Source organism: Dama dama, chromosome 19 (assembly GCF_033118175.1).
Source record: "Dama dama isolate Ldn47 chromosome 19, ASM3311817v1, whole genome shotgun sequence".
In the NCBI taxonomy this organism is placed as follows: Eukaryota; Metazoa; Chordata; class Mammalia; order Artiodactyla; family Cervidae; genus Dama; species Dama dama.
Genome location: NC_083699.1, coordinates 69,898,743 through 70,042,921, shown reverse-complemented (window position 1 = coordinate 70,042,921; position 144,179 = coordinate 69,898,743). Strand labels below are relative to the sequence as shown.

The window sequence follows — 144,179 nt, the reverse complement described above, 5'->3', positions numbered from 1 at the left end:
GTTATACATACATCCACTCTTTTCACATATAGGCCATTACAGAGCATTATGGTGTCCATTATGATGGCTTTGTTGCCACCGAAAGAAATTCAAAGTAAAACACTTGAAAATAAACCAGGTAGGATTACCTACAGGTTGTTCTTGGAATTCATCTCCGCTTATGGGAGAACTGTCAACTATTTTCATACTCCATTTCCCAGGAAAACACAGTCTGTGATCAACAGAGGCTCATTAAATCCCAAAGCAGCCAGTCAAGGAAGCCTACCCCATCATCAGGCAAGACAGGACTACATCTGGGTCAACATCATGAAGAAATGCATGATCCGTGTGTCAGCGTGAGCAGTTTCAGGAAGACGGCCTTCGCATTCCTGCCTTGTGTTTCATCGAAACCTGGACATGGAACTCACACTTCAGAACAAACGTCGATTCCACTTTGACCCCTGTTCACTGACACTCCAGGAAAGCAGAGAGTTGCCTGGATGAAACCAAAGAATCCTCTAGTCACCCCCGAATCCTGCCCCTGGCAGCAGCCTATACAAAGTAAGTCTGAGAAATATGATACATCTCAGGAATGCACCTGAAAAACAGCAATATTATATCTACCAGGGGTAAGTCTTCCTGGGGATTAGCGTGGGCTCTGAAAGTTGATGCTCCCCCAGCTTTCATAATTGTTATCCCAATTAATGGAACTGCAGACACCACTCTTCTATTCCCAGGTACAAGCACATCACCTTCCTCAGAAGCTCACAAAGCCATTTGCTTCAACACTGCCCTCAGAGAGGGAGTCTTGGGGTTAATGCACTATCTTCCACCTACTGTACAAGTGTATTTTCTTTGCATTTCAGTCATGCCCTGATCTTGGAGAGGATGGTGGAAAGGAGAATACCTGATGAACTTTCCATTTATAAACCAATTATTTTCTTATTGGCACCTTCATTCTGCAATCACTGACATAAAATCTTTTACCAAACAAAATGTAAGGAATGAGAAATTGATTGGATTTCTAAAGTTTGCTTTGAACTCAGCTATTAAGAAGAGGTGTCCTTTAAGGAGAAAAGTCTACAGAAGTGACTCCACATGGAACTCAGCTGTGATACTGTCTGAGGAGATGCAGACGCATCCAATCAAAGCATGAAGTGAAAGTCACTCAGTCGTGTCCAACTCTTTGTGATCCCATGGACTGTAGTCCATGGAATTCTCCAGGCCACAATACTGGAGTGGGTTGCCTTTCCCTTCTCCAGGGGATCTTCCCAACCCAGGGATCGAACCCAGGTCTCCCGCACTGCAGGCGGATTCTTTACCAACTGAGCTATCAGAGAAGCCCTAATCAAAGCATAGAAATTCTTATTCATTTTTAACCGAATCAACAAAAAAGTACTACTTTCTACCAAAAAAAAAAAAAAATGGGGGGGGGGGGGCTGGGGGAGAATGCTTTCACAGAGATCTATGCAAGCTAAACTTACACTAAAAGCTCATGCAAGGTGGATGAATAACAAACTTTTCTGCTTCCACCGCAGACTCTGCCCTGACATGATCCTCCCAGATGATCTACCCAGAGGTCATCTTGGCTGTCTCCTTTCCTGTCTCGAGGTCTTCATTTAAATGCCATTTTGTAAATGAGGCTTCCCTAACAACCTGTTGACAATTGTAAGGCCCCTGCCCACCGACTTTCTCCACTCAACTGTCCTTTATGGTGCCTTTACATCTGACATTCTTTACATCTCGTCTAGTCATTTATTCTGCTCATTGCTTCCCTCCCCTCATGAGAAGGGATGCTTCATGAGTACCAGGAGATAACACCAATTCCTAAACAGAAATCATCGTAGAGTAGGCATTTTGTAAGTACAATGATATAAAATGTTTAAAATGGAAAGTCAAAATAAAATCTCCTTGGGACTTCCCTGGTGGTCCAGTGGCTAAAACTCCATGCTCCCAAAGCAGGGGGCCCAGGTTTGATCCCTGGTCAGGGAACTAGATTCCCACATGCTGCAATTAAGAGTTTGTACGCAGCAACTACGACCTAGTGCAGCCAAATAAGTAGATATTTTTTTTAAAAAGATAACAGAGGAGATGAGAGAGTAAGAACTGCCTGTGTCTCTTATTTCATTGTTGTTCAATTGCTAAGTCATGTCCAACTCTTTGACACTTGAGGGACTACAGCATGCCAGGCTTCCCTGTCCTTCACCATCTCCTGGAGTTTGCTCAAACTCATGTCCATTGAGTCAGTGATGTCCTCCAACCATCTCATCCTCTGTCGTCCCCTTCTCCTCCTACCTTCAATCTTCCCCAGCATCAGGGTCTTTTCCAGGAGTCGGCTCTTTGCATGAGGTGTCCCTAAAACAGAGATGTTTTGTTTTGTTTGTTTTGTTTGGTTATGAAGAGGGACTGTGTTAGTCAGGGTCTTCTGAAAAGCAAGAGAGAATTAAATGTCAGAGTAATTTATTAACAGAAATACCTATGGAAGGACATGGGAAAGGAGTTAGGCTCCAAGAAGTGATGAACCATGACTCAGGTCTCATCTGAAGGAAGAGAGTTATGTGGATGCCTCCTGGGCTCCCTGCAGCTCTACAGAAAGTTCAGCAAAGCCACAAATGGAGGCCTTAACCTGCAGCCAGAGGAGTCCCATCTCCCCCAGAAATGGACATGCCTCAGGGTCCTGCCTCACTAAGCCTTGGAAGATATGGCCTCCTTTCCAGCCAGTGATGGTGTTGAAAGCTCGGAAGCAGAGGCTGGAGGTTAGGTGTGTTCCCCACCATTGGAGATCTGAGGTCATTCTCATGGCCCCCAGGGTGCCCACAAAATACATCTGCAGCCCAGTAGTTTGAGACACTGCAATGGGCCCAGGTTACAGTTGCTTTCTTCATTCTCTCAACATCTCTCCCTTGATGAATCACTGCTGTCTCTCCACGTCTGTACATCTCTTCAGACACAAGGAGAATTTAGTTATCCACCACCCGGTTCAGAGACATTGGGAAGATTCATCAGTTGAAAAACAAGCCTTGCACTGCTAGAAGCAAACATTTTCAAAGCCAGTTGTCCTTATAGATCTGTTAGAAATCAGTTCCTGGAATTGCCTCCAGGCCAAAAAATCTGGATCCAGTGTCAGGTTGTTTGTTCCATGTCCCCATGGAGGTCACAGTGCCCTTGGCTAAATGTACTTCCAGAGCCAAATAAGTTACGCAGGAACGAACAGCATTTTTTTAACCAACTAATCTCCCACCAGGCTCCTCTGTCCATGGAATTCTCCAGGCAAGAATACTGAAGTGGGTAGCCATTCCCTTCTCCAGGGAATCTTCCTGGCCCGATATCAGACTTGAGTCTCTCGCATTGTGGGAGGATTCTTCACTGTCTGAGCCACCAGGGGAGACCTAATTAATATTACTCCAGTTTTTGAAACATAAAGGAATCTCTCATCCTCTCCTTTTCATACAGAAAAGTGTCCCCCTTAGTAAAGCTTCAATGATCCCACTGTAACTCTGATGGATACACAAATACATCAGTGTGGCACTTTGAATGTTAAGAAGACAAAGCCCTCAGGACTGCCAGCCCCAGGGTCTGGGAAAATATTAGCAGCAATATTGCCACATGGCAGGGCTACAAGTCCCATGACTATATTCCCCAAGGTGGTCTCAAGTTAGCAAAATTATGCCATTGAAGCCCAAAAGAAAATAAAGAATAAAGCTCCCTGTACATAGGGAGCCAGTGAGGAAAACCAAAGGGTATTTTTGTAAAAACACAAATGAGATATGAAACACGAAGGAGGATTAACAGCTAAGCCTTCACAGGGAACCAGAAGAAGAGAGATAAATTTGTTGTTGACATGCCCAATGTGCCACCTGATAAAGCTGATTGCAAGGGGCTCCTCAGGGGAAAACGATGGTCTTCCTCTTCAAGATCCTTTCTCTAAAGGATCCAGAGCCTGTCAAACACATGGCATGTGTTCTGGGGAAGAGATGAGTGGAGAAATACTTTGTCAAGAACTAACATGGCTTCCCCAAGGGCTCAGTGGATAAAGAATCTGCCTGCAATGCAGGAAACACAGGGGACACAGGTTCAATCCCTAGGTCTGGGAAAATCCCCTCGAGGAAGAAGTGGCAACCCACTCCAGTATTCTTGCCTGGACAATCCCATGGACAGAGGAGCCTGGTGGGCTATGGTCCACGGGGTCTCAAAGAGTCGGACAAGACTAAGCAACCAAGCAACAACAGAAACATGGATATAGAAGAATCAAAATGTGAGACTTGGGCATGAGCAATGTTCGACTGAGATTGCTAACCAAGTACAGAGTCACACTATGGGTTCTAAACCTGGACTCGTGACATGATCTGTGTGCTGCCTTTCCAAGTCATTGGTCACCTTCTGAGACATCCAAGCATCTTCAAATCCAACCTGTCCCGCCCCCCTCCCCCAACAAACGTGCCCTCAGATTCTCTTTCAGAACATGGTGGCCCCATCTGTTCAGTTGCACTCACTGGAACCCTACCCATGTTGGAAATTTCTCCCCTCCACCCTTATACAACCCATCACGCAGACTTCTTAGGTTTTCTTCCTCTTGATTCCATGGGCTCCTCTTAACCCTAACCTCCACCTGGTCTGAACAAATGTCACCTTCCTCCTACTCCAGAGGCAGCCCTCCAACTGGTCCCCTTGGTGAGACTCTCTTTCCAACCCTCATCATTTTCCAAAGAGCAGCCAGTGATCTTCCTGAGACAGAAATGGTGCATATAGTTTCACGGTAGCCTCAACCTCTCCAATCATTTCCAGTTCTGTGTTTATTACAAAGACCCTCATCCTCATCCTGCCCAACAAGACCCTCCTGTGTATATTCCCCCTTGCTAATGCATGCCCCCCATTTTCTCAACCCCTACACGACATTGACATTGCCTCCTTCAGTTCTTCAAATACTGTGCCTCACTCAGAGCCTTTGCAAATACTGTTCCGCCTGCCTCCCTCTCTTCACCACTTCCCTCCTGCATTTCATGGAATTCAGATGGATTTTCCTCAGGAAAGCCTTCCCTGAGACATCCTTAACTGCCTCGTCCAAGAATAACTGAGTTCCTTTTCATGCGATTTGTAGTGTGGTTGCCATCTCAGTGTATTTATGAGGTGATCTGATTAATCTCTGTCTTTATATCTAGAGGAAGGCCAGGAACCATGTCTGTTTTCTCAATTATTTTCCTTGTGGCTATAGATGAATGATAGATGAATAATTGTGACACACAGATGAATAATTGTGTTGGATGGATGGAAGGATGGAAGGATGAGTGGAAGACTAAGTGCAAAAATATTATAAATCCATAAACCAAATACATCTTTCCAGAAGAAGAAATGAATTCCAAGTGTAGATAAATGTGTATGGGTTTATACCACATTTTCAATGTTTTAATTGCCTTCAATAGGTAATACATTCATATGCTTCAAATCTAAAAGACATTCATTGAGAAGCTTTGTTCCTACACTATATCATTCTATTCCATTCTTTGCCACCCTTAGAAGGCACCCTACGGCCTTATAAGGTGATTACAGCCTCAAAATTAAAAGACACCTACTCCTTGGAAGGAAAGTTATGACCAACCTAGACAGCATATTAAAAAGCAGAGACATTACTTTGCAAACAAAGGTCCATCTAGTCAAGGCTATGGTTTTCCCAATAGTCATGTATGGATGTGAGAGTTGGACTATAAAGAAAGTTGAGCGCCGAAGAATTAATGCTTTTGAACTATGGTGTTGGAGAAGACTCTGGAGAGTCCCTTGGATGGCAACCAGTCCCTTGGACTGGTTGGCAAGGAGATCCAACCAGTCCATCCTAAAGAAGATCAGTCCTGGGTGTTCATTGGAAGGACTGATGCTGAAGCTGAAACTGCAATACTTTGGCCACCTGATGCGAAGAGCTGACTCATTGGAAAAGAGCCTGATGCTGGGAAAGATTGAGGGCAGGAGGAGAAGAGGACAACAGAGGATGAGATTATTGGATGGCATCACCGACTCGATGGACATGGGTTTGGGTAAACCCTGGGAGTTGGTGATGGACAGGGAGGCCTGGCGTGCTGCGATTCATGGGGTTGCAAAGAGTCGGACACGCCTGAGTGACTGAACCCTACTTGTACTAGTATCTTATGTCTTTTGTTCTCTTCACCCAGATATAAGCAAATACAAATATTAATACATGTCCTTAGTTTTGCTTTTTCTTACACCAAAGAGAGCATGATATCCACACTCACATACGCACTGTCAGTTCACTGAGAGCTCCTTGCTCTTCTAAACAGGTGCAGGGTGGCCCATTTATTTAACTCTTCCCCTCCTGCTATTTTTGGTGGTGGTGGTGTTCTTTCAACAACACTGCAATGAATTACACTGTGAATGGGTCATTTTGTATGTGTCCAGGTCTGACTGCAACGTCAGCTTCTACAAAAGTGGGATACCCAGGTCTCAGTGTGAATACGCTGGTAATTCTGCTAGATTGCCATCCATTTGTATTTTAAAATTTCATTTTAGAAATCCATAATCTTGAGGAAAAGAAGTAAGTTAGGGGATAGTGGGGTTAGCCTTAGAGCCAGAAACATCTGGGTTTGAAGGTTCACTCTATTATTTATCAACTATGTCAACATGGGTTAGGTGACCTCTCTGAGCCTCAGTTTTGTGGCTTCAGACAATTCTCGAGCCTCCGTCTTCAGCCAAGACTCTCTTCATTTGTCCAGTTGCCAAGTGGACACCTCCCCTTGTGTGCCCCACGTCCTCAAATTCAACTAGTCAAAGCAAAACTCACAATCTATCCCTTAAGCTGAATTCTTTTCTGCATTCTTTGGTCCTCCAAAGATGCAGAGACTTGAGAATTTTCTTCTGCTCCTTCTTTTCCCCACCTTCCCAACCCAGTTACCAAATCCTGATCACTCTTGCCCCGCGGCTTTCTGGAATCTGTTTCTTCCTTCATTCTAGTTCTGTCCTGTCCTGAATCAGCTGTTCAGAGCTTCCCAACTGGACTGTTACAAAAGAGACCAGGCTAGTTGACCTGACTCTGATCTCAGGGCCTTTCAGGACAAACTCTCTGATCAGCCATAAAGTGATCATTCTAGAACAAAAACCTGGCCTTGTTCCTCTCTTGATGAAAGCCGCTTGTTTGTCCTCCATCTTCTGTGAGCAGGTGTCTAAATAAATAGCACATAAGCCATGAAAACCACAGCCTTCCCTCCGCCTCACTTCCAGCTCCTCACAGCGCCTCTGGCGACAGCAAACTTCCGCCTTCCTCTGGGAATCTGTCTCACCCAAGCAGATTTCTCTTTGCATAAGGAACTCTTCCTGTATGTTTTTCACTCATTTATTCATTCAGCAAATATATTTCTGAGTGCCTATGATATGACATGCATCTTTTTATTTTATTTTATTTTTTAAAAAACATCAGAAACATTTTGTATTGGGGTATAGCCGATTAACAATGTTGTGACAGTTTCCGGTGAACAGTGAAGCGACTCAGCCATACACATACATGTATCCATATTCTCCCACCCAGGCTGGCACATAACATTGAGCAGAGTTCCATGTGCTGTACGGTAGGTTTTTGTTGGTTACCCATTTTAAATAGAGCAGTGTGTACTTGACCTTCCCAAAGACCTAAACTATCCTTTCCCCCTGGGAACCATGAGCTTGTTTTCTAAGTCTGTGAGTTTCTTTCTGTTTGGTAAGTAAGTTCATTTGTATTATTTCTTTTTAGATTCCACATATAAGGGATTATGATATTTATCTTTTAATTTTTAAGAAAAAGGGTGTCTGGCATGTTCCAGACCATTGGACCCCTAGGAGCTTCCCTGATACAACAGATCCCTGAATTTTCATAGGATTAATTAATCTCCCATCTCTGCTAAATGATGTCTTGCCAAGGCAGTATTTCTCAACATTGGTACTATTAAAATTTGGGGACAAACAAGTCTTCGTTGGAGGGTGAGGGTTGTCAAGAAACAGAGTTGGGAGGTGGGAGGGATTTTCAAGACATGAGTATACCTATGGTTGATTCATGTTGAAATGCAGCAGAAACCCACACAATATTGTAAAGCAATTATTGTCCAATTAAAGATAAATAAATTTATATCAAGAAACAGAGTTAAGTGGATGGTTTTGAAGTTTTACATAGTAAATCCATTCCAATAATCCCAACTCTTTGAGCCTTACCCTTTCTTTATACTCCACCACCTCCATCTTGTCAACTGTAGGCCATCATCCTGCCTAAATGTCAAGGAGTCACTCCTACAGACCAGCTCCGAGTGACCATGACAATCTAACACCCTCAAGACCCACTCCTGCCTGTCTTTGCTAGTACACATTTGACAGTTGCTATTTGTGCACTGACACATAGATTGTTTTCCTTGGAGAAGAGTGTAATTTCCCACTGAAGCTGTGCGCAGACCCAACTCTGGCTATTACCTGGAAGACAGCAAGGAATGATGGGGACCGATCTTGAGAAAAACAATGGCTGAGCTACAAAGCATCTCCTCCAAGAGGTCATGGTATGATCCCCTGAAGGGGAAACTGATCTCTGCTAGTTGTTGGGACAGCTTCTGCCAGCCAGGAAGCTTCAGGTAGTTTGGGATCCAATATTCTCAGGAGCTTCCCAGGTAGCTAGTGGTAATGAAACTAGTGGCCAATGCAGGAGATGCAAGAGACGCGGGTTCGATCCTTGGGTTGGGAAGATCCCCTGGAGAAGGAAATCGTAACCCACTCCAGTACTCTTGCCTGGAAAATTCCATGGACAGAGGAGCCTGGCAGGTTATAGTCCATGGGGTCACAAAGAGTCGGACATGACTGAGCAGCTGAGTGTGCACACGTGCACGTGCACACACACACACACACACACACACACACACACACATTCTCAGTCTCAACCAGGCATATGTTACCATCTTAGGTCTCAGGTTCTCACTTTTTCCACATCAGGAAATGTTCTTTGACATTGAAGAGCTGTTAAGGCTAAGCATCTATTCTTTACATTTCTAACATAATCAGATCCTCATTCTAAAGTGGGCTTCCTCGTGGCTCAGCTGGTAAAGAATCCGCCTGCATTGCAGGGGACCCAGGTTTGATCCCTGGGTTGGGAAGATCCCCCTGGGGAAGGGAAAGGCTACCCACTCCAGTATTCTGGCCTGGAGAATTCCAAGGACTGTATAGTCCATAGAGTCGCAAAGACTCAGACACAACTGAGCAACTTTCACTTTCACTCACATTTTAAAGTTGTCTGCTTTGCAGATTTAGAAGATGAGAACCCCCTCTAAAATTACCCCAGGAATACTCTGACTTTCAAAGAGAACCTCAAGATAGCACCTGTCAATTTCTTTTTGAAAGGTTTCCAGAGCCTTCAACGGGGATCACCCCACATCACAGTCCTAACAGTTATCATTGCCCTACAGTGGACAGAGTGCCAAAGTGAGCTGACATCTCTAATCTTTACCTCCATCATATCCTCATCCTCATTAACTTCAGATAAAAGTTTTAGTAATCATGATGTTACGATACGTGGGATGTTGTCACCACGTAGCCACCCCTGCCAGAGTCCACCAGAGGGTCCTGTTTTCTAGAGCCAACCTAGGTTCCAGCTTTCTTGGCCCAGATCCTCTAGACAACAGACCCTGGAGCATCAGTTTATTTGTTAACATTTCACTGGAAAGTGTGATCCTAGAGAAGGGTGGGGGTGGGCAAAAGCGCTGCAAGGCAGGTGACAGGGAACTCTAACGCATGAGGGTGGCATACTGAGTTGGCCAAAGCCTTGTGACAGCCTGGCCGACTGTGTGGCCTCGGGTGATGCTTCCAGGAAGGTTGCAGGACTGTTGTATCTCAGAACAGTCTCTGAGGGTGGAGGAGAAAGGAAAGAGAACTCATCAATCAGCGCCTTCCTATCCACCGCCTCCCATTGGGCGAAGTTGTCCCCATGCGGTTTTAAACTTTCTGCTTCCAAGATTCTCCCAGCCTCCTCTGGGGCAATGGCCTCTTCTTGCTGGTCAGGCTGCGTGAACAGTGGTGGCTTCAGTAATCTATCGTCACAGCAGCAGCAACAGAGCAAGTCATTGCTGGGGCAGCTCCACCCAAGAGGCGAGAGGGTTGTGTTGATCTGGGCAGGTTCAGAAGCTAAATCTGGCACCAGCCTGGAGGACGAGCCTTACCTTTGGAAAGGTCAACGAGTTGGATAAAAAGGACATCAGCTCTGCACAAATACAAGATACAATGACTTGCAAAATCGTGCAAAATCTTCTCATATTCTTTTCAAATTCACATCCTTAGTTTTCCCTTTTATAAGAAAGAAAGTTTTAAGATATTGACATTTCCTTAATACATTCATTGAACTTGAGAAACTAACCACAGATTTTCAGGGAATTCTACCTGTTTAACCAGGGAAGTTAATGTAGAAAGCCAGAAATGTTTTAAATCGTAAACTGTGCCACTAGGCACAGTCTTGCAGCTCATGACGGCTATTCCGTCAGATGGATTTTTGCTTTAACTAGTCAAACTGCATAAATTCTCCATTTCCATTTGTATTCTGTAGCCAAAGCTCCTTTAACACCTATTCTCCAACTGAAAGACGTCTCTGACTTCAGGGGAACTCTAACTGTGTGCTGGAGCAAAAAGTCAACTTGTCCGAAACTACAATTTGGCAAAATACAAGACAAGGGCCAGAGAGAAAGGAAAGGATATGGAAAGTCTTCCAGGGGCTTCCCTGGTGGTCCAGTGGCTAAGATTCTGAGTTTCCAATGCAGGGGGCCCAGATTCAACTCCTGCTCAGGGAACTAGATCCCATATGCCACAGCTAAAAGATTCCATATGCCACAACTAAGGCCCAGTGCAGCCAAATAAATAAATAAATGTTTTTTAAAAGAAAAGTCTTTCATGTGTGCTAATTGTGAGCCAGACTGAATTCGAGGGGCTTGCGTGTTTTAATTGCAAAATGTACTATGTCTGACTTCATTACAGATTCTGCTCTTAATGAAGTGAAGTGAAGTCGCTCAGTCATGTCCAACTCTTTGTGACCCCATGGACTGTATGTAGCCTGCCAGGCTCCTCTGTCCATGGGATTTTCCAGGCAAGAATACTGGAGTGGGTTGCCATTTTCTTCTCCAGGGGATCTTCCTGACCCGGAGATCAAACCCGGGTCTCCCGCATTGCAGGCAGACTCCTTACCATCTGAGCCACCAGGGAAGTCTCAAGTCCCACCAGGAAGTCTGCTCTTAAAGTGGCACCAAAATGAACCACATCATATTTTATCTGGATTTGGGAAACTGCTCTTTACAGATACTACTGTGATGAGGAATATGGGATTAGCAAACTACTATACATAAAATAGGACTTCCCGGGTGGCTCAGTGGTAAAGAACCTGCCTGCAGCGCAGGAGACCTGGATTAAGCACCTGGGTCGAGAAGATCCCCTGGAGAAGGTAACGGCTATCCACTCCAGTAGTTTTGCATGGAGAATTCCATGGACAGAGGAGCCTGGCGGGCTACGGTCCATGTGCTTGTGAAGAGTCAGACACAACTGAGCAACGAAACAGCAGCGTACATGAAATAGATAAGCGATAAGGATTTACTGGATAGCACAGGGAACATTATACCCAATATCTTGTAATAACCTATAATGGAACAAAATCTGCAAGAAAAGAAATCATCGTGTTGTACACCTGAAACTAACACAATATTGTAAATCAATTATGATTCAATTTTAAGAGAAGATTCTGAAGTAATATTTTATTGCTAAGTGTAATTTTTTGAAATGAATTTATCACAACTTTTATATGTTTTATATTTTCAAATATATCCAAAAATCTTTCAGGAGACTATCCCTGTATTTCACATATTTGAATTTAGGGCATAGCCTCCAAAATATGCCTCTCTTCTGCATTAAATGAACAACACAGTGAAATACAGACCAAAAGCAGAAGCAAAAGAAAAAAAATTGCATTCAATGGCCTGAGGGCAAGTCTTCCGTTTCATGCTACCCAAGACAACTTGCTGTCATCATATTATTCTGGCTTTCCACTCAGTAAAACTGCAATCACGTGGCATTTGTATGCCAAGACAGAGCAAAGTTTAGAGCATAAATTTTCATTTTAATCTTCCACCCTCATGAGATGTGACATATATGCGGCTACCTTTGGATCTCTTGACTCAAACATCCACTTGCTCCCTGCAGACACAGGCCACAGAGGAACAAGACGGATAGCTCTGAAGTAGAAACAGCCACACAAAGTGAGCCTGCAATTGGAATATGGAGTGCTTTAGAGGTTTGAAGGGTTTTGCTTTTTTTTCTTCCCCAATAAAAACCTTCTGAATCTTTTACACAGGACCAGAAAGGGACTCAAGACATCCAAACAGGAGTCACCCTTCGTTCCCAGCCACAGCGCCCTCTGCTGGCTATCCAAGAGGTATCCCACAAGGCAACTTTGCTTTAGACCCGTGTGTGTGTTAGTAGCTCAGCCGTGCCCGACTCTGCAACCCCATGGACTGCAGCCCACCAGGCCCATAACTATTTTTTAATATTCACTTTCTGGAGTAAAGTGAGGAAGAAAATTACATACGTAAGAGCCATGTAGGAAAAAAGACCTCACACAGCAAAAATACCCACTAAATCTTTGATGAGTGAACAAATGAACATATCTGAGTATGACATGGCACACAGTGTTTTTTTGAACCTAATATTCTACATAACCAGTCAAAGTTTTGGTAAGATAAAATAAGCAGTGTCTTTTTAGTCTCTTCTTAAAATATAGCAGCTATCATACATTTTAAAAGTAATTAAAGTATGGAAAATAAGAAATGGAAGTTCTCAAAGACTTATTTCTTAGATGCTATCTCCCTTAACAGTTTGCTGCATATTCTTGGCAAGAGTACTGGAGTGGGTTCCATAGTCTTTATGTACACACAAAATACATGTACGTAGTTTTTATAAATGAGTCCTATACTGCATTAATATTCTGTAAGTCACTTTTTTGTTCTTCTTGGCTGTACCACACAGCTTGCAGGATCTTAGTTCCCCAACCAGGTATCGAACCTGGGCGGTGGCAGTGAAAGCACCAAGTCCTAACCACTGTATGGCCAGAGAACTTCCTGTAAGTCATTTTTTAAATCTAAGTATCTATCACAGACATTTTCCATGTCAGAATATGCAGTAACTATATCTCACTTCTTCAAAGCCTGAGTAATATTCCATAAGTCACCTAGCTGACCCTCTATAGATGAAGTATAAATGTAAGGTTGAAAATGTAGACACTCTTTAAAAATATGTATGGTCAAATTTGTCTCTAAATAATTATACCACTATCATCAATACTGAGTAGTCTTACGCTTCCTAATATGTGGTGATATCATGGAGGAAATGCTATTTCATTGTTTTACTTTGTATTAATTTGATTATCAGTGAGGATAAGCATCTCTTCTGCCTCAGAGATATTTATACGTTTTCTTCTATGAATTGTTTTTTCGTATCCTTTTTCCATTTTAAATTGGATTAGCGCTAAATCGAATTTAAAGCATTAAAATGTTAATTGCCTTCTTACTGGTATGTAGACACTTAGACACTTCTTATTATGACCCAGATAACGATGACGGTGTGATCACTTACCTAGAGCCAGATCCTGGAATGTGAGGTCAAGTGGGCCTTAGGAAGCATCACTACAAACAAAGCTAGTGGAGGTGATGGAATTCCAGTGGAGCTATTTCAAATCCTGAAAGATGATGCTGTGAAAGTGCTGCACTCAATATGCCAGCAAATTTGGAAAACTCAGCAGTGGCCACAGGACTGGAAAAGGTCAGTTTTCATTCCAATCCCAAAGAAAGGCAATGCCAAAGAATGCGCCAACTACCGCACAATTGCACTCATCTCACACGCTAGGAAAGTAATGCTCAAAATTCTCCAAGCCAGGCTTCAGCAATACATGAACTGTGAACTTCCAGGTGTCCAAGCTGGTTTTAGAAAAGGCAGAGGAACCAGACATCAAATTGCCAACATCCAATGGATCATCAAAAAAGCACGAGAATTCCAGAAAAACATCTACTTCTGCTTTATTGACTATGCCAAAGCCTTTGACTGTGTGGATCACAATAAACTGTGGAAAATTCTGGAAGAGATGGGAATACCAGACCACCTGACCTGCCTCTTGAGAAACCTGTATGCAGGTCAGGAAGCAATAGTTAGAACTAGGCATGGAACAACAGACTGGTTCCAAATAGGAAAAGGAGTACGTCAAGGCTGTATATTGTCGCCCTGCTGATTTAACTTATATGCAGAGTACATCATGAGAAACGCTGGGCTGGAAGAAGCACAAGCTGGAATCAAGATTGCCGGGAGAAATATCAATAACCTCAGATATGCAGATGACACCACCCTTAGGGCAGAAAGTGAAGAAGAACTAAAGAGCCTCCTGATGAAAGTGAAAGAGGAGAGAAAAAGTGGGCTTAAAGCTCAACATTCAGAAAACTAAGATCATGGCCTCCAGTCCCATCACTTCATGGCAAATAGATGGGGAAACAGTGGAAACAGCAGCTGACTTTATTTTTGGGTGCAACTGTGCAGGAGTTCGAGCATTCTTTGGCATTGCCTTTTTTTGGGATTGGAATGAAAACTGACCTTTTCCATTCCTGTGGCCACTGCTGAGTTTTCCAAATTTGCTGGCATATTGAGTGCAGCACTTTCACAGCATCATCTTTCAGGATTTGAAATAGCTCAACTGGAATTCCATCACCTCCACTAGCTTTGTTTGTAGTGTTGCTTCCTAAGGCCCACTTGACTTCACATTCCAGGATGTCTGGCTCTAGGTGAGTGATCACACCATCGTGATTATCTGGGTTGTGAAGATCTTTTTTGTACCGTTCTTCTGTGTGTTCTTGCCACCTCTTCTTAATATCTTCTGTTTCTGTTAGGTCCATACCATTTCTGTCCTTTATCAAGCCCATCTTTGCATAACACCACCCTTATGGCAGAAAGTGAAGAGGAACTAAAAAGCCTCTTGATGAAAGTGAAGTAGGAGAGTGAAAAAGTTGGCTTCAAGCTCAACATTCAGAAAACTAAGATCATGGCATCTGGTCCCATCACTTCATGGGAAATAGATGGGGAAACAGTGGAAACAGTGTCAGACTTTATTTTTGGGGCTCCAAAATCACTGCAGATTGTGATTGCAGCCATGAAGTTTAAAGATGCTTACTCCTTGGAAGGAAAGTTATTACCAACCTGGATAGCATATTCAAAAGCAGAGACATTACTTTGCCAACAAAGGTCCATCTAGTCAAGGCTATGGTTTTTCCAGTAGTCATGTATGGATGTGAGAGTTGGACGGTAAAGAAAGCTAAGTGCTGAAGAATTGATGCTTTTGAACTGTGGTGTTGGAGAAGACTCGAGAGTCCCTTGGACTGCAAGGAGATCAATCCAGTCCATCCTAAAGGAGATCAGTCCTGGGTGTTCATTGGACACACTGATGTTGAAGTTGAAATTCCAATACTTTGGCCACCTCATGCAAAGAGTTGACTCATTGGAAAAGACCCTAATGCTGGGAAGGATTGGGGGCAGGAGGAGAAGGGGATGACAGAGGATGAGATGGTTGGATGGCATCACTGACTCAATGGACATGGGTTTGGGTGGACTCCGGGAGTTGGTGATGAACAGGGAGGCCTGGCATGCTGCGATTCATGGGGTTGCAAAGAGTCAGACATGAGTGAGCGACTGAACTGAACTGAACTTATTTTGGGGGGCTCCAAAATCACTGCAGGTGGTGATTGCAGCCATGAAATTAAAAGACACCTACTCCTTGGAATGAAAGTTATGACCAACCTAGACAACATATTAAAAAGCAGAGACATTACTTTGTCAACAAAGGTCTGTCTAGTCAAGGCTATGGTTTTTCCAGTAGTCATGTATGGATGTGAGAGTTGGATGGTGAAGAAAGCTGAGCACCGAAGAACTGATGCGTTTGAACTGTGGTGTTGGAGAAGACGCTCGAGAACCCCTTGAACTGCAAGGAGATCCAACCAGTCCATCCTGAAGGAGATCAGTCCTGGGTGTTCATTGGAGAGACTGATGCTGAAGCTGAAACTCCAATACTTTTGCCGCCTGATGTGAAGAACTGACTCATTTGAAAGGACCCTGATGCTAGGAGGGATTGGGGGCAGGAGGAGAAGGGGACGACAGAGGATGAGATGGCAGGATGGCATCACCAACTCGATGGACATGAATTTGAGTAAACTCTGGGAATTGGTGATGGACAGGGAGGTCTGGCATGCTGCGATTCATGGGGTCGCAAAGAGTCAGACACGACTGAGTGACTGAACTGAACTGACTGATATTAACGTTTTCAAATTACATGTGGTGAATATCTTTCCCAGCTTGATATGCTTTTTAAAGTTGGGGTTGTATAGCTTTTAGTTATATAGAAGAGTTTTGTTTCAATGTTATCAAATATATCATTCTAAATCACTCAGCTTCTGGGCCATATGTCATTCTTTTTCAGTGCTTTGCTCATTCCAACATAATAAAAATATTTCCTATGTAGTTACTAGTATTTCAAAAGATTTCATGTTTAGAGCTATAATCATTTCAAATTTACTTTTGTATATATGTGTTACAAGTTAAAGACATAACTTTCTTTTTAAAGGTTTTTAACTTCTTAAATCTTAGCTTGATTACTTTTTAATTTTACCAAATTGCAGCCAGATGTATAAAGATCATTTGTTCAATAATTTATCCTTTCTGCAGTGATGTAAAATACCTACTTTATCATTGACCAATTCTTCATGTACGTTGAAGGCTTTATGAGCAAAGATTGATGTTTTTAGTAGAAGGAGCAATTCTGCCCAAGACTGCAACACAAAAACCCTGGCTGAATCTCCAGGCTCCCTGGCCTGCAGCATCTGGACGCAAGACAGTAACATCAGCTCTCAGCATCGCCTCATCTCTCGGTCTAATCCCGAGCCAACATCTCACTCTTTTCATTACTGTAACTTTATAATTCAGTTTCCCATCCAGAAAAATAAAACTCCCCTTCATTCTTCCTTTTCAAAAGTTTCTTGGCTCTTCTAAGCACATTTTCTTTTCCAGATTAACTTTAAAATCAAATCTGCAATACAGTAAGTCCGCTACATACAAACCTTCAAGTTGTGAACTTTCTAAGAAGCCAACATGTGTGCCAGCCCCTGTATGCCAGCTGCTGCACTGTACCACTGTTCTTTTCAAGGTACTGCATGTAAGACTAAAAAAAAAATGTTTTATTTAATTTTTGTCTTTGTTTTCTAGGTATTGTTTGTGTGAAAAGTATTGTAAGTCTATTACCGTACAGTACTGCTGTGTTAGCTGTGTAGCTAGATCAATTGTGTTAGTTCGGTACCTAAGCTAATTTTGTTGGACTTAAACAAACAAATTGGGCTTACAAACCCACTCTTTGACCAGAACTTGTTTGTACATAAGAGACTTACTGTAATATGATCATATACATTCTGCCTTAGAAGGTTTCCTCTCTTCCCCTCTCCAGAGTACACTAACTAAGCCTCTTTTTTGTACTGGCCATCGCATGTAGGGACCACTTTTACATTGGTTCCAAACACCAGAGAGCCCACAATCTAAGATGGTATGGGCTAATAAATAGTACCTTTCTACAGTGGTGGGAGAAATGAAGGATGACCTGGATGTTCAAAGAAGAGTTGTCTAACCCAGATGTAGAGCTTCAGAAAGATTTCCATAGGAAGGGACATCTAAACGTTGACAGAAATAATTATGGGAGTTAGCCTGAGAAAACAGAAGGAGGAGAGTATTTCAGGGAGGAAGAATAACAGGACAATAGGGAAGAGAAGGCACTTTGAACCGCAAGACCTGAAATATCCAGGGTGACTGGAAAATGGCGGCCAGGGCCAGGAGACTAACAAGCTGTATGAGGTGTCTGTGTTCTTTCCCAAGAGCAATGAAATGCCTTTAAAGGGGTTTTGAGCAGATGAGAGTAAAGGAAATGAGACATTGCATAGTCGTCGAGCACCCAAGCATGCCCCCTCTTCCCAGGGAAGGGGAGCACTAAGGAGGCAGTGCTGTGAACCAGTTCTGGCCAATGCACTGGGAGTGGAAGTGATCCCTGGCATCTTTATGACGAAGCATTTTAAAAGTGACCCTCCCATCCTGGTTGCCACAGCAACCTGGAAACCACATACAGAGACGTTGGCTTCCCAAAATGGAAGTGGCCTGGATCACTAGGTCCCTGCGTGGAGGACAGTGTTCTGAAGACTGGCCGAACCCACACCAGAATTTTCACAAGCAAGAGAGAACTCTTTATTGTGTAAGCCATGGAGTTTTAAGGTTTATTTATTGCTACAGTACAGCCTGGTGCTAACCTGGCTAATAAAGTCTCCAAATATACAATCTGGTGACTGAGGATCCAGCTTTTCAGAGCTCCCCAACTTCATTGAAAGTCCTCATCTTCAGTAACTGAAAATACTCCTTCCTCTTTGGGGAAGAAAATGCCTAATGTAGACAAGGCTATGCCTATGCCTTCTTGGGGGTTTACAGGCTAATTCATTAATGAACACATTGCACCACTGAGCCGGTGTGAGGTGCGACCTGCAGAGAATCTGAGTAATCCATAATTTTCCACTCTCTCTCCTGTTTCACGGTTGTACCTTCCTTTCTCATATCCATTTGTCCTTTCATCCCTGACCTGTTTCCTATCTTCCTCGAGCAGTGAGATGGTCCTGGCTGGTCCCTCAAGGGTGGTCACGTGGCAGCTACAACCACAAGCATGCCTTTCCCTCCAGCCCCGCTGCACCTCCACAGGTGGGCAGACTCCTGAGCACTGCTGCACCTGCGGGCAGAGAGATCCAAGTTCAAATCCAGCCTGCTCACTTCCTCTTTGTACCAAGTTTGAAAGTTGCTTAATTTCTCTGAGATTTCATTTCCTAGTCTGCAAAATGAGGTCAGCAACTTGCTTGAGGGTGTTACAGAAGATCAGAGGAAATAATAAGTATAAAGTTCCCAACACCATGCCTGGCCCAGAACAGGAACTTCCTAAAAGTGTGTTTCCTCTGTTCCTTCTCCTGAGGGAGAAACTGACTCCTCTCAGATCTCCATGATTTAATCCAACATCTACTTATATTGGCCTTTTATGGACGAAACCGCATCCTTAGGGGACACAAGTGATCGGACAATGTAGCTGGGGAGGCAAGTTAGCAGGTTTATGAATTAGATGTGTAAATACCCAAGTGTTTAATTAATATAAGCCATGAAAAGTGTGTTAGTTGCTCAGTATCTGACTCCTTGCGACACTATGGACTGTAGCCCACCAGGCTCCTCTGTCCTTGGGATTTCCCAGGCAAGAATCCTGGAGTGGGCTGCCATTTCCTACTGAGTGTCATAAGAGGTACTCATGGCTCTACTAACATCATCTGCTAATGCCCTCAAACTTCTAAATGGGTGGTGTCAGCTTCTTATTGGGAATCTCACCTTACTCAGCTTACTCAGCTTCCATATGCTGTGGCCTAGATGAACAATGCCTTTCAAAAATCTCACAATTAGAGGGTATCATTTAGCAAATGTATAGAAATATTGAATCACTATCATGGACACTTGGAACTAGTACAGTGTTATAGGTCAATTATACTTCAATTTTTTTAAAAAAAGGGAGAAAATAAAGGATGTAATTATAGTTTTCTAATAGGTTCTGTCTGCAGTGAATAACAGTCACATCATTATTATCTTGCAAACACTAAATATTGGCATCATTAAAAATAGGATAATTAGGGGGAGAGAATGAAGAAGGAGAGGTAGAGGTATTAAATCTTCATCTCTTTATAACATTGATAAATTTAAAAATTGCTTTTTTCTTTTCTCTTTATTGTATCTATATAAGACGACAGATGTTAACTAAACCTACGGTGGTAATCATTTCACAATTCACATAAATCAAACCATCATACTGTACACCTTAAACGTTTACAGCAATGTTTGCCAATGATTTCTCAATAAAACTGGGCGGGGAGGAAATCTAACAAAGCTCCAGCCACCGTTCCCAAAGGAGAACATGAATTATAGCGTGATCCTATCACATTAAGCATGCAAAAGTATGCAAAGTTGCATATCAGCATAATACGTCCACTGGCTGAAGATTCTCATATCAAATGACATATTCAAAGGCCAAGATAAAAGCAAAACAAATTAACAGTGACTAGGTCAAAATGTTCACTTCATCCTCTTTTTCAGACTCTCTGGATACATCGGCTTCCCTGGTGGCTCAGCTGGTAAAGAATCTGCTTGCGATACGGGAGACATGGGTTTGATCCCTGGGTTAGGAAGATCCCCTGGAGAAGGGAACAGCTACCCACTCCAGTATTCTGGTCTGTAGAATTCCATGGACTATACAGTCCATGGGTTCGCAAAGAGTCAGACACGACTGAGGGACTTTCACTTTCTGGGTACATGGAAATGGAATGGCAGGTTGATTATTCTTCAAACTTTAAGGTAAACACAAGCCAATAGTGTGACACAGTTGCCAAAAAGACAATGAGGTCTCAGGATGGATGCATTAATAGAAGTATAATGTCATAAACAAAGGAGGTGACAGATCTCCAGACGTGAACACTGTGTGGGGTCCACACTGTGGCTGAGTGACTCCTGCAGGAGGTGACTGTGTCCCTCCTTCACATTGTAAAGCAGTGAGGACAGTCAGACAGGAGATGATAAGACAACATAAACACCAGTGTCATCTTCAAACACAGAAAGGACCTCAGTATGAGGAGACCTGGATTTTTTCATATAGTTCCAAAGGACAACACCCAGACCAAGAGGCGTAATTGATAGGGAGCCAATTTTTAGCCAAATACATGGGAGGCCTTTCCAACAAAGAAGACTATTCAAAAACTGGAACCACCTCATGAGGTGGTGGGCCCTCCTGGCACTGAAATTTTCCTACAAAGGTGTCTTTCCACTTCATTTTTTGGCTGTGTGGAACTTTAGAGGAATGTGAGATTCTTCAAGCTTCAAGTCAGGTCCTCCCTGAGGACACAGAGGTTAGGCTGGGTGGCCTCAAATGACTGCATACAAGCTAACCCTAAATTCTAGCTTCCCTGAATATGTTCCCCTATTACAAAGGTTAAGAGTTTCCCCAGTTCAGATTTTAAAAGAGGCACCTAACAACGTGATGGACATGAGTTTGAGCAGGCTCCGGGAGTTGGTGATGGATAGGGAAGCCTGGCTGTGCTGCAGTCCATGGGGTCCCAAAGAGTCGGACACGACTGAGCAACTGAACTGAACTGAACCAAACCAGATCACTAAGGTTCCCAGTCATTCTTTCCCCAACTGGGAAAAGATCTTGTGTTCACCCGCCTTTGTGGGGTTCTGCCCCCATGCCCCCACCCCCACCCCCAAAGTCACACCCACACTCTTGCTAAAAGCTGTGAGCTATCAACCTCATCATTTATAATGCAGAAAGAGAACCATTGATTTTGTTCTGATCAGTCATCACAAGGCTTCTCTCTCACATGTACTTAAAACACTGCGGTTTCTTCAAAAACAGGAAGCTTTCCTTTCTATGGGAGAGTCTCAGAAGCTCTCTGAACAGACACCAGCTGGGCCAAGAGTGCAGAGAATTTCAGGGGGCTGCCAGAGGACCACCACCACGCGCTCAGCCGCCGCCCAGCAGCTGTCCGCGCAGCAGCCAGATTACAAACAGCAGTGGAGTGATTCCTTTTGATCTAACGGGGATGGTTCTGTTTCTGAAGAGGATATTCCAGCTAGCTTTGTGATTAGTCACAAAGCTTGAAAGAGATAAACCCTCCATAGAATCAGCCCGTGTGTCTCTCTTCAGGACTAGGACTGCTCACAGCCTGAGCGGCAGTTCTGCAACAAGAAACAGCCACACAGCTGGCCCCCAGGTAAGGGGCCGGCATGAAGGGCTTCCCCACCATCCCCACCAAGTCCTCATTTCTCTGCAGCCTTCACTGCCCACCCCGTATGGCCCTGCCCAGGGGATAAGGCCTTCGGTCCTTTGCAACATTAAGCAGGTCAACACAGAAGGCAGCACGCATGAAAGGGTAGATCACCTCTTGCTCCTAAGAATTCCTGGAATCCTTAGAATTCCCTGCAGCTGTTTAACAGGTATATTTCCTGGTGGCTCAGACTGTAAAGAATCTTCCCACAAAGCAAGAGACCCGGGTTCTATCCCTGGGTGGGGAAGATCCCCTGGAGAAAGGAATGGCAACCCACTCCAGTATTCTTGACCTGGAGAATTCCATGGACAGAGGAGCCTGGCGGGCTGCAGTCCAAGGGGTCACAGAGAGTCAGACACGACTGAGTGACTAATACCGACACATGCCCACCCACCTTCTCTGATTGCTGAGGCTGAATGAGATGGGGCGAAGATAAGATGAACGAATGATTCCTGTGAGATGGCAGACTGTTGAATAATCAGTTGGCATTCCCCCCTTAAGGAATGTTCTAGTGTTGGGACAATACAGGTTTGAGAAGGGCTGCAGCCTCCTCGTGTGCTGGGGGAAGCAGGCTGCTGCTGCTGCTACGTAGCTTCAGCTGTGTCCCCAACTCTTTCTGACTCTGTAGGCCGCCAGGCTCCTCTGTCCATAGGATTCTCCAGGCAAGAATACTGGAGTAGGTTGCCATGTCCTCCTCCAGGGGATCTTCCCGACCCAGGAATTAAACTCACATCTCTTATATCTCCTGCATTGGCAAGTAGGTTCTGGGAAAAGCCACCAGGGAAACCCAGGCAAAGCAAGCTGGTCAGAGGCTTTTGCTAAGCAGAGAGTTTCCTTGTAGCTGGCTCTGGGAATATCGCCAGCTCAAAGCACCAGCAGGCGCTGCAGCAAAAGGAAGTGACTAGAACAGGATCTTCATGCAGGTCTGACCTCAGGCACAGTCAGCCCTCCAGGCCACAGTGAACTTGGAGCCTGTCTCCTCTGGGGGGCGGGACCACTGGGCTATTTGTTCTGCAGGAGGAAGTAGGAAGCCACGTCTTTTAATTGGCATTTTCTCATTAAGTGGAGTCAAAGCCCTTTTCTATCCCTGGATATTGTGGTTGCCTTGACTGGGTAGTGTCTTTACATTCCAAATTGCCAACTACAAACACTTTTATTTATTTGCAATCTGTCTTTATACATGCTGGAACACACTCAAAGGAAGCTGAGCCTCATGCCGTAAAATTGTTATTTTTCTGGGCGGTGCCAAGTTCATGCTGCAGAACCCTGCCCACATTATTAAAGTTGGGTCCACCCGGGCCGGGTCTTAATGTGGAACGCTGACCAGAGGCTTTTAAATACAGGACTCAGTGAAAGCAGAACTATTAAGCCCTCCTTGTAAACAGAAAACTAAATTCTATGTATATTGGTTCTTCCGTGTTGTGTTGCGCTAGTGTCTCAGCCGTGTCTGACTCTTTGTGACCCCATGGACTGTAGCCCGCCAGGCTCCCCTGTTCATGGGGTTTCTCAGGCAAGAATACTCGAGTGGGTTGCCATTCCCATCTCCAGGGTATCTTCCCGACACAGGGATTGAACCCCAGTGTGCTGCATGACAGGGAGATTCCTTAGCATCTGAGTCACCGGGGAAGCCCATTAGGAGGTGACTTAGGCGTTGGTGACGTCCATGCCTGTAACTCACGTTTAGCAAGATACTGATATCAACAAGGGGTGAGACCTGGGGCAACAAGGAGCTGCCTCCTCTTCTTTGAAGAGAGGAAAGGAGCCGAGCTCAACAAGGACAGAATCTGGAAAGACGTGGTGGGGTGGGACAGCGGGAGGCAGATGAGGGCTTTGTTCATTCACAGAAAAGTTCACGCGAGCAGAGAGGGCATGTGGCTTGGCACAGGTGGTGAAGGCAGCCTCGGAGAAGCCACATTCGACTGTCACTGAGACCCAGGGACCACGTCTCACCTTCTCTCCACGCTCCGCCCTCCCGGACCTTCAGGGGGAAGCCCCTGAGTTGTGGGGTGGTATCCAAGCTCCAGGCACCTGAGTCCTGTCCCTGGACCCAGCAGAGGGAGCTGCTGGCCCCCTTGGGTCAGGGCAGAGCACTGGCCGCGTTGGTTCAACCCCACCCTTGCACCAGTTTCCACCTGCTCCCCCCGGAGGGCCGCCCTACTCATCTGGTCCAGATCTGATCCCGGGGACCCTGCACTTCCTCTTTCCGCGCCCTGCATCCTAGGGACCTAAGTTTTGGTCTCTCCTTACACATTGCCCCTAGTTTTCTTTCTGTATCAATTGTAGATCTTCCTCACGCATGTCTGCTTCCCATAGACTGACAAGTGCCCACAGCCACCTTGGGCTTCACTGGTGGCTCAGCTGGTAAGGAATCCGCCTGCCATGTGGGAGACCTGGGTTCGATCCCTGGTTTGGGAAGATGCCCTGGAGAAGGGAAAGGCTACCCACTCCAGTATTCTGGCCTGGAGAATTCCATGGACAGAGGAGCCTGTTGGGCTGCAGTCCGTGGGGTCACACAGAGTCAGATACGACTAACTAATACCCACACATGCCCACCCACTTTCCCTGATTGCTGAGGCTGGATGAGATGGGATGAAGATAAGATGAATGAATGACTCCTGTGAGATGGACTGTTGAATAACCCGTTAGCATTCTGCCCTTAAGGAATGTTCTAGTGTTGGGGCGATGCAGGTTTGAGAAGGGCTGCAGCCTCCTTCCACTCCCTTTCACGGCCACTTTGCTGAAAACCTGAGCCAAGCCCAGAGCTCTGGCTCCCTGTCCATCCCCTGTCCTCTCTCTGACAGCCATATGCTCCATGGCAGGCAGTGCCCTGCGTGTTCTAGGAGAGGGGTCACTGGGGAGAGGCGTTTCTCTGCTGGGTTCCAAGCTGGAAACATTTCCTTTCACATGGAGCCATAAATACTATGACATGTTGGGAAGGGAACGTCAACAACAGTTGGCATTAAGTGTGAAGGTGGGGAGAGGATCCCTCTGTGAGTCCCCAGCTTTGAACTTGAATGACTGGGTAGATGGCAGGTGAGGGGAGAAAGACAAAAGAGAAGGAGATGTGGGTGGACATCCATGTGGAATCTTCCCTCAAAGGTAACAGCTACCTGGAATGTTGTTAATCATCCCCCTGCTTCATCACGGGGCTTCCCTGGTGTCTCAGCTGGTAAAGAATCCACCTGCAGTGTGGGAGACCTGGGTTCGATCCCTGGGTTGGGAAGATCCCCTGGAGAAGAGAACAGCTACCCACCCCAGTATCCTGGCCTGGATAACTCCATGGACTGTATGTAGTTCACGGGGTCGCAAAGAGGCAGACACAATTGAGTGACTTTCACTTTCACTTTGCTTCATCGTACATATACAGTGGTGTAATGGTAAATATTTAACAATCAATTCTCCAAAAATTAAATGTGTGCCTGAATCCCTCCTAGTTCGTTATAAATTTTTTGATACAAAGAATGTATAGCACATAACTTACAAATTATAATAAAATATATAATATCCTTTATTGCAAATCTATATAGTCAAATGATTCTCAAAGAATATTTTTGTTGATTTTTGCCAAACGTTCACAACTGCCACCAACGTATGACTGCAACTGATGAACCAATACAGTTTCAGGATGAAGGCGGGTTGATTTTTTTTTTCACGTTGATAAGTAAAAAGAAAGCAAAATGACAAAGACACACAGTAGAAAATCACTTTTTCATGAATCATGAGAGCAACTTCTTTGTTGAATCAGATAGTTTTCAAATACTGGAAGACTGTTTCCTCAATTTCTGTGTGATTCACAATGTCACAGACATGACAAAATTTAAGCTTAACCTGTTTATCATTATTAACATTTTGCCCACCATTCTGTTATGTTGGTCTGATCAACCAACAAAACCATCAAGCCCTGATGTGCAGCATTTGCCAATTTCTTTCATATAAATAGTGGCCCATTTCAAGCTACCGAGGTGATGTCACTGAACATTGAATTATAAAGAGATCCAAGTAGCACACAAGTTTATAGGATCTTCACCACACAGATGCAACAGATATAATAACCTCCAAAGCACAGATAATAGTAGAAGGAGTACAATAATTAAGAGGTGACGAGTCAGAGTATTTATTACTGTCCTCTTTGCTATAATTTATTTTATGGTAAGTTTATATGATTTAATTTTTTAATAACAGCTGTGTTTTAACAACTGGCTTGCTAAATTCCTGAGAATTTAACTGTTGGATCTCACAAGCCAGTTTCTCAAGCTAGCTCTGGCACACCGTTGCCTGAATGGTCAAACAATACTTTGTTTAGTTTTGTTCCTAATAAAAATGGCACCATGTTGGAAATTCCCTCGTCGTCCAGTAATTAGGACTCTGTGCTCTCACGGCCAAGGGCCCAGGTTCAATCCCTGGTCTGAGAACTAAGATGTCACAAGCGTGTGGTGCAGCCAAAATAAAAAATGGACCATGTTGTGGGTAATTTCTCAGGAGTTGCTTTGTCACTCACCTCCGCGTTACTCTTGTCTCAGGACACTCAGCACCATCTCATCCCCTTTGCGCTCATCTCTGTCACAGGAAGTAGAAGCCTGAGGACAACTCCAGAATCCCTTGCCAATAGGATCCTGTTCTTTGACCACTGACAGGTGGGCAGAGGGGACAAAGGCGGACGTCACTCCCTTAGGCAGCAACGGTGTCTGCGGTAGCCATAGCGGCTTCCTGCTGTATCCTGGTTTCCGAGGAGCACCCCCACCTCTGGATTTCGCCCCTCTCCCATCCCTTCCAACAATTTCATAGGACTTGATTTCTTGTACTAAATCCTTCCTGCCGGGACTATATAGAGCAGTTTCTGGGCTTCGGGTTAACAAAATAGAATGTATTCATGTTGATGCATATAGCCTAAGACCAGTTTTCACTGTAGCATAATAGTCCATGCACTGATGGTATCACATAGGATTCTCCATAGTTAGGCTTCATTTTACATACTACCTGCCTGCCTTTGACACTTGTCAGTACAGCCATTGCTGCCCAGATGAGACTACCGCAGGCAACACGTGACCATGCCATTGTGTTTGTCCACGTGGTCCTCACGCTCACTCACTGGACTCCTTATTCCTGCCCTTGCCACCTCCTCCATCTCCTTCTGTAGATGGATCCTGGATCCTGCTTTCCAGTCCACCAACCTTGGCCAAACATACTATCAGGTATTAAAGGAGGGTCTATTGGTGATAGTATTCAACCCTGAATATCCACTGGAAAGACTAATGCTGAAGCTGAAGCTCCAATACTTGACCATCTGATGCAAAGAGTCAACTCACTAGAAAAGACTCTGATGCTGGGAAAGATGGAACTCGGGAGGAGAAGGGGACAATGGAGGATGAGATGACTGGATGGCGTCACCAACCCGATGGACATGGGTTTGAGCAGACTCCAGGAAATAGTGAAGGACAGTGAAGCCTGGCGTGCTTGGGGATCCATGGGGTTGCAAAGAGTCGGAACAAATGAGCGACTGAACAACAACTATAATGGGTGATAAAGAAGTCTGGTTCCTGTGGGTCAGGACAGGGTTGCAGTCACAGCATGGAAAAAAATCATATAATAAAAATGTAGCTCATCTGCTCACAGTAAATTACCATGAAAGTTGACAACTGCGCCCAGAGGAGGCACCTCACCCCCTTTCTCCCCCAGCACTGAGAACCACCAGTGTAGCCCATCCAAAGGGTGAGAGTGAGAACAAGCAAACGGGCCATCACTAAACTACAGTCTAGCATCGTCCAGGACTTTGATGCACTGGACAGAGATCTAAACGTCTGCACTGCCTTTTCACAGCTAACAGTAACAGAACTGTGTGAGCACCATAGAAGCCACTGGGTGGGGGCATCAGTTAGATCGCCCCACTCACACCCTCTAGCATTTCACTTTGTAGGAATCTGAGGGATGGGTGGGATAAATGGCTTACCCAAATGGAATAGTCTGAACTTGAACACAGAACTGTGGGTTTCCAACCCTCTGTTCTGAATAATAGCCTGCTATTATAATCCCACAAAGAAATGGGAAGACAGACTGGGGGTTAGAATTAAGGGAATGGGAAATCAAGTTGACCCTAAGGAAAAAAAAAAAAAAAATTCATATCAATACTAGTACCTGGTGGCTCAGATGGTAAAATATCTGCCTGCAATCCAGGAGACCTGGGTTCGATCCCTGGGTGGGGAAGATACCCTGGAGGAGGATATGGCTACCCACTGCTATATTCTTGCCTGGAGAATCCCATGGACAGCGGAGCCTGGTGGGCTGCAGCCCATGAGGTCGCAAAGAGTCGGACATGGCTGAGTGACCAACACTTTCACTTTTTCACTTTTCACTAGTCTCTTAAGGGTTAAAAATACAAAAGCCTTTAGATATTTCACGTGGGCAAATGAGTGCCAGAATTTGTATCAACGTGGACTTTAATTCCTACAAAAAATGTTTCCGTAAAAGCCCTCATGGACTGCTCTCTTTTCTGCATCCAGAAAAGTGCTCACCATCCAGGACAGAAAGACCTGCCGAAACCTAGTTCAGCAAACGCCTTGGTGAACTTCAGTGGAGTACCTCTGCCACCTGGTGGCAAGTTGAAGAATTGTCCTTCAAAAGTGCAAAGCCAGGAGGTCCTAGGCAATGTGCGTTTGACTAAGTACCTCCTTCTCTGCTGAGTCAGACAGGAATCGATGCTCCAAAGTGACTAACCAGATTGACACCAGATTTCAGCAATTTGGAGAGCAGGAAAACTACTGATTACATATGGAATTACAAAGCTTGAGCAACTCCTAAAGAAAAACATTATTTTGACTTTAAACTTTCCCTGAGAAGCTAACATTCCCCTCATCCTAATTCTCAGAAATATTTTCAGTGCACTATAATGTTTTTCTTTGGAGGCAGAGAAAGACAGCAAGAAAGAAGGCAGGGGAAAAAGAAGAAATGGAAAATGGCGGGGTCACTCCTGCCATATTCAGCGCCAAAACCCATAATTCTTTTAAAAACATGTGCATATTAGCCAAAGATGTTTAAATGTGTGAATCAGGTTCTCTCAGGAACCCAGAAAAACATCATATAAAAAAATGAATAATGATTTCTTAGCTAACATCATAAATCTACTTAAAAATGGTATTAGTGACCAATACTAAGATACATATACATAACTCATGTTGGTAAAAAAAATAATAATAATTTCCTCCAATTGTTTTATATTTCAAATGTAATTGTCTCATGTCTACATTCCTCAAACCCTTAAACTGTTCTCTTCCTCGCAACACCTGTACCATCCAGTCACAAGTTCTCAACAGGTGCCCTGAGAACTGATATGGACAGAGCTTGATGCCAGACCCTGATGGGTACAGAGGAGGTACCCCTAGCCTTAGAACAGCATCTGCCTGCAAAGATTAGTATGTGAGGCTTCCAGCTCAAGAATACAGTCCTCCACCCACCAGCATTCATTAAAAATAATGAATTATCCCAAACTCCACTCCAGCATGCTGGGAGCAAGGGGGAGGGAAGAATCATCCTTAAAATTACAATTTAGAGTGTATAATAAAAGTGAAACTCTCAACAAAACGATTATCATCAAGAGGAGATCTTGCAATTTCTTCCACAGAGGGAAGGAAAGTCAGGTTTGGGGCCACAGATTCTAAATTCACAGATTCCTCCCTTCTGATGATGGAGGCCAATGGCTGGAATTTCCAGGTGGCCAAACATAGCAACTGAAGTAGAGATCTTGTTTCCATACCAAGAGTGCATTCTGAAAGGCTCAGGGAGGCGGAATGGACAAGGAGGAATGAGAAATTACAAAAGACGCTCCACTTGAACAGAAGGAACGTCAGCACTTCTGGATGTCACGTGCCTCTGGGGCGGGTATCCTAAGCCTAGACTGCATCTCAGGAAAACTGGAGTTGATCTCCGAAGAGAAGCCCCACAGCACACACCGCAGCTTAAAGCCCATTCCTCCTGGCCGTTTCTGGCAAACCTCTGATTTCCACTTCTTGTCTGAAATATACTGTTTGCTCGGCCAGAGCCAGGAGACCTGAGAACCTCCTAGGACAAATGTTGATCTAAAGGAAACGTCCTAAGTGATTGGTGGTATTTATCCAGGTATTATTTCCGCCACCTGCACTGAGTTTACCAAGCAGGTGGGAAGGGTTGCTCCCTCCTGCGTGTTCCACTCGAGTTGCCCGGAAACCACTTGTTATGTTCAACAGGGAACATAAGTGTAATTGTTCCTCTCTTCACTTGAACCCTAAGGATTCCAGATTAGATCTTCTCACTGAACCACAGGAAGGATCCCTGGGTACGTGACCTCTGTGCGGCTGACCAGAGCTGCCCTCTGAAACCAGAGGTGGCAAGCTGTGCAATCGAGAAGATGTTTCAGGGTCTCGCCAAACAAGCCAACATTCCAGAACCCGCCCTCTTGGCAGGCGTCAGTTTTGCTGTGATCCCTCCTAATTGTTGGTGATACTAAGGAGCGGATCTCCGAGGTCTCATTCCTTCTCTGCAGCCAAAATGCCTGACGTACATAAAAACCACCCTCATAAGCAACCATTTGTAGGCAAAACCATCACGCCCATTCCAAGACAGACTTGGCTTCCAAAGACTGGAAAAAAGAAGAAATTGGGGGAAAAAAAATAAGCCCAGAGAAGAACACAATTATAATAAACGTAATGCAAGGAGTAAAATTCAAAGTTGTGGCTACCATAAAATCTTTGGCAAATCTTAAAATAAGATTACAAAACATCGTGGAAACGTTTTAAGTTACCTTTTTACGAAATCAACCTTTTTTTGGTTCTGTTTTCATCATAGCACTTACACAACTGTGATTCATGAATTATGTGCATAATTTTTTATTTGAGGTCAGCCTCCCAGGTGGTGCTGTGCTGATCTGTTTACATGCCCAATGCCCCATATATTAAGGAGCACATAGTAGGTGCTCAAGAAAATATCAATGCTATCTTTGCAACAGAACCGTGATTTCATCACCTCGATGGGTCACCTAGCTGTTTCAAAAACACTCTGCTTCATTTCCTAGTTTTCTTATTACACTATAACTAAGCAAGATGTTACAGGGGTGAAGGGTATATTTTTTTTTGCAACTTCCTGTGAACCTATGATAAAAAGCAGAGACATTATTTTGTCAACAAAGGTCCGTCTAGTCAAGGCTATGGTTTTTCCGGTAGTCATGTATGGGTGTGAGTCAGACTATAAAGAAAGCTGAGCGCTGAAGAACTGATGCTTTTTTTTTTTTAGAACTGAGGCTTTTGAACTGTGGTGTTGGAGAAGACTCTTGAGAGTCCCTTGGACTGCAAGGAGATCCAGCCAGTCTATCCTAAAGGAGATCAGTCCTGAATATTCATTGGAAGGACTGATGTTGAAGCTGAAGCTCCAATACTTTGGCCACCTGATGCAAAGAGGACTGATTGGAAAAGACCCTGGTGCTGGGAAAGACTGAGGGCAAGAGGAGAAGGGGATGACAGAGGATGAGATGGTTGGATGGCATCACTGACTCAATGGACATGGGTTTGGGTGAACTCCAGGAGTTAGTGATGGACAGGGAGAGGCCTGGCATGTTGTGGTTCATGGGGTCACAAAGAGTCAGACACAACTGAGCGACTGAACTGATGATTATTCCAATCTTGGATTTTACCTAAATACTGGAATTTCCATTTTGCTTTCTCACCGCCATGATGTCACAATGTTCACGGCTTCCTGGACTTCACCAGTACTTTCTGGATTTCCCCACCTCTCCTTCCAACAATCGGACACCCTGGGCAGCTTAGTAACAGCTTTTTCTTTTGCCCTCCAACTCATGGCAGAGTACCTCTCTCTACACAACAGCTACCCTTCTGAGGCACCAGCCAAGAAGCCAAGTGTGAGGACAGTTTTCACACCATTTACCCTTCTCTGCCTTCTCCACACAGAGACCACCCACGGCAGTAACTTTCAAGAAGAACTAGCTGGAGTTCCAAGGGTCAGGGAGACGTGTTATGTTGCTAAGCCACCCATGCCCACAAGATTGTTAGTTGGCAATTGTGTCCAAGCTCCAAGTCGGTGAGCCACACGCTCCTGACTCGTCTTTAGCCACGTCCACACAGCCTCATGTTACACAAAGAATCAGGCCACCACTGAGCTGCCAAGAGTCTTGGAAAACTGTACAAATTACATTAAAATCAACAGAAAAGCTTCCCATGTCACAATATTTGGATAACTTCTCACCCCTGCATGCCACCCCCCCACCCACCCAAAAGCCACTGGCTAAAGTCTGACATTGGCTTGAATTGCACAGTCAGATTCAAACTTTTAAATAAACCACTGTGCAGATATTAACTTTCCCGGGGTCCTGGGAACACAATCCAGACCCGCTGCACATGAGGAGAGATCCCGTATCTGGAGGCAGAGACGAGTTAGGACTGCAGAATGAGCTCAGATACTGAGTTGACCAGCAGTCCCCCACCAGCCCTGAGCTGAGTCCACTCTCTGACTCTTTCACCTCCTAGTTGATGACCTTCCCCAGGAGAAAAAAACAATTCCTGCCTTTAATATTCACATCAGCTTCTGTGGGTCGTAAGACAAAGGCTGTCTGACTTTTCAGTATCTTCACAGGACCGGAGCATCGTCTTCTGTTGACTCTTGTAAAAGCAGATGACGGCAGCTCAAGAAGGAACAGCTTTGAAACCTGCTCCAGCAGTCAGACCAGGCTACCAGGAAAGAGAAAAAGAAGTGAAAACCAGTTTTCATTGCCTCCTGAACCAAAGTGGGAGAGAGGAAAAGAAGGCCACGGGAGGTGAGAGAGATGATCTTCATTTATTAAAATGCTTTGATAAGGTAGCATGATCAAGACATATTCTCACCGCCAGGCAGTAATCCAGAGAAAGACTTGTGCCCCATCCTCTTACAGACTGTTTTTAGCAGAAAAGTAATGTCCATTGGTATAGCATTTTTTAATTTATTTATTTTTAATTGAAGGATAATTACAACATTGTCTTGGTTTTTGCCATACATCAACATAGGTATACATATACCCCCTCCCTCTTAAGCCTCCCTTCCACCTCTCACCCCATCCACCCCTCTAGGTTGTCACAGAGGTAGAGCATTTTCAAATCAATAAAGTACTTACACATACAGAAACTCACAAACTCTCAGCAGCCCTAAGCTATTGTACCCACTTTACAGATGAGGAAACTGAGGCTCATAGAAACCCAGAGCAAGTGGAGAACCGGGATAATGGTGGGAGAGTCAGCAGCCAGTCTGAGATGGAAGAAACAGGTGAGAACCGCGTTTCTTCTCTTTGGAGAAAAATTAGAATAAAATATAGTCCCCAGATCAGGGTGAGGGGGTTCATCTCCACTTTTGTGATGGGCCTAGAGCTGCAGAAAGGACTTCAGAGAGTTTGTTTCTTCTTATTCTGACAATTCAGAGACCAGCCCCTAAAGCTGATAAATTCTCATTTCAAAGGCGAGTCATGGGACACCTCTCCAAAAAGAAATCCACCCAGAAATGTGAGAGGACAGGAGAGATTTATAACCACAGGGCCCCGGCGGTTATTTGAATCGGTAAGTGGCTCAAATGGGACAGCAGCTTCGGCCGAAACATCAAAGGCCTTTAAAGCTGGGCAGCTCACCTTGAAGTGACTCTGGAACAAGACGTGGCCACTGATGGAGCCAGGAAAGCTCCAACCAGGGCCCCAGTGGCCGCAGGAGGTCAAGTTCAAGACTAACCTCTGACCTCCAATAATGAAAGCAAGTGGGCCACACCCTCTGGGGGTGCTGGAGAAGCCCCTCTGGTCCAGGCTTCACAGAGCACCCATGATTCATCCTGGTGATTTCCACGTGGAAACAGATGTGTCCCTGGGGGATGGGCCACGGAGGGAGAGGAAAGGGTACCGTGGGTGCAACGGGAGGGGGGTGCTGACTGCACCTTGCCCCTCAGCTCAGTTCAGTTCAGTCGCTCAGTCGTGTCTGACTCTTTGTGACCCCATAGACTGCAGCACTCCAGGCCTCCCTGTCCATCACCAACTCCCGGAGTCCACTCAAACTCATGCCCATCAAGTCGGTGATACCATCCAACCAACTCGTCCTCTGTCGTCCCCTTCTCCTCCTGCCCTCAATCTTTCCCAGCATCAGGGTCTTTTCAAATGAGTCAGCTCTTCACATCAGGTGGCCAAAGTACTGGAGTTCCAGCTTCAGCATCAGTCCTTCCAATGAATATTTAGGAGTGATTTCCTTTAGGATGGACTGGTTGGATCTCCTTGCAGTCCAAGGGACTCTCAAGAGTCTTCTCCAATACCACAATTCAAAAGCATCAATTCTTCTGCGCTCAGCTTTCTTTATAGTCCAACTCTCACATCCATACATGACCACTAGAAAAACCATAGCCTTAAGTAGACGGACCTTTGTTGGCAAAGTAATGTCTCTGCTTTTTAACATGCCGTCTAGGTTGGTCATAATATGCTATCCAGGTTGCCCCTCAGAGCCCCGTCCTAACAACTCACCCTAGCCTCACAGTGCTGGGGTACAAGTCCAAGCCTGGCAGGCCCCCCTTGATTATATAAAAGTAAAGCTGGGTACACAAACCTTGTGGGAAGGAGTTTGCTGTCAAGTTCAACCTACAATTGCCTTTGTGCTCAGTCGCTCAGTCGTGTCCGACTCTTGAGACCCCGTGGACTGTAGCCCACCAGGCCCCTCTTGTCCATGGGATCCTCCAGGCAAGAATACTGGAGTGGGTTTCACTTCCTCCTCCAGGGGATCTTCCGCACCTAGGGATGGACCAGAAGTCTCTTGCATCTCCCGTCTTGGCATGTGGGTTCTTTACCTTTGTGGGGGCCATGGGGTTCTCAACCCTTTTTTTCTTTTACTTTTTGGCCACGCCACACAGCATGTGGGATCTTAGTTCCCCAACCAAGAGTAGAACCCAGGCCCCCTAGGGTGAAAGTGCAGAGTCTTAACCTCTGGACCGCCAGGGAAGCCCCACCTTTAGGAAACTTTTCAGACTGGTTTCCTCTGCCTTCTCCAGCTGTATTCTCTGCAGCCAGGTTGGTGTCCCCGCAGGCTGTGGGCGGGGGGGGGGGGGGGGGGGGGGGGGCACTTGCTTATTTCCATGTATTGAGTCCAGTTGACCTTCCCCGGGCTGGGTCACTCAGACTGTATCTCCCCCTCTGGTAGAGAATCTGGGGGTACCCCACCCTGGGCAAGGGCTGAGAGCAAGAGTGTACTTCCCTACTGAAAGCGCCCAAGCCAACCTGAAGGCTAGGGGAAGGGGCTGGGCAGGGGCCCTGAAGAAGGCCCAGCCCCCATCTGCCAGGTCCTAGGGTGACCCCCGGAGCAGCAACCACTGAGCGGTCCCCCAGCCCCCACATACCTGCTCGGGAACGAGAAATAAATGTCTCGTTGAAGGTGCTCCAAACACACACAAAAGCAGAATGGAGGGAGGCGGCAGCCTAGAATAGAACTTCCTTTTGATGAGAATTTGGATTCTATGTCAATTTTTTTTTTTCTTTGGCTGCACTGGGTTTTGGGGCTTCTCTCTAGTTGTGGCCAGTGGAGGCAACTGTTTCTTGAGGTGTGCGGGCTTCTCATTGTGGTGGCTTCTCTTGTGGAAACAGTAGCTGACTATTTTCCTGGGCTCCAAAATCACTGCAGATGGTGACTGCAGCCATGAAATTATAAGACACTTACTGCTTGGAAGAAAAGCTATGAGCAACCTAGACAGACTCTTAAAAAGCAGAGACCTTACTTTGCCGACAAAGGCCCGTCTAGTCAAGGCTATGGTTTTTCCAGTGGTCATGTATGGATGTGAGAGTTGGACTACAAAGAAAGCTGAGAGCCAAACAATTCATGCTTTTGAACTATGGTATTGGAGAAGATTCTTGAGAGTGCCTTGGACTGCAAGGAGATCCAACCAGTCCATCCTAAAGGAAATCAGTCCTGAATACTCATTGGAAGGGCTGATGCTAAAACCGGAACTCCAATCCTTTGACCACCTGATGGAAAAAGCTGACTCATTGGAAAAGACCCTGATGCTGGGAAAGATTGAGGGCAGGAGGAGAAGGGGATGACAGAGGATGAGATGGTTGGATGGCACCATCGACTCGATGGACATGGGTTTGAGTGGACTCCGGGAGTTGGTGATGGACAGGGAGGCCTGGAGTGCTGCAGTCCATGGGGTCACAAAGAGTCAGACACGACTGAGCAACTGAACTGAACTGATGCTGGGAAAGATTGAAGGTGGGAGGAGAAGGGGATGACAGAGGATGAGATGGTTGGATGGCATCACCGACTTGATGAACATGAGTTTGGGTAAACTCTGGGAGTTGGTGATGGACAGGGAGGCCTGGCGTGCTGCCGTCCATGGGGACGCAAAGAGTCGGACATGACTGAGAGACTAAACAACAGCTCTTGTTGCGGAGCACAGGCTTTAGGGTGTGTGGGCTTCTGTAGTTGTGGCTCCCAGACTCTCCAGCACAGGCTCAGTTTCCCCACAGCATGTGGAATCTTCCCGAGCCTGGAATGGAACCTGTGTCCCCTGCAATAACATGCAGATTCTTAACCACTGGACCACCAGGGAAATCCTATGCCTTATGTTTTAATCCACCAGTCAGTCTCACTTCATGCCCTGTGAAATAACCGAGCTTCCCTCCATTTTTCCCAGCTCAGTCTTCTGAAGTTTTCTTCCAGATTTCTCTTCTCACTCTAAAAGTTAAAAGAAGTTAGTCCCTTTTCTTGTCTTTTCATTTTTTTTATTGTGGTAAAATGCCACATAAAATTGACCATCTTCACCATTTTTTAGTATGCGGTTTAATGGCATTTAGTACATTCACATTGTTGTACAGTCTACACCACCATCATCTCCAGAACTCTTTCAATATCTCAAACAGAAACTCTGTTTCCAGTAAATAGTAACTCCACTCCAGCCTCTGCTAACGACCATTCTGCTCTCTGTCTCTATGGATCTGACTCATCCCGACATCCCATGCAAGTGGAACCATTCAATGTCTGCCCTTTTATGACCAACTTTTGTCTCTCAGCACGCATGCATGCACGAACAATTGCTCAGTCAGGTCCGAATCTTTGCGACCCCATGGACTGTGGCCCACCAGGCTCCTCTGTCCATGGGATTCTCCAGGCAAGAATACTGGAGTGGGTTGCCATTTCTTCCTCCAGGGGATCTTCCCTACCCAGGGGTTGAACCCCTATGTCTCTTGTGTCTCCTGCTTTGGCAGACGGTTCTTTTTCCCTAGCACCACCTGGGAAGCCCATCTCTCAGAATAATGAAAAGCAACCTCATGGTTCATCCATGTGTGCCAGGGTCAGGATTCCCTTCCTTTTCAAGACTGAATAATATTCCATTCTGTGGATGGACCACATTTTGCCTACCCAGTCATCCTTCAATAGACACTTGAGTTGTTTCCAGCTTTTGGCAGTTGTGAAGGATGCTGCTATAAACATTCACCGACAAGTGCTGTTAGATTTTGCTGCTCTTTCTTACAGCTGCCCAGACTGTTCAGTTCAGTTCAGTTCAGTTGCTCAGTCATGACTGACTCTTTGCAACCCCATGAACCGCAGCACGCCAGGCCTCCCTGTCCATCACCAACTCCCGGAGTTTACCCAAACTCATGTCCATCAAGTCGGTGATGCCATCCAACCATCTCATCCTCTGTCGTCCCCTTCTCCTCCTGCCCTCAATCTTTCCCAGCATCAGGGTCTTTTCAAATAAGTCAACTCTTCGCATCAGGTGGCCAAAGGATTGGAGTTTCATCTTCAGCAACAGTCCTTCCAATGAACACTTAGGACTGATCTCCTTTAGGATGGACTGGTTGGATCTCCTTGCAGTCCAGGGGACTCTCAAGAGTTTTCTCCAACACCAGAGTTCAAAAGCATCAATTGTTTGGTGCTCAGCTTTATTTATAGTCCAACTCTCACATCCTTACATGACTACTGGAAAAACCATACTGAGAGGGTTAAAAATGAACGGTACCTCACAGTAGATTGGCGGTTGCCTGTTACAATGTCCCAGCATCCCTGTCCGAAGCTCGGGCCCAGGGGTCTGTCTCAGCAACTTCCAAGGGCCCCTTGCTTTTCTGTGCCTCCCCACATGATCACCAACCCCCACCATAGGCCCAGTCCTCGAAAACTACAGACCCCCAACTCTCACACACAACCCAGCCTTCACACAACACAACTCTCACATAGAACCCAACTCACACACAACCCAGTTCTCACACACCCCACCTCTCTCGCATAACCTCGATCCCCCAGACTCCCCGTTGTCTCTGCAGACCTCACGGAGCAGCCTCCCACCCACATGCCTCTTCCCAGCCTCAGGGCATCACTCCAGGGCCCCAGCATTTCCATCCCCATCCTCAGCCCCTCTAAACCGCATACGTTTGAAAACAGAATGCCTCCTGCCTCTGTCCTGGGGGCAAGGGCAGCTCCAAGTCTCCTGGACACAAAAGCCCTGCCCCCCTTTCAGACATTAGAAGTCGAGAAAACACACCCCCGTGAATCATCCTGCCCCATGAAGGGTTTTGCGTCCTCTCTACTCTGCCTTCTTCAGTTCTATTTTTATTACATTACGTTCACTTTGCCTCCGAAGGAAGGAATCGATTAGAGAAACACATTTTAAATATTTCCATGAGGTTCTCCTGCTGTCCTTGGGACGTAGATCATACAGAAAGAATATGGAGAGAATTTGTAAGGAAGGACAATATGTCTAGAAAGCTCTTCTGTGGATTGGAGAGAAACAGATCATGCAAGTCTCATTCACAACTGCAGCCCCAGGGTGTATAGTTGGTGCTCAGTATATAACCGCTGGATGAGTAAATGAATGAATGTTGGAAGTCAACAAAAGGATGAAGGGAGAGAATGGGTGTCCCCTTGTGTACCTGCCTTCCCCTTGATCAGCCAGGGCTAAGTGCCGCTTGGGACAGGGAACTCTGGGGAAAACAGGGAGTCAGCCCGAGGGCTCTTTGCTCTGGGCTCATCACAAGAGCACAAGCCAAGGAGAAATTCACAGGCAGAGGGCTCTGTGTGCACCTGCCCAGCTCGTGGACCACACCAAGCCTTTCTCTAAACGGTGGCCATGTGAAATGTAAGGACAAATGTCATGAGAATCACACAGGTGATGCTTCCCAGGTGGCTCGGTGGTAAAGGATCCACCTGCCAAGGCAGAAGACATGGGTTCAATCCCTGGGTCAGGAAGATCCCCTGCAGTATGAAATGGCAGCCCACTCTAGTACTCCTGCCAGGGAAATCCCATGAACAGAGGAGACTGGCGGGTTACGGTCCATGGGGTCGCAAAGACTTAGACACAACTTAGCAACACAACAGCGACAGGAAAGGCAGTCAGTCTTCCTGGATAAAGTTGACAGTGGGATGGATACCCACGGTGACAAGAGCAGGAAGAACATGCCACCCTGGCTTGACCCCCTAGGGAGGTAGACTCACTGCTCAATAGACAACCACCCTTCACCCTTCAACCTCGGGCAGGTAAACATCAAGACGGCCAAAGAGGGGAGAAGGATGCTTTTCCTCACTCTTCAGGAAGACTGGAGAAGAAAAGGCTTCTGCCAACAACATCTGTACATGGACTGGCTTTGCCGAGCCTGTGGATGGTGCTGGCCACGGATTTGGACAAGATGCATAAGACAAAATGACCCAGGGAGCAGAAACCACATCTGCTTCTCAGCAGGGTCCTGAGGGAGGAGATGGAGAGACCAATGAAGTTTCTGTGAAGAAACGTGGACAGAAACAACAGAAAGGACATCTTCTGGGCCATCTCCATTATTAGATGGGCCTTTTCCTGCACCAGGCCTGGAGGTTTTGTCATTTGAGCCGGTGCATTTAGCCGTATCTCCAAAGACCCCTGGCTCTGGATCCATCAGGAGTCCAGAGGAAGACTGGAAACCATCCCACTGGGATCCAGGACAGGTAACCTACAAGGAGTACAAAGCCATCAGAACCTCTTGGAGAAAGTGTTGCTCTCGGTTTATTTAAAACATTAGGGCAACTACAGAAATAATTCCCTGCAGTAAAAAGACCACTCTTCACTTAAAGCGACCTCTTCACAGCTACTGAGAACCAGGAAAGTCTGTCATCAGGCCCACAGAGAAGAGAAAGGCGTGTCAACAGTGAGGTTTTGTGGTGAGCGGAGATGAAACCTCCCTGGAGTTTGCTGGTTCTGTCTCACCCAGCTACTTTATCCCAGCATGGCTGTGGTCTGGTCTTCAAACAAGCTGAAAGATAAGCAAATACCCTGCCTCCCAGGTTACATTTGATTTCCTTCAGCATCCAGTGTATAAACACCAGCCGTACAGTAGAAAGCCACAACTCACCCACACTCAACCACAGAACCCTCATCTAGAATAAACCATGACGAGGGCAGAAGATCCTCCCCAAACAACAAAATCAAATTTGATTAAAAGGTGACACCGCCAGCCTCTTTCAGCCACTGATCTTTTTGATGTGGGAAGTGTGAGAGTCAGGAAGATCAAATAGATAATTCAAGCCACTATAAAACACAAATGATGTCTTACCATCAGAAACGAACACCTTGGGATGGATTGATATACTAAACGTGTACTGTCCAGTTGAGTATCCCTAGACACATGTAGTTATTTCACTTTCAGCTAATTAAAATGAAATAAAATTTAAAATTCAGCTCCTCGGTCATGCTAACCACACATGTCCATGTGTGCTGAGTGCTGGACTTGAGCACAGACATAAAACATATTCAGGAACTTCTCTGTGATCGAGCTAGTGGTTAAGAATCCACCTTCCAATGCCGGGGACCTGAGTTGGATTTCTGGCCTGGGAATAAAGATCCCACCCACCACAGGGCAACTAAGCCCACAGGTCACAACTAAAGAGTCTGAGCCACAAACAGAGAAGCCTGTGTACTGCAATGAAGGCCCAGCACATCCAAAAAGATAAAACATTTCCATTCTCCCAGGAAGTGTTATCGGACAGCGCAAGACTAAATACTAAGCAAGGGAGAAGGAAAGGAGGCTTAAAAAGAAATAAAAGGGATGGTTTTGTTTTTAATTGGAGACTTATGGCTAACAAACACATGAAAAGATGCTCAACATCACTCATTATCAGAGAAATGCAAATCAAAACCACAATGAGGTATCATCTCATGCCAGTCAGAATAGCTGCTATCCAAAAGTCTACAAACAATAAATGGGGGAGAGGGTGCGGAGGAAAAGGAACCCTCTTACACTGTTGGTGGGAATGCAAACTAGTACAGCCGCTATGGAGAACAGTGTGGAGATTCCTTAAAAAACTGGAAATAGAACTGCCATACAACCCAGCAATCCCACTGCTGAGCATACACACCAAGGAAACCAGAATTGAAAGAGACACATGCATCCCAGTGTTCATCACAGCACTGTTTACAATAGCCAGGACATGGAAGCAACCTAGATGCTCATCAGCAGATGAATGGATAAGAAAGCTGTGGTACATATACATAATGGAATATTCAGTCCAGTTCAGTTCAGTTCAGTTGCTCAGTCGTGTCCGACTGTTTGCGACCCCATGAATCGCAGCACGCCAGGCCTCCCTGTCCATCACAAACTCCCAGAGTTTACTCAAACTCATGCCCATCAAGTCGGTGATGCCATCCAGCCATCTCATCCTCTGTCGTCCCCTTTTCCTCCTGCCCCCAATCCCTCCCAGCATCAGGGTCTTTTCCAATGAGTCAACTCTTCGATGAGGTGGCCAAAGTACTGGAGTTTTATTACTCAGCTATTAAAAAGAATGCATTTGAATCCATTCTAATGAGGTGGATGAAACTAGAGTCTATTATACAGAGTGAAGTAAGTCAGAAAGAAAAACACCAATACAGTATACTAATGCATATATATGGAATTTAGAAAGATGGTAAAGATGACCCTATATGCAAGACAGCGAAAGAGACACAGATGTAAAGAACAGAGTGTTGGAGTCTGTGGGAGAAGGTGAGGGTGGGATGCTTTGAGACAAAAGCATTGAAATATGTATATTATCATATGTGAAACAGATCGCCAGTCCAGGTTCAATGCATGAGACAGGGTGCTCAGGGCCGGTGTACTAGGATGACCCTGAGGGATGGGATGGGGAGGGAGGTAGGAGGGGGAGTCAGAATGGGGAACACATGTACACCCATGGCTGATTCATGTCGATGTATGGCAAAAACCACCACAATATTACAAAGTAATTATCCTCCAATTAAAACTTAAAATATATTGGAGACTTAACTAAGACTCTCAGTGTCTGCTGAAGGCACGCTCAAACACAGCAAACACATTAGTGACTGGACATGCGCCTCCAGGACCACACAAGTCAATATTCCTCCGTTAAGAGGTAGTGATAGTACATGTGCCGTGTGTAATTATTTTTACTGTTGTCATGGCTTTTTAAGCAGACTGAGGACAACACTTTGAGCAAAAGTGTGTTGGTGGTCTCACGCTCATTTTGGTGTTGTGTTCTCCATGCTATCATCTTTGTATTTTTGCTGCGGAAAGCTGAAACAATGAAAGCTTTTCGGTGACTCATTGTAGCCCATTTTTTATGGCAAACATTAATGTTGTATTTTTTTAATTCCATTTGCCCACATTTTTCATACTAAAGATTTATTTCTTAAGGAATACTCCTCCCTAGTATTGAAAAAAATAATTTGTTTCTGTTTGGATCTTTCTACCAGGTTATGTTTTCTCTCCCTAGAGTTTGCAGAATAACATAAAGATCAAGTCATTGAAAATGGAACTGGGTCTGCTTTACTGGTTTGGCCCAGAATGCCCAAGCAAATAGGTGAAAAGCTAAACTTTGTCCATCCCATTGGCCTTTCATGTCTTACGGCCCAAACTTTCAAGATTCCCAGCAATACACCCAGTTTCCCCTCTGTTCATGGTTAATGGGATATCAGGAAAAAGACAGATTTTGAAGTCAAATACCAGTGATAAGCTCAATGATTTTGAGCAAATTATTTATTGACACAGAGCCTGTTTACTCATCTGATAATAAGGTTAATAATAGAAATATCATAGGCTAATTGTAAACATTAAATGAGTCAATGTGCCTAAAGCATCCAGCCTAGTCCTCAGCACACAATAATTAAATCTATATTAGTGTAAGCATTTTTGTTGTCTGTCTTTCTATGGCATTGTTTTCATATGTACTGTATTTCTGAAAGTGATCTTCTTTAGTTTGGTCTTGAAAAAATTCCCTCTCTGCTCTGCCCAGTGAGCATACCAGATGGGCACACAGTCTAATAGTCCAAGGCCCTTCTCAGTTCCAGTCCTGGGGGGCACCTCAGTCCAGACATTGAAACAAAGGAACATCAACAGAAAAGCATATTCTTTGAGATAGGTAATACATATAGAGATACTTCTGTAAATCTGGTTACAGAAAAGAGAGAAAGCATGAATTAAAGAGATTAGGAATGAAAAATAGAAGTAGAAATATACATGTCCAAACTTAAAAGACAGAAAATTATAAACAATTTTTGTCAATAATTTGAGAGCCCTCATCTAGAATCTGTTGAATTGAAATAGATAAATAGCAAAACTCTAATTGTCAAAAGTGAATATAGAAGAAATAAAAAACCTGCAGGGTCCTATAAATATTTACAAAATTTAATCACTAGTTTAAATTCTTTCCTCAGCTGGCTCATATGTACATGGAGTTTATGACACTATTCTCTTCACTTTTTATGATGGCAAATTTCAAGTACATACAAAAGTAAAATGAATAACTTCCCACATAGAAATGGTTTTGCAGGTAAATTCTATCAAACATTCAAGAAGGAATTCTAATTTCTTTTTTTTTCTGTTTTAATTGGAGGAAAATTGCTTTATAATGTTGGTTTGGTTTCTGCCTTACAACAACGCGAATCAGCCATAAATATACGTATATCCCCATGGAATTTTAATTTCTCATAAAATTTTTCAGATACTAGGAAAAGAGGAAATAGCACAACTCATCTTTTATGCAAATAAAATCTTGAAGTCAAAAGCAGATGAGGATGAGATGAGAAAGGAAGCTTCAGGCCAGAGGAGTGAGTCACACTGAGAACTGATGTGTGTCCATGCAGAGGTTGAATTCCATGGTGACCTTGCCCTTCAACTAAAAGCAAGCCATATTTTCCATTAAAATCTTTCTCATCCTTCCCCTTTTACATTGTGATTTATCGTAAAACCCTTGCATTAACACCTGATAGATTCACACACTTGCAGAAGTGAGAATAGGGAGACAGAATAGGGGACAGAAGTGAGAAATAAAGCCTGTCATGCACCCACCGCCCTACCTCCCAGAGACCCACACAGCACAGAGAAAGGTCTCTGGCCCCTGTGTTCTAGATGAAAGTCATAAGCAGACAGAAAAAGAGACACAGATGTGTAGAACAGACTTTTGGACTCTATGGGAGAAGGCGGAGTGGGATGATCTGAGAGAACAGCATCAAAACATGTGTATTATCAAATGTGAAACAGGTCGCCAGTCCAGGTTGGATGCACTGGGATGACCCAGAGGGATGGGGTGGGGAGGGAGGTGGGAGGGGGGTTCAGGATGGGGAATACATGTAAATCCATGGCTGATTCACGTCAATGTATGGCAAAAACCACTACAATATTGTAAAGTAATTAGCCTCCAACTAATAAAAATAAATGAAAAAAAAAGTCATAAGCAGAGTGAGTGGTGAGGATGTAGGTGTCTCTTTTCCTTTTTAAGATTTCTTTTTTTATATGGGCCATTTTTAAAGTCTTAATTGAATTTGGCCATTGAATTTGGTCAATGAATATCACTTCTGTTTCATGTTTTGGTTTTTTGGCCATGAGGCATATGGGATTTTAGCTCCCCGACCAAGGATCCAACCAGTGCCCCTCATTAGAAAGCAAAGTCTTAACCACCGGACCACCTGGGAAGTCCCTGTAGGTGACTCCTAATGGCTTTGCTGTGGCTCAGACCTCATACCCAGGTGACTATTCAAAGAAATGATCTGATCTGGACAAATCTCACATGTCAGCCAGGTGCACCCCATAGCAGCCCCGCAACCACAGCTCAGGACTGGCGGATAGCTTTCCCCATCCCTTCTCATCAGAAGTGAGGTCCACTTCTCACTGCCTCTCCCCCAAAGGTGTGACATAAGAAACATTGGAGGCTCAAGCCGTCAATGACTTCACTCCTCTGTCTCTCCTGCTGGCATTGTGATCCCGTTCATATCATTAGCCCAACTATACATTGTCTTGCTAAGTGAAACCAATTTTAGTAACTTCAGGCACAAACATTTTCTGGTGGTAAATTTCACATTTTCCAAGGCTAGATCATTTCAAGCAGAACCATGTAAGTGGGGGTTGGCAGGAGACATTTAAGAGTCTGGGAGATTATCAGGCTGATTGAGGTAGAGAGCAATTTGGGAGTATTGAATTGTACGTTTAGTTATACCAAGCAAGCTAGATCAAGATGAGGGTGACTTTACTTGTTTGAATAGGCTGAAGGTTTTCTAGCATTTTTTTTTAGCAACAGTGGACCTTTGGTGAATGAAATTTTATGTAGGTCTTCAATATATAGAGTTGATCACATCAGAGCTGGTCTTATGGTAAGAGGATAGAGATTCACCCACTTGACCTTATCTTACCCCTCTGAGTTGACTCCTCCAGACCCTAGACCCCAGCCTTCAATGCTCTGGATCCTGAGCACACGGCTCAAAATCCACTGCCATAGGCGCTGAGTGCCCAGTGAAATCTTCCTCACAGGGCCATGCATAATCTAGAGGCAGAACGTTCGTTTAAACCAAACCCTTCATTTTACCAATGAGAAAACAGTGGGAAGGGTCTTTCCTGACTTGTCTGAAGTTCACAGCTATTCACTGGCAGAGGCAGGGTGCATATGTGTCTTGACCCCTACTTCCTCCTATTTCTACCATACCCAACTGATGCCATTAAATAGAACTGAAATTTTTGAACTTGCATCCCCTAATGACTCCTATATGGCTAACTCTTCCCATACATGAATAAAATGTGTACACACTTCTCCACAGTTCTAAGAATATATGTAGCAGAAGTCCCGGCCAGGCTGTGGATGAAGCTTGTAGAGACGGCTGGACCACTCACACACGTGTCATTCACTAAGTATCATGGGGACCAGAGGCCTCCCAGAAATCACTTTAATATCTGTTGAAACTGGGGGCAACCCTTTTACACACCTGAACCTTTGCGCAAAGCTAAGCACCCAAGTTATACTCCATAGAGACTTGTAGGCAAAGAATGGGCAGGCCTGTATGCTCAGTCATTTCAGTCATATCCGACTCTTTGCGACCCTATGGACGGTAGCCCACCAGACTCTTCATCCAGGCCAGAATCCAGGCAAGAGTGGGTTGCCATGCCCTTCTCCAGGGGATCTTCCCAACCCAGGGATCCTACCCACGTCTCCTGCATTGCAGGTGGATTCTTTACCAACTGAGCCACCAGGGACACCCATGAAGAATGAGATGTCATTGCAAACTCTGGAATAAGGGGGGGCCTTTGGACCAGAGCTTATCAAGCACTGATATTGGGTGCAATTGGATTGTTCAATAGATTCATCCGTTAACTATTTTCAAATGAAAAAGTGACAACAGATCCGGAAGATGTTACAAGAGCATAAAATGACTGTGATGGAAATGTTATGGGAACTCAGATACTAATGTTTATGTCCTTTCCTGTATTGAGCTCTGGAGCAGCATTTGTGACACTGGCATTTCCTGTGGGAAATAAGCCTCCTGCATGGAATCTCGTTTGTTATCACCAGGCATGGACTTCTTTATTTTTAACTATTAATAAAAACAACCTCTTTAGTGGGGAAAAAAAAAAAAAAAGGAAGAAACTGGGGACAGAAAGAACAGGGTCAAGTAAGGAGAATCAATAGAGGGCAGGACTAGAGGAGATGGTGAGGTCCCCTGGGAAAGAGCAACCATGCGGGATAAAGGGTTGGGTCTGAAGGGCCAATTTCACCAACAGGACCTAAAAGATAGAGGGGAATGGCAATTCCAGGTGTGACAAATGCCTCCCCTGGACACTGCCCAAAATCACCATATTGACAGTGCATATGTGACTTGGCAGAGAAAAGGTATGGAATGCAAATTCTTAAGAAAACTGCAAGTCCATTCACAATAGCCAGAATATGAAAGCCACCTAAACATCCATCAACAGAAGAATGAATAAAGACAATGTGGTACATATATATACAGTGGAATATTACTCAGCCATAAAAAGGAACAAAATTAGGTCATTTGTAGAGATGTGGATGGACCTAGAAACTGTTGTACAGAGGGAAATAATTCAAAAAGAGAGAAAAAAATCATATATTAACAGGTATGTGTGGAATCTAGAAAAATGGTATAGATGAACTTCTGTGCAAAGCAGAAATACAGACACAAGAGAACAAACATATGGACACTGTGTTGGGGGAAGGGGGAGTGGAATGGACTGGGAAATCAGAACTGATATAAATACACTACTGATGCTATGTATTAAAGTAGAGAACTAACGAGAACCAACTATAAAAATAATGTTTTTAAGAAATTAAAAAAGAAAATTAAGTCCTAGAAGTAATCTAGGACTTAAGCACCCAGCATCTGCACAGATGCCCCCCCACTCCATAAGACAGAGATGGGAAAGGTATCCCTTGGCAGCAAGAGCAGAGTCGAGGGAGCCGCGGGACATGACCAGGAGGCAACAGGCACTGCCTTTTCCCCCACACCAACTCTCCACCCCCTACCCTCAAGCAAGCATCAGCAGTCTGAAGGCATCTTGGAGTTCCAAACACAAGCTCTCTCTGCAAGTCCAATACTCAAAACCCCAGAAAAAAACATAGATAGGCCCTGCTTGTGTCCCATGACAATGCCTCGTACCAACCACCAGGGTGGGAAGGACGAGGTACCATGAGTGGCACACCCCTGGTGCCCACAGGCAAGCCAGCCCCCCAACTACCACACGCCATGGGGGAAGAATGGTGGAACCCCAAAGCTGAGGAGGAAAGCTACTGTTGGAGGGATGAGTGCAAAACAGATCTAACTAGCAGGTACCTATCAAGACTCCGCTTGAGAAATTTCTAGACTGTTAGCCCAAAAGTTCAAGAATAAAAGGTTTGAATAAGCTGAAATCACTCTAGAGAGGAAAAAGAAGATGTAACAATGAGAATTTAAGAAGGTAACCATCACATCCAAGGGGATATTATAGAAAAAGTTAAGGAGCTGAGGCAACCAAAGACAGAAATGCAGGAACAAAAGTAAAAGGAATAATTTGAAGAATAATCAAAGCCACCCACCCTGTGGTCTCAGATCCTAGCACTACATACATGGTTTCGTTTCATCCTCCCAACAACCCTGCCCTGTAGAGTGTCTTCCCTCCCCTCCTGTCCCTCCCCTTGAGAGCTGAGAAATCTAGGTTTCCCAAGGTCAAATAAACCAAGGTCATTCAGCTGGTTATGTGGCAGAACCAGACATCAAACTTAGGTCCGAGGGCCTGAAACCTCTCCTACCATTTTTCACGTCTCTCCGCTCCCTTATGCCGACCCCCCAGTGCCCTTCTCCACCACACTGTCCCCCTGTAGAGCCTGCATGGGAGTTTACTATGGGGTCGTGTGCATCATCTGGGCAGTGATGGCCTGGCCGTTAAATGGAGGCATGAAATCCAAAAAACAAAAACAGAAAAACTCTGTACAGCGTTAAAGCCAAGTCATGAGGGTTTGGGAACTGGTACAAACGTTTTTGAAAATACAATAACGGCCATCCTAGAGGTTAGTGAATAAGAATTCAGTCACTACATAAGAGTGTACCCAGACGCAAGAGAAGAGAGTTGGGAAAGCAGGAGGTGAGTATTGGACGTGAATGCTGAAAGCAGCCCTGGGTCCTTGCTACACCGCACCTTCTGCATTCTCCTCCAGAGATTAGGATTCCTTGGGTGTGAGGTGAAGCCCAGGAATGGCAGCTTCAACAAGCACCAGGGACGCTGGGCCAGAACAGAGTTCAGAAACACTAGTGAGAAACCAGGGAGAACTAAGGGTACCAAGTGTGATGAAATGGGAGAAAGACGTATGTGTTCTAATACTGGGGGAACTGAAAGACAGGAAAGAGAACGTGTCCAAGGCCACTGCTAAATCCACTTATCTGCACTTGAAGATGGATGTAGTCTTTGTCCCAGAAAAAGAATGTTCTGGAAGAGCCAGGCAACTGGTGAAGGGGGGAGAGGAAGGGGGAGGTGCCTCCTGTGTTGCTAAGTGGCAAAGGACCAAACCTAAGCTAAGGCTTAAAACAACTATTAATACTTGATCTAAGGTTATAAAAGAGTAAGGAAGGAAAATAAGAGGAAAGAATGCACTAAGTCAACGTTATTGATTTACACTCTGAAAGAAATGCCAGAACTATTATTTAGATGTCAAAATAACTCTAAGAAGAGTGCAAGACTGTTTTGATCATTTGAAACCGAATACCTGCCTTCTTTGAGATGGGGCTTTCAGACACAGAGCCTCCTTAAATACCACTGCGATGCTCTGAGCAGATCACATTTCCCCTTCAAAGGTTATACCACGTTAAATTATATGCAATTTCAAAAAGAACAAGTCGTTGTCCTACTTTGAGTCCCCTTCTCTTAAAAGCATGTTTTGACTAAGATGAATTTATAGCCCAAGGAGATTTGAGGAAAGGAAAAAGCCTTGAAATTGCAAGTAAAAAATAACTAAGAATTCCGGTCGCTTCTTAAATATCAAGTGACATTGTTTTGGGACTAGGACCAGAATTGCACAGAGCTACAGGTAGATGGGCCATCTGTGGGACCTGCCGTCTCCAGCAGACACTCAAGGGGGAGAATTCTAGCTGGAGGTGACAATCAGGGAATATCCACAAAGGGAACCCAACATGGGGCGGGGGGCAATCTGCCCATCAAATGGAAATGAGAGAGCAGGAATAGGAGGGTAGATGCTTGCTTCACACGGATGTTGCTAGACTCTTTAGTGAATGTTCCTGGAGCCCTGGCCCTGAAGATGGCTCATGGCTTCTTCTTTAGGTTTCTATAAAACATGCTCTAGTTCCATGGATAAGTGCAGCTTGAGCACTCCTACCAAAACAGCCACAGACGGGCTCATCTATTTCTACCCTAAAGAAGATCCTTTACCTACTTGTAAGATTTTTCCATAATAATTTGTCATTAATGTTTCCTTTAAAAGAGAGAGCACATCTTGTGCTTTTTTTTCTCTCCAGGCATATATCTAGAGAAAACTCTAATTCGAAAAGATACATGCACCCCTGTGTTCATAGCAGCACTATTCATAATAGCCAAGATATAGAAGCCACGTAAATGACAGAGGAATGAATAAAGAAGATGTGGTACCTATACACAATAGAATGCCACTCAGCCACAAAAAAAGAGGGAAATTTTGCCCTTTGTGGCAACATGGATGAAGTTGGAGAACAACACGCTAAGTGAAATAAGTCAAACCAGGAAAGATAAATACTATATGAAACCACTTACAGGTGGAATGGAAAACAAAAGATACAAATGAACTTATTTACAAAACGGACCTACAGACAGAGAAGACAAACTAGAGGTTACCACTGGGGAAAGTGGGTGAAGGATAAATTCGGAGGGGGGATTAACATATACACACTGCTGCATATAAAATAGAAAACCAACAAGGAGCTACATATAGCACAAAAAAACTATCTCAACATCTTATAATAACCTATAAGGGAAAAGAATCTGGAAATATATATATATATATATGTATGTATACATACAATGGAATGACATTGCTATACACCTGAAACAAACACAACATTGTAAATCAACTATACTTCCATCTAAAAAAACCAGCCACCTTCTTGTGCTTTTCTTGTGTGTTTTCTTTATGCATGTTACCAAGCTCTTCATCACTCTCTTCCATAACACTTGCTCTACAAAATCAATAGAAATCATTGTAGCAGTGAAAGAGCCCCAGAAGAGCCTACATGGCAGATAGACCTAGGGTTCGTTCACCCACCAAAGGAAGAAAAGCTTCTTAAACTTCTCATCTTTTGCATAGAGTCACTTTGGTAATTCTATTTGCCAGTGTTTGTTTTAATTATTCAAATCCAACTTACTGAAAGGAAAAGATGTTTCCAGTGGGATAGGGGATTCGGTACTTGAGTTGTGGGTTTGATCTGTTGGGGCATTTCCTGAGTCCTGGTCCAACACTTATTTCCTTAAAGAGAGGCTCTATTAGCCTGCTAGGTCTGCAATAACAAAATCTCATGGCTAAATGGCTTAAACAACAGACATTTATCATCTTGGAGTTCTGAAGGTTGGACCTCCAAGATTATGGCGTCAGTAGGTTTGGCTTTTCCTATGGCCTTCCTCCTTGGCTTGCAGACAGCTGCCTCCTTACTGCGTCTCACATGGCCTCTCCATGTGCACACATCCCCAGTGTCTTTACCTCTTTTTAGGAAACCAGTCCAATTGGAATAGGACCTACCCTCCTGACTCTACTGTATTAGTGGAGCTCTCCAGAGAAACAGAACTAATAGGATAGTAGGGGAGAGATTATAGGAATTGGCTCATGATTAACAGAGGCCAGAAATTCCCACAATCTTATCTACAAGCAGGAGAACCAGAAAAGCCAGTGGCATTATTCTGTTGAGTTCAAACGTCTGAGAATCAAGGGGCTGGTGATCTGAACCAGAGAACCAAGAGTGCCACTGTCCAAGGCCAGGAGAAGATGAACGGAAAGTGAATTCACCCTTCCTCCATCTTTTAATTCTATTTAGGCCCTCAATGAATTGGATAATGCCCACCCACATTGCGGAGGGTATTTGCTTTACAGAGTTCACCAATTCAGATGCTAGTCTGCTCTAGAACACTCTCACTCACATCCAGAAAGAATGTTTTACCACCTGTGCCTTCACCCAGTCAAGCTGACACATAAAATTAGCTATCACACTCATTTCACCTTAATTGTCCACTCAAGGTTCTATCTCCAAAGGCAGTTACAGCAAAGGTTGGAGCTTCAACATGTGAATTTGTGGGAACACAATGCAGACCATAGCAGAAGATATGCCAGAATCATTAGCAGAACCAACTGTTAAAACTCTGAAGACGGTACTTCCCTGGGTGGTCCAGTGGCTAAGATTCTGCACCCCTAATGCAGGGAGCTGGGATTCGATCCCTGGTTAAGGAACTAGATCCCACATGCTGCAACTAAGACCCAGCACAATCAAATAAATAAATCAAATTTTCTTTTAAAAACTCTGTAGAATGCTGGAGAAGTTTAAGGTATTACTGTCTTTTAACTTGACCCATAAAATCATTAATGTACAAATACCATGAGTTAAACCATATCACTAAAATAAATATCTATCTTTTTATTGTTTAGCCACCAAGTTGTGTCCAACACTTTGCGACCCCGTGGACTATAGCCCACCAGGCTCCTCTGTCCATAGGATTTCCCAGGCAAGGATACTGGAGTGGGTTGCCATTTCCTTCTCCAGGGGATCTTCCTGACCCAAGGATCAAACCTACATCTCCTGTATTGGCAGGCAGATTCTTTACCACTGAACCACCTGCGAAGCCCATCTATCTATAATAAAACAATAGGAAGTAAATTTATGGGAAGTAAGTTCTATTCCTAACCTATACCTTTCAATATAATTTAAAGGGGCTTCCCCTCAATCAGAAACCCTTGGACATTCATTTCGGATCAAAATGATAAAGTAAATCAAAATACATATCCTAGAAATCATCTGTAGTTAGCTTCTGATGGGGAAAAAAATGTGGCTATAGCATTTAATAAATAAAAAACAACAACTTTTCACTCAGTGCCCTTATGATGTGAAAAACTGTTGTTAAACTTAATGTCCATTACTGTTTCAATAAGCAATGAGACAAAATCCAGAAGGCACTTAATCCAAGATCATAAAATCTATGCAAATCATCAAATGTGACTAGCCAATGAGGGAGTTACAGCTTCCGGCACTGCAATACTATTGGCCCATGGTATTTCTTATTTTTCTTCGCAAAGATGCATGACTTTATAACTCCCTGAGGACTGACACGTATCTGTTCTGTAAATGAACAGCCAAGGGGTAACTTACAACACGTGAACATTGAGAGGAAGGGTAAGGTCTTGGGAACAGTCTTAGGTTATACCAAACAGCATCTTAAAACACATTTAACCAAAACCTACAGAGAGATTTTTCTGAACCTCCGAGTAACCAATCTTTTTTGGCAGCTCATGAAATTTCTATCAGCTGCCCCACACCTGACATCATCAAAGTAAAAATGTGCCAGTGTCTTCTTAGCCTAATCAATATAGTTAGTTTAAATTTACCACTTACTTTTCATTGTCATTTTCTGCCTGCTTCCAGCATTAGGTTCCTTTCGGTTAAGTCCCAAATCCATGCTATTTTGTATGACTAAATCCTCATGCAATGTGTCCGAACTTCCATGGAGGTTCTCTTTCAACTTCTTTGGTGCTGGAGTGCTAGAGTGATGAAGACCTACTAAAAATTATTAGCAAAATGGGATGGATTAGATGGTAGGAAGGCATCACCGACTCAATGGACATGAGTTTGAGCAAACTCCAGGAAATGGTGAAGGACAGGGAAGCCTGGCGTGCTGCAGTCTGTGGGGTCGCAAAGAGTTGGACACGACTGGGCGACTGAACAACAAGAGGGAATGGTGCAGTTGAGAAGGAAACGCAAGAAGAAATAGCCCAGAGAACAGATTTCTTTGTAGTAAATGTATTTGTAGATTTATAACATATTTTACCATTAAGGTATTAATATCTGATCAACACAAATATGGCTGACAACAGTGTCAGAACTGAGGAAACTCTCATTTTTGATGCTTCCTCTAAAGTGAGAAGAACCATGGCCAACTTCTTTCTGTCAATGACACCAAAGTTATGAAGAGCTTCCACAAATAGGACTTACTCTGGCCCATTTCTTTCCTGATTGCTGCTCCCAAGTTATTAGCCCAAAAAGCATACAATAGGTCAGGACCTATATTCTCCTATTGCTATAAAATAGCAAATTTTATTTTCCTTTAGTAAGGGATATTAAAGGTGAGTAGTACAAAGCATTATATTACATTAAATTCTCAAGATGGACAGGGAGGCCTGGCATGCTGCAGTCCATGGGGTAGCAAAGAGTCAGACACGACTGAGCAACTGAACTGAAATGAACTGAATCATCTTCTCATTTGGTTTAGAGTAAAGATGGCCATATTGGTTCCCCTAGCTTGATTTAAGTTTAAACAACCTAATTCTCCATTCTAGGGCTTGACCTCCTATTACTTAGAGCATTTTTTTGTAGAAGACTTGTCACCATAAAATTCTGTCTGCCACTTTGAGATGTATAGCCTATTGCTAGTTTTACAACCTAGGGGTGTCTTTCTCAAGGACATGGGAACCATCTTCTTAAAATGTAATCATCACGGAAGAGAGTCCCCTATCTTCCAGGCCCTATAGGAGGGTAGGAACCTAATTTGATGACCTTAATCACAGAGATTAAAATTAAATATTTGCAAATTCAGGAAATAACTCCATGTGCTCAACACATCCCACTGATCAACCTCCCTTACCATCCTCCAGTATTTTTCCACTAGCTCATCCCAGCCCTTAAAACACTCCCTGCCCTTTGCTGTAGTAGATTTGAGCTCAGACTTTGTTCTAGCATCTCGCTCTCCTATTGCAATAGCCTTCAGTAAACTTTCCCTTGCCTGTTTAACTTTGACCACTGCAATTTTTGCTTTGACAAGAGTTTATCATTTCTACAACTCTGCCCTTCAAGGAAAAAAAGGTAAAAGATCCTTTTCTTTCAGCTTCAAAGTGTTACTTGTTTCACAATCATTCATAACAAAGGATCAACAATTCCTTCAGGGTATAATGTCTATAAGATAACTGCTGCAAATTGCTGGCAAACATATATGTTTGTTCATAGGGATTTCTACTAGTATTCACCATCATCATCATTACTCAACAAATGCTTATTGGATTTTGACCAGAAACTTCCTGGTCCTGGGAAAGCACTGGGAAGCATGCAGACATAAGCCATGCTGGAAACTTTAGTCCAGCATCAGTATTACAAGGATAGACGTTTGCAAAGCATTAATATGCTTTTCTGTTTTGCTCCAGTCTTTGGAGACATGCCTTGGCTTGGGAGGGAAACATGAGAATTATATAAGGAAAGCAAAGAGATAGACCAAGGCAATATTCAACTTCATGCAACTTTATCTAGCATCAGTGTTATAAGGGTAACCATTTGCAAAACATCAGTATGTGTTTCTCTTTTGCTTTTCTCTTTGCTCTGATCTTTGGAGACATGCCACTGCTTGGAAGGGGACATGAGAATTATATGAGGAAAGCAAAGAGGCAGAGGAAGGTAATTCTCACCTTCATGCACTAACAAGAATGGTTTTTCAGCAAGTGATAGTCTTCCAGGCTGGGCTGGTGATCAGAGAAAGGATGCCCAGCTTTCCTTGTCTCTCCATTAGTGTAACAAGAGCCAGGCCTGGAGGACTAAACCATGTAAGTTTCATACACGAGGATAAGGAGACCCAGAGGCAGGAAGGAGGTCAAGACAAGTGCTTTGAGCCATTCTGGCTACTATGACAGAAATACCATAGATTGGGTAGACTTAGTGAAATGAAAGTCACTCAGTTATCTCTGACATTTTGCAACCCCACAGACTGTACAGTCCATGGAATTCTCCAGGCCAGAATCCTGGAGTGGGTAGCCTTCCCCTTCTCCAGGGGATCTTCCCAACCCAGGGATCGAACCCAGGTCTCCCGCACTGCAGACGGATTCTTTACCAGCTGAACCACCAAGGAAGCCCTGGGTGGCTTAGGCAACAAACATTTGACGCTCACAGTTTTAGAGGCTGGGAAGTCTGAGATCAGGGTGATAGCACAGTTTCTGGGGAGAACCCTCCTTCTGGTCTGCATCCACCCATCTTGTTGCATGTCCTCACATGGTGGAGAGAGAGAGAGGAAGCTGTCTTACAAGCACACTAATCCCATTATGGGGGCTCCATTCTCAGGACCTCATCTAGACTTAACCACTCTTCAAAGACCCAAAATCATCACTCTGGGGAGGTAAGGTTTCAACCTATGAAATTTGTGGAGAGGGACGCAAATATGCAGCCCAAACCTACAAGCCAACAGGTACACAAGAGTTCAAGTGAGGATACCCACCCAGGACGGAGTTCTGGCCCTACCACTTGGTCAGGCTATGACGGAGCCAGCTTACAGGCTACCCCATATTCCAATCCAGGGTCCAGACACATGCTACAAAATTTGGTGGCGCAAAAACATGGTCATTCTGAAGGACGCCTTGAAGGTCAGCTTCGTGGGGCCAGTTCGAGAATCAGGCTCAGGGATTGGCAGACAGCAAAACAGAGAGAGCAGATGTATCCCAGAGGTACTGCCTGAGCATGAAGAACAGACTGCCGCTTTCCCAGTTCCAGGCCGGAGAACCACCACGGAGGGTAGAACTGCAAACTCACAACCCAAGGCCATCTTAGGGAAAAAGCCAAGAGAGCCTACTGGAGCAAATTTCACTTTAAAGGAGCTATTTCAACACAACTGAGGCTTTTTCAATTAAATTGGATGGGACAAGATTTAAACTGGATAGAACCAGAAGCCAAATTTTGCCTAATAACCCACAGGTGGGCCCAGAGAAGGATCAGGTCACACAGCCAAAATGAAGGCATCACATTTTCTCTGCAGCAGGAGTTAAACCAATGCCCCTGTACAACAGCCAAGCCTGATTGCACACAGAGGTATGTTTCAACCTGACAACAGCCCTCAGGCATCAGTGCTTGTCCACATTTACAAATGAGGAGGAGGAGGTACAAATAGTTAGAAACTTTCTGTGGTCACAAAACTAGTGAGTGGTGGTGTACGAGGACCCAAACGCAGGTCAAGTTCAGTTCAGTCGCTCAGTCGTGTCTGACTCTTTGCGACCCCATGGACTGCAGCACGCCAGGCCTCCCTGTCCATCACCAATTCCTGGAGTTTACTCAAACTCATGTGCATTGAATCAGTGATGCCATCCAACCATCTCATCCTCTGTCATCCCCTTCTCCTCCTGCCCTCAATCTTTCCCAGCATCAGGGTCTTTTCAAATGAGTCAGCTCTTTCGCATCAGGTGGCCAAAGTATTGGAGTTTCAGCTTCAACATCAGTCCTTCCAGTGAATATTCAGGACTGATTTCCTGAGTTTCCATAAGCCTCTTATCCTTCTCCATCAGAGGGCAGACAGACTGAAAATAACCACCACAAAATCACAATCACAGGTCAAAGCTAAGGCCCAATCTAGAACCCATGCTTGTAATCCATACCCCATGTGGTCCCTGATCAGAGTATAGCTAAGCAAAAAGCCCACATAGTCGGGAGCCCATTAAAAATCAAAAGGAAGATATCATGTGAAGATTTTGTATCAGAGTGTTGCAGGAAGGAAGACCCCCTTCCAGGACCAGAGAGTGGGTCTTGTCTAACATGTGGAGACGAATTGTCTGAGAGACTCACAGGCTGACACAGCAAGTGTACCCCATAGCAAGTGTACACTAAAGGTACCCCCTTTAGTGGGAAGGGGTACCCAGGCAGGATAATGAAACCCAGGAGAACTGCTCTGCCACATGACTCACAATCTCAGGGGTTATGGTAATGGGATTGGTTTCCAGGTTGTTTCTGGCCGGTCACCTTGCTTGGCCCACATTTGGTCTGACTCATGGTCCTTGCTGGTGGCTAGGGCATCTCTCAGCAAGGATGGATTCCAGCATGAAGGATTCTGGGAGGTTGGTAGGACATGTGAACTGGTGTTGCTTCCCTCCTTGTGGCCCCTCCCAAATTCTCCCGGTGAGTTTCCAGTTGCAGCACCATGTTCAGGACCTCTTTTGGCAAGATAACTCGTGCAAGTGGTTATCACTGTGCTTGGCCAAGGTTGGCAGTTTCAGTTCAAAGTTTCCCTAACAAATTTTCATAAATACACTGCCGGCCAGCAAAGCTATGTGACTTTAAAGTGCCTTGTGCCTGGTGACACAATCCACCCTCAAAATTCAAAAACAAAAGCAAGCCTAAAAAAAAAAAAAAAAAATATATATATATATATATATACATATACACATATATATAAGCAGTGGCAATAATTAAAGATGAAATGAGAACAATGAAGAGAAAAGGAATGCTGGAAGAGGTTTCCTGTGAGAGTTGTATTTTTAGGGAAAGAAAGGGAGAAGAATGATTTTTCTACCCAAGACTGGATCAAACTCTGAGGTTTGAGTAAAGAAATGACCTTGAGCCATAGCAGAGAATAATAAAAGACAATTTCCAGTAAGTATGCTAGCTCGAATTAATGACTTACTTTTTATTTTTAAACTCAATTCAGTAGAGATTTACATGCATTAGGTTACAATGATTAACATTTGAAATCTGACCTTGAAATAATCTTTACATTGTAAATACTTAATGATCAAAACAATGTTCTCAGTGATTAAAACATATTAGAAATTAATTATTAAAGGAGAATAATTGCAAATACATATTCCTAAAATCTCAAGGCTTTTAAACCATTTATACAAATGACTGAACATTTTTTACATTTACAAAAAAAAAGCCTCCATCTGATTCTCATTTTCATTGTCAATCCAACAAGAAAAACGGTACCTCTCTGCCTCTTCTTTTCTGTCATCTTGCAAACTAGAAATGAACACAAGTACTTTTGATCCCATCAAAGCCAAAGAGAGAAAATTGTTCCATAAAAATCTGTAACATTAAGGAATAATCCCAAGAACTTTCTTAAGTAAGATTAATAAAAGGTCAGCAGTCTTGCTGCTCATTTGTCTTTTTAAAAAATCACTTTAAAAAACAGTTTAATAGCATACAGTCAGGACACAGTCTTCCTGCTATACCAAACAACCACGATTGAGACTCAAACTGGTAACAGGACAAGTGGAACTATTTAGCAAACTGCATTTGCCTGAACACTTTTTTCTGAGTAATAAGGTTTCAAGAAATAGTTATATCTCATTACATAGAGAAAAAAAATCAACCAGATATGGGTTCCATGTATTTTAAGCAATCTTTCCCAATGCTAAGGCTTTCCTTAACTTGGATGTGCTTATCCTGAATAGATTTCCTTTGGATAGAAGGAATCCCCGAATGTGTACAAGCTGGTGCTGACTGTGGCTTCCCCTGGCCAAGAACCAGGACAAGGGCCACTCAGATGCACTGGCCTCTCAAGAGCTGATCACGCCTGGCCAACTCTCTTGGACAAGATGCAAGAACATCCCCTACACTCTCCTTGTCCATGGGGTCCCATCAGAAGTGACGATGTTTAATGAAAAAAAAGAAAAGGTAATTTGCTGGGGAATTTCATATATGCCCTTTCCTAAGTTGTTAAACATTACTTTTAGTAATTTATTTTATATTGATCATTAGCATATATTTTCCAAAATAAAGGGGTGATATTTAAAATGCTACCTTTATTAATTTTTTATTGCTGAATAACAAATTATCCAAGCTTAGTGGCTTAAAGTAACACAGATGTATTATTTCACAAAGTTTCCGTAGTCCAAGATCCAGCACATTTTAACTGGGTTTTTTGCTCAGGATTTCTGCTATGGACTGTTTGTGCCACCTCAAAATTCATATGTTGAAACTCTAATCATTCATGTGATAGGACTTTTGGGAAGTAATTAGGATTAGAAGAGTTCGAGAGGGTGGGTCCCCATGATAGGATTAGTGCCTTAAAAGAAAAGGAAGGGAACAGAGCTCTCTCTTTCTTGTGATTACACAGCAAGAAGGCAGCCACGTGCAAACCAGGAAGAGGGTCCTCACCAGACACGGAATCCCCCAGCACACAGATCTTGGACTTCCAAGATCTTGAACAGTGAGAAATAAATGTTTGTTGTTTAAGCGACCCAGTCTATGGTATTTTTGTTATAGCAGCGTGAGCTGACCAAGACAGGCTTGCAAGGCTGAAATCAACTTGTTAATTGATTAACCAGGTGCATCCTCATTTGGAGGTTCAGTGACAGAAAATCCACTTCTAAGCTACCACAGTGTGGTGGCAGAATTCATTACCTTAGGGCTGTAGAGTTGAGGTCCTCATCTTTTTGCTAACTGCCAACTGGGGGTCACATTCAAGCCCTTGCCATGTGGCCTCCTCCACAGGACCCCTTACGCTTCAAATCTACCTCTTCAGGAAGGACTTGGTCCCTTTAGAGGGCTTGCCTGATTAAGTCAGGCCCACTCAATAAGTTAAATGGTTTGGAACCTTTAAAATCCCTTCACTTATGTCATATAGCATCACCTAACATGATATTCATAGTCTTGTTCACACTTAAGAAGAGAGGAGCATTGGGACTTTTCTGGTGGTCCAGTGGCTGAGACTCTGCACTCCCAATGCAGGGGGCTTGGGTTCAATCAACCCCTGGTCAGGGAACTGGATCCCAAGAGCTGCAATTGAAAGTTTATGTGCCATAGCTAAGACTCAGCACAGCCAAAGAAATAATTTTTTAAAAAAAGAGAGAGAGGGAGAGGGCTTACCTGGTGGCTTAGCAGTAAAAGAAAAAATCTGCCTGCCAATGCAGGAGACATGGGTTCAATCCCTGGGTCAGAAAGACTGCCAAATAGAAATTTAAAAAAACAAAGAGAGAGAGAAGGGTGTTATATAGATTATGTACATCAGGGAGCAGGAATGTGGGACTGCTTTACAATTCTATTGGTTTAGATTCTCTGGAGAACCTTGACTAATACACATGGTCATTGTATGAATTACAACTCAGGCCCCTCTGTCTGTCACTCCAAACCCAATCAGTAACTTTATATTATCCACTTTTTTGTGGTGAGCAAAAATGGCAATCCCTCAAGGGTTTTTTAATGTCCATGACAGCCCTGGAAGAGCTATATTCCACACAACCTTGAGGCTGTACTTGATTTGTTTCATGCAGAATGCCGTGAATGTGTAGTCTCTCTTATGATACCTTACTATAGGTGTTCTTTTAGCCTGATGACATATAAGCTGGGAAAAAAAAAGAGAAAACAGGGAATGTTCCTGTTACAGATGATACAATAATAACTACCAGGTAGAAATTTTCAGCTGCAGATAACTGAAAATCTAGCTAAAGGGGCTTAAGCAATAATAAAGACATGTGTTACTTCATATAATAAGAGACCTGGGGAGAGAAAGGGAGACTCCAGGATGGATCATTCAGTTGCTCATAATGAATGTGGGTTCTTTCCTTCTTTATACTCTGCCATCCTCAGAGTGTTGACTTGAAATGACTCCCCTCACAGTCCCAAGGAAGTTGCATAAATCCAGGCATCATGCAGAGATGATAACATCTAGAAGCACAAAAGGACTATTCCTTCTTACTTGCCTCTCTTAACATTTTAGAATGAAAACTGAGGAGATCTACTTTCTGCTGCAAAATACAGTGAAAAGCACCAATACTTTACAAGGTCTTAGTCTTCCTAAGAAAAGAAGAGCAAAAACTTCCAAACTCATTCCACGAGGTCAGTAGTACCCTGATACTGAAATCAGACAAAGATATTACAAGAAAACTATAAACCAATATCCCATATGAACAGAGATACAAAAATCCTCAACAAAATATTAGCAACATATTAAAAGGATTATACTCCATGATCAAGTGGAACTTATCCCAGGAAGGCAAGGTTAGTTGACATGAAAACCCATTTGCAATCCCATGGACTGTAGCCTGCCAGGCTCCTCTGTCCATGGAATTCTCCAAGCAAGAATACTGGAGTGGGTTGCCATTCCCTTCTCCAGAGGATCTTCCCTACCCATGGATCAAACCTGGGTCTCCTGCATTGCAAGTGGATTCTTTACTATCTGTGCCACTATGGAAGCCCGCAACATAATATATATTATTAAGAGAATAAATGGATTGAAAGCAGGAGAAGGGGGCAACAGAGGATAAGACAGTTGAATGGCATCACCTACTCAATGGACATGAGTTTAAGCAAGCTCTAGGAGATAGCGAAGGACAGGGAAGCCTGGCGAGCTGCACTCCATGGGGTCACAAGAGTCAGATGCGACTTAGCAACTAAACAACAAGAGAATAAAAGACAAAAACCACATGATTAGACATGAAAAAGGCATTTGGAAAACCTCAATACACTTTTAAAATAAAATCATTCAAAAATGTAGGAATAGAATGGAACGTTCTCAACCTAATAAATGCTCTACAAAAACCCATAGTTAACGTCAGGCTTAATGGAGAAAGACTGAAAACTTTGCCACTAATAAAGGAAACAAGACAAGAATGTCCCCTTTCCACTTCTATTCCACAATGTACTGAAGGTTCTAGCCAGGGAAATTAGATAAGAAATAAAAGGCATCCAGACTAGAAAGAAGTAAAACTTTCTCTCTTTGCAGATGATATATAGAGAAAATCTTAAGAAATCCACAAAGTAAACTGTGAGAGTTAATGAAGAGTTCAGAAAGGCTGTAGGATACAAGATCAGTTTACAAAAATTAACTGTGTTTCTGTATACACAGGGTAATGAACAATCAAAAAAAAAAAACTTCCATTTTCAATAACATCAAAAAGAATAAAATAGGTAGGAATTAAATATAACAAAAGAAATATAAGACATGTACAGTGAAAACTACAAAACATCATTGAAAGAAATTTTTAAAGATCTAAACAAATGTAAAGATATTTCATATTCATAGATTGGAAGACTTAACATAGTCAAGGTAGTCATAACAGTCAATTTTATATGTCAGTTTGGCCAGGCTATAGTTTCCACTTAATAAATCAAATATTAATCAAGGTGTTGCTATGAAGGTATTTTTTAATAAATGTGATTATTATCTATAAACAGTTAACTTTAAGTAAAGGAGATTACCTTAAATAATTTGGTGGGCCTGAATCAATCAGTTGAAAGTCCTAAAAATATAACTGAGGTTTCCAAGTAGAAAACTGATTTCCTGGTGGCTCAGTGGTAAAGAATCTGTCTCCCAAAGAAGGAGACAGAGGTTTGATCCCTGGGTTGGGAAGATCCCCTGGAGAAGGAAACAGCAACCCACTCCAGTATTCTTGCCTGGAGAATCCCATGGACAGAGGAGCCTGATGGCTCCCATGGACAGAGCGCTACTTTCCATGGGGTTGCAAAAGAGTCAGACATGACTTAGTGACTAAACAATAACAACATTCCAAGTAGAAAATATTCTACCGTGGTCTGCAGTTTCTGCTGATATCCCAGGGTTCTACCCTGCCCTTTAGACACCCTGGCTTACAGATTTCTGATTTGCCTAGCCAGCCCGCACAATTGCATGAGTCAATTTAGGGCTATGTGTGTGAGAATGTCTGTGTGTGTGTGAGAGTGTGTGTGTGTGAGTATGTGTGTGTGTCTTTGTCAATTCTGTTTCACTGATAGAACCCTAACTGATATAATGGTTATACCTCTTAAATTCTCTACAAATTCAACACAATCTCGTTCCAAATCCTTGCTGGCTTTTTTTTTGCAGGAATTGACAGATTGATCCTAAAAATGGTATAGAAATTCAGGAGACTCAGAATACCCCAAAAAATCTTGAAAAAAAAAAATTCGGAGGACTCACATTTTCCAATTTCAAAATGCACTACAAAGCTACAGTAATCAAAATAGTGTGATACTGGCATAAGGATAGACATTATAGATCAGTGGAAAAGAATTGAGAGTCCAGAAATAGACCCATACACTAATGAGCAATTGACTTCCAACAGGGTGTCATGGCAGTTCAATGGGGAAAGAATAGTCTTTTCAATAACTGGTTTTGAGACCGTTAGATATTCATACACAAAAGAATGAAGTTGGACCCTTGCTTCATACCATATACAAAAAAATTAGTTCAAAATGGATCAAAGATCTAAAAGTAAAAGCTAAAACTATAAAACTATTAGAAGAAAACAGGTGTAAATCTTTGTGAACTTCAATTAGACCCTGGTTTCTAGGCTATGGCATCAAAAACACAAGCAATTAAAGAAAAAAACTGATTGAACTTCAAGATAAAACTTTTGTGCTTCAAGTGAAAGCGCTCAGTCGTGTCTGACTCTTTGTGACCTCATGGACTATACAGTCCATGAAATTCTCTAGGCCAGAATACTGGAGTGGGTAGCCTTTCCCTTCTCCAGGGGATTTTCCCAACCCAGGGATCAAACCCAGGTCTCCTGCATTGCAAGCAGATTCTTCACCAGAAGAATCTTCACCAGAATCTTTCCCAGCTCAGCCACAAGGGAAGCCCTTGTGCTTCAAAGGGAAGTGAAAATAGAATGGGAGAAGATATTTATAAATCACATACCTGTTAAGGGTTGAGTTTATAAACTATACAAAGAAGTCTTATAGCTCAACAATAAAAAGACAAATAATCCAATTTTAAAATGGACAAATGACTTGAATAGACATTTCTCCATAGAAGATACACAATGGTCAATAAGAAACATGAAAATTTGCTCAACATCATGGTCATAAGGAAATGCAAACAGAAAGCACAATGAGATACTATTTCATATTTACTAGGATAGCTATAATCAAAAAGATAGACAAAACTAGTGTTGGTGAGGGTGCAGAGAAACTGCAACCCTCATACAGTGTTAGTGGAAATTAAAATGATGCAACCACTTTTGAAAACAGTTTGGCAGTTCTGTAAAATTCCACTCTACATATATACCTAAGAGAATTAAAAACATATATTCACATAAAATGTTGTACAGAAATATTCATTGCAGCCATATTCATAACAGCCCAAAATGAAAATAATACAAATGTCCAATTGATGAATGAATGAATAAACAAAAATATGGAATATCCCTATAACGGGATATTCTTCCACATAAAAATTAATGAAGTACTATGTGTGTGCATGCTCAGTCACTCAGTTGTATCCAATGCTTTGCAATCCTATGTACTATAGCTTGCCAGGCTTCTCTGTCCATAGAATTTTCCAGACAAGAATACTGGAGTGAGTTGCCATTTCCTCCTCCAGGGGATCTTACTGACCCACACGGATTGAATCCTCATCTCCTACATCTCCTGCATTGGCAGGTGGGTTCTTTCCCACTGAACCACCTGGGAAGCCTCAATGAAGTACTGATATATGCTAAACCATGGATGAACTTTGAAAACATTATGCTAAGTAAAAGAAGCCAGTTGCAGAAGGCCAGCTACTATACAATTCCATTGGTATGAAATGTCCAGAACAGGCAAGCCCATAGAAACAGAGTAGATTAATGGTTAGAAGGGGCTGAAGGGAGAGGAAGTGGGGAGTGACTGCTAATGGACCAGGTGTTCTTTTGAGGGTGAAGAAAACATTCTGGGATTAGACAGCAGTGATAGTTCTACAGCTTCTGTATATACCAAAAAACAACTGAACTGGATATTTTTAAAGGGTGAATTTTATATGTGAATTGTATCTCAGTTTTTAAAAGTACAGTGAGAATTTTAAGTTCCTAAGAGTGTTCCCCCAGAAGATACAAGGGGAAGGGGGTGGAAAGGACAACTGTTGCTAAGGCAATGAGAAGCAGGGGCTTCTGTGTGAGTGTGGAGTGGTGGGTGAGAAATGTTTGTTTTGCAGGAGAACTAATGGGATGGAATCAGACAGAGGTCAAAGAGAAACCGGGAAGGGGCCTCGGGGAAGGAAGGAGGAGTGGAAAGGTATGAAAAGAACTAAGACAGAAGAGAAAGGCTCTCCTCAGAAGGGAGAGGACCCTGGGGAGGGATCTGGTGGCCCAAGGACTCAGACCGGACAGAAAGCATGTTTGAGGAAGACAGTTCTCCTGGGCAAAAGAATGAGAGAAACAGATTTTCCTTAGGAGCCACCTTGAAGTATATTCTTGTATCCATTTAAGATTCTTCCAAAAGCTCTGATAAAGACACAAAACTCTTTTGGGGCCGTGCTTCCTTGAACAGCACAACTCAGGCCAGGATGTGAATATGAAACTCCTCGAGGATGCACTCTATCTAAACTATTAAGAGTCCTAATTGATGGAATTTTACTGCCTAAGTCATTTTGAAACAGTTTCTGGACTCACTGCTCTTCTGAAGGTGAGCAAATCAATCTCACTTACTAAATGTGTCAGATGTGCAAAATGACAAAATCAGAAATACAGATGAACTGACTGCCCGACAGGCCTGGCTGGAAATTCAATCCACAGCCTCTCCATCCTAAATTCATTGCGTTTCCACCCACTCTTTCTTTAAAATTGCTCAGTAAAATGTTGGACCACATTCCCCAAAGTCTCAAAGGTCTGCACATCCAACATCCATTTTAAAAATATGTAAGACATGGGCCTTTTTCTTTTCCTGTATTCAAAATATAGAGCTTATGCTCTTTATATATGGAATCTAGAAAAACTGTACAGATGAAACTATTGGCAGGGCAGGACAAGAGATGCAGACATGGAGACACCGTGGGAAGGGAAGGGTGAGGTGAACTGGGAGATTAGGGTTGACATATGTACACTCCCATGTGCAAAACCGACAGCTAGTGGGAAGCGGCTGTGTAACACAGGGGCTCAGCTCGGCGCTCCGTGATGACCTCGAGGGGTGGGAGGGAGGCTCAAGAGGGAGGGGATACATGGATACATACAGCTGATTCACTCTGCTGTGTGCAGAAATTGACACAACATTGTACAGCAATCATATTTCAAAACGAAACAAACCTAAAAAGTATGCTCTTGTAATTAAAGCATGTAAAAAATTGTGTTTCTCCTTTGTAGTCACAGCGTCAATCATGAGAATTCACACTTGTGTGTGCGAGGATTTCTCGTACGTGATAAATGACTTCATTTTTGTATTATTGGTTATTTGCTTTTCAGATACATTACAATTGTGGGAAATATCTATTAGTTGGTATTTATCAACATTTTGTTGGAAGGGCTGATGCTGAAGCTGAAGCTCCAATACGTTGGCCACCTGATGCAAAGAGCCATCTAGTTGGAAAAGACCCTGATGCTGGGAAAGATTGAAGGCAGGAGGAGAAGGGGACGACAGAGGATGAGATGGTTGGATGGCATCACTGACTCAATGGACATGAGTTTGAGCAAGCTCCTGGAGTTGGTGATGGACAGGGAAACCTGGTGTGCTGCAAGGAGTCAGACACAACTGAGTCACTGAACTGAACTAAACTGATCAACATTTTAGGGATTAAAATGATTGATTAAAGGGATCAGGGTTTTCGGAATATAAAGTTGTGCTCAGAAGACAATGAAGACATCTAATAGATCCTTGGCAAGAAAACAGTAAATAAGAATTCGGGGCTATTACTGTCATTTGTTTTCTGTGAGTTTACCAGTCAACTCTTCACTTTTACCTAAAAGCAGTTCCAAACGCTAAAAAAGTCAAGGGGGGGAGTATAAATGCAATCTAATGTTACAATAAAAAGATCACCACTTAGATTTTGTCTCTGGTTCATCTTTGCTTTTGAAGTCTTCTTATCCTAATCCTAACCTGTTCTCTTTCTCCATGATCCACTCCAAAAAGTTCACTCCTGATGTTTGCTGTCTACCTCTCACAGGAAAGGCCTCTCTGCTTTGTTCTGCTCTCCCATCTCCAGAAAATGTAGCTGTAATTCCTGTTTCCACCCCTGTGTATCACTACAGTGCTCTGGCTGGAGAAGACCCTTATTTTTCAACAGGGAAACGATCTTGCATATTAAGTACAACCTTCACATTATCCCAGGCAGCTCGAGTTGTGCACAAATAACTTGTTATTAATAAAAATTTAACAGCTCTGATATAAAATTATTCTTTCAATAATTTAGAGTGTATTTAATGTTAGCCCTGAAATAATGTCTTCTGGGTTTTTTTTTTTTTGGCCACACCTTGTGACATGTGGGATCTTAATTCCCCAACCAGGGATTGAACCCAAGCCCCCTGCATTTGAAGCATGACTCTTATCCACTGGACCACCATACCTGGTCCAGTGTCATTTTTTTTTAATCAAGAGATAATGATTCACCTTAGCACATGGAACTCTGCTCCGTGTTATGCAGTAGCCTGGATAGGAGGGAAGTTTGGGAGAGAATGGATACGTGTATATGTGTGCTTGAGTCCCCTTTACTGCTCACTTGAAACTATCACAACTGCAAGGAGGTTCATCAGTACCATCTTTATAGATTCCGTACGTATGTGTTAACATATGATATTTGTTTTTCCTCTTTCTCACTTACTTCACTCTGTTTAATAGGTCCTAGATTCATCCACCTCATTAGAACTGAGTCAAATGTGTTCCTTTTTACGACTGAGTAATATTCCATTGTATAGATGTACCACAGCTTCTTTATCCATTCATCTGTTGATGGACATCTACGTTGCTTTCATATCCTAGCTATTGTAACTAGTACTGCAATGAACATTGGTGTCTTTTTCCATTATGGTTTCCTTGGTATAGGCCCAGTAGTGGGGTTGTTGGTTCATAAGGTAGTTTTACTCCTAGTTTTTTAAGGAGTCTCCATACCATCTTTCATAGTGGCTGTATCAATTTACATTCCCACCAACAGTGCAAGAAGGTTCCCTTTTCTCCCCATTCTTACTGGCATTTATTGTTTGCAGGTTTTTTGATGATGACCATTTTGCCCAGTGTGAGGTGATATCTCAGTGTAGTTTTGACTTGCATTTCTTCAACAATGAGTGGTGTTGAGTATTTTTTCATGTTTATTAGCCATCTGTATGTCTTCTTTGAAGAAATGCCTGTTTAGGTCTTTTGCCCACTTTTTGATTGGTTGTTTGATTTTCTGCTAGAGTTGCATGAGCTGCTTGTATACTTTTGGAAATTAATCCTTTTCAGTTGTTTCATTTGCTATTGTTTTCTCCCATTCTGAGGGGTGTCTTTTCACCTTGTTTATAGTTTCCTTTGCTGTGTTGCTACATTGTTCACTGTCTCTGTTGTTGTTCAGTCACCCAGTCACTCTTTGTGATCCAATGGACTGCAACACGCCAGCCTCCTTGTCCCTCACCATCTCCCGAAGTTTGCCCAAGTTCATGTTCATTGCATCAGTGATGCCATCCAGCCATCTCATCATCTGATGCCCTCTTCTCCTTCTGCCTTCAATCTTTCCCAGAATCAGGGTCTTATTCCAATGAGTTGGCTGTTCACATCAGGTGGCCAGAGTATTGGAGCTTCAGCTTCAGCATTAGTCCTCAATGAGTATTGAGGGTTGATTTCCTTTAGGATTGACTGGTTTGATCTCCTTGCTGTCCAAGAGAATCTCAAGAGTCTTCTCCAGCACCACAGTTTGAAAGCATTGATTTTTTGATGCTCTGTACTTCTTTATGGTCCAGCTCTCACAACTGTATGTAATCGGCTATATCTCAATACAAAATAGAAATGTTTCCTTAAAAAAAAAGAAACACCTTCTCAATTTAAAAAAAAAAATGGCTTAAAATGAAGAAGAGAGTTAACTACTGTCTCACCACTCATCAAGAGCCCACGATACAACTGACCGTTGTGGGAACTACAAGTTATACTCATGAGGTGTGGTTTTATAGTTTCTGTTGTTCTCTTTTGAATTTCACTCTGGGATATAGTTTCAATAAGAAAGACATCAAGGATGTGTCAGCAGTCCCTGCATCACCAGGGTGTGTGTGTGTGTGCGTGTGCATGTGCATATGTGAACATGCATGCTCAATCGTGTCCAACTGTTTTGCGACCCCATGCACTGTAGCCGTCCAGGCTCCTCTGTCCATGGGATTCTCCAGGCAAGAATACTGGAGTTCTTTCAACATTCCCTTCTCCAGGGGATCTTCCCAGCCCAAGGATCAAATACATGTCTCCTGCCTTGCAGGCAAATTCTTTACCTGAGCCACCTGGGAAGTGCTTCTCTACAATGTATCACCTTTCAAAAAATGGTATATAAGCTCTGAAGCCTAACTATGTCTTTGAGGTTCTGTTTCTTTCCTGTGTAGCCCATATATGCATGAAAAATAAATCTGTTCTTCTGTCGATCTATTGTCAGTTAATCTGCAAGTCCTAGCTACTAAACCAAAGAGAGTAGAGGAAAAGTTTCTTCTCTGCTATAGTGTCCTCACCACTCGCTCTAAAGAAAGGTCCAAGTCCTAAGCTCTGGTACCTATAAATATGACCTTACTTGGGAATGGGCTTTTTATAGATGTAATTATGCAAATGAACTCAAGATTACAGCATCCTAGATTAACCAGGTGTACCCTAAATCCAATGACAGGTTCTTTTAAGGGAAAAGAAGCAGAAACAGATACACAGAGAGATACAAGCAGAAGGTGATATGACCCTAGATGCAGAGATTAAGGTGATTCTGCTACAAGCCAAGGAACCCCAGGGATTGTCTGCAACCACAGAGGCTGGGAGAGAGGTCTGGAACAAATTCTCCTTAAGAGCCTCCAGAAGAAACCAACTCTGCTGCTGATCTCAGACTTCCAGCCTCCAGGACAGTGAGAGAATAAAACTCTATTTTTTTTAAGCCACCAAGTTTGTGGTCATTTATTACAGCAGTCACATGTGTTGTGGAGAGAAAAAAGAAATTGGTGATGCAGCACAGGTCAAACTTGCTCTAGGTTTCAAGGGAGAGAAAGAACAGAACCTCACTGTTGCTAGTGCAGGCCCTGTTAGGACAGCAGGTGTATTAGGGCCTGAAGACTCTGTCTGCAGCTGGAGCATGATACCAAATACCAGGTACCAAATACCTAGTAAAGTGGGTACCAAATGCCAGGTAAGGAGCTGGGTTCTGTTCAAAACCAGTGACCAGAAGGAGGAACCTCCAACAGAACCAGCAAAGAAAGTACATGTTTGATTAGATCCAGGGCAGGCGTCAGCAAGCTTTCTCTGCAAAGGGCCAGAAAATAAATATTTTCACCTTTGTGAGCCATCCTGTCTCTGTCACAACTATTCAACTCCTACTACCGTAAACTCTGCCACAGACAATTGGTAAATAAATAGATCCAACAGTGTTACAATAAAACTTCTTTAACACACACCTGGGTATACACAAAGGAAGTAAAAGCAGAGATTCAAACAGATACTTTCACATCCAAGTTCATAGCAGCATTATTCACAATAGCTAAGAGGTAGAAACATCCCAAGTGCTCATCCACCGATTTATAGATAAGCAAAATATGATATATATACATACCATGGAATATATCCAGCCATAAAAAAAGAAGGAAAGCCTGAGACTTCCCTGGTGGTCCAGTGGTTAAGAATCCACCTTCCAATGCAGGGGACCCTTCCAATGCAGAGTTCGATCCCTGGTCGGGGAACTAACATCCCACAGGCCGTGGGGCAATGATGCCCCAGCTGGAGAGCCTGCATGTCCTGACTACCGAGCCTGCACGCTCTAGAGCCCATGCGCCATAACTAGAGAAGAAACCCACGTGCCACAACTATAGACGCCTGTGCACCACGATGAAGACCCAGCACAGCCAATAAATAACTAAAAAAATAAAAAAGAAGAAGAAGGAAGCAATCCTATCACATAAACAACACGGAGGAACCTTAAGGACAGGATGCTAAGTAAGCCAGACACAAAAGGACAAATACTGCAGGATGAGACTTATGTGAGGGATCTAGAGGACCCAAAATCTCAGAAACAAAAGCAGCATGGTGGTTCCAGAGGGGAAAGGGAGGCGTGATTCAATGGATACCGAGCTTCAGGTTTGCAAGATGAAAAGGTTCTAGGCATCTGTTGCAAGACACAGTGCATACAGTTAACGCTACCTCCCATACATTTTTTAAATGGTTAAGATGGTAAATTGTATGTTGTGTTTTTTCCACAATCAAAAAAAAAAAAAACAAGTTATGATGCAAGGTAAGCTCTGGAGATCTAAGGTCTAACACTGTGACAATACTGGCGTTCTTAAAATTTGCTAAGAGGGTGGATCTTAGGTCTCCACAGCACCAAAAACAACAATCATTTTAATTTTAAAAAAGATGGTAACTATGTGAGGTGATGGATATGTTAATTAGCTTGATTGCAGTGATTCTTTCATAATGCGCATCCAATCATCATTTACATCTTAAATGCATACAATGTTTAATTATCAATTATACCTCAATTTGGGACTTCCATTGGAAGGACTAAGTTGAAGCTGAAGCTCCAATATTTTGGCCACCTGATGCGAAGACTGACTCATTGGAAAAGACCCTGATGCTGGGAAATATTGAAGGCAGGAGGAGAAGGGGGCGACAGAGGATGAGATGGTTGGATGGCATCACTGACTCGATGGACATAAGTTTGGGCAAGCTCTGGGAGTTGGTGATGGACAGGGAGGCCTGGTGTGCTACAGTCCATGGGGTCGCAAAGAGTCGGACACGACTGAGTGACTGAACTGAACTGAAGGTGGTGCTAGTGGTAAAGAACACGTCTGCCAATGCAGGCCACTTCAGAGTTTGGGTTTGATCCCTGGATGGGGAAGATCCCCTGCAGGAGGGCATGGCAACCCCATTCCAGTATTCTTGCCTGGAGAATCCCATGGACAGAGGAGCCTGGCGGGCTATAGTCCATGGAGTAGCAAAGAATCAGACACGACTGAACCAACTTAGCATGCATGTGCGACCCTAAAAAGCCTCCAAACTATGTCGTTTACACTCCGCTGTGTACCTAAGGGGGCCTGTCTAATCCAGTGTGAAGGCTTATAGTTTGGGAGCCAGTGAACATTCATTTCCGGGCCCTCAGATGGTTGGCTTCTGCTCTCTGGGCCCCAATGTGATCAGGTGATTCTCATTTGCTGGTTACAAGATGCTCTGCACCAGAAAAACACATAGCCGCCAACGAGCCCTCAAGAGATTCCTGCATACTGACAGCCGCCACCATCCTCAGGCATAAACCCAGAGGAATAAACATCCTAGTAGGAAGAGACATGAAATGCAAACCTTGAAGTCATAATTCAACGTCTAAGGACTCACAAACCAGTTCAGGTTTATTAGACGGCTAATAAAAATAAATCATGGTCATGTTTTTAAAATGACTTCCCGTGTGTTGTGGTTACTTCTCAGGCACACTGTAAATTAGCTGGGAAGGGCTACTTCCTGCTGGGACTTTTTTTTTTTTCTCCCTCAAATATAAAGGGTTATAAGGCTAAAGAATGCAGACGCGCATCATGTCTGCAGAAATCATTAAAAAAGATCAAATGTAATATGTTCTTTCAACATGGACAACGGGCTTTGAGATTTTCCATTCAGGCAGCCTTGAACACCGCCTCCAGCGTTTGCCAATTACTCCTGACAAATACCATTTGGGCCTGAGTGATGCTCTAAGTGAAATAAAACAGTGGGAGGGAAAAAAAAAAAAAAACACAGAGCATGATAAAAGGCATTTTTTTTGGTCTGCTGAGAACTTACTGTAAGTTATCCATTCACGGGGTAAGGCCTTGCTTCCTGCCAGGGACGGCCCCATGCGATCCAGAGTTCTAAGGTGACTTTTGTTTGACAGTAATAGGAAGAGAAGACAAAACTCAGTTTTCAAGTCCCTTGAAAGGGAGTCCGCTCTTTTCTTCCCCTCAGAAAGGAAAATATGTCTATAAACAAAGGAAGGGATGGCAGGCACTGCTGCAACCCCCATTCTGCACAATGTGAGCTAATGGATGACAGCAATGCTGTGAAGTCAACCTGGCTCGGATCTGAGTGTGGAGCATGTCAGAACCTGCAGGGCACCCAGGCCGGCATTTAGGGGGCAGCTGACTGGTCCTTCCCACATCCTATCTCTCCTGAAATCTCCTCCACTTTTGAGGTCTTTCCATCCCAGAACCCATGGCTGGCCTCCAACAAGTGAGGACCACATCCATCCCCATTATCACCACCGCCTTGGTCTTCAAGGTTCCAAGGAAACTCGACCCTGCAGTTGACCTTAGTGATGAAGGGAATCAGAAAGTAGCTCGTGAAAATGGCCAGAAAGAAGCTGGATGGGTGTAAAGGCTACCTGGAAGGGACTTTGCCCCTGCCCTGCTGGGCTGGGCTTTACCCGTGTATCGGAAGAACAGTGCCCGGTGGGGATGAAACCCATTCACACGTGGCACCCATCTGGTGCAGTGCTGGCCCCTAGGAAGCACTCCCTGGAACTCCTAAGTTAATGGCATAGTCCGGTCTGAAAAATCCCCGGACTCTCCTAGTCCAAGCCCCACAGCCCCGAGGCATTACAGCGGCTCAGTGAATTCACAAGCACACTGCTGCACTGGGATCTATTTTTTCCCCCCTGTGAACGCAAACTTCAGAAATGTAAGAAAGGGAGACTGGGGTTCCAAGGCTGATTGCCCAGCTGCCCCCAGCAAGGAGTGTGGGTGAGGAGCAGGGTGGCTTCTGTCAGGCCACCTCCCCTGGCACTTCACAGGTATTTGAGAACCTCCATCCCCCAAACTCAAAGGGGCAATACTGTGATAATCACGAGAATCTGGCCTCCGGGGTCCTCCCAGCAGAGTCCCCAGGCCCCGCCTCACTGTCTGTAGATGAGTGACTCCAATGGCAGCCTCATGTCAAGGGTGGGCATCCCCTAGCTGTGCCAAATATCTGCTGATGGTCAGGCCACTGATCCAGGAGACTGGGAATTCGCTACCAAAATGGCCTGAAGTCTGCAGGCAGCCACACTTCTGTTTTTGTTTTTGTTTGTTTGTTTGTTTTAATGTATTTATTTATTTGGCTCTGCCAGGTACTGGATTGTGTCATGCAGGATCTAGTTCCCTGACCAGGGATCGAACCCAGGGCACCTGCATTGGGAACTCAGAGTCTTAACCACTGGACCCCCAGCCACACTTTGAGGAAATGCTTCTCTAACTCTCAGTAGGTCCAGGGCAGGGTCTGAGACTGAATTTCTCAGAAGCTCCTTGATGCTGTTGGTCTGCAGATCACCTTTTAAGGAGCAGGGTCCTAAGGCAAGCGACCCCAGTAAAAGATGCTGAAAGCGCTTCTTTAGCTTCCTGAGGGACATTTTTGGCAGCAGAGGCCTCCCCCATAGATTCCTGCCAACAAGTAAACTATAAAAGATGATGGATTCCAACAGCTGCTCACTGCCAATATTTTGCTCCTACTAGTATCCGAGATGCTGCCTTCTAACTATAGGGACAGAATATTTCTTCTTCCATACAATTTCTGCTGATGGCTGTGTGCATGTGAACCATGGCTCCCAAGCTGGGCTGCAGTGGGGCTCCCTGGCCTGAAGGATGAACCACAACAATCAAACCAAACAAAGCAGCGCTTGTTATCCCAACCTGAACACTGGGTGCAGGATTGGTTTCCCAAACAGCCAGCTACCTCTGGTAAGGAAACTCCAATCAGAGACACTGTCATCTGTAGCTTTCTGCACTCTTCCAATTAAGGGGGAAAGCTACAATACCACAGTAAGGGCCTCCCCAGGTCATGCTAGCATGCTCTAGGTGAAATGCCCCGCCCACTCAAGACAAGGCCGTGTGTGTTAATCACTCAGTCCTGTTCGACTCTTTGTGACCCCAAGGACTGCAACCTGCCAGGCTCCTCTGTCCATGGGGATTCTCCAGGCAAGAATACAAGAGTGGGTAGCCATTCCCTTCTGCAGGTGATCTTTCCGACCCAGGGGTCGAACCCAGGTCTCCTGCATTGCAGGCAGATTCTTTACCATCAGAACCACCTGGGAAGCACAAGGCTGGGTATGTATAAATAGCAAGAGGAGTGGAACGGAAAGATGGGAAGGCAGAAACCATGACGATTGGAGCTCTCCTGGTCTGCAAGCTGGATTCGTCTTGATGGAAGGACAGGTCACGGATGCCCTGGGAAAGTCCAGCAAACCGAAGAGCTTGTTTCCAATGAGACATCCCCTCCCCCGCCGCACCCCACCCCCGCTGCGCAGTCACTAGGCGACGCTGTGCTGGGTCACGTCCCATGCCCAGCCTTGCGGGGTCTGGAACCTGTCGGCCACCTGCAGACTCAGCAGTTCAAGGGCACCCTGGCGTTGTTTTCATTCCACTTTGAAGCTTCTGTCCTCAGATCAAACGTGGGCCTGTAACAGCAGACGGGCAGCCCTCCCCTGCTCTGGGAGAAATGGCTCCTTTCCAGCTCTCCACTGAAGGGACCGCTTTCTAATTCAAGAAGCATCTGGCAGAAGAGGAGACACAGGAGTCACCCCCCCCTTCCTTTGTGTGGGTGGTCAGTTTAAACTCCTTCAAAAGACCCTTGCTCTGTTTGCCGGCATGTCAGGACCTGTCTACCAGCCACCAGTGATGATGGAAATTAAAACCTGTGACCCTGTGCACGAAAGATTCTTTCCTTCTCAAAACAAGTCCCAAATATCGACCTTTGTTTATAGCCTGTCTGTTGGCAGAGACCTGGCAGTTCCTGCCTCTTATCATAGGCCCCTCCTCTCACCCCCACCTCGGAGGGTACCGCACCTGGCCAGGCCCCTGCTCTAGCGGCCCTCACCTTGAACTAAAGTTTATCTGCCTGTGTTTCTCACCCAAGGAGATCCAGGGGCCCACAAGAGAATATGAAGTCTGACTTTATCCCAGTAGTGGCGCAGAGAGCACTTTTTAGCCTTGTCTGGATCCTACTAACATCTGAGGGGGAAAAAAAACACAAAAACAAACACTTGCCTGATTTCGGTAGCCTCCGTGACCTGAGTCAGCATTGTAGTTGGGTGGGCCTAGTGTGCCATCTAGTGTTCAAAAATAGAAGTGTCTCAAGGTCATCGCAAAGTCTCCCAGAATCAGAGATCCGGTTCATATTTTTCAGGCACCAACCACAACACTTGGGACCCTCACTGGTACAGCTTGTTTTTAAAGGAGAGGCGTGAAAAGAACTAAAAGGTACTGAGCACCTGTTCTGATCTGACCACCCTAATTAACCCTACTGACTGAACCGAACGCTAAAACGTTTGTGCTCTGGATCCATCTGTGCTCCACGTGGATTGGTCCTATATTTAAAAAATACTTAGGCAGCATAAACTTGTACAGTGGTGCAGCAGTTGGCGTCCTCTGTCCTGCCTCCCCAGACTACTGCAATTATAGGTTTGAAAATTCAGAGTGTTCCAGCTGGGAGAAGTTAAAAGAGTTTGGTCCTGTAGCCAGGAGACTCCGAGAAGGAAGTTTGCTGAACGTCAAAGTCACCTGGGAGCCCGAGGATCTCGGCATACTCCAGGCCAGTTCAATCAGACCCTCTGGAGTGGGACCCCAGCCTCAGCAGTATTGAAAGCTCAACATGTGAGAAGGCGGCGACATCAGCATGAGGGAGGGCTAGAAGGCCCCAGTGTTTATCTCCTCATAAAAACAATAAACAACTGCAAACTGCCTAGCTCAGGAAAGCTCTGGAGTACAATGACGAAGCAGCCAAAAGCCTGCAGAGCTCCAAAACTGAGGATGGTCACAAGGACAAGAACAGGAAGTGTTTCATCTGCGTCACCCCACGCTCGAGTGCTCACCACACGCAGGGTGGGAGCACGGCGGCCCGGAGCCCTGCTCTCGGTCTCCGTACAGCCTTGTGCCACCACGTCCAGGTCAGCCTCTGGGTCCCAGGTCACACCTGACCATTCCCAGCCCCGCCCTGCTACCCCCCCAGGGCGCCACGCCCGGGCCCCAGATCGCCACTCTGAGCCATCACTGCCAAGACACACTGTCGGTGCTCCCAGCCCTGCCCCTGGGGCCCAGCTCAGAGCTCTGAACTGTCCTTGCCAGAGGCCAACCGTCATCACCCTGAGCTCTGCTCCCCGGAACTTGCCACAAGGTTTTAACAGGCCACCACCAGGTAGGTGGCCCTACACCGCATGGTTTAGCAGAGACATTACTTTGCCGACAAAGGGCCATCTAGTCAAAGCTATGGTTTTTCCAGTGGTCATGTATGGATGTGAGAGTTGGACTGTAAAGAAAGCTGAGCGCCGAAGAATTGATGCTTTTGAACTGTGGTGCTGGACAAGACTCTTGAGAGTCCCTTGGACTGCAAGGAGATCCAACCAGTCCATCCTAAGGGAGATCAGTCTTGAGTGTTCATTGGAAGGACTGATGTTGAAGCTGAAACTCCAATACTTTGGCCACCTGATACAAAGAGCTGACTCATTTGAAAAGACCCTGATGCTGGGAAAGATTGGAGGTGGGAGGAGAAGAGGACGACAGACGATGAGATGGTTGGATGGCATCACTGACTCAATGGCATGAGTTTGGGTGAACTCCAGGAGTTGGTAATGGACAGGGAAGCCTGGTGAGCTGCAGTCCACGGGGTCGCAAAGAGTCAGACACGACTGAGCGACTAAACTGAACTGAACTGAACCAGGTAGGTGCTGTCACCATCCTATGACTGCCCCCCAACTGGAGCCAAAGTTGGGACTCTGACCCCCCATCTGGAGGCTGGGTGGTGACTGTGCCCTGACCACCGTTGCACCTTGTCACTTCAGGACCTGAGCCTCTTCCGCACCACCACTACCACCCCCGCCAGAGTCACTGTGGTGAGACCCCAGAGACCCGGACTTGGGTCCACAGGTGGTCTGCACACACACCCACACCTTAGACACCAGCACCTCTGCCTCAGCAAATGGCCCCAGGGCTCCAGGCCCACTCCAGGTCTGCCAGCACACCAGATCACAGCCAAGAGGGACCCTATTGGCTAGAAGTTCCTCCCAAGGGGAAAACAGAACAGAAGACCCCAGCAACCATCACCTCCAAGGTACCCAAAAGCCTTCGTTGCCAGTGCTACCCGGAGGAGGACTTTTGCACAGAGGACTCCAGCCATCTGCACCTCTCTGACCTCAGCCGACAGAGCTGCAGGGGGACTGCTCCGCTGGGCCTTCCGAGAAGGACAGATGCTGCAGCCCACCAGGCTGGCACTCTTGCAGCCACCTCTTGGTAAAAGTTTCTCCCACTAAAGGCAGTCCAAGAGGTGACGCATGCGTGCTAAGTCACTTCCGTCATGTCCGACTCTGTGCGACCCCATGGACTATAGCCTGCCAGGCTCCTCCGAAGGGTGAATGCACCCTCAAATGCACAGGCAGCAATGCAAAGCCATCAGAAACATGAAAAGGCAAGGAAACAAGGACACCAACAAAGGAACGTGATTTCCCAGTAACTGGTCCCAAAGAAATGGAGATCTGAGAGTGACCTAAAAAAGAATTTAAAAGAATTATGTTAGGAAGCTCAGCAAGATTTAGGAGAACACAATTTAATGAATTCAGGAAAACAATACATGAACAAAATAAAAGTTCACCAAACAGACAGAGATCATTTTTAAAAAGAAGTGTGTGTTAGTAGCTCAGTCGTATCCGACTCTTTGCAACCCCATGGACTGTAGCCCACCAGGTTTCTCTGTCCGTGGAATTCTCCAGGCAAGAACACTGGAGTGGGTTGCCATTTCCTTTTCCAGGGGATCTTCCTGACCCAGGGATCGAACCCAGGTCTCCTGGACTGCAGGCAGATTCTTTACCATCTAAGTCACCAGGGAAGACTTTTTTAAAAAAGGAAACTCTGCAGCTGAAGACCACGAGTGAAACGAAAAAAATGCAACAGAGAGCTTCAACAGGAGGCTCAATTAGGCAGAAGAAAAATATCCGTGTAGACGGATGAGACAAAAATTCAATTGAAAAAAAATGAAGAAAACTTCTGTGAATCATGGGATGCTGTTGTTGTTTAGTTGCTCAGTCATGTCCGACTCTTTAGTGACCCCATGGACTGTAGCCCACCAGGGTCCTCTGTCCATGGGATTCTCCAGTCCAGAATACTGGAGTGGGTTGCCATTTCCTTCTCCAGGGGATCTTCCCAGACCAGGGATTGAACCCACATCTCCTGCATTGTCAGGCGGATTCTTTACCACTGAGCCACCCGGGAAGCCTCTACAATGTGTTGTTGGTTCTCAAGTCATCATGCTGTACACTTTAAATATATACAATGTATTTGTTGATTATTCATCAATAAAGTTAAAAAAAAAAATAAAAGAGCTCCCCATGGGATTCCCATGAATGACTGAGGATTTGAACTACTGGTCCCACCTTCACTATCTGAGACTGGGAGGCCGGTCACCCAGGACACTGGGTCCCAGAGATGACCTGAGGATTAAAGGTCTGTGCTGCCTGCCTCCAACACCCCTGTACTTGACCTGCTTCCTCAGGGCATCCCGAGTCCCCCTTTCCTCTTAATCAGTTTGGAGGCTCCGTTTGTGAAAAGGGAAAAGTTAGAACTACAAGTATTTACTGTCCTAGTAACAGCTAAGTACATGCTTTGCCTTCCTGGGTTTCAACCTACCTTCCAATTCAGCTGGTAAAGAATCCGCCTGCAGTGCGGGAGACCTGGGTTCGATCCCTGGGTTGGGAAGATCCCCTGGAGAAGGGAACGGCTACCCACTCCAGTATTCTGGCCTGGAGAATGCCACGGACTGTATAGTCCAAAGGGTTGCAAAGAGTCAGACACAACTGAGCGACTTTCGCTTTCACTTTCCGATTCAGAAGGCTTCCAGGAGTCCGTAGCTTCCAGAGCTACGGAGCTGGACAAGGACCCTTAAGGTCATCAGGGACCCCCCCACCCCAGGACAAATTCCTCCAGGAAGGGATAAGCTCGCCTGGCGGGACTACCTTCCCCTCATGCCCCTCTGATCACACCTGCTGCCCTCCATAGAAGGTGGGTCTTCACGGTGCCTGGGAGGGGCTGGAAAACTGAAACTTCACCATAAAAAGTAAGGCTGCAGGGAGGGCGCTTGGCCCGTAGGACCTTCCAGGCAGGCCTTCTCTCTCCTCAAAGCTCGGCGCTGCCTCATTCTTTGTGGCCAGTGAAGTTACCCATTAGAACCCAAAAGCAAGACAAAACAGAACCAACTGCTTTGAGGTGGCCCATTCCCACCCTGTCCCCCAGGCTGCCCATCTTTGGAAGTAGAAACATGAAACTGACAAGTGATGGCCTTGAACTCAGACGCTCCTGGGGTCAAACCCCAACAAAGTCCCCTGGCCTCTCTACACCTCAGTGTCTTCTTGTCTCATAAAGACGTAATATGTGCATCCGGGTGGTGCTCGTGGTGAGGAATCCACCTGCCACTGCAGGAGACATAAGAGATGCAGGTTCGATCCCTGAGTCGGGAAGATCCCCTGGAGAGGGAAATGGCAACCCACTCCAGTGTTCTTGCCTGGAGCATCCCAGGGACAGAGGAGCCTAGCGGGCTACAGTCCACGGGGTCCCAAAGAGTCAGACACAATGAAGAGACTTAGCATACAAGCAAGTGCGTCCAAGAGCAGAGGAGGGGCTGGGATGACAGAGGCTTCTATGAGTCCCTGGACCCTTCAAGGCTGACACTACCACTCCCCTTTCTCCTCCAGTGCCTGGCTCCCGCTTTCTGGTTCTTCCCAGAGTATAGCTCGGGGAGTTCCCCTGGGGCTGTGTCTGATCTTATACTCTGGAGGGAGGATGCAGGAAAGGGGAACGCCCACTAAAAATGACAAGAAAATGTGACTGCTGATGCTAAGTCCACAGCCCAGAGCAAGCTCCTCACTGCTTGGGGGCTCCACCCACAAAATAAGGGGTCAGAGTGGATCACCCCGAAGATGTCTCCCACCCCAATCCTCTGATGCGACACGTATTCAGAGACTCAGTGTTGGAGATACCCAATTTAGGGTCAGGTCTGCCCAACACAAGGCTTCCATGGTGGCTCAGATGGTAAAGCGTCTGCCTGCAATGCGGGAGACCCGGGTTCAATCCCTGGATCAGGAACATTCCCCTGGAAAAGGAAATGGCAATCCACTCCAGTACTCTTGCCTGGAAAATCCCATGGATGGAGGAGCCTGGTAGACTACAGTCCATAGGGTCGCAAAGAGTCAGACATGACTGAGGGACTTCACTGCCCAACACTTCACATCAAGAGTCCATAGAATGATAACTGCAGGAAGCCCTGGGAAGACCAGGGCTCAGCGTGAGGGAACAGGCCTCCTCTGGTGTCTCAAGGTTAGGAATTTGCAGCCAACACCCCCTGAAATCTCCCAGGAGCTCAGCAAATACACGTTCCTGGAACCCCACCCCCTGGTCCCCTTGAGACTGACTCAGTGGGTTTGGACTGGGCTCCTGCCACCTTTATCTGACGTCAGTCAGGGGACCCGTCCTGACAAACATGAGCCTCATAAAGGCCCCATCTGCCTGTGGCAGAGGGCACATCACCCCATGCTAACCTGTCCTCTGTCACGATCCCCCTCTCTGCAGAGCCTGTTTCCTTTTCTATAGCTGAAGCCATGCCGTGTTCAGTCGTGTCTGACTCTTTGCGATTTCCATGGACTCTAGCCCACTAGGCTCCTCTGTCCATGGGATTCTCCAGGCAGGAATACTGCATTGGGGTGGCCATTTCCTCTTCCAGGGGATCTTCCCAACCCAGGGATCAAACCCGCATCTCCCCCATTTCCTGCACTGGCAGACAGATTCTTTTCCACTGAGCCACCTGGGAAGCCCAGGTTTTCTAGAAAATGTGGCTCATAACATGCCCTCTTGGGGTCAGTGTGAAGTCAGGGGCTCTGAGTCTGAGCTTTCTTGTATGGAGGGTTCTCTTGTCTGTCAAGGGGAGGTGGTGGTCCAAGCCAGGAGGGAGGGTGCTCGACAGCAGGACTGCAGAACCCAGCCCTCCCAGTGTTCGTCCCAGGGAGACCATTCGTCCCAGGGAGACCATTCCAGCTGCACCTGGCTTGCAGGAGGCTCTGATTGGGCGAGGGCAGGTGCCCACGGAAGCCGGCCTGTCTCACGAACGGTTGCGCAGCATGAATCTTAGGAGAGTGGGGGTGGAGGGACTCCTAGCTCTGTGACCCCAGCTGTGACCTCTCTGAACTTCCGCTTCCAGATTTACAATACCAGGAAGGGATCACCTCACAGATGGTTTTAAGGATTAAAGAGGGTGATAAATATCACACACAGGCCACAGGGCCTAACACTGCCAGGGCGTTACCATCATCCTCAGATTGACAGACTCCAGGCCTGGCTTCCCAGGTGGGTCTTGTGGTAAAGAACCCGCCTGCCAATGCAGGAGATGTGAGAGATGGGTCAGGAAGATCCCCTGGAGGAGGAAATGGCAGCCCACTCCAGCATTCTCGCCTGGAAAATTCTAGAGGAACCTGGCGGGCTACAGTCCATGGGGCCTCAAAGAGTCACATACGACTGAAGCAACTTAGCATGCACTCAGTCCTGCCTGTGAAAAAGAGTTAGCTGGGCATGAAAAGACGGACAGAATTTTCCAATAAGTACTAATGCTATATTTATTTTTTGACTGTGCTGGGTCTTCATTGCTACCCACAGGCTACCCACGGCTCTAGTTGCAATGTTGGGGCTTCTCAATTGCAGTGGCCTCTCTAGTCGCAGAGCTGGCCTTCAGTCATTGTGGTGCACAGGCTTAGTCGTCCCCTGGCATGTGGGATCCTCCCAGATCAAGGATCGAAAGTGTGCCCCCTGCATTGGCAGGCGAATGTTTAACCAGTGGACCCCCAGGGAAGTCCCCAACCCTACATTTTTAAAACTAGCTTTATTGAAATATAACTTACATGTCATACAATTCACCCATTTAAAGTTTATAATGCAAGGGGCTTTAGTATATTTAGAGTTGTGCAATGATCACCACAATCAATTTTAAAATCTTTTCATCAGCCCCAAAGAAACCCCGAACTCTTTAGCTGTCACCCTCCAATCCCTCCTGGACTCTGCCCTGCCTTCAATTACTAGTCTACTTTCCACCTCTAGGTGGTGGTTTAGTTGCTAAGTTGTGTCAAACTCTTGCAACCCCATGGACCGTAGCCCTCCAGGCTCCTCTGTCCATTGGATTCTCCAGGCAAGAATACTGGAGTGGGTTGCCATTCCCTTCTCCAGGGGATCTTCCTGACCCAGGGATCAAACCCAGGTCTTCTGCACTGCAAGCAGATTATTTACGGACCGAGCAACCCGGGAACTACCCTCCATGTCTAGAGATTCATGACTGGAATTCTTTTACTCAGCGTAATGTTGTTAAGGTCCATCCATGTGGCATGTGTCAGTACTTCACTCCTTCTATGGTAACATTCTACTTGACGGGCAGACCGCATTTGTTTATCCATTCATCCACTGACAGACATTTGGGTTTGGGGCGGCTACGAATATTCATGCTCAGGCTTTGATGTGGACATACATTTCCAATTCTCTTGGGTATGTACCTAAAAAAGGGAAGTGTTGGGTCATAAAATAACATATATGCTTATTAACCTTCTGAGTCACTGCCAAATTGTTCTCCAAAGCAGCTGCACCACTTCCCTTTCCACCAGCAGTGTACGAGGTCCCAGCTTCTCCACATCCTCCACACCTGTTGTTATCCACCCTTAAGATTGCTGTGCTAGTGGGTGTAAAGCGGTACACTTACATTTTTATTAAATCGTACTCTATTTTTGTGAGCAGTCTTATTATTTATTAACGTAAATCCATGGCTGATTCATGTCAATGTATGACAAAAACCACTACAATATTGTAAAGTAATTAGCCTCCAACTAATAAAAATAAATGAAAAATAAAAATAAATTAAAATTTTAATTAATAAATTAATTTAATTTTTAAATTAATTTAATTTAGTCATAGCCTCGTGTTAAAACTACATGGAACAGAAAGAAATTAAACAAGAAATCAACTCCTCAAGGCAAGGTTACAACAGAATGATAAGACAGAAATGTCCTCTGCAAGGTGAGAGGGAACAGCCCTAGGGAGAGCAGATGGCACTGTTGTACAGCGCAATGTACAACTGCATTGTTGCCTGGGTACTACTACACTGGTGTGCACAGTACACTGCATTTTGTGTGGTATGACATTATTGTGATACAATGACACTGGTGTGTGTGTGATACATTGCATTGTTGTATGTGGTATGACATTGTTCTCTGTGATACAATCACTGGTGTGTGTGGTACACTGCATTGTTGTATGTGGTATGACATTATTGTATGTGATACAATCACACTGGTATGTGTGTGGTACATAACACTGTTGTATGTGACATGACACTGTGGTGTGACACTGTTGTCTGTGATACAATCACACTGGTGTGTGTGGTACACTGCATTGTTATATGTGGTATGACATTGTTGTCTGGTAAAATCACACTGGTGTGTGTGGTACACTGCACTGTTGTATTGTTGTATGTGATATGACATTGTGGTCTGTGACATTGTTGTCTGTGATACAATCACACTGGTGTGTGTGGTACACTTCATTGTTGTATGTGGTATGACATTATTGTATGTGATACAATCACACTGGTATGTGTGTGGTACATTGAATTATTGTATGTGACATGACATTGTGGTGTGACATTGCTCTCTGTGGTACAATCACACTGGTGTATGTGGTACACTGCATTGTTGTATGTGGTATGATATTATTGTATGTGATACAATGACACTGGTGTGTGTAGTACATTGCATTGTTGCATGTGATATGACATTGTGGTGTGACATTGTTGTCTGTGATACAATCACACTGGTATGTGTGGTACACTGCATTGTATGTGATATGACATTGTGATCTGTGATACAATCACACTGGTGTGTGTGCGGTACACTGCATTGTTATATGTGGTATGACATTGTTGTCTGATACAATCACACTGGTGTGTGTGTGGTACACTGCATTGTTGTCTATGGAATGACATTGTCTATGACACAATGACTGGTATGTGTGGTACATTGCATTGTACTACATGGTATGACGTTGTCTGTGGTACAATCACACAGGTGTGTGTGGTACACTGCATTGTAGTATGTGGTATGAGGTCTGTGGTACAATCACACAGGTGTGTGTGGTACATTGCATTGTAGTATGTGGTATGAGGTCTGTGGTACAATCACACAGGTGTGTGTGGTACACTGCAGTGTAGTATGTGGTATGAGGTCTGTGGTACAATCACACAGGTGTGTGTGGTACACTGCATTGTAGTATGTGGTATGAGGTCTGTGGTACAATCACACTGGTGTGTGTGGTACACTGCATTGTAGTATGTGGTATGACATCTGTGGTACAATCACACTGGTGTGTGTGGTACATTGCATTGTAGTATGTGGTATGATGTCTGTGGTACAATCACACAGGTGTGTGTGGTACACTGCACTGTAGTGTCTAGTATGACATTACTGTAGGTGACACTGGTGTGTGCACACTGCTTTGCTACCTGTGGTACGACGACACTGGTGTGTGTGGTACACTGGCAGGGACGTAGAAAAGTTACATCAGGCCTTCCTCCTAACCTTGTTCCCTTTAACGCTCACTTGACCTCCTGGATCTGCAAAACAAAGCTCTTTTCCAGTAAACCCGCAGGGTGGCATTCCTGACAAAGCTCTACATTCAAACGTCAGCTGATAAACCAGAATAGGTTTTGTTATACTTCCTCCTCAGGACAAAACTTACTGCCCCACACTAATCTATCACAGAATGTAGCCGCTGTTTACCAAACGAGGGGCTAAAATAAATCCCTCACTTCTGTGCCAATGGCCCCTTCAAGGGGGTGTCCAGGTGCTTCAATGAAAGCCGTCTTCACGGAATTACAGCCCCGGTTTCCTGAAAGGTCATTCCCAGTCTCCAGCTTCAGTCTGAGGCGAGCCTACTCTATGTCTAGCTTGAAAGATTCAAGGACTGCCTCGAACCATCCTTAACCTCTTGGCATCAGTCCCCTCAGGCCAGTCAGCAGCCGGAGGTTTACCAGCCACAAACTCTGGAACCAGACACCAACAAGAGCAGGAGTGTCAGGAACCTCAGGCCGGCCAAGGCCTAGGAAAGAGAAGACAAAAAAAAATGGCGACGGAGGAGGGGTGGTGAGTGAGAGAGGGCACAGACTGCACCGCTGGTGGAAGACACAGCGCTGCCCCGCACGGGCGGACCCGCTGTGGCCCTCGGAGGCGAGCACGGATGAGCCCAGGGAAGCGGTGCGTGGCCTGCCTGCAATCCACCCTGTGGGCCACACTGTCCACCAGGAGCCACGCAAGCCTTGCAAGGAGTCGGACTCCGTTTACACACCAAGCATCATCTGCAAACTGACGGTCTTATATTACTGGGGTTTTTTTCCAATTAATTTTTATTGGAGCATAGCTGATTTACAATGTCATGTTGGCTCCTGCTGTACACAAAGCGAAACAGTGATATGCATACACGCACACATATACACATTATTTTTTTTAAGACTCTTTTCCCGTAATGGTCAGTACAGAGGACTGAGGAGAGGTCTCTGTGTCCCCAGTAGGTTCTTGTTAGACTACTGTTTTCTTTCCAAAGAGGGTAGATCTGTTGCAGATGATGAAATAGTTCTCATTTGCAAAGGTCTGAGTGGTTGTTTCTTGTCACTGTCCATTTTTTCTAATCATGGACAACAAAAGCACACAATTACCACAGGGGCCTATCAAGTTTTTCTTGTCAAGGGGAGGCTTTAGTTTCAAAAGGTATAAAGCATCTACAAGCAGGAATTAATATGTGTGCGCTCACTCACTTAGTCGGGTCCAACTCTTTGCGAGCCCATGGACTGCAGCCCACCAGGCTCCTCCATCCACGGGATTTACTGGGCGAGAATGCTGGCGTGGGTTGCCATTCCCGTCTCCAGGGGGATCTTCCCAACTCAGGGATCAAACCCACATCTCTTATGTCTCCTGTATTGGCAGGCAGGTTCTTTACCCACAAGGGAAGTCCAAGAATTAACATATTTAGGTCTTAAATGTCCACAAAGACAGAACAGGAAAATAAATGATGGTGCAGTGCAGGGTCAGTGCACCGTGGCCCGTGGCTGGAGTGTGAATCAAGCTTCACTAGGACACACCATGCATTTATGTCTGCACACCGTCTATGAATGCTGTGTCCTACAGCTTGGACAAATGCCCCAAAAGCTTATTTACTATTTTACAAAAATATTTACAATTTTACAAAAAAAGTTGGCAAATGCATGGTAGAGCATATCCTGAAACATGCTACAGCTATTAAAAAACAAACTCAACACCAACTGCATCTATGAACAGGAAAAGGGGTTCACGATACAACAGTGAAGATGTTTTATTTCTAACTCTGACTCCCAAGGTGCCCAGCACAGTGGTGACAGGGGTGGGTAGCATCGCTCCCCCAACCTCAGGGCCCCAGCTTCTCTGCAAGTCCCCCTTCTTCTGACTTATCCAGGGGTCCCTGAGACCAAAGACTGCTGAGGCCTGAGGAGGGACACGTCCCCTTCCCACCCCAATCCTAAAAAGGCTAAAAAATACTGTCTGGTAAGAATCAAGGTTAAAGCATGCCCGTTTTGTCCTAGGTCAGTCTCCCTACACAGAGTCCCTGAGCCAAGCAGAGGGCCCCACTGCGGCCGGGCTGTGCTGGGTGGGGCTGGGACCCCCAGGGAGAGCCTGCACGGGGAAGATCCCAGGAACACAGCTAAAAGAGCTGTGCGGGGTGAGCCCCGAGCACAAAACTTGACCTCTGATTCCTCCCAACACCCCCATTAAAACAAAGAAAAGCAGCAGAAGAAAGGAGTGAAAACCCCACCACAAACAATGGGCTTCCCTGGGGGCTCAAACGGTAAACAATCTGCCTGTGATGCAGGAGACCCAGGTTCAACCCCTAGGTCAGGAAGATCCCCTGGAGAAGGGAATGGCCACCAACTCCAGTATTCTTGCCTGGAGAATCCCATGGACAGAGGAGCCTGGTGGGCTGCCATCTATGGGGTCACAGAGAGTTGGACACGACGGAGGGACCGACACACAAAGAATACTAAGGGGAGGACACCGGCTGAGCAAAGATTCAAACACATTCTGGAAAAACAACTGTAAATAGAGGGAAGACTGGAGAGGAGGTAGGGGGGAGGGGGAGCACCCCGTGTTGGCTCCTCCACCCCACCGCTGGGTGGGAGCACAGGGAACCACCCCCCTGCCCAATCCCAATCCAACAACCTCATTTTCAGATGTACAATCAAGGGTGAAAAATTCAAAGTGAGTCACTCCAGCTCAGGGCAGCCGAGTCCTGGGATGGCTGTAGCTTGCCCACCAGACCGCTTCAAAAACCGGAATGGTTGGGGGGTGTTGCGGGGCTCTGAGCATAAAGCAGCACAGCCTCTTGTTACCACACACGGAGCCCCGGGCCGACCCTGGCTCCGTCCCAACCTCCCCTCCCCATTCCAGGTCGCGCTTCGCGCAGCCATCTTCCTCCAGGACTGACTACGAGTCACCCCAAAGGCATCAGAAGGGCCGCTGGGACGGATAGCACAACCCCCTCACCAACCACTCCAGGGCCCCCCAGAATCATCCAGCACCTGCTGAGTGCCTTCAGGTCCCCAAGCAGCCACTTCCCCCCACAGAGAGACAGAAGCAGAGGGATAGGACTGAGCAGATAACTGTTTAATAGAAACTCTTCATTGACTCTCAGTGAGTCCATATAAAATAAACCTGAGTTAAAAAATGTTTAAAGAAGTCACACCCACCAGAGGAGATGACCTTACGCACGTGGTGAAGTGTGTTATGTAAAAGCTGTTTGCAAGGTGATCAGGGCCTTGGCAGAGGCCTGGAGAATCTTCAACTCTTCGGTCCACAGTGTTTCTACCAAAGTCAATTGGTTCATCAAAGCCACTTCTTCATCCTTCATGCGAGAAACCTGGAAGTTATTTTTAAATGTTTTTTTTCAGTGTAGTAAAATACACCTAAGATTTAAGACCCTGATCAGTTTTAAATGCACGATTCAGTGGCAGTAAGTACATCCACAGTGTTGTGAAACCACAGCCACCATCCATCGCCAAGACTTTTTCATCTTCCCAAACAGAAACCGCACCCATTAAACATTAACTCCCCACCTCCTCCTCCCCAAATCCCTGGGAACCACTAGTCTGCTTTCTGTCTCCATAAATTCTGGAATACCAGACCTCTCATTTAATTGGAATCATACAATATCTGTCTTTTCATGTCCTGGTTTATTTCACACAACACAATGTCTCCAAGGTTCAATAAAATCATTTTTTAATCCCAGTCATGTTTTCATTCAAATAAGCTGATCCCTCATTTAATTAAAACATTCACCACACAAAGGGGAAAAAGAGTACCTTAAAAATCTATGAAAAAGAATTCATGCACTAATTTACCTATTAAAAGGTATGTGTGTGCTGTGTGCTAAGTCGCTCAGTCGTGTCCGACTCTGTGACCCCCGTGGACTGCAGCCCGCCAGGCTCCTCTGTCCATGGGATTCTCCAGGCAAGAATACGGGAGTGGGTTGCCAGGCCCTCCTCCAGGGGATCTTCCCCACCCAAGGGTTGAACCCATGTCTCTTACATCTCCTGCATTGGCAGGTGGGTTCTTTACCACTAGCGCCACCTGGGAAGACCACTAAATGGTATAAACACATGTAAATAGTCAAAAACACAGATTACATCAGTGTTTATTTATTAAGGCATTAGCAGCACCCCAATAAGGTGGACTATTCCTATCCAACAAGTACAAAACAACTTCTCAATCAAAACACTTAAGAACAAGATATTCCTAAATAATACCTTTTGAAGCACAGCATTAGTCTCCTCTATGAAATAACGGCATATTTTCTGGGCTACGTCCAAACTTGTCTTCTCATTTGTATCAGAAATGATTTCCCCAAGAAGTACTTTTTTCCAGCATGTACTAGAACCAAAAATGTTCAAGGTCATTTCAGGAGGTTCTCACAAATAAAGGCTTTTCCACTTCAACACAACACTTGTCCTATTTTTCCAAAAGCATAATAAAACTCATTCCATCAGCACAGTCCCTCAAACCTCCTGCCAAAGTGCAGGTCCTGAGTTGAAGCAGACACAGTAGACAAGAAACAAGGAATCCTGAGGCTCAGAAGCAAGGAGCTGAGTTTTACTAGCATCACAGTCCTTTGGCTCACGAGTAAGCGGAGCCGCATCCACCTGCCACAGGGAGAGAACAGAGGACAGATAAGAAGGTGAGTCCAGAGCCAGAGGACCACAGACTAAGGAGCAAAGGCGTGGAGTGGGGGGGGGGGGGGGTTATTTTCTTCAAATGACAGCATCTCTTGTCATTAAAAAAAAAAAAAAAAAAAAGATGACAAACTCAACACACGACGTGTTTCACCAAGTAAAATGCTCAACAGATGGAAAAGAGGAATCTACCATGAAGTCTTTTTCACCATGCAGTCATGCCAATTTTATACTAAGAAAGTCTGTAGGAAATGGGGCTTGGTGGTTAGTGGGGACACAACTTTCTGCAGGCAGAACAGTGCTGCTGTGCCCGGGGAAGGCAAGACACTGAGCAGGAGGCGGCCAGGCCAAAATCGACATGCCGGGAAGAAGCACAAAGAGGGAGGAAGCGGGGTGGACAGGTTCTGGATGCGGAGAACATGGATATGGGCGCAGCCGAGGAAGAAGAGACAGGTGAGGGCTGCACCTTCTGAGTGCAGGGCACAGAAGTCACTGAGAAATTCCCCACAGCCAAGTCACACAGATATAAAGTCTCAGATGTCTTTAGCTTTAGAGACGATGGTGGCAACCTCAGGAGCCAACAGGTTCTAAGGAAAGGAGGGAGGGAGGGAGGGAGGAAGAAAGGACACTGCTATGTGCTGGGCACAGGGTTTCCTACGCAACTGTTATCTGTTTTAACCCTCATGACTGCCCAGCAAAGAAAGCATTATTATCCCCACCTTTTAGACACAAACTGAGAATCCAGAACAGTGAGGAACTGAGCCTAAAGTTACAGGCAGAAATAAGTGTGCAAACACCAGTCAGGCAGAATCCCAAATGCACGCTTCCTCTGCCACACAGCTCCAGTCAGCCAGAAAGAACTCCAAGGGACAGCTTCCCTGGTGGTCCAGGGGTTAAGAATCCTCCTACCAATGCAGGGGACACAGGTTCGATCCGGGGGCTGGGAAGATCCCACGTGCCTCCAGGCAGCTATGCCTGTGTACCACAACTACTGAGCCCACGCTCTAGCGCCTGAGTCACAACTAGTGAGACTGTGCACAGCAACTATACAAGCCCGAGGGCTCTAAAACCCGAGCTCTGCAACAAGCAGCCAGCCCAATGAGAAGTCCATGCACGGCAACTAGCCGTGCTCTCCTCACCCAGCTCTCCTCAACGAAAGAAGGCCCTCCTGCCTGCCGCAACGAAGACCCAGAACAGCCAGTAGTTAAATAAACAAAAATTTTTAGGGGAAAAAAAAAAAAAAAAGAACTCCAAGGGAAGGAAAGAGCCCTCAGCAGGACCCCTGGGAAAGACCCAGTTGCTTTTTTTAAATCCGAGGTTGACATGTCTTGAAAAAGCACTCGTATCTTTTTCCAAGGAAGATGCAAAGAAACTTACGTAGTGGGTACACATGAGATAAAATGAAACGGGAGACGAATGGATGGGGAAAACAAGACAAAGGAAAGACGCGGGGAGGAAAGATGAGACGGCGAGTCAGGAATGAGTCGGTGATGACCCGCATGCCTTAAAATCCGGCACACTAGAACGGACCATTGATTTGCCTGAGTTTTCTAGCAAGCAACAAGACGAAGGCAGTGTGTCGGATACAGAATTCAGCGTCTACTGAGAAGAAACACGGTTTCTGGTGTGGAGCCCCGGAGGGGGTGGTTTTTCTCTCCCAGAGTCCCTAGGGAAACGTAGGCAACGTCGCGAACGGAACGTCACAGGCGTGACGGAAGGAGCGCCGGCTGCTTCCAGGCGCCAAGCTGAGGGCTACGTCTCGGCGCTAACACACCGAACCCTCCTCACAGCTCGAGGATGGGTTCTGCCACTTCCAGGAAGTACCCCCCGGCGGTATCTCTCACCTGAGCTTCTGCTGAGTAGCGGGCATTACTCCTCCCCGACTCCCTCGCAAGGGGCTCCGAGGCTTACAGCGCGGGCCTCTGACTACGCTTCCCATGCTAAGGGGAGGACCAGCAGCCTCCCGGGAGTGCTGAGGACCCGACCGGAATGCGCGTCTCCAGCATGGGCTCCTCTACCTGCCTGCCCTCCAGAGACACCCAGGGCTCTCCTCAGCGGGGGTCGGGGTCTGCCCTCAAGACGGAACCGGGCGAGGCCCGTGCTCAGGAGCCCTGTCTGCTTCTGGGGAAAAACCTACCTACTCGGAGACTCTCCTGTCCGTCAGTGCGCACACTTTCTGAAGTGTTCAGCGAACTGCAGGTCACCCGGGTTGGGGCGGGGGGGGGGGGGAATATCTGGAGAGAGACCAATTCTCAGGACTGTGCACTCAGATTATGACTCTAAAACCAGACACTTCCAGAAACCGTAGAAAGCTAGACATTCCCCACGCGAGGCAAGTTACACAGAATGTGCATGCTAAGTCCCTTCAGTTGTGTCTGACTCTGCAACCCCATGGACGGTAGCCCACCAGGCTCCTCGGTCCACAGTATTCTCCAGGCAAGAACACTGGTGTGGGTTGTCATGCCCTCCTCCAGGGGATCATCCGGAGCCAGGGATTGAACCCGCGTCTCACGATCTCCTGCATTGGCAGGCAGGCTCTTTACCACTAGTGCCACCGGGGAAGCCCACACGAAGAATAAGCAGCCCCAGTATACAAGGGCGTTTCTTTCTCCTCTGAAACAGGGCGTTTGAGTGTCAGCCAAAACAAAAGCCAAAGTTATGTCCAAATTGTAGCGGCAGCTGGTGACCAACACACAGGGGACTTACAATTCTTCAGCTTCCAGACATAACAATTTAAGAGCTGTGAGCAACCGCCAAGATGGTCCATCCCATCCAAAGGTCAGATTCCTAAAGCAGAAAAAGGACAGGTTATGTATCGATCACTGAATCTCTGTGTCCTGCACATGAAACTAACACAACAATGTAAATCAACTACACTGCCATACAAAATAAAAATTAATTTTAAAAAACGACAAATCCGTCATTGTGACACTTCATTACACCCCAGTAAATGGCTCAAGGGCCACACATTTTTTTAAAGGGGCCGTTAAACATGGTGCAGCCCGCAGTCTTAGTCACGGAGACAAAAGAGAAAAGTGGGTCTGCCAATACTTAACTAGAAAGCTCTTTCGATATGGTAAGAAGCTGAAGCTGGATGAGGAGACCACAGTGAGACGGATGAAGAAGTGTCTGGGTTATCCTGAGGATCAAACCAACGGTGGCATCACAGCTAGCTTGGCCCTCACTCTGCTGCTGGACTATTGAGAACTGTTTTATCTAAAGAAGAAAATCTGCAAGGTGGGGGGGGGGGGGGGGGGGGTCTCAAACCCAGTTTATCCTATTTGGTGTGGAATCACCTCAGCACCTCCCATCCCAAGAGCCTGGACCCAGTTGCTAGGTGACTGACGGCCAGGCTGGCTTGCAGGAGCGATGCCACGATGCCTGACTGCATGTCAGCAACAAGCACACAGGGCCACCAGTCAGGACATACAATCATTTAAGACGTCAAGTTTCTATCTCAGGTCCCCAGAAAAGTCTCTTGTCAAGTATCTTCCCCTCGTTGTATGCCCCACCACACCTCAAGCACAGTGTACTATATACAGTAAACGCTCAATAAATAGCTACCTGTCACCAGATCTGAGCCAGGAGGCCTCTCACACCTTTCAAAACCTGAACTCTCAATTTTTCATCAAGACTTCCTAAAGGAAAAATTTCGAGAGAAACACTTACTCTATAAAGTCATGATCCTCCAAAATGGAAATCTTTTTGTTCATCTGTTTATCAGTGGATGGAAGATATTTAACAAGCATATCTGCATTTAAAAAAAAAAAAAAATGAGGCTGAGATGTATAAAATTCAGGCAAAAAGGAAGACACTTCTCAGCTTACTTTCCATCCCATCAGCAATTAAGACACATGTAAACAATTTTACCTCTCTCACATCAAAAAAAAAAATCTAGTCTTTTGGTCCAACTCAATGAGGTCATGACTTAGCCCTTGAAAGGCTGCAAGAATTACTAGACAGCAGACAAAACATCCACTACCTCAGCTCCTGCTTCCATGAAGCAAATCAACCGACAAAATCTGGGAATGAAGACATGATAGGACCAGTGGGAAGCCACACCCACTGAAGTACAGGCTCCAATCATGAGGAAATGTTTCCAGGCTTCAGGTTTTTAAAAGTCAGAATTCAAAACTATCTGGATACTAGTGATTGCAATCATAAAACAACTAAAAATGATGATGTGAAAATTAACAAAGCTTTTTGGAGTAAAAGGATAATGAAGGGTTTTTCTATTTTTTATAAAATTTTTTTATTTTTTTTCCTTACACGCAAAAATAAAGTGTGAATTTTGTTCAAAATATTTAACAAATCGATACTGCATGGTCATCAATATTAAAAGTTATTCTGATAATACAATGCTAGTCTCAAAGCTAGCTTTCTAAGAGACCCAGCAAGACCCAGTTTTTGCTGTCCTATTTCATTTTGAAAAACATTTTATTACTCTAGCTAGAGGATGGAGTGGTAGCACTTTGACCAAGTTTCTATTTCCACTGAACTTATATTAAAATTACTTCAAATTATACACTCGGTAAAGCTTCAGCCATTTCTTCAACGCCTAGAAAACTGCTTCTCTGCTGCTTTAAGGGAAGGGGGAATAAATCAGCCTTCCATGTATTATTTTTAATACTATATTTGGAATTTTTACAACTTTAATATGTAAAGTATTTTTAAAATAAGATGACAATGATGCTAAGTAACAACACAAATGGAATCCATTTTTTAATCACAGCCTTAAACCCCTTCAAACAAGGGTTGTGTCTAACATTTATCCTGTGATTGGTGCAGTGTGATTACACACATTGGTATTTCATGAGTCCTTTTTACTTGGAACTCTCTAATCCTGCACTTTATTTTTTACAGTGTTCCCATTCTTTCTTCAATATTCATTTATTTATTGAGCTGCACCAGATCTTGGTTGTGGCCCACAGCATCTTCGTTGTGTCATGCGGGGTCTTTAGGTGTGGCGTGCAGGCTTAGTTGTCCTGCAGCAGGTGGGATCTTAGTTCCCCAATCAGGGATCAAACCTGTGTCCCCAGCATAGCAAGGCAAGTTCTTAGCCACTGGATCATCATGGCAGTCAAGCCCCCCACTGCTCTATCTTTAGTGACAACATCTCAGTACAAAATTTCCATTTCTTGTCATCTATATTTCCCTAGGAGTTTTCCTTTGTTTTCATTCTACTGTCCAACCTAATGCAATAAAACTTTTCTTAGTTCTTAACTTCAATATGGATCAAAGCTATGTTGCTTTTACTTCAACACTGAAATGACGTGGTCAATAAGAATTAGTATAGCACACTGAGGAAACCAGATCTGAAAGAGACACGTGCACCCCAATGTTCATCGCAGCACTGTTTATAATAGCCAGGACATGGAAGCAACCTAGATGCCCATCAGCAGATGAATGGATAAGGAAGCTGTGGTACATATACACCATGGAATATTACTCAGCCGTTAAAAAGAATTCATTTGAATCAGTCCTAATGAGATGGATGAAACTGGAGCCCATTATACAGAGTGAAGTAAGCCAGAAAGATAAAGAACATTACAACATACTAACACATATATATGGAATTTAGAAAGATGGTAACGATAACCCTATATGCAAAACAGAAAAAAGAGACACAGAAATACAGAACAGACTTTTGAACTCTGTGGGAGAAGGTGAGGGTGGGATGTTTCAAAAGAACAGCATGTATACTATCTATGGTGAAACAGATCACCAGCCCAGGTGGGATGCATGAGACAAGTGCTCGGGCCTGGTGCACTGGGAAGACCCAGAGGAATCGGGTGGAGAGGGAGGTGGGAGGGGGGATCGGGATGGGGAATACGTGTAAATCTATGGCTGATTCATATCAATGTATGACAAAACCCACTGAAATGTTGTGAAGTAATTAGCCTCCAACTAATAATAAAAAATAAAAAAATTAAAAAAAAAAGAATTAGTATAGCCCTACCTAGGAGAAAATAACTGATACACATCTTAAGGTTTTGTCATTTTTATAAAAAAAGAACCAGACTGGCAGCAGGAAATCCAATTATCTTAGTGATGAGAACCAAAGTCAGTTCCAACCTTTTGAGATATAAACACAAGCATGAGGATTGTGGATGGAGACAAATCCGTACTCCAGAAGCAGGCGGTGGTTATCGTGGGGGCCGTAGCAGATGAAAACCTCCCTGCGTCTGCCACAGCGTGTAGCTGTTCTAATTTCGTAACAGCGAGTTTCCTCATTAAATGCTGCTTTTACCTAGAAGAAAAAGACAAAGTGTAAAACATGTTTCTTAAAGCAAAGCAGAAAACCAAAAAGATTAACTGATCATAATCATTTAAGCAAGATGCAGCTTTCAAGTCCTCAGCACGGAATTTATCCATATGGAGAAAAAAATGCCACATCTGCATTTCTTTGGTTTGCCTCTATCTCACTCCACTGGGGATATAGTCATCTCCTTTAGGAGAGGGCAGAAGCCTGGGGAAGAAGAGGTCTCTATCTGACTTCCAAAGCGGGATCCCATCATGATTTCCCACAAGTATCCATCCAGTCAGAAACTGCTGGCTGAACTCCTCCTCCATTCCAGGCTCTGTGCTGAGCACTGCAGTTATACCAAGTGCAAGGTAAAAGCCCTGTCTTCTAAGGCTGCAGAGCTCCAAGGGAAAGGAGCGAGACCCTCAGCGATCACAGCTAAACCTGAGAGCTATGCCACCAAGTGTGGAAGGGAAAGAGACAGGAAAGCAAGTGAGGCTTTGGTCCGAGGTCTGAAGGGACGGGGAGCTGCTGGTTCAGACCCTCCAGGAGACACAGCACCAGACTCTGCAGGCCTGGAGAGCAGAGTCGGGAACCGGAGCAAAGGAAAAGTATGCTAGGAGGGGGAGACAGGGTCAGGAGGAAGGACAGGAGCCTACCTGACCTGACGGCAGGGAGGCTGACCAGCTGCACCGTTCCCTGGGGCTCTGCTCACTCCTCCAGTCGCAGGTTCTACACGGCCCTACTGAAACCGAACGCGGTCCCCCGGTGGATGTCTCACCTGGACGTCGGGGCTGTGGTTCAGCAGATCCAGGTAGGGGGCGAGTGCGCAGGTGTCTGGCTCTGGGGAAAGGCACAGCCGCGGCGGGTGCTTCATGTACACAGCCCTGGTGTTGACGGTGCACCAGGCCCACCGCAGGGCGCGGTAGCTAAAGATGCTCTCAATGGCCTCAGAAAACAGAGGCTGCAGGGAGGAGAAAAAGCCTCGAGAAGAAGAAAAGAACTCCCGCACATGGCTTCTCTGCTCCCAGGCCTTTGCTTTCAAAGGGCTGGGAAGAAGATTCACCACTTCTGGCTCCAAACAAACGGGGCAGGTGTAGGCCTTTGGTAAAACCTCCAGGTAAGGCTTCCAGGGAGACCGATCCCCAGCGTGCTTTTCTGACACTAAAAAGGTACACAGAGCCAGCAGAGGAGATGGAGGAGGCTGCCACCTTTTAAAACGAAAATCCAGATTGGAAGAGTTACTTTCATTCAAAATATGGAATAAGCAAGAGATGCAGACATCCGAGGGCTTAGTTCTGCTTCCAGAGGGGCTGTGGCCAAGTGGTCAGTACACTCCATGTTCACCGAATGCATCCAAGGGAGGGTCTTCCTTCCTCAAGAGCCTCCTCCTGGGACCACATCCCAATACAAAGACCATGAACAAGCCACACTGACACAAGAACTGGCTCACTAGCCTGAGTTCCAGCTTTGTTTGCAAGAGATTACTTTCTGCAGAAACCTCTTTGCTTCCAACTATTCTCCAGTTTTAAAGCTGGTGCTAGAATTTCACTTGTTTCACTTTAGTAAGGATATAAAATTGGGGGAGACAGGGAACAATTGGTAGAAAGAATATAGATGTGCCCCATTCAACACAGAACCCACTGGGCACCTGTAGCTATTCCAACTCTTGTTTTTTAGTTAAATAATATTGAAAATTCAATTCCCAGTCATAGGAGCCACATTCCAAGTGCTCGTTGGCCATATGTGGCTACCATCCTGGAGAATTCAACATGAAACATTTCTATCACTGCGAAAAGTTCCATTGTGCAGTAACAACCCAGGCAGAAAACTGAATAAGCTCATTATATACCTGTTACAGTTCTGAAGTTTTTGGTATTATACTCACCCATCCTATTGCAAATTATATATTGCTGTATTTTTGTTTATTACAGATAAAAACAGCTCATGTTGCATGAGTGTACTTAGAAAAGTTTTCATTAATCCTTCAAAGTTCAGATTCCTATGTAACCATGCATTCTACTCAAAATTCCAGAACACAGAAAATGTTAGTACCAAGAGCATCCTTGGCTCTACTCAGGCTCATGAAAATGTATCAGCTTTCTTACAAAAGTAAGCCAGAGGGGCTTACCATGGGTTGAGAAACAATACAATATTTCAACCTTTATCATTTAGAAACCTCTTATCCTGAGGACCTTCCTCAATCTCTCCTTGGAAACCCACCCAAAAGAGAGACCCTCCCTATAACATAAGCCAGAAGATAGTTTTCAGCTCCTATGTTGGCCTCCTCTCTTCTATGCCAGATCTAACCAGCCCCTTCATATCGTCAACAGCTCCTCATAGCTGAAGGAGAATTCAAGCAAGTACAGTTAAGGGAAAACTAAAAGCGTAAATAACACTTGTCAATACCTAAACGGTAGAGGAGGAGTGGAGTGCTGTGCGTCAAGGCACTCAGTTATGGTGTGTATGTCTATGCTCCCGTTTAATCCTCATTTTTTAGTAAGGTCAGCTCTGGATTCAAATCCACTTCCCAAGCAGCCTATTAACAACCTTAAAAATGCAGTTTACCATGAATTAAGAGCCAACTTCATAGAATAAACTTCTCACATCACTGCTGATATATTACTAGCCACACAAAGGGACTGGGTCCTAATGGACTATGTCTTAGCTGACATACTTGCTGACGATATAAACTTGAAAAGAGAAACATCCACGCCAGATGAGCAGGTGAGCGGTCACTTACTTAGCAATGTACTCCCCTAAGTAGCTTCTGATCACTGTGTCCGTGGTGAGCAGGCAGCTCTCAGGCAACGAGATAATCGTCTGTCCCTCCTTACCAGAAAGAAAGTAAAGTTTAGAACACCCATGCCTGGGGGAGGACCTGAGTGAATCTTCTGAAGTCCCTGATTCCACAATCATCTACTAAGAATCCAGCGGAGCCCAACCACAGACGACCAAAGAGCCTCCCAGCGGACGGGTTCCCCAGGCCGTCAGGAGACGCAGGCAGGACTGCTCCCACGCCAGGTACTACAACCCCAGCAAGAGTTAGAGGTTAACTGTGTGACTGACACCCACCACCACTCAACCTTCCATCAGAAACGAATGCAGAAACACTCCCGAGACTCAAGTCATAGTGTTCCTTCACGTTCTTACACCAGGAAATAGTGCCACCTACAGGCAACAGACAGAAACCACGCCAAAAATTTCTTCCAGTGAAATGCGCATGCCTGGATGTCTATTCCCAGAAACGGCATACTTGCCATATAACCTGTAACAAGTAGCTGCAGAAAAGGCAAGGTTGGCCCCCAGCACAAGAATTTCACTTGCTCACCTGCAAAAGTAGAGTTTTCAGTTTCTCCCACTGAGATAGAAACATAGAAAAATTAAGATATCAAGGACTAGACCAGTAGAAATAAAGCACTAAGCAGTGATCAAGACCATCCCCAAAAAAAAGAAATGCAAAAAGGCAAAACAGTTGTCTGAGGAGGCCTTTAAAATAGCTGAGAAAAGAAGCAAAAGGCAAATGAGAAAGGAAAGGTATACCCATTTGAACGCAGAGTTCAAAAGAATAGCAGAGAGAGATAAGACTTCCCTGGTGGCTCAAATGGTAAAGCGTCTGCCTACAATGCAGGAGACCCAGGTTCGATCCCTAGGTTGGGAAGATCCTCTGGAGAAAGAAATGGCACCCCACTCCAGTACTCTTGCCTGGAAAATCCCATGGATGGAGGAGCATGGTAGGCTATGGTCCATGGGGTAGCAAAGAGTCAGACACAACAGAGTAACTTCATTTTTCACTTTCCTCAGTGATCAATGCAAGGAAATAGAGGAAAACCAAAGAATGGGAAAGACTACAGATCTCTTCTAGAAAATTAGAGATACCAAGGGAACATTGCATGCAAAGATGGGCATAATTAAGGACAAAAATGATATGGACCTAACAGAAACAGAAGATATTAAGAAGAGGTGGCAAGAATACACAGAACTATACAAAAAAGATCTCCATGACCCAGATAAGCACGATGGTGCGATTACTCACCTAGAGCCAGACATCCTGGAATGTGAAGTCAAGTGGGCCTTAGGAAGCATCACTACAAACAAAGCTAGTGGAGGTGATGGAATTCCAGTTGAGCTATTTCAAATCCTAAAAGATGATGCTATGAAAGTGCTGCACTCAATATGCCAGCAAATTTGGAAAACTCAGCAGTGGCTACAGAACCGGAAAAGGTCAGTTTTCATTCCAATCCCAAAGAAAGGTAATGCCAAACAATGTTCAAACAATGTTCACAATTGCACTCATCTCACATGCTAGCAAAGAAAAGATCAAAATTCTCCAAGCCAGGCTTCAACAGTACATGAACTTGAACTTCCAGATCTTCAAGCTGGATTTAGAAAAGGCAGAGGAATTGCCAACATCTGCTGGATCATCAAAAAAGCAAGAGAATTCCAGGAAAACATCTACTTCTGCTTTATTGACTACGCCAAAGCCTTTGACTGTATGGATCACAACAAACTGGAAAATTCTTCAAGAGATGGGAATACCACACCACCTGACGTGCCTCCTGAAAAATCTGTTTGCAGGTCAAGAAGCAACAGTTAGAACCAGACATAGAACAACAGACTGGTTCCAAATAGGAAAAGGAATAAGTCAAGGCTATATATTGTCACTCTTCTTATTTAACTTATATGCAGAGTACATCATGAAAAATGCCAGGCTGGAGGAAGCACAAGCTGGAATCAAGATTGCTGGGAGAAATATCAATAACCTCATATGCAAATGATATCACCCTTATCGCAGAAAGTGAGGAAGAACTAAACAGGCTCTTGATAAAGGTGAAAGAGGAGTGAAAAAGTTGGCTTAAAACTCAACATTCACAGGGTGCTCAGGGCTGGTGCACTGTGATGACCCTGAGGGATGGGATGGGGAGGGAGGTGGGAATGGGGGTTCAGGATGGGGAACACATGTACACCCATGGCTGATTCATGTCAGTGTATGGCAAAAGCCATTACAATATTGTAAAGTAATCAGCTTCCAATTAAAATAATTAAAAAAAAATCTCAACATTCAGAAAACTAAGATCATGGCATCCAGTCCCATCATTTCATGGCAAATAGATGGGGAATTAATGAAAACAGTGAGAAATTATTTCTTTGGGTTCCAAAATCACTGCAGATGGTGACTGCAGCCATGAAATTAAAAGACACTTGCTCCTTGGAAGAAAAGTTATGACCAACCTCGACAGCGTATTAAAAAGCAGAGACATTACTTTATCAATAAAAGTCCATCTAGTCAGAGCTATGGTTTTTCCAGTAGTCATGTATGGATGTGAGAGTTGGACTATAAAGAAAGCTGAGCACTGAAGAACTGATGCTTTTGAACTGTGGTGTTGGAGAAGACTTGAGAGTCCCTTGGACTGCAAGGAGATCCAACCAGTCCATCCTAAAGGAAAGCAGTCCTGAATACTCATTGGAAGGACTGATGCTGAAGCTGAAACTGCAACACTCTGGCCACCTGATGCAAAGAACTGACTCCTTGGAAAAGACCCTGATGCTGGGAAAGACTGAAGGCAGGAGGAGAAGGGGAGGACAGACGATGAGACAGTTGGATGGCATCACCAACTCAACAGACATGAGTTTGAGCAAGCTCTGGTAGTTGGTGATGGACAGGGAGGCCTGGCGCACTGCAGTCCATGGGGTTGCAAAGAGTCAGACACAACTGAGTGACTGAACTGAACTGAAGAAACCAGATAAAAGATCTTGCTTTCATCATAACTTACACCTAAGTTGTTTAAACATTTCAGCCAAAAGTCTCCTGGTTTCATTTTCTGGTCTCCTCATCTGTCAATCAAGACTGAGCTGGGACTTTCCTGGTGCTCCAGTGGTTAAGAATGTGCCTGCCATTGCAGGAGACATGGGCTCAGTCCCTGGTCTGGGAGGATCCCACATGCCACGGAGCAACTAAGCTCATGCACCGCAACGGCTGAACCCCACATGCCTAGAGCTCGTGCTCCACAACCAGAAAAGCCACTGCACCATGCAAGGAGTGGCCCCCGCTCGCTGCAACTAGAGAAAGCCCATGAACAGCAACAAAGACAGTGCAACCAAAAAAATTTTTTTTAATTTTTTTAAAGAACAATTATCTTCACACACACAAAAAAAGACTGAGTTGGTATGGTCACTAATATCCCTTCCTGCTCTGACATCCCATGTCAACAACAACAAAAAATCTGAATACAATGTTCTATATCTTGATTGAGATAAATGTCTTCACCATCAAAAGCCCATCAAACTGGACACTTAAAATGTGTGTATTTCACTATGTGTAAAATACATCTCAATTTTCAAAGTTTTTGCGAAAAAGCCACAATTCAAAGTACATGTAAAGTAACTGCCAAACACCATTTCCTGATCCAAACAACAACTACCCATAGTCACCACTATATTCATGAGAGGTGTATTTCTCATCTTCAAAGCCTGCTACAGAATAGTCATATACCAGCCCTCAAAAAGAAAAATACTGCTCAACAATGTGAATGGTGAATGTACTTAAGACTATTCAACTGCACACTTAAAAATGGTTTTGATAGTAAATTTTATGTTATGTGTTCAGTTCAGTTCAGTCGCTCAGTCGTGTCTGACTCTTTATGTGTATTTTACCACAATTAAAAATGAAAAAAAAAATTACGATAGCATAATAGAATTACAACTTTAAAAGCTACCATTCTTTAGGTTAAAGGTACAGACACAGCTGGGTTTTATCTAAATTAAGGAGTAAACATAAAACAATTTTTAAACAGAAAATTTAAATAATTACAAATAAGGAATTCATGTCTAGCTCTACAGAAAACTGTGCATTGGACGTCCTTTAAATAGCACAGAAGAACTAAAACAGACCTTGCAGAGCAGCTATGTCATTTCCTTGCTCGCTGTCCAGCCTTGGAGACCAAAGCCAAGAGGGTCAGGGGCCTCGCCTGGCGGAAGGGGACCCCTGGACAGGCCGAGAGGTCCCCTCCCCTGCCTGCTGGGCTGCTGGGTTCTACTTACTCCAGAGGCTCAGATTTGAGCAGCTCCCCTCCAGCCCGAGCCCACCCTCAGCACATTTAAAACACTATCAGACTTACAAAACCTGCTGCGGCAGAGATGGCTAGTCATGCACCCCAACACGCTTTCCCTTCTCGCCCTCCCCGGGTGCTGGCAGGTGAGATGCAGCTGGAACTTCATAGCTGAGCGGAAGCCCGCCCCTCCTCACCCCTTGCTCCCTCTTGCTACCCCCTGGAGCTACACCCAGGGGCTACACCCTGGAGCTGAGCTGATGGAGGCCAGACCACCACACCAGCTCAGGATCACCTACCCAGGCTTGTGACCTGACGGCCAAAGAAACATGTGCTCTGTGACCTTGGCTTTGTTTCTTGCATGCAGCAAACAGTTCTGACAGAACTGTATTCAAAGCCATCCATTAAGTTAAAAAAAAAAAAAAAAAAAAAACTTGTATGTCTAAAATATTTTTAATTCATTTGACTTGAACCCCAAAACCAAGCAGAAACATCCACTTTGGGTTTCAAGGTAAGAGAGAAAATCTCACCTGCAGGGACGTCTTGCTCATCAGTCCTCTTCCTGTACCTACAAACGCAAAGAGAGAAAAAAAGGATAAATCCTATGACAGCTTCAAGGTCTTAGGGATACTATTCTGCATAAGAGATGTGGGTGAATTTCAAAATGACACAAAGCTGAAGCAGAGTGTCTCTCATCCTTTGACTCCCCGGGGAAACCAAGGATCAAGAAGCTATTCTGGACAATGTCTCAACCTCCTTTTGGGTTTATGATCCTTGAAGGGCAAAGTCTGCCTTAGATGTGACACCTAAAGATTGATCACCCTCAAGCAGAAAAGGTGCTGGGTCTTATACAGGCCACCTGAGGCTGGACTCTCTCCCCTGTGGTCTCCTGGCTGAGGTGGAGGACCAACTCCCCAGGATGCCCACCCAACTGCCAAGGCTGGACCCGCAGGTTACTTCTACCCATTATTAGACCCAGCGCTCCAAAGGAATGATTAAAGTCTTTGGCTGAATGACCACTAAAGCCCACTCAGGTGCCACAAAGCCTGGGGCTGTGCCCTCCCCTCCCCAGACAGACAAGCCATGAGGTGCGCTCCCCTTGACCGGACAAGCCACGAACCTCACTTTCCTTGACAGGACAAGCCACAAGCCGCGCTCTCCTTGACCTGACAAGCCACGAGCCGTGGTCTCCTTGACAGGACAAACCACGAGCTGTGCTCTCTTTGACACTCAAGCCATGAGCTGCGCTCTCCTTGACTACACAAGCCACAAGCTGCGCTCTCCTAGACAGGACAAGCCATGAACCGTGCTCTCTTTGACCGGACAAGCTCGGTGAGGTAGATCCAAGACCAGCTGCTCCCACGAGCCAAGGCCTTGACCAGAGCACAGTCATGACACTAGCTTCCCCGGTGGTTTTGGCAACACCACCGACATCTGTAAGTTTACCCCTCCGTGCCCAGGGCTCCCCTCCTGCCACAGTCACCTGACAGCTTTTCTGGAAGAGATGGGCAGGATATGACCTGCAATCATTATATGAACTCTCTCTAGTCATCTTCTCAAAACCACGGTTTCTGACTTTTTTCTCTCAGCTAGTCGTTGTGGTTGTTTAGTCACTAAGTCATATCCGACTCTTTCTGACCCCACGGACGGCAGCATGCCAGGCTTCCTGTCCTTCACTGTCTCCCGAAGTTTGCTCAAACTCTCAGATAGGAGGGAATACAATACAGTGAAGGTCAATGCCTGTGGGCCTAATGGGAGGTCCTAGATCATGAAGAGAATTCTTGCCTCGAGTCCGGAATCAGGTGTCTGGCAAGTTTAATTTGATGAGTAGTCCTTCCTACCTAGAAGCATACTGTCTGCTCAAACACATGCTTCTGGTTCTAAGAACTTAATTTCTTCTGTGTGTCCCACAGTAAAGTTAATCATCCCTGTGGGCCAGAACCTTTAAGAACCCTTAAATGGGAGGAATTTTTTCCTGTGGAGTCCCTGGTGGTTCAGCTGGTAAAGAATCCACCTGCAACTCGGGAGAGCTGGGTTAGATCCCTGGGTTGGGAAGATCCCCTGGAGAATGGAATGACTACCCACTCCAGTATTCTGGCCTGGAGAATTCTCTGGACTACACAGTCCATGGGGTCACAAAGAGTCAGAGAAGACTGGGCAACTTTCACTTTCACTTTTATCCTTTAAATTTCATGTGCTAATTTAAGTGGAAATTCCTATCTAAACATATATGAACAGAACTCGGCAGATGGAATAAATCCAGAAGGTACTTTACCTATATGTCCACAACACAGTGTTCAATAGACCAGAAAACAGATCACAGTAACTTGTACTTACTAAGGTAAGGTAGGAAGTGGTCATTAGAATGTTACTAGACTACTCACTGCCTTATAATTTCTGCTGCCATCTATCCGAGAGGCCCAGATTTGGACAGTGCTTTTAATGTTAAAAGGAAATATTGGAAAAAAATAAAAATAAAAGGAAATACCGGGGTCAGCTCCCAAAGCATAAATCAGATCAAAGTCTAAAGACTGAATCTTGATTCTAACTTGGGAATCCTGCCTTGATGCTCCACAAACTAATTCCCCAGAATTTCATACATTTTGACAGACTCCCATGAATATTCTCTCTGATCCTACGCTGATTAAAAGCTAAAGATATAGAAAGCACTTAGGGAAGGTGTTGTGGACTGACTGTTTGTGTCCCCTTAAATTCAAGTGTTGATTTCCTAACCTCTAATGCAACAGGTTTAGGAGGTGGGACTTCTGGTAAGTGACTAGGTCAAGGGTAGAGCCCTCATGAATGGAATCTGTGCCCTTGTAAGAAGAGAAAAGAGAGCTCCTCTCATGAGGACACGAGAAGATGGCAATTCACAAAGCAGGAATCAGTCCTCACTAGATACTGAATCTGCCCGCACCACAATTTTAGACTTCTTAACCTCCAGAACTGCCTGAAATAAATTGCTGTTTAAGCCACCGGGTCTATGGTAATTGGTTACAGCAGCCCACACTGAAGAAGGTTCCCTGCCCCGAGAATTGTAAGTGCTGGGTTCTGCTCACTGCCGAACCACTTTGCTTTAGCTCCTCCATCACCATGAATCTGGACGTGGGCTCAGAGGAAGTTGCTGCCACTTTTAAAACGGCTCACTCTTCACTGCTCTAAATCATAGACAGATTACTTATTTTCAGGCATTCGATTGAAACCATATGCCAATTCCGGCTTGATCATTTTAAATCTATCCTTCTTAAGGCAAAGTGACACTCAGGGAGTAGGCAGGCCTTAGGCACAGCAAGTCCACTCTGGACACTGCTTTTCTCTTGATCATCTCAAAGAATTCCACCCGGGACTTCCCTGGTGGCCGGTGGTTTAAGGCTCTGCCTGCCAAAGTAGAGGACACCGGTTCAATCCTTGATCCGGGAAGGTCCACATGCCCTGAAGCAACTGGGCCCATGCACCCCAACTACCGAGCCGGCGCAAGGGGAGCCCGTGCTCCGCAACAGGATGCCACCGCGATGAGAAGCCTGTGCCCGCAGCTACAGAGCAGCCCCTCAGCCCTGCTCGGGGCAACTAGAGAAAGCCCACGTGCAGCAACCAAGACCCAGCACAGCCAAAAATACGTGAAGTCTTTGAATACATTTATTAAGGAAAAAACTCCATTCAGTAAAATCTAAGAGCATGTTTTTTCCTAGGCATTCCCTGACACACAGGAAGTTAAACATTGTGTTAGAGGCTAATAAATATGATTCGTCATCATCAAAAAGGAGCAATCCTAACAGAGAATGGTTCAAAATCAAGTATTTTAGACCAACATCATCATGTATTACTGACACATACGGAACAACTTCACACACATCCCCTCACTAGACCCTGACTAGGAGCACATGAGGTAAACAGTTTATCTTGCGGGCATATAAGGAAGTCAGTGTGCTCAAAGTTAAATTACCTAATGGGTACTTGAATGATCATTTTAATGGCCAAGGGGAACCTTCAGAGGCTTATGACTTAAGTATTCTATAAGGTGAAACGTCTGCACCTGCCCTGTGATACTGAACTTCGAGGCCCTCAGCTCACAACTGTCTCTGTGCTATGGCAAACCCGAAACCCGTTTGAGGAGCACATCGGTCCTCTCGGTGGTGACCTCAAGCCCACTCGTGGACAGAGCTGGGTGGCCTTGTCTGAAGACACATGCCCATAGCCGCCAGCTCCCCAACTTCTGTGAGAGAATGTTCCAGAAGTGAATGCTGACCCAAACTTCCTGGCAAGTTCCTCAATTTTCAGTAAATGTTAATCCAACCTTCACAGGGAAACTCCTCAACTTTCAGAAAAGAATATTTACCCATCCCTGTTCAGTGGCTGTGGACGCCAGGGCCACACAGGGGCTCCCCCTCCAAGGCTTGGGGCTGGGGGCAGCGCAGTTAAGGCTTCCCTCAGGGCTCCTCTCCTGGAGTCACCCAGCCAGGGAATAAGCACCCCCGCTGGTTCTTTGGAACCAGCCGGTCTGAGAAAACTCCTGGGATGCACCTGAGCTAGGGGATAATCCCATCAGCTGCACAGGCTTGAAAATCTCACAAAACCACCACGAGCAGGTTGGTAGGGTCACCAGTCCCCACGTTACATAGTGTCTTCCCTACAAAAACCCAGTGAAAACATTTCCCTCACGCCTATTTTCCAGAAATACCTATAGCTCTGATGAGTAAATGATTTAGTTGTGCTCACAGAACACTAAGATCCAGATAACTGACCATGTACACTGGGCTGCTGGACAGAGAAGTCAAATTGGCAGCCCGCCTCTGACAGGGCTACAGTTCAGTTCAGTCTCTCAGTCGTGTCCGACTCTCTGAGACCCCACGGACTGCAGCACACCAGGCCTCCCCGTCCATCATTAACTCCCGGCGTTTACTCAGACCCATGCCTGTTGAGTCAGTGATGTCATCCAACCATCTCATCCTCTGTCGTCCCCTTCTCCTCCTGCCTTCAATCAGGGGTACAAGATGTCATGATTATGGCTTTTAGGTGTTACCCTTATCCCTGCCTTTATCTTATTTTTCTGTTCTCATTTCCCTTTTCTAAATTTTATTTCACCATTTCAGAATTTCTGTCCACAAGCCACTTAAAACTCATTTTCAGAATAAGGTAAAGTGTAAATAAATATTACACCTACAAGGCAGGAAGCCTGCCACACAACAGAAGACATGCTCCCAGAAAGAATACAGCCTGCCTGCAAGAATCACCCTGGTTCTCCCATCACCTGGGCCCATGTGTCTCTCAGGAGACAGGTGAAGGAATGCCAGATCTTACCTGGAAAACGAGCAGGAATCAAGTTTGTATCTTCAAACTTCCTGTCTTTCAGCCACTTCTTAAGCTCTATAAATTCAGGCTTGTAGCTCTCATTCACTAATCAAGAGAGGAAAGAAAACCTGGTGACTAAAATCATTATATAATTGGATCACTCCAAACTGACAAGATGACTTTAAAATTCATATGGAAATGTGAAAGACCTGAAATAGCCAAAACCACTTTGAAATACTGATCTCAAATCTTTTTATCACTATAAAATGACAGTAACTAAGATTGTGTGATACCGTCATCAAGACAGAAAAAGAAATCAATGGAATAGAAATGAAAGTCCAAAACAGACCTACACATATGCTGACAACTGGTTTTTTTTTTAATGCAAAGGCAATTCCATGGAGAAAGAACAATTGTTGTTTTTTTTTTTTTACTAAATACTGCTAGAACATTTGGAATAAACAAATCATGGGCGATAATTCATGTTAAAACAAAGACCTATTGATACATGTAACAACACAGAATTATCTCAAAATAATTATGCTGAGTAAAAGAAGACAGATTTTTTTAAATGCATACTATAAAATTAAATAAAACCATAAAACACAAATCAATAGTGAAAGCAGATCAGTGGTTGTCTGAAGATGGAGGGAGGGAGGGTTCAAAGAGGTGCCAGATCAAAGGATTACCAAGGGAAATGAGAAACTTCTTAGGGTGATAAATAATGTTCATATCTTGACTTTGGTAATGGCCTCCTGTGTGTTTACATATGTCAAATTCTATCAAATACGTGACATTCATTGTGGGCTAGTTATACCTCAACGAAAGTGTTTTCTTAAGAAACATGTGATCCAAAATATAAGGCTCCTAAAATAGGTTATCACAACCTAAAGAAAAGAGTTCGCAGTAAGAGCATTGAAAAAGCAACTACTACACCCCCAGGACTGTTAACCACTGTGGAGGACATCCAACATGTTCTTCACCCTCGAGAGGTTAATGTTTTGGTTGGGTAAACAAGACTTCAACAAAAACCAAGTGGAAAACCAGAAGCATGGAAAGCGGGTGACATTAGTGAGAACTGGAAATGGCATTACCGAAAACATAAGACCTCAACTCAGTCTCAAAGGTGAGAGAGAAACGCAACAAGCTGGGAGAAGGGAAGAAAGCTGGTTTGGCTGGAGAAAGACTGAGGAATGGCAGATGTGGGGGAGGTTGGTAGAGAACATACTTTCAGCACAAGGAGTGGCGGGGGAGCCATTTAGAAAGGGAGTTGATGTCGAATAGCATACAAGAGACAATGAGGTGCTCGCTTCGGCAGCACATGTATTAAATTGGAACGATACCTGCGCAAGGAAGACATGCAAATTCGTGAAGCGTTCCATATTTTTACACACCTATAGACACCTTATTTTCAACAAAGGAGGCAAGAATATACAACGGAGAAAAGACAATCTCTTTAACAAGTGGTGCTGGGAAAACTGGTCAACCACTTGTAAAAGAATGAAACTAGAACACTTTCTAACACCATACACAAAAATAAACTCAGAATGGATTAAAGATCTAAATGTAAGACCAGAAACTATAAAACTCCTAGAGGAAAACATAGGCAAAACACTGTCTGACATAAATCACAGCAGGATCCTCTATGACCCACCTCCCAGAATATTGGAAATAAAAGCAAAAATAAACAAATGGGACTTAATTAAACGTAAAAGTTTTTGCACAACAAAGGAAACTATAAGCAAGGTGAAAAGACAGCCTTCAGAATGAGAGAAAATAATAGCAAACAAAGCAACTGACAAAGAATTAATCTCAAAAATATACAAGCAACTCCTGAAGCTCAATTCCAGAAAAATAAATGACCCAATCAAAAAATGAGCCAAAGAACTAAACAGACATTTCTCCAAAGAAGACATACAGATGACTAACAAACACATGAAAAGATGCTCAACATCACTCATCATCAGAGAAATGCAAATCAAAACCACAATGAGGTACCATTACACGCCAGTCAGAATGGCTGCTATCCAAAAGTCTACAAGTAATAAATGCTGGAGAGGGTGTGGAGAAAAGGGAACCCTCTCACACTGTTGGTGGGAATGCAAACTAGTACAGCCGCTATGGAGAACAGTGTGGAGACTTCTTAAAAAACTGGAAATAGAACTGCCATATGACCCAGGAATCCCACTGCTGGGCATACACATTGAGGAAACCAGAATTGAAAGAGACACGTGTACCCTAATGTTCACCACAGCACTGTTTATAATAGCCAGGACATGGAAACAATCTAGATGTCCACTGGCAGACAAATGGATAAGAAAGCTGTGGTACGTATACACAATGGAATATTACTCAGCCATTAAAAAGAATACATTTGAATCCGTTCTAATGAGGTGGATGAAACTGGAGTCTATTATACAGAGTGAAGTAAGCCAGAAAGAAAAACACCAATACAGTATACTAACGCATATATATGGAATTTAGAAAGGTGGTAACAATAACCTCACATGTGAGATAGCAAAAGAGACACAGATGTATAGAACAGTTTTTTGGACTCTGTGGGAGAGGGCGAGAGTGGGATGATATGGGAGAATGGCATTGAAACATGTAAATTATCATATGTGAAAACAGATCGCCAGTCCAGGTTCGATGCATGAGACAGGGTGCTCGGGGCTGGTGCACTGGGATGACCCTGAGGGATGGGATGGGGAGGGAGGTGGGAGGGGGGTTCAGGATGGGGAACACATGTGCACCCATGGCGGATCCATGTCAATGTATGGCAAAACCACTACAATATTGTAAAGTAATTAGCCTCCAATTAAAATAAATAAATTTATATTAAAAAAATAATATTTCCAATTTTAATATAAAAAAAAGAGAGAGAGAGACAATGAGGCAGGACTTCCCTCGTGGTCCCATGGCTGACTTCACGCTTCCACTGCAGACGGCATGGGTTCCATCCCTAGTGTGGGAACTAAGCTCCTACATGCTGTGCAGTGCAACCAAAAAAAAAAAAAGAAGAAAGACAGAGGGTAACAGGTCTTTAAAACAAAAAAATAAAGACAATGAGGATCCTGGAGGCTCCTAAACCAAAAAGGCAGCAGTCCCTTAGGAAAGTCAGCCTGACGGTGGCAACCGGAACTACCAACAGGCAAGAAAAACAAGGATGTGATGAAGAGCCGGCTGAGGTCACCTCTGGGTACATCAGAGGCGGAGAGGTTAATCGAAGAAAGACCAGGTGAGCGTGAGTGGGACATGGCCTATAGAGCAGAGAAGGCCACAGAGTCAAAGATAACCTCCAACGGAGCTGACGTGCTGCGGGTCAGCTGCGAGACATTTTAGTCACTTTCATCAAAAATAACAAGTGAAAAAAATAAATAAAAAATAACAAGTGCACTTATGCAGTCCTCTCCAGTGGGCCAAGTACTTTCACATACAGTATCTTGTTCAGACTGGGTTACACGGAACTTGAGATGATAAACTTATATCCAAACACTGATAACCTATAGGTAGTGAGAGGTCAGGCCTAGAATCAGAAACCTGGGAGTCATCCCCAGAGAAGACACAGTTGAAGCGATATATCTGTCATCCCACAAGGGTTTAAAAGAATAAAATGGCACTATTACAAAACAGTATTCTCTAAGAGGGCTTCCCTGGAGGCTCAAATGGTAAACAATCTGCCTGCAAGGCAGGAGACCCAGGTTGGGAAGATGCCCTGAAGAAGGGAACGGCTACCCACTCCAGTATTCGAAGTATTCTCTATGAATACTGCTCATGTGGCTTTGAGAAAAGCTCTGTGTATCTGTTAATATCAACGAGCAAAGGATTCCTTTTTTCATCACTGGCACCAAAAGAATCAAAACTGTACCTCCTCTTGATTCAGAACTTCTGAAGAGTTTTCGTCTTCTGATCCGGCTTGTTCTTCCTCCTCCGTTCTTCATACTAAAAATGAGGTTTCTGTTTAATTGTCCAAACTAAAACAAAAAGCATTTTCTTTGCTTTTCTTTCCAGTTGTATGACAATCACTGTTCTTTGTACCTGTAAGGATACAGATATACAAACCATTTCTCTAAAATGTTTTTGCATACAAATTGTTTATACTATGAGATAAATCATGATCCCTGTGCAGTAACAGAATTACCATTACATTGGTCCCTCTAAAACAGTTTTATCTCAACTTCCTACTAAATGCTGATTAATCATGGAAATTCTCATTATCAAGTTCATAATTGTGTGCACATCTCAATGCTAATCAATGTTTACGAAGTAACAGCCTAACTGTACTCTGAATAAACAGTCACCATGCACATGAAAAGATGCTCAACATTGCTAATTATCAGAGAAATGCAAACCAAACTACAATGAGGCACCATCTCTCACCAGTCAGAATGGCCGTCATTAAAAAATCTACAAATAACAAATGCTGGAGAGGGTATGGAGAAGAGGGAGCCCTCCTACACTGTTGGTGGGAGTGTAAGTTGGTGCAGCCACTACGGAAAATAGGATGGGAGGTTCCTCCAGAAGCTAAAAGCAGAGTTGCTATACGATCCAGCAATCCCACTCCTGTGCATATATCTGAACAAAACTATAATTCAAAAAGATACATGCACCCCTATGTTCAAAGCAGCGTTATACACAATAGCCAAAACATGGAACAAACCTAAATGTCCATCTACAGATATGGTACATATATACAACGGAATACTATTCATCCATTTTTAAAAAAGAATGAAATAATGGCATTTGTAGTAACATGCATGGAACCAGAGGTTATCTAAGTGAAGTGAGCCAGAAAGGGAAAGACAAATACCATACAATGCCACTTATATGTTGATCTAAAATATGACATAAATGAACCTACCTATGAAACAGAAACAGAGTCACACACAGAACAGACTTGTGGTTGCCCTGGGGGAGGGAGGCGAGGAGGGATGGATTGCACTGAGATGCAAACTATTATATACAGAATGAATAAACAAGGCTTACTGTATAGCACAGGGAACTACATTCAATATCCTGGATAAACTATAATGGAAAGGAATATAAAAATATATATATGTGTGTTTATACATATGAATATATATATATATATATATATATATATATATATATAGAATCACTTTGCCACACAGCAGAAATTAACACAACAGTGTAAATCAACTGTTCTTTAAAAAAACAGTAGCAATGAAACCCCCATCTGCCCAGAAGTTGTACAAGAAAAAGAAAAAAAAAAAAAAGGTTTCTCTTTCAGTGTGAAGTAATGACTTGTTCTTAAAACCAGGATCTGAAGTAAACATAAACTAAGTAGGTGGTTGCCAGAGATTAGGGAGAAAATGAGACCCAAGAAAGCAGACAAAGCAAAGAGATGATTATAAAATCTACAATGACCACCACAGTTTCTACATGTTACTTCCTCAGAAATACAAAAATGAAATCCATGAATCACACTGGCATGATACAGGTAATGGAGTACTATGAAGCCATTAACTGAAAGTACCTATGAAGATAGAAAAATATACAAGATATATTAAGTGAAAAAACAAAGTTGCAGAACAAATTCAAAGACCCCTTACTGGTCTGTGTTGGGCACATTTTATGTTTACAAAACAAGAGGATTTAGGAAAATATTCAAAAGCGTACAAGGGGAGGGGGCTTTTACTATTCCTTCTGTAACTTCCTATTCTGACACACACACACACACACACACATATATATATAGGTACATAAGTGACATAATCCTAATATTACTTATGTGCATATTATGTGCACTCTAAGACTTCCCTGTAGCTCAGACGGTAAAGAATCTGCCTGCAACGCAAGAAACCCAGGTTCAATCCCTGGGTCGAGAAGATTCCCTGGAGAAGAAAACAGCAACCAACCCACTCCAGTACTCTTGCCTTGAGAATCCCATGGACAGAGGAGCCTGGTGGGCTACAGTCCGTGGGGTGGCAAAGAGTCGGACACGGCTGAGCAACCAACGCTAATAGTACTATGTGCACTTTAACCAAATCACTGTTTTTCTTAAATTACTAAAAATTACCAGGTAGCCCATGAATAACGAGACACGAATCCCAGGCTCTATTACCATACTATTCCTCTCCAGCGATGGAAGGTTCAGTGTTTCATCGACCCGAAGGTGGAGTCGGGCCCCAGGGCCCACCCCGGCTCGTCCCCTCGGCGTCCCCAGCGCCACTGCTGCGCACGGGCCGGGATGCCTCCGCGCGGACCCCCAAGACCCGAGGTCCGGGGAGCGAGGTGTGCACGTGGCGCCAGGGTGACCGCACGGCTGGCGGCACTGTCCTCGCCCCCCGTTCCCAGACGCCAGACTTGAGGCCGCCCCTCCGTTGGCACACACTCCGCACCTACCCCGCCCTGACCCCACAGCTCTGCCGCCGCTGGAGGACACAGGGCTGAGACCCCTGCTGCTTACAAACGCCCTGACTTAGGGCCCTTCACGTCGATTCTCGGGTCGACTTTCGCTAAATGAACGAGTCCCAAATACTGGGGGGCGTTAAGTTTAACGCGCAGCGGCATGGCAGGGGGTGGACGATCTGAATTCAGCTTTTTTAAATAAAAATAGAAGGGGAGGGAGCCCAAGAGAAAGCCGAGTCCCGTTACCCCGGCAACCGAGGCCCCGCCCCGGAAGTTTGCCAACGCACCTCGATACAGCTTCAAGACGGCGGTGGGCGGGCCCGAAGCGCTTGAACACCCGAAACAGCACGCCAGTTGCTCGCGAGTTATAGAAGCGGGCCGCAGCAGCAGGGGAAACAGCCGAACGACGCCAGGCCCGTCTCTAGGCCCCACTGACCCAAGTCCTTGGTAGCCAGGCTGAGCTCTCGGCGCCGCGTGCCTCCGCCTACCGGCATGCACATGCGCATTCTTCCGGGGCGGGGGGGTGGAAGGGGACGGCACGGCTGACAGAGCTAGTTAGAGTCGTCCGAGGCTGGTCTAGGGGTAAGAAAACCCTGTGGCCCGTGGACCAGGAGTCTACGCTCGGAAAGCCGACCTGGAGCGTCTCTCCTTCGGTAGTCCCAAGGGAGGAGCAGCCAAGCGTGCGTCTGCCAGGCGGCCGCCCGCCCTCTGTCGCCAGACCACTTCCGCTTTTCCGGGGGCGGGCCTTGCAAGGCCAGGCCATCCCCCATTTCCGGGCTGACTTTGCTTCGACCCTCCGACTGTCCGTGGGTCAGAGCGCCCTGTCGCGTTCCTCTTCAGCCCAAGGGCACTTCAGGTCATCTGGCCCGGTTGGCTGTCCCAGGAACAGTGTAACTTCTCCCTACAGAAGACGGAATTCAATTGCTGCCCTACCCACTCTTCAGTTCAGTCGCTCAGTCATGTGCGACATTTTGCAACCCCATGGACTGCAGAATGCCAGGCTTCCCTGTCCAACACCAACTCCCAGAACTTGTTCAAACTCATGTCCGTGGAGTCCGTGATGCCATACAAACATCTCATCCTCTGTCGGCCCATTCTCCCGCCTTCAGTCTTTCCCAGGAACAGGGTCTTTTCTAGTGATTCAGTTATTTGCATCAGGTGGCCAAAGTATTGGCGTTTCAGCTTCAGCATCGGTCCTTACAATGAATGCACTGGTTGAATCTCCCTTTAGGGGAGATTCCTTTAGGATGCACTGGTTGAATCTCCCTGCAGTCCAAGGGACTCTCAAGAGCCTTCTCCAAAACCACAGTTCAAGCGCATCAGTTCTTTGGTGCTCAGCTTTCCTTGTGGTCTAACTGTCACATCTATACATGACTACTGAAGAAACCCTAGCTATTGGTTTATATGGACTATACAGACTTTTGTCCAAAGTAATGACTCTGCTTTTTATTATGCTGTCTAGGTTGGTCATAGCTTTTCTTCCAAGGAGTAAGCGTCTTTTAATTTCATGGCTGCAGTCACCATCTGCAGTGATTTTGGAGTCCAAGAAAAGAAAGTATGTCACTGTTTCCATTGTTTCCCCATCTATTTGCCACGAAGTTATGGGGCTGGATGCCATGATCTTAGTTTTTTGAATGTTGAGTTTTAAGCCAGCTTTTTCACTCTCCTCTTTCACTTTCATCAAGAGGCTCTTCAGTTCTTCTTTGCTTTCTGCCACAAGGGTAGTGTCATCTGCGTATCTGAGATTATTGATATTTCTCCTGGCAATCTTGAGTCCAGCTTGTGCTTCATCCAGCCTGGCATTTCCATGATGTACTCTGCATATAAGTTAAATATGCAGGGTGACAGTATACAGCCTTGACTACTCCTTTCCCAATTTGGAACCAGTCTGTTGTTCCAGGTCCAGGTCTAACTGTTGTTTCTTGACCTGCATACAGATTTCTTAGGAGGCAGGTAAGGTGGTCCGGTATTCCCATCTCTTTAAGAATTTTCCAGTCTGTTGTGATCCACACAGTCAAAGGCTTTGGCATAGTCAATAAAGCAGAAGCAGATGTTTTTCTGGAATTCTCTTGCTTTTTCTATGATGCAACAGATGTTGGCAATTTGATCTCTGGTTCCTCTGCCTTATCTAAATTCACCTTGAACATGTGGAAGTTCTTGGTTCACATACTGTTGAAACCTAGCTTGGAAAATTTTGAGCATTACTTTGCTAGCATGTGAGATAGGTGCAGTTGTGCGGTAGTTTGAACACTCTTTGGCATTGCCCTTCTTTGAGACTGAAATGAAACTGACCTTTTCCAGACCTGTGGCCACTGCCAAGTTTTCCAAATTTGCTGGCATATTGAGTGCAGCACTTTCACAGCATCATCTTTCAGGATTTGAAATAGCTCACCTGGAATTCCATTACCTCACTAACTTTGTTCATAGTGATGCCTCCTAAGGCCCACTTGACTTCGCATTCCAGGATGTCTGGCTTTAGGTGAGTGATCACACTGTCATGGTTATCTGGGTCATGAAGATCTTTTTTGTACAGTTCTTCTGTGTATTCTTGCCACCTCTTCTTAATATCTTCTGCTTCTGTTAGGTCCATACCATTTCTGTCCTTTATTGTGCCCATCTTTGCATGAAAAGTTCCCTTGGTATCTCTCATTTTCTTGAAGAGATCTCTAGTCTTTCCCATTCTACTGTTTTCCTCTATTTCTTTGCATTGATCACTGAGGAAGGCTTTCTTATCTCTCCTCTCCTCTTTATTCTTTGGAACTCTGCATTCAATGGGTATATCTTTCCTTTTCTCCTTTGCCTTCAGCTTCTCTTCTTTACTTAGCTATTTATAAGGCTTCCTCAGACAACCATTTTGCCTTTTTGCATTTCTTTTTCTTGGGGATGGTTTTGATCACTGCCTCCTGTACAATGTCATGCACCTCTGTCCATAGTTCTTCAGGCACTCTATCCATCAGATCTAATCCTTTGAATCTATTTGTCACTTACACTGTATAATCATTAGGGGATTTGATTTAGGTCATACCTGAATGGTCTAGTGGTTTTCCCTACTTTCTTCAATAGTCTGAATTTTGCAGTGAGTTCATGATCTGAGCCCCACCCACCCCACCCTCTTTATCAACCAGCCTCCAAAACAGCCCAATATGGAAAAGAGGGGAAGGTAGTATTAATTTTATAGTGGAGAAACTTGGCCAACGTTTCATTGGCTGAGTAATAAGGAATAATAGCAGTGATAAGTCATACTGATTGCAGGTTTCCCATCTATAGGAAGGGTACTTGACCTCTGTGATATTACCCTCCAAAACCAATAACCTTAGTTCACTAACAGAAGAACAACCTGGCTCTATGTTGGGTGTGTTCCTTTAAGGCTCTTTGTATTGTTGCCTGTCCTTAGTCATGCTGGCTCTGCACTTTTGTGTTGTTGAACAGAGAAAGAACTTTGTCCATAGCCTGAAATACACATAATAGCCCTTTCCCAAGGCCCTGTCTCCCAGGCTTGAATTTTAAAGGCATAACATGTTGCCTTTATGTAGAAATAAAATTGCTGAATTTGTTAAAGGTTATGCACAACTGCAAAAACAAAGGATTATCTTCCCCCTCCAAGTCCGGGCAAGTACCACGAGATCTGCAACAACCAGATACATCCCCTCCCCTTTCAGTATAAAAGAAGCCTGAATTCTAACACGGGTAAGATTGTTCCCTAGGACACTAGGCCTCCATCTTCTCGCCTGCTGACTTTCCAAATAGTCACTATTCCTTGCCCCAAAACCTCACTTCTCAATTTATTGATTTGTAGTGTCCCCAGCAGTATGAACTTGGACTCAGTTCTTCCTTGATAATAACATCAGAAACCCCCCCTCCCCCCAAAAAAAACTGTCTGGCCAATAGCCAGTGCTCCATATCCATGAGTTCCATATCTGTGGATTCAACCACCCGTGGATCCAAAATATTAGAGAAAAAGCAGAAAGTTTCAAAAAGCAAAACTTGAACTTGTTATACACTTGTAACACTTACATAGCATTTACATTGTATTAAATATTATAAGTAATCTAGAGATAATTTAAAGTATATGGGAGAATGTGCCTAGGCAAATACTAGACCATTTTATATGACAGACTTGAACATCCTAGGATGCCGGCCTCCAAAGCGGTGTCTTGGATACCAAGGGGTGACTATACCCCTAAAAGCTGAAAAAGGTCATGAAAAACAAGTAAGCTTTCTAAGAATCAGTCACAAACCAGAGGAAGCTAAGGAGACATGACAGTTAAATGTACTCTGGCATTCTGAAGAGAATCTTGGAATAGAAAGGGGATATCAGAGGAAAAAACTAGTGAAATCCACAAAAACACAGAACTTAGTTAATACTGCTGTTACAGTGTTATTTCTTGTTGTTGTTCTTCAGTCACTAAGTCCTGTCCTGCTGTGACCCCTTGGACTTCCCTGTCCTTCACTATCTCCCAGAGTTTGCTCAAACTCATGTCCATTGCATCTATGATGCCATCCAACCATCTCATCCTTTGTTGCCCTCTTCTCCTTCTGCCCTCAATCTTTCCCATCATCAGGGTCTTTTCCAGTGAGTCAGCTTTTCACATCCAGTGGCCAAAGTATTGGAGTTTAGCCTCAGCATCAGTCCTTCCAATGAATATTCATGGTTGATTTCCTTTAGGATTGACTGGTTTGATCTCCTTGCTATACAAGGGACTCTCCAGAGTCTTCTCCAGCACCACAACTTGAAAGCCTCAATTCTTCAGCACTCAGCCTTCTTTAGGTACAACTCTCACATCCATACATGACTACTGGAAAAACCATAGCTTTGACTATGTGAAATGAAAATATCTCTTGCCATATTAATAAATAAGAAATGTCACAGCCATCAGTGACTTCTGGCCTCCAAATGTGAATGAGGGCTCCCAAAACTGGGATCCAGCAGTTGCTGCCACCGCGAACGGTGATTGCTGAGGAGCTGGGGCAATGCAAGAAACAAGGTGAAGTAGGAAGCAAGATTGGCCCCAGAGAGCTGAGGTGCATACGAAAGGAATAAATTCAGTGAGCCCAGAGACTTGCATCTTCCCACACATAGAACTCTAAATTCCTTGATACCTGATCTTGATGTTTTGACTGCCTGCTCCCTTTGTTGCAAACTTGTATATAGCCTAACTTCCCCTCCTGCCCCCTTGGAGCAGTTTTCTCAGAGCTATTGAGATGCTGTCTCCCAGGCTCAGAGTCCTAAATATTCCCACCAAATAACTCTACCTTCAGGTTGTGACTATATTTTTCAGTCAACAACTCTACGGACCTTTGTTGGCAAAGTGATTGTCTCTGCTTAGTTACAATAAATGTACGGTCACAGCATTACCAAACTGAGCCTGGTTGCACACACATGCAGCAAAGCCAATTTGCTGACACTTTGTTGTGGTGAAGGAAAGTACAGCGTGTATTATTGCAAGATCCAGCAAGTACAGGGGTGGCTCAGGCACAAAAGACTTGAACTCCTGAGTGGTTTTCAGGGGAGGGTTTTTAAAGGCTACATTTGAGGGTGAGAGCTGCAGCGTTCATGACTTGCTTCTGACTGGTGGGTGGTGAGGTAACACGGTGGTGTTTCAGGAATCTCAGTCATCTGCTTTGTGGTTCCAACCAGTCTAGGTTCTTGTGCTTGCGCTCATCATGTAGTCGCAGTCCTCCACCCAAGGGGGTAGGTTTGGGGTCTTTGTTCTCAAAGAGGAACTCAAAGATATCTGTCAAGTTGTGTGTATATCCCTTGGGGAGAACTGGGGCTCTTTTATCACTGAACTGTTGGTATGGGTATGTAACTACTTTCCCTTTGCTTCTGAATCCCCTCACTTCCCTAATTAGTAACTGCTTGTGCCTGCTCTTTGGTTAAAGCGTCTGCCTCCAATGTGGGAGACCCGGGTTCGATCCCTAGGTCGGGAAGATCCCCTGGAGAAGGAAATGGCAACCCACTCCAGTATTCTTGCCTGGAGAATCCCATGGACGAGGAGCCTGGTAGGCTACAATCCACGGGGTCGCAAAGAGTCGGACACGACTGAGCGACTTCACTTCACTTCACTTCTTCATGCCTGCTCTTTAGAATTCAGGGAAGACCTAGGAGACTAAAACTTTTTTCTACAAACAAGAAACTGGGGACATGGAGCAAGTTTTTTACCTGGGAGTGCCTCACAGGGTCCTGCTCAGTTCAGTAGTAAGATCTTAATAATAGGAAATTTGATGTGACGTATATGGGAATTCTCTACTATATTTGCAACTTTTCAGTAAATGTATTCTAAAATTCAAAGTTTATTGAAAAGAAGGGGGGGGGCTGGAAATAGATGGTTCTAGATTTGGACCCATGAGTCAATGATGTCATTAAAAAATCAAAGCTCTTCCTAATTTTCCACAGTACCATCCTAAGGGAGTTAGCTGTTCACCTCTTAGTTTGTTTCCTCATAATCTCAAGATAGTTGCTGAAGCTCCAGGCATCACATTCTCTCACATAAATGCATTCAAGACAGAAGAAAAGGGGCAGATGAAACTGGTATTTTCCTTTTATGAGGGAGAAAAATAATGTGTACTCCCATCTTCTAGATGGGAATTGGTAGATTCTCGTCTTGACCAAACTCTAGGTAGACTACACTCAGCCCTCTTCTCAGTTATGCCTCACCTGGGCCTATAAAATTTACTGGCTAGGCACTAATGATTCCATCCACTCCCCTATCCCTGCATGAAAAGAGTTAAACACTAACATAGTTTCTAATAGCTCAAGGCTGCATGCCTAGGATGACCTTAGTGCCTCACCCCACTTAAGGAGCTCCAGGCTGCCAAAAGGATTTACTATTTGTTCTAGCCAACACCTGACAAATAGGTCCCTTACTACCCTTTCTTACAGCATTTACTAAAAGAGGACTTAAAATTTGTGAGTTCTTTCTCTGTCCACTTGAGATATATATGTATCTCCTGTAACTCAGGACTGAGTCTTTGTCAAGGACCTGAAAACCATTCCTTTGAAATGTAATCAGCAGAAAGGATAGGACTTGTGTCTCCCAGTCTCTTTGTAGCCCTGATGGGCATTTACACTTACCAGGCCTTTGTAATTTTCCCCTAACTCTACACAGGGCCTTCCATTGCCCCTGCCTACTCCCTCAACTTCTCTTTAAAACATCCAGTCACCTCTGTACAAATCCAAGTTGAGTTCAGTTCAAGTCCATAGGGTCGCAAAGAGTCGGACTCAACTGAAGCAACTTAGCACGCATGCATGCATGCAGTAATACAACACTGATTAAAATCTGTCCTTACCACTTTAGGGAATGCAAGTTGGTGCAGCCGCTATGGAAAACATGGGGAAAATACCATATTTCACAAATTTATGCACAGTTAAAGTTAATTTAACTATCAGGTTTATGGTCAATGACCTATATCCAGTACTTCTGGGTTACCTTGGTGGATTTCTTCACTCCAAGGCTTTAATTGGAAGGCCCTTAGGAAATTGAAAGAGGTTATGAAGAAGGAATTCACAGCGCCTGGACTCCATCTTAGGCCTGTTCATGCTGATCATGATCGGCCACCTCTCCAATGGACTCTGAACTCTATGCTTAGTCCCTATGGAAACTACAACAGAAGGATAAGACCCCCCTCTGGACAGAGGAATCTTGAAGATCATATCCACGTTACTCATCGCCTAAGGGAAAACATAATCTAATCACCCCTGCCTCCGGACAGGTCATAAATTTTTTCTCTATCTATCGGAATGTAACCTCGGGCTTATCGATTATTAACTGGTTGGAATGTAACCTCAGGCTTATTGATTATTAACTGGTTGGAATGTAACCGCGGGCTTATTAATTATTAAATGTTTGAACACATAACACAAGAATGATGGGGTTATTGTGGTTGTATTTACCCTTCCTCTGTTTATGTAAGTCTCAAGGAATTTGGGGTGGTGGGTTCGGACACATACACATGGGGTATAAAAGATTTTCACAAATGCTGGTCGGGGTCCTTGGCTAAGGGGACACTCTGCCTTGGGCCCACCGGTGTAATAAACTGCACTCCGCTATCCACGTTGTCCTTCTGAGTGAGTTTGTTTCCTGGAACGCATGGCTACAATAGTTAGAGTTCTCTTTGGGCAACAACTGATATTGCTAGAGGGGACTCCATCACTTGGTCAGTTAATAATACCTGCTCTAAAAAAAAAATAATAATAATACCTGCTCTGATCCTGGCCATAAGTATAGTTTTTTCTTTTAGAGTCATGCAGGCTCAATCAGAACAACTAACTGAATCTCACTCAAAAATCACAACCTTCCTCAGTTATGGGATGGACTCATGTGGTTAACCCCAAGCTATGGTCATTGAAGTTTAAAGGCTCCTTTATGTTGTGATTGTGACATTGTACTATAACTTTGTGAAAACATTACCATTGAAGAAACGGTAAAGTATAAGGAATTTCTGTATTATTTCTTACTACTGTTCATGAATCTACAATCATCTCAATAAAGTTTTGTCAAAAAGCAGAGGTCTTTCCCTGATTATTAGTTTTGTTTTTTGCAACTGATTGGAAAACTTCCTTGAAGTTGTAATATAATTGGAAACTACCTAAAGCATAGACGTTCAAAGGAAGTTTCTGCTGTGATGGAAAGTGGTATCTGCACTGCCTGGTACACCAGTCACTAACACATGTGACTACTCAGCACTTGCAATGCTGTTAGTGGAACTAACAGACTGAATTTTAATTGTATTATTTTGATTAAAATTACATTTAAGTAGTCACTAGCTTCTGGCTATCATAAGAGTGTGGACAAAGAATGTTACCTACCATTTCAGTAAACAGAGGATACTGAGGCCATCAAGTCATTAGCCACTGCAGCCCACCGCAACGGTCTACCCAGAAAAGAATTCACAGCAGAGGAAAACAGGATACTGGCCCTAGATAGAGTTCAGTTCAGTTCAGTTCAGTCGCTCAGTCCTATCCGACTCTCTGCGACCGCATGAACCGCAGCACGCCAGGCCTCCCAGTCCATCACAAACTCCCATCACAAACTCATGCCCTTTGAGTCGGTGATGCCATCCAAACGTAAGGATGGGGCTCAGTTTTAAACTGAGCGTTTAACATAGAGAACACGACCAATCAGAATGATCTCTGCTTCCAGGCCGCAAGTCGCCAGCAGCAACTTTTCAGCAGGACTGTTCTGAAAACTCTGCAGAAAGTCCCTCTCTACAGACCCTTCACCGCTGGGAACGCCGGGTGGAGGCCAGCCCCATGGGGCGGAGCCTGCGTCTGCGCCTGCGCGCTCAGCCCAGGCGCCCCGGGGTGGGTCCTGCGTGTGATCGCTCTGCGCAGTGCGTCTCGCGCCGAGACGCGCAGCTCCCTACTGAAGGCATCTCAACACCCTGCACACCGGCCATGTCGTCCTCCACCCGCGTGGCGCTGGTCACCGGGGCCAACAAGGGCATCGGCCTCGCCATCGTGCGTGACCTGTGCCGGCAGTTCAAGGGGGACGTGGTGCTCACGGCGCGGGACGAGGCGCGGGGTCGGGCGGCCGTGCAGCAGCTGCAGGCGGAGGGCCTGAGCCCCCGTTTCCACCAGCTGGACATCGACGACCTGCCGAGCATCCGCGCCCTACGCGACTTCCTGCGCAAGGAGTACGGGGGGCTCGACGTGCTGGTCAACAACGCGGGCATCGCCTTCAAGAGTAAGAAGCGGCTGGGTGCTCCAGGAAAGGCGGTCACCCCCTCTGAGCAACTCTGTCCAGGAGGGACCAAATCTGTCGGGGAATCGCTGTAGAGGGGCTCCTCCCGCCTGTGGGGTCCAGAATGACTCCCCAGAGAAGGAGAAGGGAAGGGGGAAGGAGTGCGGCTAGAGGAATTGGGAGGAATTGGATGCTCTCTAGACGGAGAGAACTTTCTGTTTCTTTGGCTCAGAATCCTGGGCACCTCTTCCAGGCTGTTGCATAGCCCCTTTCTGATACACAGAGGTCCCATGTGTGCACCCTTTGTAGAGCGCCCTGCCAGTGGTGCGTTCTTACAAAACCATACTTCATTATCAAACCGGGAAATTCACACTGGTACCATACTGAATGTACTGTGCACAAAATTCAACAGATTTTTACCTTCACTAGTTTTACACAAAGTTCAAGAGATTTATCTTCTTATGGAATGTTATACCGCACGAGAACCGTTTACTGACTCCACTTTGCTTTTCTCCTGAAAGCTGCTGATACCACACCATTTCACATTCAAGCAGAGGTGACTATGAAAACAAACTTCTTTGGCACCAGAGATGTGTGCACAGAGCTCCTGCCTCTCATGAAACCCCACGGTGAGTCCAATTGGAGCCCAGACTGCAGTGCTTCTGGCAAGATCTGGGCCCACCTGGCTCTGGTGTCATCTACAGGCCCCCTACCACTCCTGCTCAACTTCGCTGGCCTGCACCGTGTCTCCACCCAGCCAGGTGTCCTGCACCTGAGGTTCCTCCACACACTGCCCAGGTCCTTGGCGCTGTCTGTCCACCTGCTTTTTGCATAGCTGGCTCTTTCTTCTCTTTCCTCTCTTAGCTCAGAGGTTTCCTCCTCCAAGAGGCCCTTGACTTGCTCTGTGCCCATCACAGGGGGAGTTCCCTCAGGAGTCCTTCCCAGACCTTCTCTCCCCTGTCTCCCTCTTACCCAGGCTAGTGGAGCCTGCACCACCACCAGTTCAATAATCCCATCCCCTCCCACCCCCCACCAAAGACTCGTGCTTTCCCCAAAACATCTTGGTCACCAATCCTGTCATCCACCCACCAGAAGCCTGGAGGTCACCCTGCCCATAAGTGGGAGGTAAGCCTGCCCGCTTATTGTCATTACCAGGTCCGAAGTTCGTCCAGCTGAGTTTCTCCCCAGCCGTCTGCCCCATCCCAGCTCTACAAACAGGCCTTCAGCTGTTGTTTCTAAACACTTGTAAACCCTCCTAAGGAACCCCCTGCCCTTCTTGAATCCTTTTCTTTCTCGGCAAGGTCACTGCCCCTCCCAAAAATCCTGCAAGTGTGAAGTTCAAGTCCTTAGTGTGGCTAATAGAGATCTCTAATCTGATAACTAAGCTATCAGGGAAGGAAGCCCTAACCTCCTAGGTACACTTGCCAGGAACTGAACCTCTGCAGCAGGTAGCTGAGGAAGAGGATGAGAAATGCTGATGACGTCCCCATCTTGGGAAGATACCACAGCCCCTTGGCAGGGAGGGAGCCCTGTGTCTCGAATGCACCATGGCAGAGTGAAGTTTCCATTGTTATGGTCAGAAAGGAGGAAAGGAAGGAGCAGTCATGGTTGAAATAGATTCTCTCTGTTCTCACCTGAGTTATTGGAGATAGTCTGAGAAAAAAGTTTCATTTGCTGTCCGCCCTCGGGACCATTTCCAGAGTCTTTAAACAGTTGAGTTTTGAAAATAATTTTCACAAGTCATTCTGGGTAGTAGATTCACAGACTTTTTCCTTTGGTCATGACTTATTTATTGAATTTGAGTGAAATATTTTATTCCTGTAATTTTAAAAATAATTAGATGTAGTATAATTTTTTAAAACATCAGAATAATACTTATATTACTTATATATCTGTTACTTATAATAATAAAACAAAGATAACCCAATGATACATTCTCTTCCTTCCCTAATGTCCTCTTTCATGAGGTCAGTCCTGTCCCCAATTGGGTACTCATCCTTCTCTTGCTTACCTTCCGATGTACTGATTTGTGTTGTATTTTAGGCAGAGTGGTGAATGTATCCAGCTTTGTCAGTGTCAACTCACTAAAGAAATGCAGCCCTGAACTGCAGCAGAAGTTTCGAAGTGAGACCATCACAGAGGAAGAGCTGGTGGGGCTCATGAACAAGTTTGTGGAAGACACAAAGAGCGGGGTGCACAGGAAGGAGGGCTGGCCCGATACCGCATATGGAGTGACGAAAATCGGCGTCACGGTCCTGTCCAGAATCCATGCCAGGAAACTGAGTGAGCAGAGAGGAGGGGACAAGATCCTCCTGAATGCCTGCTGCCCAGGGTGGGTGAGAACCGACATGGCAGGACCCAAAGCCCCCAAAAGCCCAGAAGAAGGAGCAGAGACCCCCGTGTACTTGGCCCTTTTGCCCTCAGATGCAGAGGGGCCTCATGGAGAGTTTGTTTCTGAGAAAAAAGTGGTGCAATGGTGAGCTCCACCCATGGGTCCATTTATATTGCTATCCCTGACTCTCCAAACAGACACTGACAAAAGTATCCCTATGCAGAGAAAAAGAAAAAAGAATCAAAGTATCCAGATCAATTTCTCACTGGGAGAGGGCTGCTAATATTGTAGAGAGTTTTGTGATTTCTTCTGTGATCCCAGAGGAGGAAAATTGGGATGGATGACAAATAATAAAAATAAATAATTCTTTATAAATGTTCATTTGTGTCAACTCTTCAATGGTGAGTCTGCTCTATTATTCGTAATAGTTGGACCTAGTTTGGTGGACATGTGGGTGTCTAGTATTAGTTCTACTTTTCTATTTAAAATTTGTCAGGATAAAGATCTGGAACCAGAGAGTCCCGGCTCTGCTCCCTTCCTGCATGACCTTGAGCAAAAATCCAACAAGATACTACTACCTAACACAGGGAAACCAGCTCAGTGTTAGCGGCAGCCTGGGAGGGAGGGGAGACCGGAGAACCGATAGATGTGTATGTGTGGCTGAGTCCCTCTGCTGTCCACCTGAGACAGTTGTGACATTCACAATGTTATCAATCAGCTATGAAAGTGTCATCACCCAGTCCTGTCCAGCTCTTTGCCATTCCATGAACTGTGGCCCACCGGGCTCCTCTGTCCATGGGGTTTCCCAGGCAAGAATACTGGAGTCAGTTGCCATTTATTTCACTAGGGAATCCTCCTGACGCAGGGATCAAACCCGTGTCTGCAGCACTGCAGGCAGATTCTATGCTGTCTCAGCCACCAGGGAAGCCCTGTTCTCCAATATAAAATAAAAAGTTTAAAGAAAGAGGGCTGTGTCCTTTTTTTTGGCTCAAGGTACAGTCCCAGGAAGGAGGTGGAGCCAGGAGTGGTGTTTATTAACCTTATGGAACATTTGATCCCTCCTTAAGCGGGGAGAAGAATGCTGGGCCTCCTTCTCAACTAGTCACTGCACTGGAGCCTAGGACACAGTTCTTTGCCTTCCGGGATTGTGACGGGTCTCCACGTCCCACGCCGCGCCACCCCGTCGGTCTCCAGCCTTGTCAGCTCTACTCCAAGGGACCCTGCACACCGGCCATGTCCTCCACCCGCGTGGCACTGGTCACCGGGGCCAACAAGGGCCTCGGTTTTGCCATCACGCGTGACCTGTGTCGGCGGTTCCCGGGGGACGTGGTGCTCACGGCGCGGGACGAGGCGCGGGGTCTGGCGGCCGTGCAGCAGCTGCAGGCGGAGGGCCTGAGCCCCCGTTTCCACCAGCTGGACGTCACTGACCTGCAGAGCATCCGCGCCGTGCGCGACTTCCTGAGCAAAGAGTACGGGGGGCTCGATGTGCTGGTCAACAACGCGGGCGTCGCCTTCCAGTGTAAGTGGGTGGGAGCTGGGGCCTTATAGCCACTGTGAGGGGAGCCAGACGGGGCGGGGCGGGGCTCCTGCCTGAACCTCCGCTGTGGGATCTAGAACCCCCTCCCTAGGGATGGAGCACAGGCCAGAGGTCACAGGGAGAGCAGGTCCTCCGAGATTACAAGCTTTTCCATCAAGAAGGCCTTGCAATAGCTTTGATATCAGTGTTAAGGACAACGCCCAGGATTTTTATAGTATTGATTTCACTGAACTTAGGATGAGTTGGTTGAATTTTTAACTTCTGAAACCAGTTTAAAATTGCAGAGTGGTACACAGGAGGTCATATGGGCTTTTTTCACTCAGCCTCCCCTGATGACGCCATCTTACATAAGTATATAGCATTATCAAACCACAAAACACTCATTGGTGAAATACCGTTCACTAACACCAAACGTTACTGGACGAAAACAGATTTCATGGAAAAAATACTGTATCAAGTAAGCATTTTTACCATATGGCTTGTGTTTCTTAGCCCTATTCTTTTTCTATCCTAAAAGTTGGTGATCCCACACCGATTGCAATTCAGGCAGAAGTGACCATGAAAACAAACTTCCTTGGTACCCGAGATGTGTGCACAGAGCTCCTGCCTCTGATAAAAAGCCAAGGTGAGTATGATGAGCCCAAACTGCAGGGTTTCTGGCAAGATCTGAGCCCACCTGCATCCAGTCTAGTCTCCGGACTTCCTACCTCTCCTTGTCAGCTGCACAGACTTCCACCTGTGTGTTCACTCGGCAGGATGCCCTGTGGCCTCTGGTCCCTCTGCACACGGCCCGAGTGGTTGGTGCTCTCTGTCCATCTGCACTTTGCACATTTGGCTCTTTCTTCTCTTTCCCATCTTAATTCAAAGGTCTCCTCCAACAGGCTCTTCACATGCTCCATGCCCATCACAGGGGGTGTCCTCTCAGGACTCTTTCCCAGACCTTCTCTCCCCCGTGCCCCTCTCAGAGTGACCTGATTTGGGTTTGTGGTGCTCATACTACCACATTCATTAGACCCCTGAAGACTTTTCCGCTTCCAGTCACCAGGGTGTTTCTTCCTATGGTACTGACATGGTAGATTACCAATACTGGTTTCTAGATGCTAAATCAAGTATACATACTTCGGTCTTTAAAGTTCAGGAAGTCCCCAGACCATCCTCAAGTTCAATAATTCACTGTAAGGACCAAGAACTCGGCAAAAAGCTATTATATTCAAAGGGACATGATTTTAGAAAAGTGGACAGTTACTCAGTTCAGCAGTGGTAAAGGTCTCATGGCCCAGGGTCGAAGAAAGCCCAGTATGGAGCTGTGGCTTGACATCTCCCTGCAGATCCTGGGGGCAGCATGTATTTCTCCCCCAAACAGCCTGTGTCAGACACAAGGGGTATTACCAACCAGTGGGCTCATGCCACCCTTGATGTCCAGGGTTCTTGGTGAGGGGTGGTCAGGCAGGCATGGCCCACTGCCCTCGTGGCTGGCCCTGCTCTCCAGCCCCTCCAGAGGTCCAGCTGATACCAGGTAGGCCACGGCCCCCACCATACTCACACGTGAACATGGATTAGGTAACCTGACTCTCAAACAAGTCATTGAGGACAGTCTTCTCAGACAAGGACTTTCAGGCTTCAGTATTATGTCCCAGATGTCCTGGAATAGGGCTGAAGCTTCCTCTGGCCAACTTAGCCCTTTACTTATAGAGAACACCCTCTGGATCTTCACTAAGGCTCCCTTACTTCAAAAGGATCATTGAGCATCTAAATTTAGCGTAGAATTTTTTTAACAGATACAGAAAGAGTACAGAAATACATCTCTCATCGGGAGCAGCCAGAGTGGGGTTGGAGTAATTTAGAGGAACAGATATTCCAGCTTCTAGAGCCACTACTTCCATTTTCATGTGTTTCTATTTATACTAATTTGTTTTTAATTTTTATCAGAAGATAGTTGCTTTGCAATATTGAGGTGGTTTCTGCCATACAAGAATATGAATCAGCCAAGGTGTACGTATGTCCCCTCCCTCCAGAGCCCTCCCCCACCTCCCGCCCCACCCACCCCTCCAGGTTGGCACAGAGCACTGGGGTGATCTCCCTGAGCCACACAGCACACTCCACCTGGCTCCCTATTTCACATGGCAGAGGGTATGTTTCTGTGATACTCTCTCAATTCCCCCACCCTCTCCTTCCCTCACTGTATTCACAAGTCTGTTCTCTCCATCTGTGTCTCCACTGCTACCCTGCAAATACGTTCATCAGTACCATCTTTCTACTTTCCATACACCTGCATTAATATGCAATATTTATCTTTTTCTTTCTGACTTACTTCACTCTGTATAGTAGGCTCTAGGTTCCTCCACCTTGTTGATACTTACTTGATTCTCATCTTGATCAACTGCTACTTCTACCTTCAGTTCAGTTCAGTCACTCAGTCGTGTCTGATTCTTTGTGATCCCATGGACTACAGCACGCCAGGCCTCCCTGTCCATCACCAACTCCCAGAGTCTATCCAAACCTGTGTCCGTTGAGTTGGTGCTGCCATCCAACCATCTCATCCTCTGTCGTCCCCTTCTTCTCCTGCCCTCAATCTTTCCCAGCATCAGGGTCTTTTCAGATGAATCAGCTCTTTGCTTCAGGAGGCCAAAGTATTGGAGTTTCAGCTTCAGCATCAGTCCTTCCAATGAACACTCAGGACTTACCTCCTTTAGGATGGACTGGTTGGATCTCCTTGCCACACAAGGGACTCTCAAGGGTCTTCTCCAACACCACAGTTCAAAAGCATCAATTCTTCAGTGCTCTGCTTTTTTATTTAGCATAAAACTGTGCAGTCTATTTAGTATTGTTACGAGAGAAAAAGAGGCCAAAAAAAAATTATTTTAGTTTGAAACAAGAGACTGTTTGAATGGGAAACCACCAAACTGGACATAGTGAGTATGGCTCCACTGACAGGCACTCAGGAAGAGACTACTGTGGAGAAAAGGCTGACGCAAAGTAAGGAAATTGTGGACTGTCTTCAGCTTCTGGCCCAGGTGACTCTTTGTGACTATCGGTCCTTAGGTTCCCATTTTGTCACCTTGAGGCATTTTCAGGCTTCTGTTTTGGTTTGCTTACAGAGGCCACCAAGGAATTAGAACCAGCTCAGCCTAATGACCTTTGTGTTTAACTCATTTACATCATGGAAACTGGCTCATGGTTAGCTATGCCGAGTTCTTCATCAACTAGTTATTTTCCATTAGTATTATACCCTGCAGAGATTTTACCTTCATCTCCCATCACACTTGATCATCGGTATCAGTATCTTCCTATGGCTCCTTTACATGTGAGAGTTGAATATTACCAGCAAGGCCAGTGATAACCCATATCACAGGACAGTAAGTAGAACATGTGACCTGAAAACTAAGACTCAAGAGATGCTGGCACCTGGCTACAGAAACACTCAGTGATTAATGATTGGTTCAATCCATCACCATGTCTTATAAAAATATCCTACAGAGATCCCAGGGCTTCTGCTTGACTTTCAGTTCAGTCCATTTGTTCAGCAGTGTCCAGCTGTTTGTAAACCCTTGGACTGCAGCATGCCAGGCCTCCCTGTCCATCACCAACTCCTGGAGTTTACTCAAACTCATGTCCATTGAGTCAGTGAAACCATCCAATCATCTCATCATCTGTTATCCCCTTCTCCTCCCACCTTCAATCTTTCCCAGCATCAGGGTCTTTTCAGATGAGTCAGTTCTTCACATCAAAGTATTGGAACTTCAGCTTCAGTATCAGTCCTTCCAATGAATATTCAGGACTGATTTCCTTTGGCTGGACTGGTTGGATCTTCTTGCAGTCCAAGGGACTCTCAAGAGTCTTCAACACCAGTTTAAAAGCATCAATTCTTTGGCACTCAGTTTTCTTTATAGTCCAACTCTCACATCCATGCTTGACTTTGGCAGGTCCCAAAGCAGGAGTGACCTTGACTGCAGGTAGCTTCACTCTATCAGGCATCTGGGATAAGTGAGCTAAGAGAGGATATCATCTCCTGCTCTCAGCGTAATATTGATTTCTCTTATTGCATAACCTATTTAAACATTCTCATTTCCATTCCCCCTACTCCCCATTTTTCATCGACTTTTACCCAGACTTTCTCATCTTTCAAAGGGATGTTAAGTTCAGTCACTGCTCATGCTGACTGCCCTCAGCAATACTAGCCTAACAAGCACCTCCCTTTAGTCCACTCCCATCACACAGGTAGGGTTACACAGGCCCAGACTGGTGGACTCTCAGCCTCTGACTAGACAATACAGCTGCAGTTGCTGTTCCTCCAAATTGGTCAGATAGGTGAAGACACAGTTCATTTCATCAGGCCCTTTGGAATTCTGACAAAAAAGCTAAATTTATAGTTAACTTTCTTGCTTGCCAATTATCCCCTGACTTCTATATCATAAATTGCAGCCTGGTCCCAGAACTACAGTATGGCCAGAAAAACGAAAGTTGAAATGAAGTAGGGAAAAGACTGTAGAGTCACCCTGACATCCTCCACACCTCTTCTTACCCAGAGGAGAAAGGAGTCTATCGGGGGGCTTCTTCCAAGGCTTCCATCGTGCTGACTGTGGGCATAAGCTCACGAATGTCTGTGAGCCAACGTTTGAGACAACCAGAGTTTCATATCCGGTCCCAATTCTGTATCAAACCTCTATTCTGAGCATGAAAGTGTGCTCCCTGGCCTCAGGAATATGCCTCATCAGTCCAAATCATGCAGTGTCTTCTGCTCCAATACCATAATACAACTTGGGCACAAGGATCTACTGCCAGCTACACAGAGCTATGCCTACAGACAGCACCTCACCTCATCAGGACATTTTCTACCTTCCCAGGGCTACTACCTGCAACTCGCCTGCTCTGTGCTGATCCTTTGGGTCAAAGAATATGACTCATGCCATGCAAAGATTTTTTCTGTCATGCTGTCAGATACAGCAGGAATGGGAGAGGCATGGATGAACAAGGATCCCATCTCTGCATTCCTGCAGCACCCTATTTGCACTCATCTCATGGGGCCAGGCCCCAGTTCGATTCCAGGGTTGGGAAGATCCACTGGAGAAGGGATAGGCTACCCACTCCAGTATTCTTGGGCTTCCCTTGTGAATCAGCTGTTAAAGAATCCAGCTGCAATGCACGAGACCTGGGTTCGATCCCTAGGTTGGAAAGATACCCTGGAGAAGGGAAGGCTACCCACTCCAGTATTCTGGCCTGGAGAATTCCATGGAAAGTATAGTCCATGCGGTTGCAAACAGTCAGACACGACTGAGCAACTTTCACTTTCATGGGGCCAGTTAGCACTTCAAATAAGCACACCTGAAAACGCTCAGTGGTTCCAACTGCTTCCAATTTTGGAAGTGGTTCTTCTGATGAGCCTTAAGTAGTTGTACTTTAACACCTCCTAACTTCCCATTTGCCTCCCGGAGTGTCATGCTCATGTGACCGTCCATTAAATAGTCCAGTTTCCACTGCCGCCTCTGTCATCATACAGCCAGGACTTGAGTCACCACTCCCGAGCTGACATAAACCTGAACCCAAAGCAATGAGCATCAGTTCAGCCCTCTGAACTGAGTTGATTTCACCGTCCTTCAACCTGATGCTCCCTGGTCAACTTGGAACTGCCACCCACAAACCCATCAGCACTTTGCTGGTCAACAGAGGCCTGGCCTAGAGCCCTGCCCACGTGGCCTAAGGTCCTCAGCTGGTTCCAGAGAAGACCTTTGAGGAAAAGCTGCTGTCTGCTCCTGAATGCAATAAGGACTCCGCCAACGTTTGGAGATCTTTCCTGGATATACTGTTTTCATTTTCTTATGGAAATCTGGGCACTGCCCTCCCCATTATAGCATATCTTTCTCTTTAGTTACCCTAGGATCATGGTTAGGGCAGGTTATAAGACTGTCTAATACCCTTCACTCATACTGAAGTGAAGTGAAAGTCGCTCAACTGTGTCCAACTCTTTGCAACCCCATGGACTATACAGTCCATGGAATTCTCCAGACCAGAATACTGGAGTGAGTGGCCATTCCCTATTCCAGGGGCTCTTCCCAACCCAGGGATCGAACTCAGGTCTGCCACATTGCAGACGGATACTTCACTCACAGATACAATCTTAATTCATCTCATAGGAAACTGGTAACTGGCTCTCCAGGGGGAATTGAGTCCAACATCTCAGCAAATTATGTATTCATTATTCTCATACATCAGTTCAGTTCAGTTCAGTCGCTCAGGCACGTCCGACTCTGTGACCCCATGAATCACAGCACGCCAGGCCTCCCTGTACATCACCAACTCCCGGAGTTTACTCAAACTCATGCCCATCGAGTCAGTGATGCCATCCAGCCATCTCATCCTCTGTCATCCCCTTCTCTTCCTGCCCCCAATCCCTCCCAACATCAAGGTCTTTTCCAATGAGTCAACTCTTCACATGAGGTGGCCAAAGTATTGGAGTTTCAGCTTCAGCCTCAGTCCTTCCAGTAAACACCCAGGACTGATCTCCTTTAGGATGGACTGGTTGGATCTCCTTGCAGTCCAAGGGACTCTCAAGAGTCTTCTCCAACACCACAGTTCAAAAGCATCAATTTTTTTCAAATTTTCTTCAAAAGCATCAGCTTTCTTCACAGTCCAACTCTCACATCCATACATGACCACTGGAAAAACCATAGCCTTGACCAGACGGACCTTTGCTGGCAAAGTAATGTCTCTGCTTTTTAATATGCTATCTAGGTTGGTCATAACTTTCCTCCCAAGGAGTAAGCGTCTTTTAATTTCATGGCTGCAGTCACCATCTGCAGTGATTTGGAGCCCAAAAAAAAATAAAGTTTGACACTGTTTCCACTGTCTCCCCATCTATTTCCCATGAGGTGATGGGACCAGATGCCCTGATCTTAGTTTTCTGAATGTTAAGCTTTAAGCCAACTTTTTCACTCTCCTCTTTCACTTTCATCAAGAGGCTTTTTAGTTCCTCTTCACTCTCTGCCATAAGGGTGGTGTCATCTGCATATCTGAGGTTATTGATATTTCTCCCGGCAATCTTGATTCCAGCTTGTGCTTCATCCAGCCCAGCATTTCTCATGATGTACTCTGCATACAATTTAAATAAGCAGACAATATACAGCCTTGACGTACTCCTTTTCCTTTTTGGAACCAGTCTGTTGTTCCATGTCCAGTTCTAACTGTTGCTTCCTGACCTACATACAGGTTTCTCAAGAGGCAGGTCAGGTGGTCTGGTATTCCCATATCTTTCAGAATTTTCCACAGTTTATTGTGATCCACACAGTCGAAGGCTTTGGTGTAGTCAATAAAGCAGAAATAGATGCTTTTCTGGAACTCTCTTGCTTTTTCGATGATCCAGCGGATATTGGCAATTTGATCTCTGGTTCCTCTGCCTTTTCTAAACCAGCTTGAACATCTGGAAGTTCTTGGTTCACATATTGCTGAAGCCTGGCTTGGAGAATTTTGAGCATTACTTTAATAGCGTGAGAGATGAGTGCAATTGTGCGGTAGTTTGAGCATTCTTTGGGATTGCCTTTCTTACGGATTGGAATGAAAACAGACCTTTTCCAGTCCTGTGGCCACTGCTGAGTTCTCCAAATTTGCTGGCATATTGAGTGCAGCACTTTCACAGCATCATCTTTCAGGATTTGAAAGAGCTCAACTGGAATGCCTTCACATCCACTAGCTTTGTTCGTAGTGATGCTTTCTAAGGCCCACTTGGCTTCACATTCCAGGATGTCTGGCTCTAGGTCAGTGATCACACCATCATGATTATCTGGGTCGTGAAGATCGTTTTTGTACAGTTTTTCTGTGTATTCTTGCCACCTCTTCTTAACATCTTCTGCTTCTGTTAGGTCCATACCATTTCTGTCCTTTATCAAACCCATTTTTGCCTGAAATGTTCCCTTGATATCTCTAATTTTCTTGAAGAGATCTCTGCTCTTTCCCATTCTGTTGTTTTCCTCTATTTCTTTGCATTGATCGCTGAGGAAGGCTTTCTTATCTCTCCTGGCTATTCTTTGGAACTCTGCATTCAAATGGGTATATCTTTCCTTTTCTCCTTTGCTTTTCGCTTCTCTTCTTCTCACAGCTATTTGTAAGGCCTCCTCAGACAACCATTTTGCCTTTTTGCATTTCTTTTCCATGGGGATGGTCTTGATCCCTGTCTCCTGTACAATGTCATGAACCTCCGTCCACAGTTCATCAGGCTCTCTGTCTATCAGATCTGGTCCCTTAAATCTATTTGTCACTTCCACTGTATAGTCATAAGGGATTTGATTTAGGTCATACCTGAATGGTCTAGTGGTCTTCCCTACTTTCTTCAGTTTAAGTCTGAATTTGGCAATAAGGAGTTCATGATCTGAGCCGCAGTCAGCCCCCGGTCTTGTTTTTGCTGACTGTATAGAGCTTTTCCATCTTTGACTGCAAAGAATATAATCAATCTGATTTCGGTGTTGACCATCTGGTGATGTCCATGTGTAGAGTCTTCTCTTGTGTTGTTGGAAGAGGGTGTTTGCTATGACCAGTACGTTCTCTTAGCAAAACTCTATTAGCCTTTGCCCTGCTTCATTCCGTACTCCAAGGCCAAATTTGCCTGTTACTCCAGGGGTTTCTTGACTTCCTACTTTTGCATTTCAGTCCCCTATAATGAAAAGGACATCTTTTTTGGGTGTTAGTTCTCAAAGGTCTTGTAGGTCTTCATAGAACTGTTCAACTTCAGCTTCTTCAGCATTACTGGTTGGGGCACAGGCTTGGGTTACCGTGGTATTGAATGGTTTCCTTGGAAACGAACAGAGATCATTCTGTCGTTTTTGAGATTGCATCCAAGTACTGCATTTCCGACTCTTTTGTTGACCATGATGGCTACTCCATTTCTTCTAAGGGATTCCTGCCCACAGTAGTAGATATAATGGCCATCTGAGTTAAATTCACCCATTCCAGTCCATTTTAGTTCACTGATTCCTAGAATGTTGACATTCACTCTTGCCATCTCCTGTTTGACCACTTCCAATTTCCCTTGATTCATGGACCTAACATTCCAGGTTCCTATGCAGTATTGCTCTTTACAGCATTGGACCTTGCTTCTATCACCAGTCACATCCACAACTGGGTATTGTTTTTGCTTTGGCTCCATCCCTTCATTCTTTCTGGAGTTATTCCTCCACTGATCTCCAGTAGCATATTGGGCACCTACTGACCTGGGGAGTTCCTCTTTCAGTATCCTATCATTTTGCCTTCTCATACTGTTCATGGGGTTCTCAAGGCAAGAATACTGAAGTGGTTTGCCATTCCCTTCTCCAGTGCACCACATTCTGTCAGACCTCTCCACCATGATCCATCGTCTTGGGTGGCCCCACACGGCATGGCTTAGACTGAGTTAGACAAGACTGTGGTCCTGTCATCAGATTGGCTAGTTTTCTGTGATTATGGTTTTAGTGTGTCTGCCCTATGATGCCCTCTCGCAACACCTACCATCTTACTTGGGTTTCTCTTACCTCGGACGTGGGGTATCTTCTCACAGCCGCCTCGGTGGACTGGGAAAGCAGCGGCCCGCGTACACCCGCCTCCAGGCCCCGCCCAGAGCCATACCTTCCCAAGTAATGGTTTGTGTTGTTTTTTAGGCAGAGTGGTGAATATGTCTAGTGGATGGGGCTTCAAAGCTCTTGAAAGCTGCAGCCCTGAACTGCAGCAGAAATTGAGAAGTGAGACCATCACGGAGAAGGAGCTGGTGGGGCTCATGAACAAGTTTGTGGAAGACACAAAGAACGGGGTGCAGAGGAAGGAGGGCTGGCCGGATGATAATATATATGGAGTGACGAAAATCGGCATCACGGCCCTGTCCAGAATCCAAGCCAGGAAGCTGAGTGAGCAGAGAGGAGGAGACAAGATCCTCCTGAATGCCTGCTGCCCAGGGTGGGTGAGAACCGACATGGGGGGACCCAAAGCCTACAAAAGCCTAGAAGAAGGAATAGAGACCCCCATGTACTTGGCCCTTCTGCCCTCGGATGCCGAGGGGCCTCATGGACAGTTTGTCCATGAGAAAAAAGTTGCAAAATGGCAATTCATGCCGCAGTTCTACCCAAAGCTCTAAGCCCCACTTTGTTACCTGTCCTGATTAGACTAAGAAAACAGTGTTCAAAATATCTCCCCATGAAAAAAATCAAAACATGCCTACCTCTATGTAAATTTCAAAGCCACTTTGAAATGGCTACTATTCTGTGAGATCTTTTGTGATTTCTTATGTGATCCCAGGGAATAAAAGAAGAATGGATGACAAATGATGAATAAACATCAACAGATGAATACATGGTTCTTTATAAATGTCTGTTTGTTCCAACTGATTATATGCCGAACCAGCTCAGAAGTCTAATAGACCAAAATGTAGGTCAAGGAAAGTGAGAGTATGACTTGGGGAACGAATTATCATCAATAGGGCCAGATGGGAAATACTTTTAGTTTTCAGGTTCAAGTGGTCTCTGTGAGAACTGTTCACCTCCTCTCTTTCACCATGAAAGTACCCAAAGACAACATAGAAGCTGACAAGCATGGCCATATTGGGTCTGCCAGCTTTAGCTGACCAGCCTCTGGTATAACATGGACCACATCATGAGGGGAAAACATCTGCTCTGGTGCCTGTAAATGCCAAACTCATTGGGGAAAAAAACAATTGTACATGTGAAATGTGAGGGAGCGCTGGTATGAAAGATAACATCCTACAAGAATCTGAGACAATGGGGGAAATGGAGAATGGATGGGTATGATGGGTATGAGAGGCGCTGGTATGAAAGATAACATCCTACAAGAATCTGAGACAATGGGGGAAATGGAGAATGGATGGGTATGATGGGTATGAGAGATCACTGTGAAATCTCTTCAGGGTGAATGTGTCATTTTTGTGGGATGAGGTGTCAGGAGGTCTGCAACATTAGCATGCTTCTGGAAACTATACACAGAAGTGGAACACATAACTAGAGTGACATATTCATCACAGTTGAACCTAGCTGGGAGGACGCCTGGCGCCCACTTTACTGTGCTTTCAACTTTCTGTTTAATATCTTTGAACCAGAACAGCTGCCTCTGCCCTTTCCCGTGTGACCCTGAGCAAAATCCTGCGTCTACTGTATCCCCTAAATCGTAAACTGAAGAGGACTGTTATGGGATTGCTGTAAATTATCCAGATATCGGTGATAGTGCTGAAAACACACTGGAGGGGCCAAGTGTCCTATGTCATGAGTCCCTGTAAGAGGGGCCCAGCTGCACCCAGGGCATTGACGAGAAGCTTCCTGCTGCCCAGAACCACGTCTGGCTCCCCAAGGCCCCAAGAGCTGTCCACCACATCCCCAGTGCACAGAAGCTCCATGTTGTACAGACGCCCCTACTGTCATGGTTACCTGTCACTTTCCACCTCTGATTGTCAGCCCTGGGGAAGCAACAGCCCCTGAAGGCAAAGGTAGGGCCCTTCCTGAAGAGTCAGGTTGACTTCACAACTGTAGGCCTTCAACTAGCCTGTTATTTTCCTCCTCCCCCTGCACCCCACACCATATGACAATAGAGGATTATCAATGTCTAGATCAACAGTCAGCATCACACCTGCTAGTTTGGAAATGGACAGGGGAATCACAACGATCATGCATCCTTAGTTCCAGAAATAAAGCCCATGTGATTAACCAGTTGTTAACTGTGACCTAAGACAAATCAAAATGCATGCACTTTCAACAAACCTAAGGATATGTAACTTTTAAGTACAACATTCCAATTATGACCCTGCACACAGTAAGAGGTTCATAAACAACCCTTCAATATGGGATACACTGAATTCCAGAGTCAGATAGCCTGCCCACACAGAAAGTCTAATCACAGGACCTATTGTCAAAAGCTGAGTTTCTATCAAGAGAGCAGGCAGAGCTATGTCCTTAGAGGTGGTTGTATTGTTGTTCAGTCGCTCAGTCATGTCCAACTCTTTGTGTCACCATGGACTGCAGCACGCCAGGCTTCCCTGTCCTTCACCATCTCCTGGAGCTTGCTCAGACTCATGTCCATTGAGTCAGTGATGCCATCCAACTATCTCATCCTCTGTTGCCCCCTTCTCCTCTTGCCTTCAGTCTTTCCCAGCATCAGAGTCTTTTCCAATGAGTCGGCTCTTTGCATCAGGTGACCACAAAGTATTGGAGTTACAGATTCAGCAGATTCCTTCCAATGAATATTCAGGGTTGATTTCCTTAAGATGGACTGGTTTGATCTCCTTGTTGTCCAAGGGACTCTCAAGGGTCCTCTCCAACACCACAGTTCGAAACAGTTACCCTATGTAATTTCATTGCATCTTAGGAAGAAGTAACCATTGCAATTCTGCGGGTTTGATGGACCCAGCACAAGACAATAACTGCACTCCTTCCTCTTTTTGGAGACCTACACATGCACGCATGCAGCACCTCTAATGACTTTTATTCCTCTACCAGGAATCCCTAGTCCCCTAATGTCCCTTCACTAAGCAGTTTTGTTTGGAGGAATCTCACCACTCCACCCTGCAAACCACAGTGTATCTCAGAGGTGGGATCAAGAGAGGGCTGTGTCCTGGTTTGGCTCAGGATGCTGCGGCAGGGAGGGGTGCCATCAGGAGTGGTCATTAGGAACCTTCTGGAACATCTGGCCCCTCCTAGGAGGAGGGGAAAGGGGTGGGGCCTCCTTCTCAACTAGTCACAGCACCGGACCCGGAACCCTTGGCATTTCTGCCTGTGATGGGCCTCCATGTCCCACTCTGCCCGACCTGGGGTGGCCTCCAGCCTGGTAAGCTCTACTAACTGGAAAGGGCCCCGTGCACCCTGCCATGTCCTTGGCCAATACCCCCACGGCACTGGTCACCGGAGCCAACAAGGGCATCGGCCTTGCCGTCGTGTGTGACCTGTGTTGGCAATTCCTGACATGCTACCTGACGCACTGTCTCCTGGGCTGCAGTCCTCGTTTTGCCCCAATTAAAACTTAACTTGCAACTCTCATATTGTGCATCTTTTTTAGTTGACAGTTTCAAACATATCTTTATTCATCAAAATAGGAACCATTACAATGAATACATTTTTGCCAATGAGAAATAAGTTTGTTTATTCCTGTAGCATAATTCCATGCTTCAGGATTCAGTGAACTCTCGGAAAGCATTTTCTGCCTCTTCTGGTTGTGGAAACGTTTCCTCTGTGATATTTTAGCCATGCCAATGAAGTACATTAAAGTGAAAAGAAATTGGTGAAATTAGTGTTCACATATTTTATTTAACTCACTACAACCAGAACATCATCTCTGTAATATGTAATGAGGATGGAAATTAGTGAGATAATATATAATTTGTTGTAGTGAGTCTTAACTCTTCTTTTAGTTTCTTTTTGGTTGTGCTGTGTGTTCCTTGCTGCACAGGCTTCCTCCAGCTGCAGCACTCAGGTTTCTCGCTGCAGCAACTTCTCTTGCTACAGAACACAGGCTCCTGAGCACAGGCTCAGTAGTTGTAGTCCGTGGACTTGGTTGCCCCTCAGCATGTGGGATCTTCCCGGAGCAGGGATCAAACCCATGACCCCTTCATTGGCAGGCAGATTCTCAACCACTGGACCACAAAGGAAGTCCAGTCTTGAAATTTTGAGAGTTACAGCACATCACAGTTTACTGTTTACATGTCAAGTGCTTGGTGACCACCAAACTAGGCAGCATGGTTTTTTGGTTTTTGTTTTCAAAATAATGATGCAGTCTTTCCTCAAGCATGTGAAGGTGTTACTCTACTAATTGTAATTCTCCTTCAGGATTCAACTTATAAGACTGACTAGTGATTGCTAGTATACAATTTCTCATTTTTTTTTTCAAAAGTTGAATTTTTGCCTTAAATGCACAAACTTTTAAAACATAGCTCAGTTGGTAAAGAATCTGCCTGCAATGCAGGAGACCCCAGTCCAATTCCTGGGTCAGGAAGATCCCCTGGAGAAGGGAAACGCTACCCACTCCAGTATTCTGGCCTGGAGAATTCCATCGACTATATAGTCCATGGGGTGGCAAAGAGTCGGACACAACTGAGTGACTTTCACTTTCATACACACACATACACACATTGTAAACCAAAATCTCAGAAACAAAGACTTGAAATAAGGAAAGATTTATTAATATTTGGGGTTTGTTAGGACTGCATCCAGGAGATATAGATTCAAGAAGTACTTGAATTGTGTGCCACTATACTACAAAATAGAAGGAAGCTTATAAAGGCAAAAAAAAAAAGTAAGGTCACAGTTACATAAGTTGTTTGCCAAGAATTAGGATTGGAGCTGGCAAAAATCTAAGGGTTCCCTCCCCCCATTAAACAAGGATTGGTTGAGTTCTGCAATGGTTACAAAGATGCAAGTGGGAATCTGAGAAAACAAGGTTGAAGGTAGCAGGTGTTCCCTTGGATTTGATACAGTTCAGAAAGATTCAGTTCTTACTGATACAGGGACATGTATGAGTCCAGATCCTCAATGGCTGCCCAACCCCATTATGTTTGTGTGAACTATGATGATTCCACGAGGACTCAAATCTGTCATCCACACACAGATATAAAATGTATTTTCAGGACTTCCCTGGTGGCCCAGTGGTTAAGACTTCAAGCTGCCAATGAAGGGAACATGAGTTCCATCCTTGGTTGGTGAAGTTCCACATGGCACGCACCCAAAAAATGTGTTTTCATATGGTCTGTGCTATATTCTTTAAGTTCATGCATGCAAATATTAAAAATACATATAAGACCAGAGTTGACCTAATCTTTACCTGATGATTGACATCGTATTATGTTGGGACTGTCAGTCTGGGGAGTCAGACGACTTTCCAACTCATAGCAGCCAGCCAGTCAAGCCAAGACGGTCCCTTGACCCCTGCTGCCTATTTAAACCTTTTGTAGTCTCCTCCCACATTAGACCAGAACTGGCCTGTGTGACCTATAGCCATGGCAGAGTAGTGGTATG

The 144,179-nt window shown here is 45.0% G+C and overlaps 3 protein-coding genes and 1 pseudogene across 7 annotated transcripts; 3 read left to right on the top strand and 1 right to left on the bottom strand.

The window, feature by feature from the left end:
• Window positions 1-89,127: 89,127 nt before the first annotated feature.
• On the bottom strand, window positions 89,128-116,374 carry SETD4 (SET domain containing 4). Of its 5 annotated transcripts, none has more exons than XM_061167354.1 (11): window positions 115,952-116,374; window positions 113,161-113,330; window positions 109,302-109,397; window positions 104,534-104,571; window positions 99,698-99,786; window positions 97,736-98,165; window positions 96,786-96,960; window positions 94,380-94,461; window positions 93,417-93,497; window positions 90,288-90,411; window positions 89,128-89,401 (listed from the first exon to the last, which is right to left on the bottom strand). In XM_061167354.1, exons 2-11 carry the CDS (start codon window positions 113,231-113,233, stop codon window positions 89,267-89,269), a joined length of 1,323 nt encoding a protein of 440 aa, XP_061023337.1. In that variant the 5' UTR covers window positions 113,234-113,330; window positions 115,952-116,374; the 3' UTR covers window positions 89,128-89,266. The 5 variants fall into 5 exon arrangements, 4 of the variants coding, with proteins under 4 accessions (XP_061023337.1, XP_061023339.1, XP_061023338.1 ...); XM_061167356.1 differs by having other exon boundaries at window positions 89,128-89,386; XM_061167355.1 differs by lacking the exon at window positions 115,952-116,374 and adding an exon at window positions 115,378-115,502.
• LOC133074292 (U6 spliceosomal RNA) lies at window positions 110,595-110,680 on the top strand (annotated as a pseudogene).
• Window positions 116,375-124,968: 8,594 nt separating the features above from the next.
• On the top strand, window positions 124,969-128,058 carry LOC133073620 (carbonyl reductase [NADPH] 1). The gene is made up of 3 exons (XM_061167353.1): window positions 124,969-125,350; window positions 125,869-125,976; window positions 127,391-128,058. The coding sequence occupies exons 1-3, from the start codon at window positions 125,062-125,064 to the stop codon at window positions 127,825-127,827; spliced, it is 834 nt and encodes a 277-aa protein (XP_061023336.1). The 5' UTR covers window positions 124,969-125,061; the 3' UTR covers window positions 127,828-128,058.
• An 854-nt stretch (window positions 128,059-128,912) lies between these two features.
• On the top strand, window positions 128,913-139,306 carry LOC133074099 (carbonyl reductase [NADPH] 1-like). Its single transcript, XM_061168042.1, has 3 exons — window positions 128,913-129,198; window positions 129,734-129,841; window positions 138,837-139,306. The coding sequence occupies exons 1-3, from the start codon at window positions 128,913-128,915 to the stop codon at window positions 139,304-139,306; spliced, it is 864 nt and encodes a 287-aa protein (XP_061024025.1).
• Window positions 139,307-144,179: the final 4,873 nt, after the last annotated feature.

Excerpts from the sequence above, each read along its gene's own strand:
- SETD4 (XM_061167354.1), bottom strand. The coding sequence starts at position 113,233 with ATGAAGAACGGAGGAGGAAGAACAAGCCGGATCAGAAGACGAAAACTC. Across the intron at positions 104,572-109,301 it reads GATTCCTGCTCGTTTTCCAG|GTACAGGAAGAGGACTGATG; the intron begins GTAAGATCTGGC and ends TTGCGTTTGTAG. Across the intron at positions 94,462-96,785 it reads TTGTGTTTATATCTCAAAAG|ATATGCTTGTTAAATATCTT; the intron begins GTTGGAACTGAC and ends TTTTAAATGCAG.
- LOC133074099 (XM_061168042.1), top strand. The coding sequence starts at position 128,913 with ATGTCCTCCACCCGCGTGGCACTGGTCACCGGGGCCAACAAGGGCCTC. Across the intron at positions 129,199-129,733 it reads CGCGGGCGTCGCCTTCCAGT|TTGGTGATCCCACACCGATT; the intron begins GTAAGTGGGTGG and ends CTATCCTAAAAG. Across the intron at positions 129,842-138,836 it reads GCCTCTGATAAAAAGCCAAG|GCAGAGTGGTGAATATGTCT; the intron begins GTGAGTATGATG and ends GTTGTTTTTTAG.
- LOC133073620 (XM_061167353.1), top strand. The coding sequence starts at position 125,062 with ATGTCGTCCTCCACCCGCGTGGCGCTGGTCACCGGGGCCAACAAGGGC. Across the intron at positions 125,351-125,868 it reads CGCGGGCATCGCCTTCAAGA|CTGCTGATACCACACCATTT; the intron begins GTAAGAAGCGGC and ends TTCTCCTGAAAG. Across the intron at positions 125,977-127,390 it reads GCCTCTCATGAAACCCCACG|GCAGAGTGGTGAATGTATCC; the intron begins GTGAGTCCAATT and ends GTTGTATTTTAG.